Below are 111,234 nucleotides of genomic sequence, written 5' to 3'. Positions count from 1 at the left end.
TTGCCAATCATGTGAAACATAACGTCAATTTGTATTTACATGATAAGGTATTTGTAATATCTAATATTAAATATTTGAGAAAATTATTGAGATAATGTATCTATATTATTCTCTTAACCTGATAAACGTATTTTAAAGTCGTTAAAGTCCCATTAGACTCAAAACAGATAATATCACAAGCGTTACATATGATGATCATATAATATTAGAGTTTGAAAACTATTTTTAAAGTGGGATATGTAATTTACATATCAATAATTTTCATAAAAGCAATTCTAATTGTAAAAAAAATATTTTCTTACAAAATCTACTCATGCTTTTTGGCCAAAGTAAGAATAATTAAGTTAAATAAAAACACTAATGAAAATACAATGATGATTTTTGCAATTGTTCATAAAGTGAAGAATGAATAATAAATCATTAATATTTTTCCACAAATTTTGCGAAGAAGGAGATTCCTTTCTTGAATCAAGAAAAACTTCTTCGAAAAATGGGCAATAGAATTTGGATTTTCTATGCTCGGGCATAAAAAAGTGGACCTGTTTTCCCTTGGACCAAACCCATCTTTAGCAACGCAATGATTGGCATGGTGTGTCCATTTTTATGTCTACACCACCCACTAACTTAAGGTCTTTTTCGTGATACAAATTTGTTTTGTCACAAGAGAACATATCCCCCTCCAACAAAGTCATATTCCCATCTATTACCATTATATTTGTTTGTTTTTAAGGATAAAATAAGATAGAATATATATATATTAAAATATTATATTCTATTGAATATATTATAAGATATAATTTTTAATATAATACGATATATTTTGGTATTAAATCCAATAACATATCTAATAAGACTGTTACATTTTTAAAAAAATTTATAATATAAGAATATATATTATTTTTAATATTTATAATAATATATATTATATTATATTTTTTTATTTTAAAAAATATTAAATTTATCTTATGTTTAACAATATTTGTAATTAGAATATTTAAATTTTATTATCATGTTATTCAATATATAGAAATAATAATAAATTAATAACATATATATATAATTTTACAATATATTTTATAAACTATTTTTAAAATTTAACTTTATAATAAAAATTGACAAAAAAAAAAATTATAATACATGGGATATTCATATCTTACATTTTACCTCCAGATTAATATATCATAAGTGGATTAAATATAAGATATAATAAGTGATAAGATAATTTATCTTATCCTATCACCAATTGAATATAGGATATGATACCATACAATGCGATGCACACTTCCTTTATCCTATCATATGTTGTATTGGATCCACTAAACATAATAGGGTAAATATCAGTTTTGAAAGTTATTATTTTTTATTTATACATCAATTATTTTTTATTTATACATCATATCACTAAAAATAGTTATGTATATTATATTCAAAATTATAAGAATCACGTTTTATTGAAACATTCTTAGAAAGTTTATTTAAATATCATAAGTTATTTTTGTGTTGGAGAAGCTCCCCCTAATATAACTCTAATAATACTAATACATGATTCTAAATAGGTTATATTTAAGTTATTCTACATATAAATTAATTATTATAGACATTTAGGAAAAAGAAAAACAATTACAACATATTTTAATTAATTTAATATGCTTTTAGGCATATAAAAAAGGCAAAAGTGGACCCAAAAATGTATAGTTTTGATTCATTTGATTTTTCATGTTGATTTTGAAATTTATCCAAGAATGGGAAAATCGTGGTTCCTAAAATTAGATGCGGAGTAAAAGAAGATCACATCAATCAACCCACGACAAGAGAATTGGACCATGGACCAAAATCTCCCAATTGATTGATCTATTGGGGAAGGGGGTTTTGATGATTTTCTCGAAAGTTGGATGGGTGATTGGTTGATGGGAAAATGAGAATCCCAATGTGACTTTGATTTGTGTAGGGACCCATCATTTAAACATATATGGGCTTGGCCCTTGTGCCCTTTGGATGTTTGATGAGGATGGATGATTTGATCCCATTGACCTAGTCCTCTTTATGTGTGTTGATTTGTACACATCTTTTCAATCTTGCATGAAATTATCATAGTCTTCAAAACATTGGTTTTTGACCATTGACCTTTTTTTTTTATTCATTGGTATGAATAATTTTTTTAGTAGATTATTTGATTAAAAGGGATGAAACCCTCTAGTTTTTTTCACTTTAAAAAATATTAATTGTAGACAAAAATGATTATTTTTTAAATAATTATTTATTTTAAGACACATATGTAAATAATTAAAATATCAAAGGGTTTTTATATAAAAAATGAATTATTCTTTAAGTTAAAAAATGGAAAATATTAATTTTATAAATTTTGGATTTTTTTATTCATTTTAATCAATTAATTCTTTTTTTATTTTTGTTAACTTGTTTTCAATTATAAAAAAAATACTCATTTTAGATTTATTATTATTACTTCCTTTTAAATTTATTATTTGAGTGAAATATTCATGTAAAAAAGTTTAATTGTCAATTGACTTTAATGATATAACAAGTAAAAGGGATTTTAGGGAATAATTAAATAGACACATTAAAAAATATATGTATTTTAATTTATTTTTAAATAGATAAAAATCATAATGATTTAAAAAATTTTGAGTTTTTTTTTTTCCATATTTTCATATTAGTGAGTAAATACTCATTTTTTTTCCGTAACTTATCATTATTCATATCTCATTACTGATCAAACATAGAATATGATATAATATCATATCTCTTATTATATTTCATATTATATTTGATCAATCAATAAATAAAATAACAAAAAGTAAAAAAATAAATAATTTAAAATTAGAAAATCAGTTGCTTTAATAAAAAAGTTAAAACCTCTTATTATTATTGTTTTAAAATAAAGTGAATATCATGATAACAAAAGTGGAATCACCGTGAGACAAACCCTAAAAACAAGAACCCCAAATGAGAAAACATAAGAAAAAGAAACAAATTTGTTAAATGGTTTAAATATAAATTTTAGTCCTACAAAATTAAAACTTGTGAAAAAAGACAAGAGTGAGAGAAAGGAAGATTACTCCTACACGTATTCAATATCCTACTTGTAATTCTTTCATCCATCCCAACTTTCCATCAACCCAATCATGTGTTATAGTCAATGGTGTGTCTCCTTCTCCATCTGTAGAATGATGTATTCAATTGGTTTGATGATAACCACCAATGCTTTGAAGCTTATCTTTGCTCATCCCTTGCTTTCTAATTTCTATATAAATGGTCAAGGCACAAAGGGAATTTTGTGGAGATCATTTGAGGAATCGAGGAGGAAGCTTCACAACTTTCTTTTGGGTATTTCGCTAGTAAGTTCTTCTTCCTTTACCCTTATTCTCCATCGTTAAATTTTGATTATTCGAGATTCTTTTTAAAATTACGATTATTTTTTTAAGAGTCTGTTTCGAATCGATTATAAAAAAAATTAAAAATTTCGTTGTTTTTTTCTTATAAAAATTAGCTATATGATAAAACTAAGTTGAAGGCAAATTATAATTTTTAAATGATGAATCATATTATAAAAGATTTATTAAATATTTTAAAAAAAGTTTATACAATGGAAAATGGAAAATGGAGATCATATAATTCTTAAAGGATGAATCAAAATCTCACTTTGTACTTAAATTATTATCAAAAATATTTTTATTTATTTATTTTATATCTAAATATTAGGATAGGAGTCTTAAAAGTGTAATTTTGTTATGTGTCAAAATGCTATTAGGTATTTTAAGTAAAAGCTTCAATATGTAAAAAAGAAAAAAGAAAAGAAAAATAGAAACTCATATTTATAAAATCTAAACATATTATATTTATAAAAAAATAATTAAAATTTTGTACAATTATATATATATATATATATTAAATTTATGTTTTCCATTCAATTATTATGATTGTATAAATGTCAAATTTTTATTGAAATACTTTATATTATTGTGAATGAGAATTTTTAATTTAATTTAATTAAATAAAACATGTTTAGTAGATTGTTTTTTTCTAAAAAAAATAGAAGAAGAAAGGATTGATTAATTTTTTTCAAAAGAATATATAAAATTCAAGACTATGTTTAATTCTTGAAAAACTTAAAAAAAAAAAAAGAGAAATATTGTTTAACTGAAATTTTAAATATATAAATTTTAATTATATATATTTTATAAAGGGAAATCGGAAAAAATAAATTTTTTCAACATTTTTTTTTCTTATATTTTTTGCAACCATGACGTAATAGTTTGGAACACCTCGATTGGTTTTAATTTGCCTAACACCTTAATGCATTTATGGGTACTATTTTCATGCCAACGTGGCGTGATCTCATTGGTTACCTGGCAAACCGTAGAGGAGGCAATAGTTAGAAACCGTAGGGGGTGTTTAAAGATCCAACGGTACGGAAGGAGTGGAGGAGGTGTAGTCACCATCGGATGACGTTGACAAGAGGACGGGAGTAGATTGAAATGATGGGGTGCGAATTATATAATTAAAGCTGGACTCATGTTTATGGAGGGGAGAGTAATCATAGGGTGTGACTGTGCTACAAATACCTATAAACAGTAGCCATTTAAAAGCTGAGCCTCTGATGACCAAATCATTGTTCTACTGTTTCGGGGTTCCTCCAGTTTTGGGAGGTGCAGGCAGGCATGCCTCCCCCAGCCTGACACGTGGCTAAATTTTTCCCTGATTGGGCCCCATATCTTTAGAGTTGTTATTTGGTCCAATCATCTTTTGGTGTGTCCTGTCCTTGTCTCTTTTAATAAATCTCTTAAAATTTTAATCACATCATATATATATATATATATATATATATATATATTTAATGCTAAGATATGTTTTTTTTTCTACACAAATTATATATCTCTCTATGTATATTTTAATTATTTAAACTTTAAATAAAAGAGAAAATAAAAATAAGTTTCAAATTTATTTATTTTGGATTATTTAATTAAAAGGGATAATGAAAATCCAAATTTTAAAATTGAACTTTCCATATTTTTTTGACCCATTATAATAAAAATGTCCTTATTATTTTATTATAAAAATAATATTTTGTTTTAAAATCTATCTATAAATACTTAAAATAATAAATGATATTTCTGTAAAAAATAAATTACTTTTCAAGAAAAAATATGAAAAGAGTTAGATTTATAATTTTGAGGAGTATTTCATCCATTTTAATCAAATATTTTATTTATTTATTTTTGTTCATTCTATCATTTTTCCATCGCATTTTCCTTCCAATTGTCCCGAGCCAAACACAAGGTTAACATTTTAGAAGCTCTCTCAAATAGGATTTTCATTTTCCTACATTTTCTAATTGGGCCATCCTGAAATTGGACTTTATTATTACTATTTCTTTGCCATTCCACAATTGGGCCTAGCTCAAGCAATATGGGCCCATGGCTTGTATGCTTCAATTGGGAGATTAGACCCATGTCCATGGCACCAAAAGTAAACCCTAGTATGGGCTCAAATTCATGATGGGTTGTTGGTTGGTCCAATGAGATATAATTTAACTTGTAATATAAAATTAAAACTTAATAATTTAAGATATAATCTAAAATTAAGACTGCATTTGACAGTGATTATAGAAAGTGTTTCTAAATTTTATAATACTTGAATTATTAAAATTTTAAAGTGTTATAAAATCCATAAACACTTTTCTATATCACTACCAAACATACTCTAAATTCTACTTAGACTTTTCTTTGACATTTAATTTCTTGTAGGGCCAAATTTAAATACGCCTCTTTTATAGATGCAATAATAATGACGTAAGACCAACTTTATCTTAAAGTTGTAGGTGTAATGCATGTGACGAGTAGACTCAAAGGTTGCTATATAGTTTTCATTTTATTTTCAGTCTTATCTACTAATTAAATAAACCAAAACCTAAATACAACTCCACCCATTAAGAGAGTAGGGTCTCGTCACATCCCAAAGGAAGATTGATGTAGATGTCTCAATTTCGTGGGTGTACACTAAATTTGTGTAACCATTTATTTTATTTTTGGTGGTAATGGTTTATTCTTTAAAATTGTTGAATATTTGACATTTTTAATGATTTTTTTTTTTTTGAAAAATTTTAAAAAGCTTTTGGGTTCGACAATGAAAATCATCCCTTTTTGTTTTATTCATTTTTATTTGAGAAATTGTTTACCACAATTATAGTAAGAGTTATAAAAAAAGGGTTAATTTATGTGGGTCGAAATATGCTCCTTGGCCCATTATAATTCCACTAAAAATCTTTGAAAGTGACATCCACCAAAATTCATTCTCCCTTACACATTGACTAAGTCAAAACGACAAAACAACATTTTGGAAGTAGGGCATCACCCAAAATTAGTGTCACCAAAAAGTCTGAAAACCTAACCCAAATAAAAGGACTTGGATCTTTTGTAAAGTTATGCCTTTTGAAAAATGGATCATTCTTGATATTTTAAGTGGAAAATGAGGAGTTGTTCTCTCATTCTTGATAGTAGTTATAACTTATGACCATTCTCTTACTTGAATTTATCTTCCAAATATTTTGAAGACAAAAATTATGATATAAATATTTGATTAAAAATGATGAAATAATTTCTAAATTAAAAATCTAACTCATCCCATATTTTATTTAGAAGAGCAATCAATTTTTTATCTTATATAAATGCCTTTTTTTCTATTTCAAGTATTAGCGTTATTCTTATAAGAATATAACGAGGGTATTTTTGTTCAAATGATACTAAAAAAAGGGTGAAAGGTTAAATTTCAAAAATTGGGTTTTGAGAGACCCTTTTAATCAAATAACCCTATAGACTAATAGAATCTGGATGAGACATATGATATCAATTGATTTATGGTGTTTTTTAGTATTATAATCGGACGGTTGAAAGACATAATCGTCTTGTGTTTGACATGTTAGATGTGACTTATACTTTTTTTAAAAGGTTCGATTTAAAGTAGTATTAGTATGATTTATGTCTATTTATGGAATCTAATTGGAGACTTTAGTCTACTTATTATGACATGTACGAAAGAGGTTACGTTTACGAATTTGAGATCATTTGATCCCTTTTTGATAGAATATTTTGATTCATAAGAGGCAAGATTGACTGAAGTAGCCGAAGACCTATTTATGCCTACAAATATCTATCTACTAAATCACATGGGGACATGCTCTTCATTTATGTTGAAGTATGGTTGGCACTCTGAAATTGGGTGGAAGTTGGGCTTCAAGGGGACCCTTAGAAATTTGGTGAAATGACGTTCCAGGGCCTAGAACGTGTCAAGAGGAAGGTGCACAGAATCAGGGATTTGAAAACAACTGTTGCGTGCCTCCATAAAAGGAGATGAGTGTTTTTTGTTTCCATGCAAATCTCCCAGAGGTTTCAACTTCAACGTGTGGTGTTGGGCATGCACTCCCATTCTCCTTCCACTAGTGTTTATCCTGTCACTGTCCCTGCATCAGAGCCTGAGCAGCCCAGAGCCTGATTCTCTGGGACAAGATACAAGATAAAGAGGCCAGGAGTACGAAAAGAGGGACAAGAAAAAGAGGAGGAAGAAGAAATGGAGAATGGAACAAATAAATGGGGTTTTGAGGACGCTGAGAACGGGCCTGATACAACAACTACAATCACCATCAAAGGCCTTATCAGTCTGTTGATGGCCAACATTGATGAGGGCAACAACAAGAGACTCATCTCTCTGGGTATGGGTGACCCTTCAGTCTACACTTGCTTCCACACCAGCCATGTTGCCACAGAATCTGTTGTTGATGCTGTTGAATCCAACAAGTACAATGGCTATGCCCCAACTTCGGGTCTTCCTCAAGCAAGAAAGTAATGGCAAATAACTCTCTTTCTGATTATACTTCTGCTGCATTTTTTTTTTCTGGGTTTTTCTTGCTTTAATTTCCCAAGTTCTTGTTCTTGAATTTGTTGTTTCTACCCTCCCTCTCTTTGATTTGGGGATTTTCTTTGTGGGTTTGTTTTTAATTGGGTTTAGGATGGTGTCTCTTCACTCTGTTTGGATAATTTGCATCTAGATTTTTACATTATAGGTTGCAATTCATTGTTTATGGAAGAATTTGATGGCTTGATTTCATAAATGCTTTAATTTCTCATTAATTATGACCTAAATTCATAGGTTATTATTCTTGTAGTTGCAGTTCATTGTTGCTAGGAAAATTCCTGGGTCTGTAATCTGTAAACATGAATCTGGGTCTGTTTAATCTAGCTTCTATTACCTATTTCTCCCAATTGCAGTTGAAAGTATTCCAGAGTTTCAATTGGCTTGTTCTTGAAAAGTAATTGGGCTTGGTCTTCTCATCAAGTTGCCAAATTATGAGTTCTGTGTAGAGAGTTTGAAATTAGAAGTTCTACAATTTATTATTAGGCATGATGAAATAAAAATCTATCAAGTTGAGGGTATTAGGGTATTTCAAGTCCCCATTACTAACAAAGCTTCATATTATCCTGTTATGTCAAAGGAACAGTGGTTTAATTCTACAGTGAATGTAAGTCTATTTCCAGCACTGAGTCCCAACTCCTTTTGCTTGACAAATTAGGTGCAAAAAGATTTAATTGAAATTGCTAAATGCTTGTTAAAATCAATAGAAAAAGTACTAATATGGATCTCTCTCTGTGCAGTTCTTTCTTTTCTTTGGAGGAGATGTTTCACTTTACTAGTGTCAAACCATACTACAATTTCATAGGGTTTCGGTTTAAATTTGACATTGAGATCAGTTATGTAATTAAGAATTGACATCTCTAATTCTAACATGTTTTCCCTTTTAACAGGGCAATTGCTGAATATCTGTCTCGGGATCTTCCATATAAGTTATCGCTTGATGATGTTTTTATCACATCTGGCTGCACACAAGCTATTGATGTTGCATTGTCAATTCTTGCTCGTCCTGGTGCAAATATCTTGATTCCAAATCCAGGTTTCCCAATTTATCAACTTTCTGCTTCTTTTAGAGGTCTAGAAGTTCGTTTCTATGATCTTCTCCCTGAGAAGGGGTGGGAAGCTGATCTTGATGCTATCAAAGCCCTTGCTGATCAGAATACTGTCGCATTGGTAATTATAAACCCCAACAATCCTTGCGGGAGTGTATATTCTTATCAACATTTGAAGAAGGTTAGTGTTTAGGAACCGGCTTTGAGCTCTGCACATTCAGTTCTTTGCTTCATAGAGACTTTCTACAATTAGAATTGTACTGAAAAGTGTTTGGCCATTAGACTGCAGAAACTGCAAGGAAGCTCAGCATTCCTGTCATTGCTGATGAAGTCTATGGACACCTTGCTTTTGGGGGTAACCCATTTGTGCCAATGGGAGTTTTTGGATCGATTGTTCCAGTTCTTACTCTTGGATCTCTATCAAAGAGATGGATAGTTCCTGGTTGGCGCCTGGGTTGGTTTGTGATAACTGATCCCAGCTGCTTGTTCATTACTCCCAAGGTTCCTCTCCCTCTCTTTCTCTCATAAATGCTTCTCAATTATCTTGAACCATCACTTCCATAGGTTATTCAGCATATGAGCATATAATCCATGTGTTGTACACACATAAGCACAATTTTTTGTATATTTGTTCCACTGTCTGTATGAAGATCTTTCATGGCTCAATAGTGACAATAAATATGTAAGGTTATATCTGTCTATCACACATAGCCTTTCTCTTATGCCTTTGGTTGCACCAGATGATTTCTAATTTATGGTTGGTTTTCATGTGGCTGCTTCAATATGAACACTAATTTTACAATAGCAGACTTCATTATTCCCAATAATTGAACGATCGCACCATGCTAAAATAGGATGCCTTTGCTCATAAGAGATAGCTTCACTTGATTGCTCTGCATGATTTCTATCTTCAGATTTTCTTATCTGGGTCTGTGCACTCTTTTTCTGTCACTAAATTGATGATAATGGCCTACTGTGCAGCCATGTGGGATCAACAATTCAATATTTACTTATTTTTCGTTTTCTTTCTGAGTTTTAAATCTCATAGTTGAAACATTGAGTGTTGATGCAGGCATGTGATGGTTTTGTTAATTAACTCACTATCCCTCACTAATGCCAATACATCCTATTGTTCTTCTTTTCAGATTGTTGAGCGCTTGAAGAAGTATTTTGATATTTTAGGAGGTCCTGCAACATTCATTCAGGTATGGTATCTTGCAAACTTGTTCTAAAGATCATGCTCTTTTTTAGCATTCTGTTAGACAATTTAGTGCTTAGCTTCTACCAATTGAACCTACTAATTCATGCGTAGATGCTAACTATTCTTGGACCAAAATATGAAAATTGGTTGCTAATATAGCAGTCACAGTACAAAGAGCAAGCTGATCAAGAGCAAGAACATAGAAAAGTACCAAGTTCATGGATGCAATCCAACCAATCTTTTCTCTTAATCAACTTTATCCTGAGCCTTAGACATTATATTATTTCTGAGAAATTTTTGTTGGGTAAAATTTTATCCTGTGTTAGAGAGTTTTCATGGTTATTGTTCATTTACACCGAAATCCATAGAGTTTTAGTCTGAAGGTTTTCTTTTTTTCCTGGGGTTTTTAATTTGAGCTGAAAGATTATCAAACTTTGTGCATGCCAATAATCCACTCGCTTATTTTCTTTTTTCCTTTTTTGTGAAAATATTTTTGGTGTTCAGGCTGCAGTCCCTCGTATCATGGAGCAAACTGATGGGACTTTCTTTAAGAAAACCATCAACTTACTAAAGCAGGCCTCGGATATTTGTTTGGAAAAGATCCAGGAGATCCCTTGCATTACTTGCCCACATAAACCAGAGGGATCCATGGCTGTAATGGTGAGAAAATAACTGAAATTTCCGTTCTATGTTATAAAGTGGTTTTTATGGAGTAATCTTGCTTATTGTTTAATCATTTTTTTTTTTTTGAAATGCAGGTGAAGCTGAACCTTTCACTACTGGAAGATATTAATGATGATATTGACTTCTGTTTCAAGCTGGCCAAAGAGGAATCGGTGATCATTCTTCCAGGTGAGAAATGAACATCAGACCCCTAAATTTGAAACTATAATTTTTTCTTGTTGCCTTTCTCAGAAGGTCGGGTTCATTGGCCATAATTCTAGGTTGTTTTGGCTCCAAATACAACCTGAGTCACAGACAAAATTGTAGCGCATTAGATAAATTTCAAGCCAACTCGTTTTTAAGTTTCAAGCATCTTCCCAACTACTAACAGACAAGATCGACCTTTCTCTTTTCAGGAGTTGCAGTGGGACTGAAGAATTGGCTTCGCATTACCTTTGCTGCTGATCCATCCTTTCTTGAAGAAGGTTTAGAGAGGATAAAATCTTTCTACCATAGGCACAGTAATATACAACATAGCAACTAAAAATCAAGTCATCCAACAGCAGTGACCTACAACATCGTCTTGGATTTTTGTTCTTCTGTATAGTTCTTGTAAATGACACATTGAATAATTCTTTGCTACAATTGTATTTGTGATGGTAGTAATAATTCCTTAACAAATAAATATTTGGACCTTCAGAGCTTCCTCTTTGGTGAATTTGGTATGAACACTTCTGGGCTTTGTGTTTACTGAGACAGGTTATGATTCAGATAGCTTGTAGTCACATTGTTAGAAGGATGAATATGAGGAACCAGGAACTGTCTAAAACTTCATGAGCAAGTTCCTCGCAGGTAGAAATTAGCATGATCAGAAACATGCTTGAATCCAAATGCTTTAGTGTGCAGAAATATATAATGCAAAGTTTGTCCTGCAGAGCAGGCTTACTTGATCGCATTATATTTTTATGAATTCTTCAGGTGGGTTGTGAAGGGATCAAGCTTAGGCAGTTAATCAAGTCAAAATTCTTCAGGTAGCATTACATTTTTTTTAATTAAATTAAGTCAAAATTTTAAGCCTTTACTGTTTTTTTTCATCATTCTACATTGTCTTTAACTTCCAGCCTCTTGCTCTTGAGGTTCTTTTTTTGGACCCTCTCTGGATGCCATAGGGTAAGTTTTGGCAATACCCATGAAAGAAAGCAGTACCCAGAAAGCTGCAAGTTGATCTACATAAAAGTGGATTCCCCTCTTCATGCTTGTATATCATCTGGTAAGTTTTGTTATGATGTAAGCATTAATTATTGGTATATCATCTGGACAATCCAGATGATAGTATTCATATTCCTTTCCATAATCAATCACTTCTCTTCCTCTATTCATTGCTAAGCTTTCTGTGATTGTTTCAGAGCCATGGAAAATTGCTAGTCCTCTTCTGATGAAGCCAGGTGAGTCTTCTCATCTTTGTTCAGGTTCTGGCAATTTTTCTACTGGTTTGATATGATGGTCTGTTGAACTTGTGCATATCAATATATGAAAATTTGGCTCAGATATTTGTTGGGAAAAGATAAAGGAGAACCCTGTTCATTACTCGCCCGCATAAACCATAGAAATCCATGGATGTAATAGAGAGGAAATAGCAGATCTGCTTTTCTGTATGTTTATATGAATATGGTTTTATGGAGCTGTCCTGCTTATTGTCAACCACTACTACTAATATCTTTCTGCTATGCAGGTGAAGCAGAAACTTTCACTACAGGAAGATATTAGTGAAGACTAAAAGTTTGTAGTCAGCCAACAGAGCAGCAACCAACACCCCTGCACCTTGGATTCTTGCTCCATTGTATGGCTATTTTCAATCACAACATTGAATCATCGTTCGCCTTCAGCTCCGTTTGTACTGCTTTTTGCTAATAAGTCATAGCTAATGTTAGAGCTTCCTTTTTTGGTGAATTTGGTACAAACACTTGTGGGGTTCAACTGTCACTGAGACCGGTAGTGATTCAGAGAGCTCGTAGTTAGATAAGTTATCAATATAATGTTAACTTTTCATAATAAACCACCCTAGAAGCATGAAATTCTGGAACAAATGCCGTGTATAGGTAAACTTAGCTTGATCAAAAAACATGCTTGAATCCAACTGCTGATTGTGCTTGTCTTACCATTTGCCTTTCTCTGCATAAATACAAAACAAAGGTTATCCTACTGAGCAGCCATGCTTGACTGTACTATATTTTTAAAGAACCTTTCCAGGTTGGTTGAGATGGTCGGATTCCAAATCATTTGGGCAGGTTTGAGCTTGTTCCCTAACCTATTTGAGTGACTTAAATAGTCCAAACAACATTTATTCAACATCAGGTCCACCAACCTCATCTTTTATCAAGAAAACTAGTGACCTTAAGTTAAAAATCCTGAACCCTCTGCTGTTTTTTTGTCTTCAAAGAACATTAGATGATTGATGTTAGGTTCAGCCCTCATCAACTTCTGGCCTCTTGCTCTCTAGATTCTGTAGAGTGAATTCCAAAAGAAGGTCCAACAGAGACCATTCCAAATAGAAGAACTCACCATATTCCGAAACCATGCTGAACTTACACTAGCATGAAAATAGAAGATAAGGATCAAATTGATGGCGTGACTAAATACATGGAGACCCACCAGATGGTAGGTAATCAGTCGTTGTCGAACTGATGTGGCATGGTGACGAGGATGAACCAACTCACCAACTCAATTGCCTATTCAAGGCCAAGTTATTACAGGACAGATTCATGGCAGAAAATACGGAAGTCGCCGCCTGATCTTTGTCTTGGAGGTTGACCACACTTGAGTTCTGCCCAAACACGGCAAGACAAATTACTGGCTGTTCAAATCAAAAAATGGATTCCTTCCTTCTATTTTTATTCCATTACCATAATCATTTGGGAGAAAAGGGATGAAATGCTCATTCTCACTCCTCATTCCCAGGGAATAAAATATTATATCAACACAGACAATAAATCATTGTTGGTATCATCTGATCGATACTATCCAGCATTTCCTTTTCCTTTCCATTCATAGCTGAGTTTTCAGTGATCTTTCCCTAGCCATGGAAAACTGCAACTCCCCTTCAGATCAGAAGTCAGGTAATACTTCTTCTTTATGGGTTTTTGGTGGGTTTTCTATTTGGTTTAATCTGATAGTCCATGTGTTTGATGAAGATGCAGTGACTGGAGCAGAGGTTGAGAGAGACACTGATTTTAGGGTTCATGTGTTCAAATCATCATCTGAGGTATAAAACCTAGTTTTGTAAGGCTTGATTTTGATTTTCTTTAGCCACTGCAGTGCTACTCTGGAGTTCAGCCCCCATATTTCTCTTTCATGAGCATCATACTATCACACTGGAGGTGCTCTTATATCACAGTTTGGAATGTTTTGGAATATGATTTGGTTCAGGATTAAAAAATATACTATTGGAAAAACCATTTTGCCTTCTGCCCTTTTGCCTTTCTGCTTTAAGTTGTTCAATTCCTTACCATTAAACCGAAAACTTTCTGGAGAAGTTCATTCAACGTCTAGACTTTGCTTCTATCCACTGAACTAGCCAAGGTGGCCACAAAGTCTGGCAGTGAGTTGTTTTACTATATTTTTAACATCTGGGCTGTCTTTGCTTTGGATTTCCCTTTCTTTTGTTGTATGAATCAGTTGGTTGAAAAGCTGCATGAGAAGTGGGACTCTGGGAAGGAGAAGCCATATCCAGCAATGTATTCCAGCGTTTTCGGTGGAATTATTCTTGATCCAGCCATGATGGTGATCCCAATAGATGACCATATGGTTCACAGAGGGCATGGTGTGTTTGATACATCTATAATTCTCAATGGGTAGGATTCATTATTCTCTTCTATGTATATATATTCACATGTCTTCAACTTCATAACTTGTGGGGAATATGAAGAATTTGAAGAGGGAGTCTGGGAAAGAATTTTCGGTTATTTGCAAATATCAAGTACTAAGCCGGCTGAACCTGCTGCTTCCACAGATACTTATATGAGCTGGATGCCCATCTTGACCGGTTCCTCAGATCAGCAGCAAAGGCAAAGATTTCCTCCCCATTTCCTCGGTCAACGCTTCGCAGCATTCTTGTTCAACTGACAGCAGCATCGCGATGCACAGAAGGAACTCTAAGATTCTGGTTGACTTCAGGTCCTGGGAATTTCCTTCTCTCACCCTCAGGATGCCCAACATCTGCATTCTATGCTGTAGTCATCAAGGATAAGATTTATCAGCACAGAGAAGGGGTTAAAGTGATAACATCCACCATCCCCATGAAGTCACCTCTATTTGCCACTACGAAAAATGTAAACTACCTCCCAAATGTCCTTTCTGTAATGGAAGCTGAAGAGAAGGGAGCATTTGCTTCCATCTGGGTTGATGAGGAAGGCTACATTGCAGAAGGTCCAAATGTGAATGTGGCTTTCATAACTCATGACAAGGAGCTTATCTTGCCATTTTTTGACAAGATCCTCAGTGGGTGCACTGCGAAGAGGCTTCTGGAACTGGCCCCCAAGTTGGTTGAGCAGGGGCGACTGAAAGATGTACGAACCGCCAATGTTACAGTGGAGGAAGCTAAAGGTTCAGCTGAAATGATGTATGTAGGAAGTACTCTTCCTCTGCTGCCAATAGTCATGTGGGATGAAAAGCCCATTGGAGATGGTACGCAACTATCCTCTTTCCCCCACATTTTTTATGAACACTCCCTCCTAAGGCATTCAGAAACCGAAAAATCAGTCTTCTGCATGGTACAAAACAAAGGTTTAGGGACCCCATCCTCTCTGCACCAAAGGAGTGCCCCTCTGATATGGGGTTTCCACATGTTTCCACATTGGTGCCTAATAGAAATGGAAAAACTTTTGGCTTTTGTTTGATCAGTTTATCTAGTTGGGGCTACTCAGAAGTTGTTTGATCAACAAATTGACTATGTGTGTTTATTTGTGACAGGACTGGTAGGTGAGTTAACGATGGCGCTCTCGGATCTCCTTTGGGATGATATGGTAGCAGGCCCTAAAACACAGAGGCTGCTGGTCACCTATGCGTAGGAAACCAGTAAATCAAATCAGAAGAGGCCAGAGATATGCATTTCTTAGCCTGCTTCTCATCTTGGTGTGTGTTCTTGTTGAGCACAATCAGTATCAGCAAAGGCATGCTCTATGTTCATGTCCCTTCTCTGTTTTATCACCTTTGGGAAAAGAGTATTGAATAAAACAATAAAAAGAAAGCTGATCATCAAATCTTAGTGCAAACAAATTCTATGGAAATCAAGGTTTCTTTTGCTTATCAGTTGCCAGTTGAACTGTTAGAAGCTTAATGGTTTATTATCTCATGACATCAAGTGCTTGAAGATGGTGAAATACCGGAATTTTCCCAAAACTGAATCATACAAGTTTGAAGCAAAATCCTTGATTTTCTGGGGTAAACTATTTCAAATACAAAGTACACACCCACAAACAAGCAGTTGTGTTACACAAAACAATATATGGGGAGATAGTGAAAACTAGCATATGTGCTGATATCTAGTTGGAGAACTTGAAATTGATCCCCATCTCATATTTCTAGCTGATGAACTTGGGAGTTCATCATCCTTTCATATTTCCATTTCATGAAACACTGATACATTTTTAAAAAAACATCACTGATCAATCTGCATGGGGCACAATTCCCTGCTCTTCTGTATCCATGGAAAGGAAACTGCAACCTTGAGCTCTAAGCTCACAACCTGCTCCCTTCCAGGTCTATATTGTCTGTTCTGTTCTAGGCTCAATGAACCATCGTGGATTTAAAAAGCGTTTACATGGTTAAATGCATAATTGATGGAAGAGATGGAGATACCCATGTGGGTATTTAAATATATTTGTTTGATAAGCACAATGCACCTACTATACACCATCCAGAAAGCATCTTCTTCATTGGTTTTGTTTTGGCCAGTTTCATATTAATTTTGCCCATCATCTGTCTGTCTTTTTCAGGCGAGAACCACATGGCCTGCCAATTTTTTTTAGAATTCTATGATTTTGACTAGAAAACAATAAGTGATGGAATCACATTTTGTCCTTTTAACTTCATCTGTAAGCCAACTTGAATGAGTGAACCATCCACTCAAATATGAACTTGGGCACAAATTATTTGATAGATATGTGGATTCCAAGGGCTGAGTGATTCCTCCACTTTGGTCATGGGCATTTTTACTGTTGAACATGGCTTCAAGTAGTTCCCTTGCTCAGGTTGGATTGTTAGAAGTCAAAAAAATGGTATGGGGTGGGTAATTTTACCAATGTGTTGAGTTTGTATACACCTTGAAGGAAAGCGAAAATGATAATTTCACGAAAGTTTAATTAAACATGAAATAGACCTTTTTTTTAATAACCTAAAAGATCGTTTCTACGAAAAACAATATTGTCCATGTCAGAAATATGTTAGAAAATGAAAGTTTGTATAGAAAAATAACCTTGATAATTCAAAAGCCTTTTTCTTTGAAAGATAAAAATTGGAGTGAAACAGAAAAAGTTGAGAAATTGAACTTATTTCTAAAATTATGAAGCTTGAGGCATGCATAGAATTGTGAAGAAGAACAATTAGACACTGAAAGTGTAGTTAAGCTGTAATGATGAAATTATCAAACTTTAGAATGGTCGGTCAACATGCTTTAGAAATATAGAACAATTTGGATGGATCAAACAACTCCACATACTTTAATTACTGCTTCAATAAAAGAATTCAAGGAGGGCAATGGCATGTATTGCTGGGCAGTCCAACAATACATAGTGCCCTAAAGAACCTTAGGAGCACTCCAAAGCCTCCTTTCAGCATAATTAACTAGTTAACTTACAGTTCACTTATGGGACCGATTCTTCCACTAGTCATCAAACATGGTGGAAATCAGCAGATCTTGGATGAACCCTGCTCTTGCAGTAGTTTGTCTGATCTTCTTTTCTCGTTCTTCAGAACTTAAGGAAGAATAGACACTGGAAATCAAGAAAGAAACAGTGTTAGAACTTACAAAGGGACCAAATGCAGCTCTACTGCCGACATATACTAGGGAACCTCTAGTTAATGACCAATAAAACCATTCGTTTTTAGGATTTTATTGGCTTTTACATGCAAGTATGAAGTATTTCATCTATGATAAAAGCGCATGCTATAATGCATAATTAATCAATGGAATAGTCTTTTAGATCAGTAACGGATATGAAGGAAGTTGAAAGGAAAGTTGTAATTCCAAAAGCCTCCTAATGGCAACTTCTGGCTGGTACTTATCAAGCACAGGGGTCGACCTCCATTGAAAAAGGTTTGAACAAATTAAAGCGCAAACATCAAAAAAGGTTTACACAAGTACAAGATAATTTGTTATCAAGTTTTTATATCATTTCCATCTTGAAAAAGAAAATGCAAAGATGCATACAGAAGTATAGAACGGTTGGTTCCTGAAAATTTTCTACAGAAGAAATTGAGAATTAAAAGAAATAAAACATCCTTTACAATTCTTATTACTAGATGCTCATTTACCTCTGTCATTGCTAATGCATCACCGAGTCTCATCCAGTATATCCTTGAATGGTCTCACATATCTCAACAAGCATTTGAAGTATCTAGTTTGTACTTCCCAAGAGAAGATGTGTGTGTGTGTAACAGAAAACAAGAACTATCTGCAACTAATTACAAGACTTGGTAAGTCTTAGAGACTGTGGGTCCATGTTTTGCCAAAAGGAATAAAGAGAAACTTGAATCCACTACCTTGTATTCCAGGTTTTCTTTGATGAATTTGCTCCAGAAGTATCTTCGAGGTCAGGAACCACAGATTTTGTAATCTCTTCGGCTTCGCATAAAGGGAAGTTCAAAACAAGAGATGAGAGCAATGACTCAGTGAGTGAATTAGATGCATTAGCATTGCTAGGCCGATATCCCCCACCACCCAAAAGCACCTGCAGGTGAGCCTCACGGAGATCCCGTCCCAAAAGGGACAGAGCTTGGCTGTTTGGAATAGCAACTCTGCGTAATCTACGACGCCTCTGCAAGTAACTTTTAGTTAAGGAAAACGACATCAGAAATTCAATATTAATGAGTCAAGGACACGTTATGGCCATGAAAGGAGAGGATTTTGATAGACAGCCAACATAAAAGCCTTTTGGTTAAATCTCTCAGAACCAAAATCCTAAGGAGCTATGATTTCAGCAGAGGATATGGTTGCTGATGGGGATGAAAGGCAAAAATGCTTCTCAAAGCCTACCGCAAGTAGTTGAGATACAAGACCTTTTTATTTGAGTTGAACAAGGTTATCACCAAGAACAGGCACCCAATATTGCTTATTCGATCATCTGGACTAAAAGACATATATATTCATTCTTTTTCGGCAGCAAATATATGAAAAGGATATCTTAAACAAGTGCCTGTGTTGCATTGTTATATGACCTAGCATGTCTCTTGCAATCTTAACAGAGCAAATTGGACAAACCTGAAAGAGAGGAAGACAAAAAAAAAATGGAGAATCAGTCTTGTATCTTTTGGGTTCAATAAATGTTCTTCTATCATGAAAATTAGTCAATTTAGAGAGAAAAAATAGCAATAAACAAATTGCCAATGTCACGGACTTATCTGTATTTATGATTCAAAACTAAATGAAATTTAAGATAATGTATTGAATAACTTCTATCCAGAATCCAAAGACACCTAACTAAAAGGTTGATTGATGACATATAGTTATCCATCAATCTTTTAGATTTGCAGCGCCTTGAGTCTTATCCAATCCTAAGATACATATCCTCTTGTACATATTAGAACTAGAAACTCATGATCCATAACCCAACATAGATACTAAGGCTACGTTTGGTTGGTGGAATTGCATAGGATATGATAGGATGGGATAGAATATGTATTTCTAGGATATCATGTCTCATTGAATAAGAAATACATATCCCAAGATATCATTTCTAATGTCATATGATATCCTTGGATATCATATAAAACGTACATGAAATCTTGAAGTAATATATGTAATATGCTATGTTTGTATTTAGTTTGTAAAATAAATAAGAAAATGAAACTGAATATATATTATTTTTCAATGTTCAATAATTGTATTGCATTCTAATATTTGCCAATAAAAAAAATACAGAAAAATCTCTTACATTTAATAATATTCATGATTAAAATATTTAGAATTTATAATTTTTTTTATATTACGTTATTCAATTTATTTAATCATTTTTTATTTATTTTGTAAAATAAATAATATAAAAATATAAAAAAATGATTAAAAAAAAAATTATGATACATGAGATATGCATATCCTATATCTCAGTTTAGGATTAACATATTTCCTATAGAAGGGATATAAAACAAAAATGGATAATATATCTTACTACTTATCCTATGTCATGTTTGGTTGAACATAAAATAAGTGACAGAATAACCTATCCTATCCCATTGCTAATCAAACATGGGATAAAATCTTAAACTATCACATACTATATCTAGCCAACCAAATATAACCCAAATGTAATTAAAACAATTCTCCTCTCAATTATCAAAGAGTTGATCTTAAACTAAATTATAATGTCTAAAACAACTATCTTCATCATCCTACAAATATGCAATATTTAATTATAGATGAATCTGGTAATGACCCAGCCAATCAACAAATACACACAAGAACAGTTCAATATCTTCTCTCACTTCTCTTTCTTTTTATTTATTCTCTTACTTAAAATTTAAAAATAAATAAATGATAACAACAAACTAAACAATGTAGGGTTCAATTTGTTTAGCAATACAATGTTTTTTCAATCTCAGTAAGTATTAGTATTTTGAGGCTTGGATAGTACTAGAACCTTTTCCACATTGAAAAACCCACATGGAATGGAATGCATGTGGAAGAACACTGATACAAGAGCTCCAATGGCCCTTGTAGTGTACAAACACAAGTTGCCAAGCTGCAACTTACAGTTCCGTCCAAATATTGCTTCAAAGTACCAAACCCATATGGACACCTCAGGACATTGCACAAACAGAGATGAACCCCATGGCCCTCAAAATCTGTGTAATCTAGCAAAAGGGACACCTAGAACACTATCAATGAAGCAACTTCACCAAGGACCTAACATCCAAGTCTCACACTCCAACGGCATTCAGACTCTTAACTGAGACCTGGGACATTAGCTAGAGGAATGTTGCCACGGTTGTCAACAGCAAATCAATGGAGAGACATGTTACTACCACCTTTGATATCCAGACTCTTTCAATTTCATCCAACAAACCTGTGTTGATATGGCGCGACAAGGGCAAGGGTTTGCAAATCCTTGCGCTGTTTTGCTTTGGATATTCATTGTGTTGATTTTTCCCCCCCTAAAAATAAGGGTAAAACATAAAAGAAAGAAACTTTTTTGTCCAAGTGTCGGTCCAATTTTTTTCTTTTGTTAGCAATTTTTGGTCTTGGTCCAAGGGTTGTATTGTTGACAGGCCTAATTCTTTATTTAACTTTTTTGTGTGGGTGGGCTATAGATGAGGGTGGGTAAGTTTTTTGAATGCCTCTTCCTTTTGTTTTTAGCCTATAGGCACCCGTTGTATACCTCCTGTATGCTTTGGGCTTGCCGTTGGACGCCCTGTTTCTTTTAATACACTCTTTATTGCATCTTTGCCTATATATATATAAAAAAAAGAAATAAAATTTTTTTTTTTAAAAAGAAAATGTTATCTTTTGTTTATAATTGACTTCAAAGTGATTTTAGCTTGAGCTGTGAAGGATCAGACACCTAGACACACACCTGCATTTGACACCCATACCCGAACCTATGTAACATACGCTACCACAAAAGTACAAATAGGCCCCCAAGAGGAACTATAGGGACCCCTCTTTCCTCTTAGCACTCTTTCACCAAGTTTCCCTCATCTATTCCATATCTCTCTCTAAAACTCACTCACTCTAATGAGACAATCTTCAGTGTATAAGAAGTAAGAACCACTATCCAGACCCTAGGGTAGGCCCCAAGCTCAACACAGTTTCTTTAATTGTTTCTCCAAATAAACTAACCCCAACTTCACCCGACAGGCCAGATGGTCGGTCATATCTCTGACTTCAGTTCCCTTCAAGACCTAAAGGGAATTCAAAAGTCCTTCTATCCTACCCAAATGAAGCTCAATACCACCCTGGAAGGTGACCTTCAAGATCACATATTTCAGCATAACACAAGATCCGTTGCATTAAACAGCAACAAGGTAATCCATGGAGCTTATAAACACTGCCACCAATGAAATCAAGAAGCCCTCCTCCAATCCCAATCAAAGACCACAAACTTCCACAACTCATGACATGAAAAAGATTAATGGATCAAACGTGCCGACTTTCCTTTTGACAAAGTCTCTAAGGGATTGTATCAAACACCAAGGCTCCAATTTGATCTTCACTAGGATGGAAGGGGGTGTTCATAGATAAAGGGTAGGAAACCGCATTGAATTGCTTATTGCTGTCCTAGAATAATCAAGTATCAACTGCGCACAATCATTCAACTGTTGGAACTTGTGGGGCTTGCCGGTAAGATTCAGTAGAAACCAATCAGCTCTCTTCAATCTTTCCCCCCAAAGAAACTCATAATAGCTATCAATCTATGAAAATCCTCATAAAAGCAGCTCAATTCCTCCTCCTCTCAATCTAACCCCTTTTGTCCCTTTTGTTTTATGTTTCCTCTTACAGATATCAAAATCAAATCAATTGTTCCCCAATAAAATCACAACTCAAAAATAAATAAATAACTAAACACTCAAATTGTGTTTCACGTTGCAAAAGCTTTTCCAGCTATTCACTTCTCCAAAACAGTCTCCTTGAGAAATTGTTACCTACAAGTCAACTTTTATTGTTCATGCATAAAAAATAAATAAATAATTTTACCGGGAAACAAACAGAGCTTGATTCACATATAAACGCCAAAATTCATTATTCCCATATCAAAAAACATAAATAAAACCAAAAAAAAAAACTAAAACTCACGGCGACTCTGGATTCGAAAGAATGTTCATCCTCGAGATGCGAGCACAGCGAGGCGATATCGTGATCTTCGTAACAATACGGGCACGGAATATCGTCTTCCACCTCCAAATCATCGATGCACAACCGATCTACCAATCAAAAAGCAAAAATATAAAACATAAAATTCAACAATATTCTCAAAAAAAAAAAATAATAATAATTCCACACATCAGAGCTTCAAACAATTTTTTTTTTTTAAAAAAAAAATACCTGAATGAGATTTGTTGGTTTGATGAAGCATGTACTGCCTCTTCGCAACCGCAAGACGCGACGACCAGTGATCGGAGTCCATTGAAGATTTGCGAGGTCGAAGATGAAGAGACGATGATAACTCCGATTACTACTGGATTTTATTTTTAATTTTATTTTTTCAATTTATTATTCTGGATGTGGAGGTTGACGGAGTATCTGAAATATTGGGGGCCTGTCTGGTGGAGAAGGTTGACGATGACGTGGCAGATTCAGAAGGTGTGGGCAGTCAATTTATGCGGCCTTGTCGATTCTCCGGGACATCTACTTTTGACACGTGTCTTTATTTTGAGGTACCCTAAGTTCTAGCTTCCAAAATGAAAGTTCATGGAAAATGGCACGTTTACATACATAGAGTTTTATGTGTACAGTCTTCTTCAATGAAAATAACTCGAATCGATACATATGGAAAAACATGAAATTATATCTTATTTCATACTTAAAATTAATATATTTAATTAAAATTGTGTCGGGAATCTATCTATTTATATATATATATATATAAATTCATGAATTTTTTCTCATATATGATATATAGATGTTGTCTCGTGACATTCTACATCAGTTAGAGAAGAAAATTATATATATATATATATATATATATATATATATATATATATATATATGTAGGTTTTTAATTGTGAGAACCCCTTTGAACTTGAATCCCGATATAATAGACTAAACTCATAATATTTTATTGTACTTTATTATTATTTTTTTAAAAGAAAAAATCAAGCAATCACTGCAAAAAACTCATAACATTTCAAAGAAAGTTGCATAACTCCATTATTCTTCTCCAAAAAACTACAAAAAAACTGAAATCCCTCCTGGGGTTTCTGCCCTTGATTTCCTCTCACTACATGTACTACCAAACAAGAGTAGACAAGATTGCAGAAATAGTATTGAGATCCCTATCAGAATTCGCTGCAGCATCATAGAGCTGCTTGGGCATGGTCAGCTTTGGATGCATGTAGAAGTTGTTGAAGCAATAATCCACCAAATGGTTTACTTGGCTTGGAATGTAATCAATAGCAGAACGATAATCTTTTGAGTCAATCAAATCAATCAGCCCATCAAGCTCGTCTGCAGCCAAGGAGGAGTTCATGGCACAGTCATCAAGCACATCCTTCAGTTCTCCAGGTGGGGTGCTCCTAGCCATCTTAGATGAGAGGTCATAGAAGGAGTGGATGGTGACCCTGGCACACCCAGTGGCCACCTTGGCCAGTGATGGCACGTCGGAGGGGCCATTTTTCAGGCAGGCTTGGCAGACTGGTGGCTCCTTTGTGTTCTTGCAGAGGCCAGTGATCAACGCTGGATCAGCTGCTTCTGCAAAAAGAGATGGGTGAAGATGGTGGTGGGAGAAGATGGAGAGGAAGATGGTGAGGAGGAGGAGGAGGAGGAAGAAAGAGGAAGAACAAGAGCTAGAAGTATAAGCCATTTCTCTCGATCTTCAGTTGATTAATACAGTACTAGGCCTTTGTGTTTTTCAGCTTTTCTTGAGAAGCACTAATATATATAAGCTAAACCACATCGGTTAGATTTTTAATTTTTAATTTTTATTTTATTTTTAAACTTTGGTCCATTTAAATATGGAAACAAGCTAGATTTTTTTCTTACGTTGGTTTGATGCCTCTTTTGATTCCTATTTTTTAAATCAAGTTTGTTCTATTTTGGCATTCCTTATATTTAATTTCCTTGGATTAATTAAATAGATTTTATTTTCTTTCCCTTTTTTTCCTCTTTGATATTCCTATTTTTGGCGTATTTGTTCTATCAAGTTTAATTAGCCACTCTTTCATATTTTCATAAATGTCAATAAAATTTAAAGATAAGATAGTAATTAAAATTTGTATGTATTATTGATTAAGGTGGTGTTTGTTTATATGTTTCTTTTTTTTTTTTTTTCCAAATATGAAATCTTGTTTAAATTATCTAAAATTTAATTGAAAGTAGGTGTTTGATAAAAAATAATATTTATTATTTAACGTTGATTTTAGCTTAAATAGTTTTTAAATTGTTAACTTAAAACTTATCATTTAGTTTTTACTTTAAGTATTAAAGTTGGTCAATAAAAGTAACTTATCTTAAAAGAAATGGGTTATAGATGTGGAATCATGGTTGTTAAATATACTCTCACTAAATATGAATAAATAAGACAAAAATATATTTGAGATTATGAATAAGTTAATTATTTTAACTTAATATTTAAAGTTATTTTTAACTTTAGGTTATGATATTAAGTTGTTTTACTAGATATGTTGAATCTACTTAATAATTTAAATAAAGTTATTAAGTAATTAAATTGATTTATCAAACATCCTATGGTTAGTAAAACTTAATATTTATTACTTAATGACTTAAGTTGACTTTAAGTTAAATTATATTTAAGTTGTTAAATTAAAATTTATTACTTAATTTTTATTTTAAGTATTAAGGTCATTTGATAAAATTAATTTAAAACTTATTTTAAATCATCAAATTGATATATTTATTATCATAAACCATAACTAGAGAAAAGGAGGTTGAGTAACATAGGTTGTGGAATAACAAAGATCATAGAAGTAATTAAAATAAATGAGGTAAAAAAGTAAAATGAATATCTCGATTTAAGAATAAGTTGACTGTTTTTTACTTTAAGTTGTACCATTAAATTATTTAAAGATAAGATAGTAATTAAAATTTGTATGTATTATTGATTAAGGTGGTGTTTGTTTATATGTTTTTTTTTTTCAAATATGAAATCTCGTTTATATTATCTAAAATCTAATTAAAATTAGGTGTTTGATAAAAATTAAATTTAGCTTAAATAGTTTTTAAATTGTTAACTTAAAACTTATTATTTAGTTTTTACTTTAAATATTAAAATTGATCAATAAGAGTAACTTACCATAAAAAAAATGGGTTATAGATGTGGAATCATGGTTGTTAAATATACTCTCACTAAATATGGATAAGTAAGACAAAAATAGATTTGAGATTATGAATAAGTTAATTATTTTAACTTAATATTTAAAGTTATTTTTAACTTTAAGTTATGATACTAAGTTGTTTTACTAGATATGTTTAATCTACTTAATAATTTAAATAAAGTTATTAAGTAATTAAATTGATTTATTAAACACTCTATGGTTAGTAAAACTTAATATTTATTACTTAATGACTTAAGTTGACTTTAAGTTAAATTATATTTAAATTGTTAACTTAGAATTTATTACTTAATTTTTATTTTAAGAATTAAGGTTATTTGATAAAATTAATTTAAAACTTATTTTAAATCATCAAATTGATATATTTATTATCATAAACCATAATTAGAGAAAAAGAGGTTGAGTAACATCTGAGGTTATGGAGTAACAAAGAAGATCATAGAAGTAATTAAAATAAATGATGTAAAAAAGTAAAATGAATATATCGATTTAAGAATAAGTTGATTGTTTTTTACTTTTCAGCTGTACCATTAAATTATTTTACTAAACATATTTATACTTAAATTAAGTTATTAAGCCATTTTAAGTTATTAATTTACTTAATGAAGACAACTTTTTTATTTATTTTTATAAAAGAAAATAAGGTAATTAAATTCCAAATCAATTAATTCCTTATTTATGTATTTTATGGTTCTTAGCTGTTGCTTTTTGTATTTTGAGTCTTTGACCCTTCATGTCTATTTATTTAACATATTTTTATTTTTATTTCATTAATGTCTTCCCATGGTTTTCCCTTTTTAATATCTACTTTATAAGATTATGCTCCATATTTTACAAGTGCTTTTATAATTAAGACTAGATTATTGTCAAATTTAATAAGAATAATTACTTATATTTATAATTATTTTTATGGATCGAGTTTTCACCATGAAAAGATTAAATGAATCAAGTTATATAATTTCTAATTTCTAATTTCCAAAATTAAGATTACCATAATCTTAATGTCTAGGTATATCACTAAAATTTTATTTTTGAAATTGTATAACTTGTCTCTCTTCTATGTCTAGGTTATTGGAACCTTTATTGGTTCCACCCCATACCAAAAAAATCCAACCATTTTAAAAAAGAATGAATTTTGCATGGGTACAACAAATTTTTTAAAATTCCTTTTTTAAAAAATCGTTTCGGTTTCATGTATAAAGGCGAATTTAGTGTAAAAAGTGAACTTATCTTTAAGAAAATGAGTTTAATTAGTGTAAATATTTTTAATATAAAAAGTAAATTCATATTTTGAAAAGATTAAATAGTGTTTGTTTTTTTTGACGTAAATTTAAATAAAACTTAATTTAACTTAATTGTAAATACAACCTAACGGTATTAAATATTAAATTATTTACTTTTTTACTATTTTATTTAAATTAAGTATCAAGTATTAATAAAGTTAGGATTATATTGAGATTGTATTTTGATTGTTTTAAAAAGTTATTTTTAACATTTAAAATATTTTGATATTTTCTATTTAATAAATTTTTTTTAAATAAGTAAAAAAAAAAGTTAAAAGTAAATTATTCAAAAGTTAGCAAGTAAATTGCATTTAATATTAAATTAAAAAACCAAATATTATTTAATTGTAAAAGTAAAATAAGTAATCAAAACTATGGTATTTTTTAAATGGGTTATTTGATTAAATGGGAAGAAATAATCACCATTTTATAAATTTAATCCTCATTTTTTTAAAACTTAAAAATGCTCATTTTCGGTAAAAAAAAAAATATTTTTACTTTTGTTTTTTCAAATAATCTTTTATTTAAAAACTTATATATAAATAATCTAACTATTGAAGGTTAAAAATGAGTTATTTTTTAAATTCAAACATGGAATAATTATTTTTTTCTCCTTTAACCATTGATATATACCTGTAGTTTATACATTTGTTTGAATCAATGACTCCTACATATGCCAAAACTATAACTAACTTCAACTACCTAGCTCAGCAAATCAAGAAATGTTCCATGGTCAAGGAGCTGGAATCTGTATATGCCTCCATGATCAAGGCCAATGCAAACCAAGACTGTTTCTTGATGAATCAATTCATCGCTGCATGTTCCATCTTTCATAGAATAGATTATGCAATTCTAGCATTTACCCACATGCAGGAGCCCAATGTTTTTGTGTACAATGCCATGATCAGGGCCCTTGTTCAATGTTATCATCCAGTTCAAGCTCTAGACTGTTATTTAGATATGGTCCAAGCTCAAGTCTCCCCTACTAGTTTTACATTTTCATCCTTGGTTAAGGCTTGTAGCTTGGTATCTGAATTGGGGTTTGGAGAAGCTGTGCATGGTCATATTTGGAAACATGGGTTTGATTCTCATGTGTTTGTTCAGACTGCTTTGGTTGATTTGTATGGGAATGCTGGTAAAATTGTTGAGGCGAGGAGGGTGTTTGATGAAATGTCTGCGAGAGATGTTTTTGCATGGACCACGATGATTTCGGTTCATGCCAGGACTGGGGATATGAGTTCTGCGAGGCAGTTGTTTGATGAAATGCCGGAGAGGAACACTGCATCATGGAATGCTATGATTGATGGGTATTCAAGATTGAGGAACGTGGAATCTGCGGAGCTGTTGTTTAGTCAAATGCCCAACAGGGATATAATTTCATGGACAACCATGATCGCTTGCTATTCTCAGAACAAACAGTATAGAGAAGCTTTAGCAGTTTTTAATGAGATGCAGACAAATGGGATCAGCCCTGATGAGGTAACCATGGCAACTGTTATTTCAGCCTGTGCCCATCTTGGAGCACTTGACTTAGGAAAGGAAATACATCTCTATGCAATGGAAATGGGGTTTGATCTTGATGTTTATATCGGGTCTGCATTGATTGACATGTATGCCAAGTGTGGGAGCTTAGACAAATCCCTTGTGGTATTCTTTAAATTGCGGAAGAAGAACCTGTTCTGTTGGAACTCAATAATCGAAGGGCTTGCAGTTCACGGTTATGCAGAAGAAGCGCTGGCCATGTTTAGCAGGATGCAGAGGGAGAAAATCAAACCAAATGGGGTTACTTTCATTAGTGTTCTAGGCGCCTGCACTCACGCAGGACTTGTTGAAGAAGGTCGCAAGAGGTTTCTAAGCATGAGCCGTGATTTTTCCATCCCTCCCGAGATTGAACACTATGGTTGCATGGTTGATCTATTGGGCAAGGCCGGTCTGCTAGAAGATGCATTGGAATTGGTAAGGAGCATGAGAATGGAACCAAATTCTGTTATATGGGGTGCATTGTTGGGTGGCTGCAAGCTTCATAGGAACTTGAAGATTGCTCAAGTTGCAGTCAATGAATTGAAGGTTTTGGAGCCAAACAATAGCGGGTATTACACCCTTTTGGTTAACATGTATGCAGAAGTAAATCGATGGAGCGAGGTAGCGAATATCAGGGCAACAATGAAGGAACTAGGAGTGGAGAAGACGAGCCCCGGGTCCAGTTGGATTGAAATGGATAGAAAAATTCATCAGTTTGCAGCTTCTGATAAATCTCACCTGGCTTCTGACGAGATTTACACTTTGCTGGTTGAGCTAGATGGGCAGCTGAAGCTATCTGGCTATGTACCCGAACTTGGATCTGTTCCATTATAGTTTGTTTTCCATACAAAGAGAAAAATGATATATGAAGGTTTGCTCATGAAATCTTCAAAAAGGCATAAAGAAATAAAAAATGAAAAATAAATTTAAAGTTAATGGTTTTTTATTTTTTTTAAAAATTTATTTTAATTATTTTTCTTCTTCTATATAAATAATAATTAATTTGAAAATTCATTAATTTCTAAATCTAAATCCCTACTTGGTTGTAGGGAGATTTTCTCACCTCAATCTAAATCCTATTGGCTACAATGAATCTACATGGAATTTCCAATATCCATTAAGATTTTCTTAGAAGTACAAAAATCATCAAGTCATTGTCAACCTGCATTGACTTTACCATATCCAAAAAATCCCACCTACAAATATTGCGTGCTAGAGGAGGTTGGTGCACCCCTCCCCTATAAATATTGCTTGCTAGAGGAGGTTTGTGCACTTGTCCTGCAAAGATATTTAATTTTCATGACTAAAGGAGATGACTTTCAATATAGCTTTCTTGCTAGTTTTCTCCACTATTGCTTCCGGTTAGGCTCTCTCTCTCTCTCTCTCTCTCTCTCTCTCATTACTTTGTAGTTAAGTTACTCTCTCTCATTACTTTATAGTTAAATTTGATATGATTGTTTTATACCTCTCTCTCATTCATTACTTTGTAGTTAAATTTCTCTCTCTCATTACTTAGTTAAATTTGATATGATTATTTATATCTTATCTTATATCTTTACATTCTCTTCCACCAACACAACTTTTAACATAAACTTTTAGGTTATATTTGGTTTCGAAAAGTACAAACTTATACATTTTAAAATTATTTAATTTTTATATTGATGAGTTAAAATAAATAAAATAAGTTTAAAGTAACAAATAAAAATAATTTATCATCTTTAATTCTATTTTTTATTTTTCTTTTACTTTTTCTCTCTATTTTCTTTCATTTGCATTTTCCTTCAAATTTTCCTAGAATCAAACATAGCCTTAATAACCGAGATCCAATATTTGGTAAAGTTATCCGACATACGTTGAATGACAGGTTTACTATTTAAGGGAATCCCAAAAGCCGATGCAAGGGGGGATTTCCGATGTCCGAGGATGATCGATTGTAGTAAAGTGTGTCAAGGATTTCCTTATAAATGTGTGGATGGCAAATGCATATGTGGGGAATCAAAGGAAACCCAAGTTTTCAACTCTACCTCTCAACTTGAAGCAAGGGTTCAACCAGAGGAATCATGTGCCAATACTAAGGACTGTAATATCATTTGTCCTCACTCACCCAAATGTGTTAATGGCCAATGTGTATGCGAGAAAACATGGATTTCACCCCCTTGATGGTGATTTTGAAAACATGAAGAAATGTCCTTGAAAAGGAGTTTCTAGAGAAAGCTATTTCTCTTATAATAAAAGAGTGGTATTTTTATTTTGGATACCTCCTTCACTCCAAATTTCCAATTATGTTGTATATTTTGTAATTGTAAGTTTCTTTTTGTGTCTTCAATTGGAACTCGAGATTGAAGTAAACCTGAAGATTTATTTAGAAACTGTTTTCAAAAACTGTTTTTAAAAATTGTTTATCTATATTTGAAAAATTGAAATGTTTTAATACATATATTTTTTATGTTTTTAAATATGTTTAAAAATAGATTTTATTTAAAGTGCTTTATTTTTAATCATTTTCTATTTTTATATAATTATTTTTTAAAATAGTTCTAAAAAAACTAAATGAAAACAACTAATTTTTATAAAATATCCTGTTTTATGGTTGTCAAATAATTGTTATAAAAAATACCCTTAATATTTAATAGCTTAAGATTTGATCTAAACAAAAAGTTACTTCCTATTGAATGAAACTTATACAATATTAATATTATTTTTTAAATATTATAAATTCCCGTTAAAGGTTTTAACCTTTTTCTTATAAAAATTAGGTATTGGACAAAATTTTTAATTTTATTTTTAAAAATCTAAAGAATAAATTACAAAAAAAAAGATAGAAAAATAGTTTATATCCCGATTCCAACCAATTTTTTATAAAAGTATTTTTGATAAAAATGTTACAAGTTTAAAAAGTTTTTGTTGAAATAATTTTTAAATAGGCTGAGGCCTTAACTCATTAAGCTAATTTATCGTGTTGATAGAAATAAAAAAATAAATTTATATATTTTTCTAAAAAAATAAAAAAGTACATAACTTATTTTTTTAAATCTAAAAATAAAATGAATATTATTATAAAGAATGATATATACTATAAAAATATATAAAAACGTTAAATTTAACCCAAGTACAACCCAAATTGAGCTTGAGTTTATTAATTTAACACACCATATGAAAAAATTGGAGCGGAGAAGACATGCCTTCGCTAGTTGGGTTGAAATAGATAGAAAAATTCATCTGTTTGTAGCTTTTAATAAATCACACCTAACTTTTTACTAGATTTAAAGAGTGTTTGGCAAATTAACTTAATGACTTAATAACTTAAGTCATTAAGTAAATTAAGTATATTTGATAAAATAATATAATATTACAACTTCAAATTAGTTTTAAATGTAAGTCAAAATAGTTATCTTATTTTTTATTTTAAATTCCTTTTGCCTCATTTGCCCACACTAGAAATAATATATCTTAAAATTATGATTCCACGTCCATAACTCATTTCTTATAATAAATATTTTATGGCTGTCTTATCTATCTACAATATTTTAAATATGGATGTTTTATAAATAAATTTATTACTTAAAATTAATGAAAATCAATATGAGTTAAAATCAATAAGTATGAATATTAATTAAAATTAACAATGGTAAATGTATCAATTTGATGATTTAGGATAAATTTTAAGTAATTTTATCAAACAATCTTAATACTTAAAATGAAAAATAAAGAATAAGTTTTGAGTTAACAAATTTACTTAAAATCAACTCAAATAAATAATTAATAAGTTTCAAGCTTTACTTGGCTATCTATATGAATTTGGATTTGTTTCGTTGTAGTTTGTTTTCCATAGAAAGAGGAAGTGATATATAAATTATGTTTGATGTTGGGACAGTACTAAGAAAAGAAAAGAAATATATTAAAAAATAATTTTTTCATATTTAATTTTATTATGAAAAATATCAAAATTATTCAAATTTTATATATTTATTTTTAAAATTATTTAATCTTTTGATTGAAGAGTTAACTTTAAATGAAATAAGTTTAAAATAACACATAAAAATTATTTATTCACTTTAAAACTATATTTTATTTTCTCTTACTTTTCTTTCTTTCTATTTTTTCTCTTTATTTTATTTCTCTTACATTTTTCTTTCAAATTTTCATCAATCAAACAAAACCATAGACATTAATGGGTTTCCCAAACACCATGACCTGGCTTAGGGACAAGATCAAATTTTTAGTGTTATTGTGTCCTTAGGTCTACAACAAACTTTGGGAAGACTTGGTTTGTGACTGTTTTTTGAAAATCACTTTTAATCTAAAAAGTATTTTAAAAAAGAAAAATCAGGTGTTTGGCAAGATGTAGGAAACATTTTTTAAAATTTGAGAAATCGCTTTTAATATTTTTTGAAAGAAATATTTGATATGTGATTTTCTTAAAAATATATAGCTTGCATCTTAACTTATGATTAAGATGTCCTATAAGAGATATAAAAAATATGGTAGATAAAATACCTCATCACTTATCTTATTCCATATTTGTTGAGTATATAGATCAAATATAGAAAATCATATGTTATTCCTTATCTTTTCTTATCTCATGCTATATTTAGTCAACCAAACATATCATTTCTTGTATTTGATTGGTATGTTCAACCCATTGAGGAAGTAAAATAATGGAAAAAAAAAAAAAAAAAGATTGTTTGGTTTTTGAAAAATTTAGGGAAAAATGTAAGGAAATTAAAATAATAAAAAAATAAAGAAATACAAAGCAAAGGAAAACAAAAAATAAATTTAGATTTATTTGGTTTCCTGAAACTTTGAGGCTATGTTTGGTTCCCAGAAAATTTGATGGAAAATGCAAGGAAAATAAAATACAAAAGAAAAGTAGAAGGAAAGAAAAAGTGAAAGAAAATAAAAAAAATAGATTAAAAATGGATAAATTATTTTTTTTGTTACTTCAAACTCATTTTATTTATTTTAACTCATCAATATAAAAATTAAATAATTTTAAAATACATAAAATTTTAATTAGTTTTAATTATATTTTATTTTATTTGATATTTTTCATAGGACAACCAAACATGAAAAAATCATTTTCCTTTGCATTTTTTTTTTCCTTAGTATTCTCCGAAAACCAAACATAACCCGAGGAAAAACATAGGGGAAAGAAAATAAGAAGGAAAAATAGAAAGAATGAAAAAGTGAAGGAAAATAAAAAAATATATTTAAAATTTTGAGAAATTGCTTTTAATATTTTTTGAAAAAATATTTTATATGTGATTTTCTTAAAAATATATATCTTGCTTTTTAACTTATGATTAACACATTCTAGAAGAGATATAAAAAAAATGGTAGATAATATACTTCATCACTTATCCTATTCCATATTTGTTGAGCGTATCGATCAAATATAGAATATGATATGTTATTCCTTATCTTTTCTTATCTCATGCTATATTTAGTCATCCAAACATATCATTTCTTGTAGTTGATTGGTATGTTCAACCAAACTCATTTAATTATTTTTCTTTTTTTTAAATATAAAGATTAAATAATTTTATAATATACCCGTTTTAAACTAATTTTAATTTTATTTATTTGTACTTTTTTCGTAATCAATCAAATATAAAAAATCATTTTTCTTAATATTTTTTTCGTTCATGCAACATAATCGTGGTATATTAAATGAATCAACCTTCATTTATCCTTCAAATTTTTTATCATAAGAGGATACAACCCCACTAATTGAATATGAACTAGTTTAGTCCAATTTGATTGGATGTTCTTGATACAAATTGAGCCATGTGACATGAACCATAAATCCCAAGACAAACACCTCAATCTAAATCATATGAATTTGCATGTAATTTCCAATTTCAATTAAGATTACCATAATCAATAGGTATATCATTAAGATTTTCTTAGAATTACATAAATTATTTCTTTCTTTTCTACCATATGCAAAAAAATCCAACCATTTAAAATGATTAAATCCCTCAGATTTTATTACCTTTGTAGCACCCTCCACCACCATAAATATTGCCTGCTAGAGGAGGTTGTGTACTTGTACCACAAAGATACAGAATTCTGATAACAAAAGGCTCTTTTAAGAATTAAGATGGCTTTCAAAATAGCTTTCTTGGTGGTCATCTTGGCTATTGCTTCTGGTTAGGCTCTCTCTCTCTCCCCCTCCTGCCCCTCCTCCCCTCTCTCTCTATCTCTCTCTTTCTTGCATTGATATATAGGTATGGTTCCTTTTGTGAATGGCATCTGTTATATTACTTTAAATGTTAAGAGCATTCTCAATTTGAAACAAAAAGACAAGGAAAAACTCATATTTTTCTTTAACCCACACTACTAAATGTAGATTTTCCATATATATATATATATATTTGTGTTTTTCTTTTAGGCTATGTTTGGTTCTCAGAAAATTTGAAGGAAAATGCAAGGGAAAGAAAATATAAAGGAAAAATAGAAGGAAAGAAAAAGTGAAGGAAAATAAAAAATGGATTAAAAGTTGATAAGTTATTTTTATTTTTTACTTCAAACTTATTTTATTTATTTTAACTCATTAATATAAAGATTAAATAATTTTAAAATACATAAGTTTTTAATTAGTTTTAATTATATTTGATTTTCTTTTATATTTTTCATAGGACAACCAAATATGAAAAAATCATTTTCCTTTACATTTTTTTTTCTTAGTATTTTTCGGGAACCAAACATAACCTTAAGATCCAACTATAATTCTGATTCAGAGTACTGATCTCGTCCTATCATATATATTCTTAGATTTTATTGCTTTATAATTAAGTTTTTTCTCATTGTTTTGTATCTTATTCTTATATATTTATATTCGATAAGCTATATTATATCATATTTGAAGGGTATTTGACAAAACTTAATTTTTATTATTTAATAACTTAAATTGAATTTAACTTGTTAACTTAAAATTTATTATTTAATCCTTACTTGTAAGCATTAAGGTTTTTTGATAAAATTAATTTAAAATTTATTTTAAATTGAGTAGTTGTGGTGATCATAAAATAATAAAGGAAATTGTAAAATCAAGATGTAAATTTTAAAATAAATAAATTATTTTTATTTATTATTTAAAATTATTTTTTATTTTAAATTATACCATTAAATTATTTTATCAAACATATTTAATAACTTAAATTAAGTTATTAATTCGTTTTAAATTATTAATTTGGTCTATAAAACACCCACTTTGATAGGTTTGCAACTCAAGGGAATCCTGAAAGTTGATGCAAGGGGCGACTTCCAATGTCCGAGAATGATAGATTGCAGTAAAGTGTGCCAAGGGCTACCCTATAAATGTGTTGACGGAAAATGCATATGTGGGCAAGCAAAAGAAACCCTAGTTTTCAATTCTGCCTCTCAACTTGAAGCTGGTAGACCAGAGAAATCTTGTTCCAGTGATAAGGACTGTTCAACCATCACTTGTGTAAGCCTCGGCAGAGCCAAATGTATTGACGGCCAATGTGTATGTCGGGAAATGAAGAGCACCCCTTGATGTGATTTTGAAACCTTAAGGAAATGCCCTTCAAGATGCTACTCTAAAATAAGGTTGTACTATGAGGGACAATATTTCTCTCATAATCATAATAAAAGATTGGCATTTTTATCTCGGATCCCTTTCTTCATTCCAAATTTCCCATATATGTTTATTTTGCAACAATAAAATATCATTTATTTTTATAATTTTTTGTTGAAAGTAACTTGCTTTTAGATTTTAGATCATTTGTTTTTTTACTTTTGTTATCTTATTACTTATTTCTTAAATTTGTTGATTGAATCGAAAAAAATTAAAATATTTGATTTTTTCTTAATGCTAAAAGTAACCTATTGATTTTTCTTCACTTCTTAAGACTTAATGGAAATAAAATATTAAAAAAAATAACTTAATACTTAATATTATTAAATATAATTTATTAAATATAATTTAATTTTAAGTTCTATTTAGAATTAAGTAAAAAAATAAATATCATATAAGACTTTTTTCCTTCTATTTTCTCCTAGACATCCAAACTTTGCACCCCAATGTAAACCCTATCCTTTGTTCAATGTCCACTTTTACTCACATTTATTGGAACACTGTCGAGATTATTTTAAAACTAAGGACTTTTTTTCAATCCCTTAAGCCACATATAATCACAGATTTATTTACTCATTTAATTTTTAAAATTTCATTGTTTAGATCTATTCATCTAAAAAAAATTTTAAATTTCCTTATTTTCATCAATGAAACAACCTGTATTCATAATTTCAATCTTTTGATCTTAAAATAAATTAACTAAACTAACCCTAATCTAAATTAAAATTTTCTAAAGAATATCTAATGTGTTTAAAACTATAATATATTAATTAGGGTTAGAATCTTACCTGGAACAATTTGAATTTCAAACTCTAAACCTCCAAACCTTTAGCCTTACGTTCTTTAATTCTCTTATTTTTTGTTAATAAGGTTTTCTGAATAAAGAAGATAAAGAGAAAAATATAATTTATACCTAAGATTTTTAATTGTAAAATGATTCTTTTACCTTTAAGGAGTTTAATTAATTAATTTTAATTTATTATTTTGCCCCTAAAGTTTATTTTGGGGTGTTATAGGCAGGTTTGGGATGAGTTGTCCTTGTCCTAACCTTGTTTTCTATGTTCAAAATAATTTTCATCTTCATCCCATTTTAAAAAAATAAATGGAATGGGAAAATGTGAGTATGTGAATTTCTCATACTTGTCCTGCATCAATTTTTTTTTTGAATTATTTTAAAATTTTACATTTTTTAATTATATTAAAATAAATATATTTGATAAATAATTAAAATATTATCATTTTTTATAACTTATTTTATTGAAAGATATTTATTATTATTATGATAGATAAAAAATAGGGAAATTAAATTTATTTATAAATTTAATTTTATATATAATTAGGAGATAATTAGGAGGTGAGACAAAGTAGTACCTGAATCCACCCGGGTTTTTAAAAAAACCTCAAATTTATCCCAAATATGGGACATATCAAACAAACTTATCCTATTACCATCCCTACCGGTTACAAATAATAGTAGTATTACTTTCATATATTTATACCATAGTCTAAAATCTAAGTTTTACAATAAGTATCGATTCGATGCCCTAAAATCTCAAGTACACCACCATTCGGGAATCCCAAAAGCCAAGGGTGAATTCCCCATGTCCGAGGATGATCGTAAAGTGTGTCAAGGTTTTCCAATCAAATGTGTATGCTAGGAAATAAAGAGTTCACCCCCTTTGACTCAATAGGAGGACATTGGAACCTTCCTATCAGTATATAAAAATATAGACTTCCTTGCATAAAAAGTCATGGACGCGCTTAGAAATTTTAGGCCATCGAAGGCCATAAAAAGTCCTGACTTTTCTGAATAAAAGTCATGTGATTTTGAAACCATAAGGAAATGCCCTTCAAGATGCTACTCTAAAATAAGGTTATACTCGGAGGGACAACTATTTCTCTCATAATCATAATAAAATATTGGCATTTTTATCTTCGATCGCTTTTTTCATTCCAAATTTCCCATATTGTTTATTTTGCAACAATAAAATATCATTTATTTTTGTAATTTTTTGTTGAAAGCAACTTACTTTAGATTTCACATCATTTATTTTTTTTACTTTTGTTATCTTATTACTTATTTCTTAAATTTATTGACTAAATTGAAAAAATTAAAATATTTTATTTTTTCTGAATGCTAAAAGTAACCTATTGGTTTTTCTTCACTTCTTACGACTTAATGGAAATAAAACATTAAAAAAATAACTTAATACTTAATACTATTAAATATAATTTAATTTTAAGTTCTATTTAGAATTAAGTAAAAAAAATAAATATCATATAAGACTTTTTTCCTTCTATTTTCTCCTCGACATCCAAACTTTGCACCCCAATGCAAACCCGACCATCTGTTCCATGTCCACTTTTACTCACGATTATTGGAACACTATCGAGATTGTTTTAAAACTAAGGACTTAGGTTTTATTTGAAAAGTATTTTCAAAAACAATTTTCAATAACTATTTTTATTTGATCTTAAGGAAGTTAAAATGTTTTAATATGTTTTTTATTATCTATAATGCTTTATTTTTAATCATTATCTATATTTTACCGTTCGTATAAAAACACATTTTTCTTTGTTTTTAAGAGACAAAAAAACAAATTCTTTTATATAAAAATTAAATAGTTTTAAAATGAATTAATTTTTAATTAACTTTAATTATATTTGTTTTTTTTTTCGTATTTTTGTGGTAAATTAAAAGTGATAAAATTATTTTCCTTAATATTTTATCCTTAATATTTTCTAGAAACCAAATATAACTTTAAACGATGACATAAATAAATAAAATATTTGATTAAAAAGGACGGGATAATATGGATACTGAGAAAAATAATTTTCATGTGTTAAAAATTTCTTATATATCTATACTATATACATAACCTCATTATTACATAACTCTAAATAAAAAAATCCAATAATTTTAAACTTATGAATACCTCAAATTTTATTCTTTTTTTAGCACCCCACCTCATATTGAAAAAACCCAACCATTATAAATAAATGAATTTTATTACTAAAAATGACAATAAGACAAGTTTGAGATGAGTTGGTCATGTCCTAACCTTGTCTTATATATTCAATATAATTTTCATCTTCATCTTATTTTTAAAAAATAAATGGGTTGGAAAAATATGAGTATGTGAATTTTTCATACTACCATGCATCATTTTTTTGAATTATTTTAAAATTTTAATTACATTAAAATAAATATATTTTATAAATAATCAAAATATTATCATTTTTATAACTTATTTTATTGAAAAATATTTATTATTATTATTATGATAGATAAAAAAAATAGGGAAATAAAAATTAAATTAAATTTGTTTTTAAATTTAATTTTATATATAATTAGGGGGTGAGACAAGTAGTACCTGAATCCATCTCGGGTTTTTTAAAAAACCTCAAATCTATCCCAAATATGGGACATATCAAACAAACTCATGGTATTATCATCACTACCAATTACAAATAATAGTATTATTGCTTGTTTGTTAGTCTCATATATTTATACCATCATCTAAAATCTAAGTTTTACTATAAGTATCGATTTGATGCCCTAAAATCTCAAGTATACCACCATTCGCGAATCCAAGCCAAGGGTGAATTCCCGATGATGTCCGAGGATGATCGTAAAGTGTGTCAAGGTTTTCCAATCAAATGTGTATGCTAGGAAATAGAGAGTTCACCCCTTTGACTCAATAGGAGGACATTGGAACCTTCCTATCAGTATATAAAAATAGACTTCCTGCATAAAAAGTCATGGACGCGCTTAGAAATTTTAGGCCATCAAAGGTCACACCCCAACCGAAGCTTCCTCAATGAGAAAAGTCAACCAAGGTTTCCTTAAGTCTATAAAGTTTTGAACAAATCTTCAAGGGCAGTTCTGTCAACATGAGCCAATTAGGTCTCATTCCGCGTAGGGTATCCTATTCATATGCATGTATATATTCTCCCCAGAAGAAAGATTGGTTACAACTTACAACCTCTTTTGTCCTTCTTTCTGTCTTCTTGTCTTCCCAAACAGATCAAGAAAGAGAGGGAGAGAGAGAGAGAGAGAGAGATTTGGGATCAAAAAAGGCTTGAAAGGAAAGCAGAAGAGGAGAGAAGATGGGAGATTGCAGGCCATTGGGGTTCTTGATAGGGCTGCCATTTGCTTTTCTTGCTCTGATTTTATCTGTTGTGGGTGCAATTGTTTGGATTCTTGGGTCAGTCTTCTTCTCTCCTCCATCAATTCTCTCATTCCCTTTATGCTTTCCTTTTTCCCCATGGCATTTTCTCATTCATATGGACTGCAACTACTCACTCATCCATTTTCATATTTTTCTTGCTAGTTTTCAATTTTTATGATATGGGTTCTTTTTTTCTCTCACTTGGGTCTTCTTTTTTGATCATTTGAAACAAAAATACAAATTGTTAATTTGTTATAGGCTTGTTCTTTTCTCTTCTCTTCTCTTTCTAGTACAGGTGTTGCCTTGTCAGATCTTTATTTTCTTAATCAATTTTTATAAGCACATTGTCGAAAATATTCTTGATATGTAGAAGGTAGATACAACAAGATGGAGTGATTTTGGTAAAAATGTTTTTCATCGTACTAAAAAACCCGAAAAACTTTTAAAATCTCTAACCAAAATGTAGAAAACACTTCTAAAAATTGACTTAGAAAAAGAAAATACTTTAAAGGAAAACAATTTCAATGTGATGATTGATTAATTTTTTGAAATGTGATGACAGGACTTTGTTGAGTTGCTTGTGCCCATGCTGTATATGCTGTGCAGGGCTGGCCAATTTGGCAGTGAGCCTGGTGAAGATGCCTATAAAAGTAATGAGATGGTTCATTGAACAGATCCCTTGTTGATCTTCTCTTTCTCATACATATTTGTAGTTTATGTGCTTTCTCTTCCCTTTTTGTTATGGTTGTATTCCAATTATTCTTTTGTTTTTTATATTATTTAGTTTGAGACCACATTATAAATTTAATTGGGTATTGCTTTGTTTTATTTATAATAGTCTTTTTTTTTTCTAAATTAGTTTAAAACCATATTTTAAATTCAAAGAAAATGTGTGGCATATTTCATCTATGAAGGACAAATTTTTGACAATTATCAAGGGTTTTGTTTTATTTTGTTTTTTTTTTCTTTTAAATCCTTGAAAATGAAATGAAATGAAATTGATCGTCTTGCTCGGTTTAAATATTGGAAAATTTGAAAAAAAGTATGAGAGAAAAAAAAAAGAGAAAAAATAAAAAGGATTCTGCAAGCAAGCGGGATCAAATTTATTTTTTTAAATGAATCTGAAAATGCATAAATTTTTAAATGTTTTTATTTTTTCATGTTCTTGTCAAATAAGAAAATTTTGATTTATTTTTTTAATCTTGATTTTCCTTTCGTTTTTTTTTTTCTTTTAAAAAAAACTTTCCATGATCCAAAGGAACCCAAATTGGTTTCATAAAATTCATTTCTTCAAAAATCACAATAAATAAAGGTATATTTTGAGAATATGAGAGGAAAAAAAAATGAGATTAGGAAATGATGGATTGTTTTCCATATTCCTTTCTATTATGACTATTTCTAAACGAAAATGTGGAGAAAAGAAAAAAATCAAAGTAAAGAAAAAATAAAATAAATTTAAAATCAATAAATTGTTATTATATGTCAGAAAGAATTTCACTTACTTAAATCTTCTATCTAAAGATAAACCAAGCATAATATTAGTTTTTTTTTTTTTTTCCTTTCAATATTTTTTCTCTTATACTTTCCTTACATTTCAAAGCACAAAGAAATTCCCAAAGAATTTGAAGTAAAAACCTTTGACATTGGTAAAAGTACCACTTACAAACCTATAAAGTGAACCAGAACATAATGAAAATATAAAATTATTAAAAAGGATTTCCTATAAAAATTCTGAAAATTGAAAAATGATTTTTTTTTCTTTCTTTTTTGGAAATTGAAGTAAGAGGAGCTCTGAAAAATGTGATATTTACACAATATTTTTAAATTTTGGAATTTTCATTTCAGCCTAGATGCTGGATAAAATTTCATCTTTTAATGGCCCAAGGATGGTCTGGGCCATAGCCCATAGCCCATAGTTGATAGGTGCTCCGCACCAGCCCATTGTATGATTTAAACCCATCTAAAGTAATTGGGTTATGAGGTTGTGGCCAACCCAATTATTATGACCAAAATTTAAAAAAAGGAAATGGATGAATGTTTAGAAATTTAGAAAATGAATCATTCAACTATGGTTTAGTTTCCTAAAATGAGCCAACACAATCACAATCTAGAGACATGTTTGCTTTTATTCTATCAAAATGAAATCAATGAAGATTACTCTCTCACTTAAGTTATTTACTAAAATTTGAAATTGATAAATCACGTGAGTCTTACACTATTGGAGGAAACCTTAGGGCTTGTTTGACAATGACAACAATTTTCTAATTTTCAAAACAAGAAAACATATTCGATAACTAAAAACTGTTTTTTGTTTTTAAAGAAGATCTTTTAGTTGTTTTCTATTATTTTCACTTTTTTATGAATATTTCAAAAAATAATTATACAAACATATAGAATGATTAAAAATAAAGCACTAAATATAAAAATTATTTTTAGAACATATTCAAAAATATTAAAAAAACATGTTTAAAATATGTCAAGTTCTCAAACATATATTTATTCTACAAAACATTATAGAACAATTTTCAAAAACTATTCTTAAAAATTGTTTTTTAGAACTGTTTTTCAAAAATAGTTACCAAGTAAAGCCTTAATCTCTATTTCGAGGAATGAATTAATTATTTTTCTGAAATGATATATAGTTAAGTAAAAATGTCATCATAGCATTATATAATTTTTATTATAATATAGTTTTTTATTATTTGATTAAAAGGATCATTGAAAACTCATATTTGAAAATTTAATCCTCTATTTTTTTTTGGCATCATTTTGACAAAAATACTCTCATTTTTTCCTTATAAAACCAATATTTCCTTTTAAAACTACACATAAATACTAGAAATGACAAAAGGTATTTTCCAGTATTTATGTCAAAAACATGTTATTTTTCAAATAAAAACATGAGAAATATTAAATTTTCAAATATGATGATTATGTCATCTTTTTAATGAATTAATTTTTTTTATTATCTTTTTTTCTTTAGTTAGAGTTTCAACATGCAATAACAAAATATAACTTTGTTTTTTTAGGTATGAAACTACCCCAACTTTTCCTTATACTCTTTTTTCTTTCGTTTTCCTTAAATTCTACCATAGTTTGTAAAACCTCTCGAACTTGATTAACAAGTTTCTTTCACTTCTTTTGTTTCCCTCAAATTCTATCATAATTTGTAATTTGATTGACAATTTTTTTTTTCACTTTCTAGCTAGTAGATCATCCGATCCAAGTTCAACATAATACGTGTAAAACCTTAGAGATACGTCATTTTTAACTACTTGTAGTCCTAACTCAAATCATGCTTACATGTACAAAAACAATTTTCCATGACTCTTGTTGATCTCACATGAATTTTCCGTATATTGAAATGGAGAATTCATCCCTTCGTGAATTTTTCCCATGCAATCTAAAATATCACTGATGAAAAATTTCCTCTTAATAACACATTTCTTCCACGACTAAAAATGTTTTAAGACATTCAAAATCTTGAAAGATCTAGAAGAAAGAAAAAGATAGCTTGACACATAATAGAATTTTTTTGTTTCTTTTTGACAATGTGAAGCTAGTTGTAACGATTTACTTCCCATTCTCCTCGTGGTTTCTTTAATTTATTTCTTTCTCCACCTAAAGTTATATACTAATTTTTATTCTTTAGATAATATTTGTAAAAATCTAAGGTATTAAATTAGTCTCATCTAAATTCAAATCTAGATCATTAAATGGAAATATAAACATATAGAACCGTGATAGGATTTTAATATACTTTAGTATAAAACAATAAATCTCAAATTATACACGTGATATCATCTAATTAGTGAGCGATTTGATAGACACCAAATGAATATTATAACTGAATCCGATGCATAGATAAGACACTTTTTCATTTATTTGTCTTTTTTTTTTTTTTACCAAATCAGTATTGTAATTGGATCTGATAAACTTCCATCTATTTGTTTTTTAATCGGTTTTGTAAGCAGGTCAGTCTTTATTTACTATTTTTTCCCCTTTTTTTCTCAACACAATCAAGTTGAGGGCTAGCTCAAGGGTCTTGACTCTTGACTGATTAATGTTCATGCATTTGAACGGAAAAAGCCACCACCACTTTGAATAAGTTGGTGGGAAGATGTTGAAACCTCCTTCATTATTCAACCAAATCTTGTTCATTTTTCTTCCATCTCTCCAAACCCTAAATGCTAACGTCACGGGTGCATGAACATAACATTCCCAACCACCAATCATAACCTGCCTAGTGGGGAACACTTCCACCCTCTCCAAACGACCTGACGTCACAACCCTTGCATCTTCAATAGGGTTTTTGAAGGGTTTGTCACCCAACATTTCCACTCCTCTTTGTCTAAATTTTCTAATTTAAAAATATTAATTAATATAAAAAAATGTTGGTGGAAGGAAGAAAATTCTAGAAACCCTATCGTTTAGAAAAATTATTTTTTTATTTATATGGCATCCTTGACATTAATATCATCTCCATGTTCATATTCTAAAATTGGATTAACTATTTTAAAGCTTAATAATGTTGAAACTCACTTATATTTATATATATTAATTTAATGGGTCATGGGTTAGAATATGATATGAAAGAAGTTTAAACAAGCAACAATAGAAAAATAAAATATATATATATATTATATTATATAATTAAATGAAAATTTAGTAACTTTTCTATGAAAATTTAAAAATCTATAGTGTTTTTCTAACAAGAAAAAATAACGTAGAAAACATGTTGAAACTTTGTGGGGTGTTTGATAAAATTTAATATTTATTACTTGATGACTTAAGTTGACTTAAAGTTAAATTATACTAAAGTTATTGATTTAAAACTTATTACTTAATTTTTATTTTAAGTATTAAGGTTGTTTGATAAAATTAACTTAAAATTTATTTTAAATTATTAAATCAATATATTTAGTTTTATAAATTATAATTATGATAAAGGAGATCGAGTATAATGATTGTGTCATGAAGTAGGAAAAAAAATTATGGAAGTAATTAGAACAAACTGAGGGTAAAAATGTAAATAAAGATGTGGACTTAAAAATAAGTTAATTATTTTTATTTATTACTTAAAATTATTTTTTATTTTAAGTCATACCATTAGGTTATTTTATCAATACTTAATTTATTTAATGACTTAAATTAAGTTATTAAGCCACTTTAAATTATTAAGTTGGTTTATCAAACACCAACTTACTTCAAGTTATAATTTAAAAAAAATATATTATTATCATAAAAGTTTATTAAATATAAAAGCCTCTTTTATATAAATAAATTTATTAAAGATGACAAAAAGAGACTTTTACCATATAGGCCCTATTTCCACCTTATTCTCTATTTTAACTTAAAGTTCTTTTAATAAAATTATCCAAATGTGTATAAAAACTCAAATTAAAATTAAAATATTTTAGTTTTTAAAATTATTGTCTAAACCTAATGTGTTTTTAAAAAATGCAATCACTTCCTACTAAAGAGTGTTTCAATTTGTTCTTTATTTCATTTTTTTAAATGAAAATATTTCTAAAAACTATTTTAGTTTCCCCTTATTACATTAAATTTTGTATTTAATTCAACCATATGGTCAAAATTAAAGAATAAAAAAACAAAACAAAATAACTAGAGTATGTTTGGGCATGTGATTCAAAAATAGTTTTCTATTTTTAAAAATAAAAAACTGTTTTTAAAATTTTCTAACATGTTGTTATTTGAAAGCAAATTTTAAAAATAAAATAAAATAAATAACAAATTTTAGAGAACAAGTATGAATTGTTTTTACCAATTTTTAACATGAACATGAAAACATAATTAAAAACAATTTTTAAAAATAAATTTTAAAGAATATAATCAAACCTTTCAACGAACCCCAATCACCCTCTACCCTAGTTTTCTTGTGGGTTTCAAAGAAACCCTAATCACCCTCTCTCTCTCTCTATATATATTCACTCGAGCTCTCAATCTCTCATGGTCATGGTCATAGTCCAAGGCCAAGTGAGGGTCAAAATTTCCCACTTGTGAGAGACAGGAGATAATTCCAAATTTGCATTCCATTCTAAGTACGGGAAGAAGAGGCCATGCAAGTGAGTGGCTCATTTTATTTATTTATTTATTTATTTATTTATTTTTACTATCAAAATACCATCAAAGAGAGGGACAGTGAGTGAAGAAATATTGGTCAAAAGTATGATGCAGCCATGGGCCACTGTGGTGTATAATTTATTTTCACTTTGATGACAAAAGAGGGTTCTTGATGAGGGTCCAATCTACCTGCCCCTCACCCTTTTTCATATGGCATATTTAATTATATATATTTTTTAAATAAATAAAAAAAAAACTTGATGTTTTTATCTAGTAGCATGAGAATATGATTATACACTTACAAAAAAACACTTGAAGTATGTGAATGGTAATAGAAAAATATTAGGGTATATTTGGAAACTATTTTTAAAAATGGTTTCCTAATTTGACAAACTCAATTGATAAATTTTTAATTAAAAAAGTATTTTTTAAAACTTATTTGAAAACTATTTTTTAGAATAGTTTTTTGTTTCACACAATAAAAAAATAGAAAACATTTTTGACAATAAAAAAACTATTTTCTATTTTTTGTTTTTAAGAATAGAAAATAAGGTGTTCTCAAAAAAATATATTTTATTTATTTTTTATTGTTTTAAAAAATAATTATACAAATATATAAAATGATAAAAAATAAAACACTTGATATAAAAATTATTTGTAAAATATATTTAAAAATTGGTTAAAAATATTTTCGGTTTTCAACATACTTTTATTCTATAAAAATCAAAAAATGGTTTTTCAAAACCATTTTCAAAAAATATTTTTCAAAATTATTTTCTTACTAAATAGATCTTTATTTTATTAGAACAACTTTAAAGTGTTTCTTGACTATTATTTTAATATTTTGAATAATAATTAAAAATATAAAAAATACTTTAAAAACTTTTTTTATATATAGGTGGAAATAGTACTTATACTTATTTTAATATTGGGGAATGGTGAAATGTCTCAATCATGGGGCACAAGTCTAATTCAAAGGACATGGAATAGGAAGATAGAAACCCTTTTAATTTATGAATTGGAACATATAGTTTGAAGTTTCTAGGTGATCGTTTTGAATATTCTTAATCAACTCAAATAAAGAAATTAATCTAGAGATGATCTTGATTAATGAAATAATCAAAAGAAAAACACGTATATTTCACACGTCACCCGAAAATTAACATATATTAATCAAGGTGTTGACATTAATTTTCTCTAATTTAACTATGTTAATCATATATAAATTTAATTGTTTGACAAATAGGAAGATGTATTGTGGCTAATGTCACCTACCAATGACAAAATTTTAGTTGACAAGAATAGAGTAGGTGAACAATAAATATCTTATGCTAAAGAGAGATTGAAATGTGTAATGGTGTTATGATAAAAAAGTACATAAGTATATAAAAAAATCACCTTCAAGTAAGATTCATGGCAAAAAAAAAAAAATAAGACTTGTGTCGACTCGGCATATATTATAGTATTGAAAAGGGAGAAACCCCACAAAATGTTTTCACATGTTAGCATGTTTGGAAAGTGGTTTTATTAAAAGTATTTTTTAAAAATATTTTTAATAAATGATTTTTCAATTTCTCAAAAATATTTTCTAAATTTTATCAGACGTTGATTTTTCTTTAAACAACATTTTTTAACATAAAATTGTGTTTTAAAAACACTATCAAACAAATTCATAGAGATAAATGAACATCAATGATATGCAACTATTGATGTTTTGTGAATGAGAGCTCTATTTTCTTTAAATTTTATTTTTTTATTTGTCGGTGAAAGAATTAAAATTAATAATGATTTTTGTTGTCTGATTGATTGTACATTTAAAAACTATAATTTAAAATGGTTTAATTGGAATAGGAATAATTTTATCATTTTGAAAATTAATTAATTAATTAAAATTCTACTTCTAACATCACATTTGTGGAAAAACTAACACTAATCTCGATTTTTTCCTCACACATGAATAAATCGCATTAAGAGTCTGAAGTTGAAGTCAAATGAATATCTTTACACATTGAATTGTTTGATAAGACAAAGACAAGTTAGACTCAAGATATCGATTTCAATCACCCACTATCCCTAAACTTTAATTCCTAAAACCTTATGAATATCAAACTCAAAAAAATGCAAAAAAGAAAAAAAAATTGAAATTAAGGCCTAATCAATGATGTAAAAAAAAGACTTAATTTCACCATTAAATTCAACAAAGTAAACATTCAAAGGATCCATTAATTAATTCTCCTCAAACAACTTCTTCTCCAAGGATCACCATTCTTAGCTTTCAATCATCAAATCTAACACTTTTCCAACATATACAATTCTTTATAATAAACATGAATGATTATCTATAAAGGATAGGATAATTGAGACTAAAGTGACAACAAAGAAAAATAAAAGGAAAACAAAAGAAAACTCTAAGTTCATGCATCTTTGGAGCTTGTTTAGTATAAGTATATTAATAGTTAATTAAAAAGCAAAAACTTTATTATATACTAGTCCAACATGTATAGTAGACAAGGTTTACCACTTGCATGGCTGAGTAGGACCATTTCCACGTGAAGGGCACGCTCAAATGTGAAGTCTGCAGCCCTTGAAATCCTTTAAAATTGGTTTATAAAAGTGGCATATGATAGGCAAGTCACAACCCCCATCTTTGTTTTTCTCTCTCTTGTATCCAACCCATCTCCATTTCCAGTGAGTTCAAAGCTTCGAGGTTCGAGCTCCGAGCTCCAAGCATGGATGCTTTCCATTCGCAACACCAAAAACACAAGAAGAGGTTAACTCAAGACCAAGTGAGGCTTCTAGAGACGAGCTTCGACCATGGGAAGAAGCTTGAGCCCGAGCGCAAGCTCCACCTCGCGCGAGAGCTTGGAGTGCCGCCTAGACAAGTCGCTATTTGGTATCAAAACAAGCGAGCGCGATGGAAGACACAAAACTTGGAGCTTGACTATAATGTGATTAGAGTAAGGCTAGAGCATGCCTTGATCGAAAAAAGGAGACTCGAGAGAGATGTCATAAGACTCCAAGGGGAGTTGGAGAAGGCGCATGAGATGTTGCATGCTTTGAACTATGCAAACCCTAATCCTCCTCCAATTGTTTCTACTGTACTCTCTAGTACTTCTTGCGATGAGGGAGGTAGCACTTTGGGGAATAACGAGGAATTTCAATTCGAAAAGCTCTATGCATCTTTGATGGGTGTAGATGGATCAAATTGGGTTTAATGAGACCGATTGAAAATGTATCGTTATTATTAACCGACTTTTTTATGAGGCTCAATGCATGAATGCCTTTAATTTTGTAAATAGGAATTGTAGAATATTGCACTGAGTCTATGACAAAAAAAAAAAAAAAAAAAAAACTCATTTGAAAACTTAATTAATTTGCGAGAGTAATTTTAAGAAAATGGGTCTCGGTTTTTGTATGTTTGTATCAATTTTTCATGATAAACTCTAATGATCATTATGTTTTTGTTTATTTATTAATTATTTTGTCTTTCTTATATGCTCGTTGGTTTAATCATAATTACACAAATTAAACTTAAATTTTGAAATTTTCAAAATTGGATTGCAAATTTTCAAGGACTATACGGGTCTTGGGCTTTTGGGCTCAAATGTAAAAGCCCAGTCCAAGTGCATTCTGGTTCAAAACGGTGCGTTTCGGTGAGGTTTGAGGAACTAGAACAATGGCGTCGACCTCCGCTGCTGCTTCCCGCGACAATGGCGTCCCCGGAAGACTCAGGAACGCCGCTTCCACTCTCTACTCCGATAACCAATCTCTCATTGCTGTAACTCCCCAAACCCTAGCTCCATCCCATCTTCTTGTATTTTTGGTAATGTGTGAGAGTGATTAAGTTTCGCTTTTGTGGAATTTTTGGTTACAGGAAATTCGAAAGGCTATGATTCTGATGAAGGAAGTGGCGGTTGATTTGGAGAGGGACGGCCAGTCTCAGATGGTATTTTTTTATATTTCGTTTTTTTTAGTTGAAGTCTGTTTGGTCGACGAGAAAACGTAAGAAACTGGAAAGTTAGGCTCCTTGTATCTTATTTACTTACTGGAAAGAGAATGTAGGTGAAGAATTTCATTTTCTTTGTTTTCCCGCGCTTTCGTGAGCAATCAAATGGATGGTTTTGGAACTTTGGAAGCTTATTGCTTTTGGAATTCTTGATAAACTCCCTATTTAATTGATAAAGAGCTGTTTGTGATATTTTAATAAACGCAAGTTTTTTTAATTTTAGATAGAATTTCTTTGAAGCTGATGAAAAGCCCTAGTTTTTAGGATTTTAGATAAGTTAACTATAATTGGTAAATCCTGGTTTGAGGATTCTGACAGACCATAGTCTTTTAGGGGGCAGGGGAGCATTTGGAGATTCTTAGTTTTAAATTGATGATATAAAAAATAAAAATAAAAAATTGAAGCTTTTTCTAAATAGTGATCTCCTTTAATGTTTTAAAATTTTGATAGAATCATAGTTTAATCAAGAAACCATAGTTTGAAGATTGTTATGAACCCTAGCTTGTTGGGATTTTGTATGAATTCGTAGTTTTAACAAATGAATCCTAGTTTAAGATGCTGATGATTGAATCTTATTGGCTATTGCAGGTGAAAGAGCTTGAAGATGCCGTTGTTGAGTTATTGGGAACATCAGAAGACTGTACACAATTTTCAGCTGCAATTCAGTCTGTTGGAAATGAGCACCAACCCAGGCCTGAGGTATTGGAATTCTTTCTTTTATTCACAGGCTATCCCCTATTTGTTGAGTGAATTATTTTTTATCACGTTCTTGACCTAAGTCCATTTTCAAGTGCAGTTAACTGATTTTAAGAAGTTATTTGAGGATGAGGTTGCAAAGCTCAAGGCCAATTCCTCTTTTGCTCCACAAAGCCATCCATTATTACGTCAATTCAGGGAAGCTGTTTGGGTATGTTATTTTTGTGCTTATTTATAAAGCAAACGATGAAACTGTGCTTGGATGTCATGTGGACCAAAAAATGAAGTTTTGGTTGGACATTGTCCAATTATAAAGATAAATCTCATGTGTAGCATCTTGTAAGAAAAAAGTAGTGTGTTCTAATATTTTCTTGATGGTGTTTCTGAATATATATGTTTTTCCTCCTCAGTATTAAAGGCACAATTCTTTCTTCCTGTAGGGTGGTTGATTCCAAAGTGAATTTGATGATTATTCATTTAAAACAATGTGTTTATAAAGTCTTTTATTCTTTGTATAGATCACATAACCTCTTACCCTTGACTTAATAGGACCCCATATCTCGAAGAGGTTGGACTGAATAAGGAGAGGAGGTTTTATCTTATATTTTGATCAATTTGAATTAAAATCATATTTATAAATTGCATCTACATTTTTTTGCTTCAGTATTTAGAGGAACAGTGAGATTTGATACATGATCTTGAAAGTTGCAATGTGCAACTCAGGACTAAATGATAGACTAGGACAACATAGTTAGCTGTAATCTATAGATATATAGCATGATTTTATGGTTGTACATGTGCAATTACTTAGGATTTTCCTTTATATGGATGAATGATGGGAGACCCATAACTTTATGATATTTAAGAGTCTTGCTGATTATTTAGTAGTCAGTTCAGTGATGTAATATCTTGCAATATATATCTTATCTAGATGATAATCAACAATGTTGGGTATGGATAAACAAATATTTGGCATGGAGGTTTTCATGAATATGACTACTAGTTGTTATCTATTTCTCATTTTTTAAGTAGTAGGATGTTCACAAACAATGTTCTTTTTGCGAGTATATGTTTCATTTGTTTTGTTATTTTTACTTGTAGCCTATAACACATGACACAAACAATGTTCTCTTACTTTCTCTCTCTCAATCAAAGTATGTTGTGCTCCTATTTCTATTCATTTTACTATATCACATTCAAGTCATTTTTTTTTTTCTTTTTCATTATAATGTGAATAGAATTTCTCTGTTGTCAAGAGTAATTTCTCGAATTTATTTTTTCTAAATCTTATATAATGTGTTCTCACTATTCTCCTGCAGAATGTTCACCATGCAGGACAGCCAATGCCAGGTGATGAGCAGGAGGACATTGTAATGACCAGTACACAATGCAACCTCTTGAATATTACTTGCCCATTAAGTGGAAGACCTGTTACTGAATTAGCAGATCCAGTTCGCAGGTATGGTATAAATCACTTCAGAATTATTTCCCTGTTGTTTTCCCGCAGGCTTCATTCTTTTCAATGGAAAATAGCTCTTGGATGAAAATTCCAGCAATATATATAGCTAGGGCTCCATCTATTTCCAAGGATACTTTACCATGAAGCTTGAGGAAAATTTACCACATATCTCCATTTTCTCCAGGGAAATTGTGATCTTTCCAACTAAAATTTATATCTTTACTTAGGAAAAAAAAGATTCACATTTTTTTTTACCGTGGGTCACTTCTGTTAACCTACCAATTATCCCCAGAAGCTTAAGCTCATATGGAATCAACCAATGATGTTTATCAGACTTGCTAAGACTTAACAGCCATCCTCACATGTGGCATCCGCTTGCATATGGTTCCAGAAATGGAGGAAATAAATAGAGGAGAGATTCAAACCAATACTGCTAGAAACCAAAGCTCTAATACCTTGTTAGACAACCAACTAGCCCAAAAGCCCAAGCTTGTAAGGAATAGTCTGACATGATATATCAGGCTTTCTGATATTTCATACTCGTTAGTGACTCCTGGCATGGTTGTTCTGAAAGACAGAAGCATATGCATGTAAAGATTTTTGAATTAATTAAACAAGTATGTGCTTTTCATGCATGCTTTGTGGATTCCAAATGCAGGATGAGTTTGTGTTATTTGTCCTTTTTTCCGATTGGCTAACTGGATTTTCTTTCTTTCTTTTTTTTCCATTGTTGGGTGTTAATGATTATAGGCTATACCTGGTTCACTTTTCCATTTTGTTTAGCAATTTTTGTGTGTGGGGTTGACTCTCCCTTATAATTAATGATGGAACATAAATGCTTATGCTTTGGCTTGTAGAATATTAATAACTTCCTAGATCAGGCAATTAGACTTGTCTCAACTGTACAAAATGTGTGCTTGCATAAAAAAGTCTTTGGTGAGTTTAGGTTAGGGATGAGGTTGTGAATGGGGCTGTTAGTTTAGAGGTTTTTGTTGTGCATGCTGCGCCTCTCTAAGCTGTATCTTTGTTTTATATTCTGTTTTCCACTTTGGCTTCTTAGTCAGGTTATTTTTTAGGATTCTTTTTTACTCTTTTTGTTCTGCTTTGAAGGATCATTCATCCCTTTTGTACTTTTTTAATTCATGAACCAATGGAATCAGTGCTTCTGATGAGAAAGAGAGAAAGAGATGTACAGTAAAACACAATGCTTCAATGAAGAGGCAATAGAGTTATTGTGCATAACTTAAATTAAGTTAGCCCTTTCAAAATGACAAATAAGAAATACAAAAAAAAGCTTTTGGATACAGGTAGAATTCTGTATATCAATTTGTTATGAAATGATTTAATAGACCTTACATATCATATTGGAATCATATATCATTGCTATTCTTTCTCTCACCCTTCTATTTATCCACATCCTCCTAGATGTTGCTTCCCAGGGTCATAATCAGATTGATTTGGTTTTTCTTTTGTTTATACAAAAAATATTTCAGTTGCTACAATGATATGAACAATATATCATATCTTGACTGATTGTTTAGAGCTAGATAATGCGAAGTGATGAGTTGGTTATTAGTTCTAACTTTATTCCCCTTTTTTAGTTAAATTTTGGTAGGTGGGTGTACTGCTTTAAGTTGGAAAAACATATTATTCTGCCTGTGGTGTGTCCCTTTGAATGTAAAATATAAGTTTGTTGTGCTTTTAATTGTCAACATGTAGCAATGTGTTCCATAAGAGTACGAAGCAGCAAGAACCCAGAACCTAGAATCTGAATGTATACAAGTAATATACAAGCAATTTATTACTTGAGCAGAATGGACATTATGTTCATATTCAAAATGTTCTCTTAATCCATCCACTTGTCCACCGCTTCCTTACCGCTACCACCACCATTCCAAGGGGAAAAATGGAAAAATTCTACCAACAATTTTCAATCTCAACTACACTGAGCCTTTTTCACCGTCCTGATCTGTTTAGTCATATCCGGCATTAGAACTTCAGCAGTTGTGTTACTTCTAACTTTCTTTGCTCATATATATTTCTGTCAACCTCTTGTACAGCACTGGTTCATTCATATGACTTCCTCATAATGTACTTCCCTTTTAATGCCTCATAATGTACTTCCCTTTTTAAGGCCTCAGTCGTGATTTATAAAATTGCATTGGACTAAACACTGATAACACAAGGTAGTGTATTTATAAGAAAGAAAACTGTCTAATAGGCAACGGAAACAGTCTAGTATGTTGCAGTAAGATTACTATGCCATTTCCCAATACAACACAAAGAAGTTAATTCCATGAAGAGTCATTATGCAGGGGAAAGTATAGAGCGCAAGCTTCATACTGGCCATTGCTAGTTGCATATATTGGGACATAAAACTATTCTTACACATTTTTTCATTTTTATGTTTTATTTCATTTTCTTCTCAATTCCCCTCCGGGTGCAGTGTGGATTGCAAGCATATTTATGAAAAGAAGGCCATCTTGCACTACATAAAATCCAAACATGGACGCGCTCAATGTCCTGTTGCAGGTATTCAAGTTATTGTTTCAATCCTAACTTATGAAATACTCTGCACTAGCTGCATATCTTACCATCTTTCTTTACTATCTCTTCTTTCTCCAGCTTGCCCGAAAATACTGCAGGCAGAAAGGGTAGTGTGTGACGCATTGTTACAAATTGAAATTGATGAAATGAAATCAATGAGTAAGCAACCTGGTCGAACTGATGTAATAGAAGATTTCACCGAGCTTGATGATGATGATGAAGAGGAAGAAGAAGAAGAAGAAGAAGAAGACGACTGAGGGGTTGATGTCCAAATGAAACTTTCTCAGTCGATTTCAGGCTCTTGTAGATCTCCATTTTGCCCGAAGAACTAATCTTATGTTGTTCATTTTATATAGTTCAATGCAAGTAAGCAATGTATTCTGATTCCTTTTTCTCTTTCTTTCCTTTCCTCTTTTTTTCTTTTTCTTTGTCTTTTTCTGTCTCTTTCTTTTTTTTTTTTTTAAGTTTTTGTGAAGTCTCATCTGGATTTGAACTGTGGTATGATACAGAGGGAATGTTTATGATATGAACATTTTCTTGTAAAGTAGGCATTTCCTTAACCTAAACTTTCTCTTCATTCTCTGTTTCAAACTTCTCTATCCTTCATGGAATAAAGAAATTGAGGAATCTAAAGATGGTTATTGTGATTTATCTTATGTTTTTATAGTAATTTTAAATAATTTTAATTATACTTTTTTTTTCGTATTTTTCATAATAAATTAAATAAGATAATTTGAACTCCTAACCTTTTTTCCTTTTTTTTTTTTTTTGTTTAATTTTGTACTTTTCATGATAAAGGAGGGGTGTCAAGTATCTTCATGGTCCCTTTTTGCAATATGAAAGCATGATAAGAAAATTTTAATTTCAACCTAAAAATGAAGCATAGCAAGGAATGTTATTTCAATTTGAAAAAGTAAAAAATCTGAATTCAATCCATAAATCTTCTATACGTGTACCCATTATTATAAAAATAATATTGTATTTTAAGGTTACTTGATGAGCAAATTTATTAGTATGTAAATTTTTTCTAAATCAAAATTATTTATACAGAATCATGATTTGTGGAGAACTTTCATGTAAATTACAATCATTCCATAAGATAACACCTAAATATATACTTTTCCTTTTAAATCCAAACATATGATGTGTTTTTACAATAGAAGTGATTTCAAATTTGGTTTCAAGAGCGATTCCGATGGAAATACTTGTAATATTTAATATTGTTGTCGATTAAGATATCCCATATCGAATATGAGAGAAAGTTTCTTACGTTATGTAAGTATGAACTTTTTTTAATAATGTTAACATGTTTTAAAGTAACTAATTTGAATTCAAAACGGACAATATTTATACGATTGAATATGAGTAATTACATATGATATTAGAGTAGGGGGGTTTGTTTGGTCCCACAATCTTGTAGAATACAACGAGGATATTGTATTTATATGAAGGAGTATTTGTGATATCCCACACGGATATGGGATAAAGTTATAAGTATAAACTTTTTTTAACAATGTAAACGTGTTTTAAAGTTGTTAAGACCCTTTTGGGCCTATATTTTGTAAAAATTTTATTTTGTAAAATTAATTAAAATATTTTTAATTTGTAACAAACATTTAGTAGTCTTTCCATTAAAAACAATCTTATGGTAAATCACTTACTATTTAAATATAAATAAAAAAATATTTTGATAATATATATTTTAGTATTATAACATAGAAAAGGCTTTATAAAAGTACTATTTACTAAGGTATTGTTTAAAATTATTTTAATTGAAATTTTAGATTTTTAAAAGTATTTTCAAAACTTAATTAATGTGATATCTCACATCATACATGAAAGAAAATTATTGTGACAGATTTATATATATATATATATATATATATATATATATGAGATATTTTTAACTTTATAAATACGTTTTAAAGTCGTAAGAATTCATTTAAATTCAAAGCGGATAATATTTACATGATTGAATATGAGTCATTACAAATCCTTAATCCGGATATTTATCTATTTGATATCATAATCCTATAGAACATAAATGGACCTTTCGATGATGAGTCAAATACTTAATTTCTTTATAAAAATATTAAAAAACATTTAAATATTTTTAACCCTCTCAAAATCGTTCTTCTCGTAGAATCTGTCCGCCCATAGTTGGCCAAGATTTTATGTACTTACCGCGTTTTATTTTAATTTTATTAGTTATAAGATATTTGAAAATGAATAAATATTTATTAAAATTTAACTATTTAAATTAATTTTTAACTATAAAACCTCCCAACGGTCCATTCCTAGTCAAACCAAACAGAAAATGGCGTTTTCTAGGGTTTCTCCGTTTCGCTATGGTTCTCTCTCGTCTCTCATTCCCTACGTTTCATCTCCTTCCTCTCTCTCCCCTCCAGTTCGTACATTTACCCTCTCCGCTTCCGTTTCTACTCCTCACCCATCCCCTCCTTCGCTCGTCACTGCTTCCCCCAAGGCCAGCGATCGCTGGAGGCCCATGTGTTTGTACTACACGCAAGGTAAGTGTACAAAGGTGAGTGCACTCCACATGTTCGATTAAATGTTTCAGTATTGAATGCCCACTTTGTTGAGCTTATACCCACTTGGGTTGCATTGTAATTTGTTCTTTTTAGTGGATATGATGGTGGGGTTTTATCTAGTAGAGGATATAAATTTAGTGGAGCGTTTGCAGTAGATGGAGTTTAGGTTTGTGAAACTAAGGTTTTGTTTTCTTTGTGGAATTGAGCATCCTTTTGGAGAATGTGTTTGTGAAATTGAGTAAGTTTGGTTGGTGTTATTCATCTCTCTCTCTCTCTCTCTCTCTATATATATATATATTGATGAGGTGTGATTGGAATATGTGTTTGATTTGATAGTTGGGGCTGAGCAGAGCAGTAGACTGCTCAAGCTTGATTGCAAAATTAAGGAGCTCTGAAGTAGGATTTAGCTTGGTTTGTTCATCTTTCGAGCTTGAGTAGCTTGGTTTGATTCCTCAAGGGAATGAACCACCTTACCCGAGCAGAATAGGTTGCTGCTCAAGTTTTAAAAAAAAGGGATTTAGCTTAGCTCACAACTGGGGGTGATGTTGATAGCCTGGTTTGATTCACAGCCTTAATGACTATCATCCAATCAGAATTGCAATTGTTTGACATACTGGCTTGGGCATAGTATTCTATGGATGACATGGTAGACTTTTGGATAAGAGAAGGCCTTCCATTTGGGCATCAGCTTGTCATAGTAGTACTCAGTAAATTTGGAAAGATAGAAAAAAGCTGAGTTTTGATTGGTTGGGGGGTTCAAGGAATTGATTTTTAATCAAAATGCTTGGTGTTGAATCATTTGCTTCTTTGTGGAGGAGGATGAAAAGTGATAGGGGGTTTTCCATTTTTCATTCTTTGGATTTTATCTATGACTTTAGTTGTAGGTGAATTTTTCTCCTTATTTTGTGTTTTCTGCTCGTGGGCTTTCTATGGTATACTCAGCGGGTACTCAGGTTTTGCCCCTTCTCTTGGCATTATCTAGTGGATTCTTTGCTTATTTATTGGAAAACAAAAATGATTTTACATGCTGTTGTTAACATATTGTAGAAGGATGTTCAATTTAATAAAAAATAGTTTTGAGTTGTGATTCCTGATTGTAGTTTCTCTGTCATGCAGATGGATGATCCTACCCACCTAGAGACATTCAATCACAATTGCTCCAGGGAGCTTCAAGTAAATGCAGCAAATTTTCAACATTTGCAATCCCAGCATTTAGATTTTTTCCTGGTGCTTGATTTGGAGGGAAAAATTGAGATTCTTGAATTTCCTGTTCTGATGATTAATGCAAAAACAATGGATGTCGTGGATTTGTTCCACAGGTTCCACGTTCTTTCCCTTATGGCATGCTCAAAATGGTTGCAATTAATAATGCCCTCTTATTTATTTACTTATTAATTTTTTGGTTCTTTGTGCATTGTTCTATAAAGCCAGAGTTATGGTGTTTATTTTCCCAGTTTTTTCTATGGAACTTCAATAATAAACTGATGCACTCGCACATTTCGGTTTAATGATAAGCAGCCATCTTTAACCCTCTTGTTAATGCATGACATCAAATTAGAGTATCTGAAGCCAGTGATCATTATCATTGCCATCAGTTCATTAGATATAGCAAGGGTTCATATTTAGCACTGAACAGATCACTGTTGTTCTGTACTGTTGCAATATCTCTACAGATCAAAACTCATAGTGTAGAATGCTATTCATCTGATTCACATTCCTCAACAGATGGTGAGCTGTTAATATCTAAACTCATAATGTAGAATGCTTTTCATTTGATTTACATTTCCCAACAGATAGCATATTGCTAATAGGATATTAGCGGAATCTTGATGCAGGAGCATTCAAGAGACTTGCCAAGGTCAAGTGGGCGTAATAGTTAGTTTAGCTTGGCCTACTAGTTACCTAGGAGTTTCGTCCTTTGAATCACCCTTTTTGCTTCAATTTTGTATGTTTTGATATTACATTTTATGGATTCTTATGTCACTCCTAGTTTTTCATTATGACAGACATGAGCCTTAGTTAAAATAGTGTGAAGGGCTGGTAATCAAGGTTCTAAGCACAATGGAGAGCTGAGATAGATGTTGTACCCCTAGTAATTTTATTTTTTTTAAAATCTGTTTTTGTTCTTATTTTATATTAGTTTTTGTAAGATGTTGTGCTCATGGTAGAAACACTCATTCAAAGAGTATTTGTACTAAAGAGTGCTCCTTGTATAAACTTTTTCTAGAGTGTGTTTGTAGTTTTTCTCATCTATTAAAGAGATCTGATTAAGAGTTGTTCTGGGTTTTGCAACTCTAGAAGCTCATATATTACACCCAAACTTCAATTGCATTGGAACCTCTTATCATAATCTGCTATTTAATCATTGGAAGCACTATAGATAACACTTATTGCAGCAGTTGGGAAACAGATCTAGTTCTTTTTTGATGCATTTGATTTCCCATTACAGACCCATTCCATCTATGCTGGAGAAAATTCATGAACATATCATGCAGGTGGAGAAACAGTCAAACAATTTATGTCTCCTGAGTGTTGCCTTGTGGAAACAATACATTATTGTACTTTACTGTTGCCGTGTTTGATGTCATATGTGAGACAATAACTTAATTCAAATAGGATCTATTGAGATGTTAAATTTTTATTCTTGTTTTCCCAAATTTCTGTCACAGGTTCGTGAAGCCTTCAGAAATGTCTGAGCAAAGAATAAATGAATATATTGAAGGAAAATATGGAAAATTAGGGGTTGATCGGTATGCTTCCATTTCTGCTTATATTGTTATCTGATGTTCACTCACAATGCAATTCAATTGCTGCTATTCAAATTTTGAATCAAATGGCACACATGTGACCGAGTTTATTTATTTATTTATTTTTTGATAGGCACATGTGTCCAGGTTTATGCCATCTGAACCATTTATGTAGCTAACATATCTCAATTACCATTAGATTTCTCAACTTTCATGAGAAGAAATTACAATAGTCATGGTAGCTTTGATGAGAGAGCAGCTTCTTCCTAGCATTTACTGAGGCCAGACAGAATAATGCTGTCAACCCATCACTATTAACTCTATAATTCAGAGTACATGAGATTCTGAGAAGTATTCATATATGGTGGCTTCTAGTTTATGCATTACAAAGTATTGGTAAGATATTGGCCGATGCAAACTAAAATAGGGATGCCATGCCAATAAAAGACCTTATGAAGACAGAACTCCGACTAATAATCCAGATGTTGCACCAGCTTGAAGGCCAACTTCATGATTTCTATCTATTAGTTTATTCACATCATTTCTATCTGCATCAGTTGCAGTATTGAGTTATCAACCATGCTGCTAGTTATTACATCACTTCAGCTACCGCCTCCTCCAATGCCATCACTGTCCTACTATTACCCTATTGCTGCAGTTCTCACCACCATCAGTAGTCCATGCCATTTCTACACTTTTCCACCACTTGTACCAGGGCACTCACCAGTCACCAGCACAATCTTCATTGTCCCCTCTGCGAACTTCTCCAGTATTGCCACCATACCGTGACAACCTCAGTGTTAAATATTTTTCTTTATTCATTTTTATTTTTAAACAATCTCTCAAATATTATTTGGACTATATGGCATCCTTATTTGTTAGAGGATGAACTTTGTTACACTTATATCCAATTATATTATAAAATCCATTTTCAAACTTGAAAATTTAGTTTGACAGAATCAATTATGACAAGTCATTTAAGGATTTTATTATCTTCTTCAAACACAACCTTAGTTTTCTGCAAGTAGACAGAATGATGTTACTCATGTGGAGTAATATATATGACATCAATCTTGATCAGAATCATTTTTCTAGGTTGGCCGAGTTGGTTGATTGCAAGGCTTCTGGTTGGCTTATACTCTATCTGGGTCTTCCTTTGGGAGGAAATCCCAAGACTTGTGGCTTTTGGGATCCAGTGATTGAGAGGATCTCGAGAAGATTAGATGGGTGGCAAAAGACTTATTTATCTTTTGGAGGTAGGATAACTCTTATCCAATCTTGCCTCACCCATAGGCCTTATCACTTCATTTCCTTGTTTAAGATACCCACTTCAGTGGTTGCAAAAATTGAGAGATTGCAAAAGGATTTTTTATGGTCAGGGCTTAGGTAAAAGAGATCATCTAGTTAGTTGGGATGTAGTGTGTAATTTGAAGGCAAAAAGGGGATTGGGATTTGGGAAGATTTCTCTAAGGAATCTCGTTCTCTTAGGGAAATGGTTGTGGAGGTACCTTAGAGAGGGTTCAGCCCTATGACATCAGGTTATTTTAAGCATTTATGGATCACACTCTAATGGTTGGGATGCTAACACTTTAGTCAGGTGGTCACATCGTTGTCCTTGTAAGACTATTGCACAAGTCTTTCAGAAGTTTTCCAAGTTTACTCGGTTTGTGGTAAGAGATGGAGAAAGAATTTGGTTATGAGAAGACTTGTGGTGGGGGGACCAACCTTTGGGATCCCAATATCCAAGACTATTTAGAGTAGTCTTGGATAAAAATATTTATATTTCTTCCATTCTCGGTTCTACTCGTCCTTTCTCTTGGAACTTTGATTTCCGTCGTAACCTTTCCGATTCTGAGATAAAAGATTTAGAAGGTTTCATGCGGTTACTTGATGGTTTGCATCTATCACCTTCGGTTTCAGATGCGAGATCCTGGTCTTTATCTTCTTAAGGGTTTTTTTCAGTCAAATCTTTCTTTCTAGCCTTATCCCAATTTTTTGGTTCTCCTCCAGTTTTCCCTACTAAGTTCGTTTGGAATTCTTAAGTTCCTTTTCAAAGTCAAGTCCTTTGTTTGGTTAGTGGCACACAAAAAGGTAAATACTAATGACTTGCTACAATTGAGAAGACCATACAAAGCTCTTAGTCCTGATATTTGTAAACTGTATATGAAGCATGGAGAATCAACAGATCATCTTTTCCTACATTACTTTTTGACGATGGGGTTGTGGCATAGATTATTTCAGTTAGCCAAGATGGATTGGGTTCCCTTGAGGAGCATTTTTGACATGCTGTCCATCAATTATAATGGTTTTAATTTATCTAAGAGAGGGATAGTTTTATGGCAAGCTGCGAGTATCGCTTTAATTTGGATTGTGTGGCGGGAAAGAAATGTGAGGATTTTTGAGGATAAAGCAAAGAATTCAGAGTATCTTTGGGATCCTATTCATTTCCTTGCTTCTCTTTGGACTTTCTGTTCCAAGGATTTTAAGGGGACTCCCTTTAATGTGTTACAACTTGATTGGATAGCGGTGTGTAATTCCAAAGGGTTGGTCCAATCTAGAGAGTTTGTATGTTTTTACTGTATATTTTCTTGTTTTTGTATTCTTGTAGTTTAGTTTTCTTTGGTGGGAGGATTCCTCATCCTTCTCTTGTACTTCTTTTTTCTATCAATATATCCCTTTGTCGTTTCCTATAAAAAAAAAAAAAAAAGATGTTGTTCATGTGGATCTACAGTGTTTGGCATGATACAGCAATCCCATTCAAGGAAGTCATTCAACAATTTGAAGCTTGGCTGACTCAGCATCACTTGTGGACAAAGGAGATGGGTGGACGTCTGGACCAAGCTGCTTTTGTTACTTGGTGAGTTCATTACTTCAGAGAACATATTTAATCTATTTATAGGGTAATCCAGCAGTTTATATAAGTAATATTCTTAGTTGGCCTCGCATATAGAAATTGATCTAGGTTGTTTCATTTAAATGATGATAGTATTGCTTTGACTATGAGGATGTAATGATAAAATGTACTATTTACTGTTAAATTTATCACTGTTACTGTGTTTGATCAATTTTAGAAACAAATGCTTAAGAAGGAAAAATAATGTCAATCATGTAAGGGTAATTTTTTAAAGTTCCAATGGAATTAAAATCATTCCCTCTATTTATTATTGTTCACTCCAGCCTTTAGCATTGGGCCATTACAGAAAATGGGACAATCAATGCACCCCATGTATGGAATTGTTTATAAAATTTCAGTTTCTCTTATCATATGTGGTGGCTGCTTTATTTTCTGTATTGCTCTTATCAGTATCTAGATTTGTGAGTCTAAATGCCATGGAAAAGGGGAAATAAATAATAATAATGTGTGGCTCCATTTCAATGGAATGCCCTACAAAATATTGAAGCTTAAAACTTCTAAAATCAAAGTTCAGGTTCCAGGTTAGTTTATGATATTCATTTGATATGGCTGTAAGAATCACTTCTAGAACTCGGTTTGTTTAACTTCTTGTTGTTCTACTTGTATTAGTGGGAATTGGGACTTGAAAACAAAAGTCCCTCAGCAATGCAAAGTATCGAAGATGAAGCTTCCCCATACTTTATGGAGTGGATCAACTTGAAGGATGTTTACCTAAACTTTTACAAGCGGAGGGTGAGTTCACATAAGTAGCTCTATTTCAGGTTTCTTAAAAATATTATTCATACCCTTGCCTCCACCATCTTGGCAGCATCAGTTCTCCTCTTTATCAGGAGACTTGGAACTCAAATAAACTGTTCACATAAAGGTTTTAGAGTTTAGAATTTGGATTGGGTTTTGTTGATACCAGAGGAATCAAACCAAGGTTTTAGAACATTAACTGAAACTGACCAGACCTGAGTTTTTGAACTGATGAACTCAACACAATGTTGAACGTCTCAAACCTGCACCAGGTCCCATGTCAGATCCGCTGTCACTTGGCCAACCTGACTCAAACTTATACCAAAACATCCTTGTCAAATGGCTCAATATTGTGTTGGGTCAGTCAGTATCTAGTTGAATTGGACTAACTTGCATCACTATTTTCTGTCATTTGTTTGTAGTGTTTTTCCTTTTTTTTTGATATATGCTTGATTTTGGATTGAAAGGCCACAGGAATGATGACAATGATGAAGGAACTACAGATACCGCTCTTGGGAAGTCACCACCTTGGAATTGATGACACAAAGAACATAGCAAGAGTATTACAACGCATGTTGGCTGATGGTGCACTCTTGCAGATTTCTGCAAGGAGGAATGCTGATTCTCCTGAAAATGTTGAATTCCTTTTCAAGAACCGCATAAGGTAGCAGCTACCGCCAGGATCAGCTCTCTCTGGATCTCCTTCCTTGGTACATTTCCGCTTGTTTGTATTATTGAATGATGGTTATGAATTGGTGTCCCATGTTCAAGGCAACAAGGATCCTTATCCCTGTATCTTCATAGGGTCTTTCCAGAGAAAATGGCTTCCATATGGGAAGTTACCCACCATTGACATGCCATGTTTGTATAAGGATTTCAAAGTTAATGAGGTAACCCAGTTCATTTTTAAGCATTTTCCAATCTCATTTCAAAGCTGAGCTTGGTAAGTAACCCATGGGAGTTGTTGGCCAAGGATTTGATTGAGCTAGTTTTTCTATGGCTGATGCAACAACCACTGTTTTGATGATGATGGTAATGAAAATATTAGGTTTTTTTTAATGGCTGGCTTGGTTTAAACTTCAATTTCTCTCACCATTGTGTCAGCATGTTGTGGTTGATGTATTTAATAGATCAAATATACCAAAAATTGTTATTGTTTTTTGTTTACCATTATAGAAATCTAATCTCATTCTTACTATGATTTTGATTTGGGTTCACCTCCATTCTAATCTTATTTTCAATCCTATTCCCATTTACGAAAAGCATCCTAACACTAAACCCACCATGGGCTTGGTTTCTCTGCCTACTAACTTGCATCCAAGATTAGGGTTTTCACTTTCCCTTCAAAAGAGGTACAACTAATCCAAGCTTCATCCTACCCAACTCCAACCTCACATATCAAGCTTTGAACAAAATTTTCACAACTCAACTTTATGACTAAACCCCGTTCCATAATTGTGTGTTAAACAAATTAATCAATATCACGATCGATATAATCGTTTTTTCATCGATATTTAAGTAACCCATGATATTATTAATTAATATCAACAAATAGTATCAAAGTTTCCATTAAAGATCCTATTCAACTTATCTAATTCAATTGAAGTGGGGGTATAGTACTATTCGAAGCTCTCATCATATCCTTAAAGATCCTATTCAACTTATCTAATTCAATTGAAGTGGGGGTGTAGTAATATTTGAAGCTCTCATCGTGTCCTTGAGGGTACTTCGAAATAATTTATTTTTTAAAAATATTGAATAAAAAAATATCAAATGGTGAGCATATCCAATGGAACCCTCTTCCAAAAGACCCCACAAAAAGCACTTCACCAATTTAGATATTTCATTTGAGAGCCGTTGCTCTTCATGTCCTTACAAACACCCTTCAATGCCCATAACCCTAATGCCATTGTGTCATCCACAACTATATTTGGCGGTAACATTTGGTGGGAAAATGCAAGAAAAATCACAAATCCCATTAATCCATAGCCCACCCCACTCCCTCCTTAGGCGCGTGTCATCTATTTTCGGAGGAGCAAAACCAATGGAATAGATTAGCAGCTCATATTTGATGTAAAAATAATTCCACGTGTGTTTGGAGCGCGTGGTGTTAAGACCAATAATGTTCAGAGTGAGCCTCTTCTCTACCATTCCGCCCTAGGAGTCTTCATATTAGTAACAGCAACAGCGAGAAAGTTAAGAGAAAGTAGAGAACAAGAAAAGAAAATATTTCCTCTTAGCCAAACACTCCCTTACCCTATTGTTAATGGGCACCCAAAGGCCTCGGAAGCTGAGCGGTAGGTCGCTGTAGAAGTTTGATCAATCAAATTTTCTAGGGTTTGGTTTCGTTTCCCCAGAATCTCTCTCTTCGATCAATCAATCACGAGGTCAGTTTTTTCTGCATATGTGCACTCGAATCGAACACCCAATTGAACAGAAAAAACTCGATAAATCAACATCCATTTGCTCATTCTAGCTATATATACACATTTATACCTTTGGTTCTTGTCATGCGATTGTCGTCGGGATCGGTTTCTTCATCGAAGCGAGTGAAAAATCATCGTTCGAACTCTCGAACTCGAACGAAGCACAAAAAACTCGACGCCATATGCGAGAAAACCTATAATCGGAACCGCGGCGTTGCTGGCGAATCAAATGAGGGCAATGGTGGGGCGGGGTCGGCGGGCGTTGATTCAGAGCTGCGGCGGAGTTCGAGGGTCCGCCGTGCTCCTGTTTTGCTTGATTCCTCGCCGCCGCCATCGAAAAAGCGGCGGAGGATCGACTGGAATGGGGAGAGTTTCAGTAAGAGGAGGGAGAAAGGGAAGGCGGTGGTGAGGAGTTGTTCATCTCCAGGCGAGGATTCAGGGGAATTGAAAGAAGGAGAGGTTTGGAAATCGAGGTTGAGATCTAGGGCTAAAACTAAAAGGGTGCGTTTTGTGGAGAAGGATAAAGAGGCATCAGCGAGTGGGAAGAGGAAGCTTTTCAGGGATATGGATGGGTGTCGGGAAGAAGGGACTATGGTAGAGAGAGAATTGGATGGGGGAAAATCCACAGTTGTGAGGTCGAAGAGGCCTGGGAGGATTAAGGCTTCCAATATTTTGGGGAACAGTGAAGAAGAGATTGATTTGCACAGTAATAAAGGGGTTGAGGATGAGAGGGTTGAAGTGGAGATGTTAGTGGATAAGGGAGAGCGGGATTTTTTGGTTTTGAACAGTGAAATGGACGGTGGAAACGAGGTTGAAGCAGTAGATGGTGGAAACGAGGTTGAAGCAGTTGGAAACGAGGTTGAAGCAGGGGTTGGAGCAGTTGGAAACGAGGTTGAAGCAGTGGATGGTGAAAACGAGATTGAAGCAATTGGAAATGAGGTTGAAGCAGTGGATGGTGGAAACGAGGTTGAAGCCGTGGATGGTGAAACCGCAGATTTATTGGAGAAAGAAAAGAGTGAAAACCAAAATGGTTTATCTGGTAATGACAATGTGGAAACTATTGAACAGAATGATAAGCAGATGGAACATTCAGAGTGTGTGAATGAAGGAGAAAATGAAAGAGATGTTTTAGAAGTTGGAGTTGCTGCAAGCCAAGTGGAAGATGTAGTGGACCATGATGGCCAGGATGCTTGTTTGGACAATCCTGATGAAAAACCTGTGGAACCTGAGAATTCCATGGGGGTTGATAAGTCCAATAAAGCTTTGGCATACACTCTTGGCAAACCTCGGATAAAAGAGGGGAGGCGATGTGGTCTTTGTGGTGGAGGAACTGATGGTAAACCTCCGAAGAGAGTAGTCCAGGATATTGGTGAGAGTGAAAATGAGGCATGTAGTGGTTCTTCAGCTTCTGATGAGCCTAACTATGACCCATGGGATGGATTTGGTGATGAACCTAGCTGGCTTGGACGTCTTTTGGGTCCTATAAATGATCGTTATGGTATTGCTGGGATCTGGATTCATCAACACTGTGCTGTTTGGAGTCCTGAGGTGTGGTTCATTGACCCATTATTTTAGTTCATTTTAGTGGGTATTAAATGCAAATAACAGATCTTGCTATTCTTATGTAACAACACACAAAAATTGTTGATCATATGCACATCTTTTTGTGGTTTTCTTCATTTGGTTGCAATTGACTGTAGGTGATTGCTCTACTCATTTATAGATTAAAAAAAAAAAAAATTGTACAGTGGTGTTATTCCATTTCATTGGTTGTTGATAATTACTGGGTATGAAGTGACCAAATATTAGTGTCCTGTTTATGATTTAGTTGATATTGTTTCCAAGAATTGACCAAATATGGACGTCCAAGGGTTGAGTATGGGTGCTGAGGGTGAATTCTTATATATTTACCCTTTATTTGCGAAGTATTCTTTAGAACACCTCAATGTAATACTTCACATGTTTTTAAAACCTCTTTTATGTATGGCTTTTGAAACGGATTAGAGTGGGTTTAATTAAGGCATCACTGTCTGTAATAGACTTTATTGATTGGTTCCTCCCCAAATACGAGAGGGGGTGGTGGTGGTGATTGTTTATGTTTCTCTCATCTTGTTCTTTGTCTTTTGGTGCCTTTATTTTAACTTTATCGAACTGTTACTTTGCAATTTTCACTGATAAAGTAGATGCTATCATTTAGGGGCATCAAACTCCTCATAATTGTTTTTAGTGTTTTATTTATTATGCTTCTTAGTATGCTTACTAAGGTACTTTATCGATTTTTTTATTAAGACCTATAACTATAAATCTATGAGGTCACTAATGATTTTTATGATCTCTTCTTTTTCCTGTCATTCTCTTCTTCTTTTCTATCTTCTTTCTTTCTTCTACAACATGGTATTAGAATGTGGTTAACTAGAAGTCTCTAGTTTGAGTCTCTCCTACCATTTCTTCCCTCATCTATTAATCTATAATCCATAACTATTTATTTGTCTTTCTACACACGGGGTATGGACCGCAGGTGAAGGATGGGGTCAGCCTGGTATGCATAAGGCATGAGGAGTCCCAATTATTACTTCTATTTTGTTTATTTGGTACTCCCTGTCCCTGTATACTTCCTGCATATTTGGTTTGCCCCTGTTTATTAGGTACATACTAATTCAAACGTTTAGTTGTCTATCAAAAGAAGTGCCTAAGAGGGTGCTACCTGATTGCACGGAGGGTATGCAATGGTTAGAAAAATAAAGAAAGAACGATATGCAACAGAAAAAAACCACTATCTGGGACAATACCAAATATCAAGACAATCAATCAAAGAGTTTCTCCTTGGTTCCCAAATCACCCGCCGCAATGGGAAAGCTGCAGGTGCTCCAGCTGGTGGTGTGCCCACTTTTTTGGTTTGGAACTCTTTTTAATAATTTTTTTTTTCGATAGGTAAAGAAAAGTAGGGGACACCAAAAACAATGACCTCAGAGTATATAGGAAGTATATAAAAGAAGCCAAAAGGCTCAAACTAGAGGGGGAGGGATAAAACAAAAAACATCACCTGTCCTTACTTAGAACCCAACCAATCAATGAAGCTTACAAGCGAAAAAGGGCTCAAATCTACAGATTACAGGTTACATACAAAAGAATTTTTCAAGACCACAGGTTAATAATATCTTTACTTGCCTATCAGAATGAAAAGGTGCTTGACCTTGAGAGATTTCATCTCCTTGGTCCTCCACGGCAAATATTTGCACATTCTTTCTTCCAATGGTCTCTATCAAACATAAAAGGGGCTGCCCTTCACACAACACCTCTATTGAGAGTTGTCCTGAGGCTACTTTTCTTGCCCAAAAATGTGCTTCACATGTGGATCTAGTAATCCATATCGGGCTGCCAGTACCTCTTTTCAAGTAGCATCTCCAAGAATTATATCTCCTTTTTCCATCCAAGAGAAATCAGAGCCTAGGTCAAGTCCAAACCCACTGATCCCCTTAAACCTGTAAAGAGAGGAAAAACCTTTGCTTAAATAACAGAGCTAGCTCCTGCTGACCTGAAGTAGGCTGCAGTGGCCTAACCCCCGAAACCCCAGAGGATATGTTCTAACCTAGATACCAAACTGTACATGTGCACGCATATACCTAAAATTTGGCCTCTAAGTGAAAAATGCATGGCTCCACTTTTGTGGAATTGTATCAGGAGAATGATCAAGTTCCATCAGTTAATGGGTTTCACTTGGTTGACCGGATATGGAATCAACACAATTTGTAATACATGTCTCTTGTTGATCAAAGATTAATTTTGTTCGAGCATTGTGATATAGCTTTATGATGTCACATACTTGTGTGGAATCAAACACATGCAAGTGGGTTTGAGGTGGAAATTGTGTCAATGCAACACATGCAAACAAATTTATGGCAAAAATTGTATTAATGGTTGCTTACTTTCAAATCTCCATTTTAATACATAAGATATAGGGGTTTTCCTTCTTGCACTTTAATAATTTCATTTTGTATCTATATATTTGATTCCCAATTAAGAAAATATGATGGTCTCTCTTTCACTTGAGTTGAAGGCTCGATATACCTTTATAAATTGATTGTTTCTAAGTAGCTTATTTGGGACTTTTTTTTTACTAATAGACAAAAAAGGTATGTCTTTTGGATGGTGTGGAAGGAGAGGAATAGATTAGCTTTTAGGGGGGGGGGATATTGAATGTTCAAAAGTTAAAGAATTTTTTTGTTTGTAATTTGTGGAGTTGGGCCAAATTGTATGTAGGTGAGGAGGCGTTCTCCCTTATAGGCTTTTTAGAGTGGATAGCTTCCACTTAGAGGGAGGTGATTCTTTGTCTTTGTTTTTTTGAGGCATAAGTTGCCTTGTATACTTCCTGTATGCTTTGCGGCGTTTTGCCTTTTTAATGCATATCCTTTATTTATCAAAAAAAAAAAAAAAACAAAGGTATGTACTAAGAAGCGCAAAAAAGAGGGGGCACACTCTTTGTATATAGATAGTATACACAAAACATCACAATACAAGCATCAAAGATATACAACTCCTTCAAATGAAACATGGGACCACTCTAATAGTGATTTAATGAACAACTCCTTCAATCTTTGATCTAAATCATCAAGAGTCCTTCGATCATGCTCTTTCCAAATTCCCCAAAATAAGCAAATCAAAGCCATGCATAAAACAATGCTTCTCTTCTTGTCTAGCCCCTTAAATTTCCATTCAAGGAGGAGGTTTCTCACTGAAACCAGAATTCCCATTTCAAGCCAAAGACCGTTGACACATGACACTTTTGTCTTATCACAATGAATCAAGATGTGATCAACTAATTTTTCATTAACTTTACAAAGGTTGCATCTATTGACCATGGATCATCCCCTTGTTCATTAATGTTGAGAGAGAGAGGAAGAAGAAAGACCTTGATTCTCATTAATGTGAATGATCTACTTACAATTGAGAAATATATATATATACAAGGCTAAGAGTCCTAACTACCATACATGTGTCCTACCATATATGTGTCCTATATTAACAAGGAAAGGTTATACACTATAAATACATCATATTCAACACTCCCCCTCAAGCTGGAGCATATACGTCATATGCACCAAGCTTGTTACAAATATATTTAATCCTAGGACCTCTGAGAGATTTAGTGAAGATGTCAGCTAGTTGATCATTTGAATTAACAAAACTTGTAGCAACACATCCTGATGCGATCTTCTCTCTAATGAAATGACAGTCAACTTCAATATGTTTGGTCCTTTCATGAAAGACTGGATTGGATGCAATATGTAATGCGGCCTGGTTATCACATATGAGTTTCATCTGTTCATCCTTTCCAAATCTCAACTCTCGAAGAAGATGTCTCAACCATATGAGTTCACATGTTGCCAAAGCCATAGCTCGATACTCGGCTTCAGCGCTAGATCTGGCCACTACATCTTGTTTCTTACTCTTCCAAGATATTAGATTACCTCCAATAAAAACACAGTACCCTGAAGTGGAACGTCTATCTGTGGGTGAGCCAGCCCAATCTGCATCTGTGTAACCAACAACCTGAGTATGACCTCTGTTCTCGTACAACACACCTTGGCCTGGTGTACTTTTGATATATCGAAGAATGCGGATTACAGCATCCCAATGGCTATCACATGGTGACTGTAGGAATTGACTAACAACACTCACAGGAAAAGAAATGTCTGGACGAGTAATGGTGAGATAGTTCAATTTACCTACAAGCCGTCGATATCTCCCGGGGTCTCCTAAAGGCTCCCCCTGTCCTGGTACAAGTTTGACATTCGGATCCATAGGTGTGTCTACCGGTTTACAGTCTAACATACCGGTTTCTTCCAAAATGTCTAAAGCATACTTCCTTTGGGAAAGGACCACAGCAGAACTGGATTGAGCTATCTCAATTCCCAAGAAATACTTGAGTTTCCCCAAGTCTTTGGTCTGAAAGTGGGTAAAAAGGTGTTGCTTTAGTTTCTGAATACCATCCTGATCACTGCCTGTAATGACGATGTCGTCCACATAAACAACCAGATAAATACACTGCCCCAAAGAGTTATGATGATAGAAAACTGAATGGTCTGCTGTACTGCGAAGCATGCCAAACTCTTGAACAACAGAACTAAAACGGCCAAACCATGCTCGAGGAGATTGTTTCAAGCCATATAGAGAACGGCGTAACCTGCATACTAAACCAGACTCCCCCTGAGCAACAAAACCAGGAGGTTGCTCCATATAAACCTCCTCGGCAAGATCACCATGAAGGAAGGCATTTTTAATATCCAATTGATAAAGAGGCCAAGAACACATGGCAGCCATAGAGAGAAGCAGACGGACAGAAGCAATCTTGGCAACAGGAGAGAATGTGTCACCATAATCAGAACCATAAACCTGAGTATAGCCTTTAGCAACTAAGCGGGCCTTAAGGCGATCAACCTGACCATCAGGACCAACCTTAACTGCGTAGACCCAACGACAGCCAACGGTAGATTTACCCGAGGGTAAAACAACAAGGTCCCAAGTGCCATTAGAGTGCAGAGCAGCCATTTCATCCACCATTGCCTGTCGCCAGCCTGGATGGGAAAGAGCTTCATGGGTGCTCTTTGGAAGAGAAACAGAGGATATAGCAGAAACAAAAGCAGAATAGGGTGAAGATAATCGATGATAACTCAAAAAATTGTAAATAGGATGAGGATTACGAGTAGAGCGAGTACCTTTCCGAACAGCAATGGGTAAGTCATTAGGAGAAGGCAGAACCGGGGTAGGTGAAGCCGAAGGGATAGGAAGTGAGTCAGCAGGAGCCTCAGCAAAAGGGAGAGGAGCAACAACACGAGGGCGACGATGATAAACCTGAAGTGGTCGAGGAGGCATAGCATCAGGTGGGGAGACAATGGGAATAGGCAAGACTTCAGAAACAGGAAGAGACTCAGAAGTGGTGGAAAAGAATGGTGAGTCCTCAAAGAAGGTGACATCAGCGGAGATAAAGTATCGATGAGTCTCAAGGGAATAACAACGATAACCCTTCTGAAGTCTGGAGTATCCCAAGAAGAGACACTTCATGGCTTTGGCGGAAAGCTTGTCCTGTCCAGGAGTGAGAATATGAACAAAGCAAGTACAACCAAAGACACGAGGAGGAAGGAAATAAAGTGGTTGGTCAGGGAAGAGAAGGGAGTGAGGAATCTGATCATGTAAGACAGAAGAGGGCATACGATTAATCAAATAACAAGCGGTAAGAACAGCGTCCCCCAAAAACGAAAAGGAACATTACTATGGAGGAGGAGAGTACGAGCTGTCTCAACAAGATGTCGATTCTTGCGTTCAGCTACCCCATTTTGTTGAGGAGTATGAGCACAAGAAGACTGATGAAGAATCCCATGATGGGACATAAACGAAGTAAATGGTGCTGAAAAATATTCCCTGGCATTGTCACTGCGTAACACACGAATAGAAATATTGAACTGGGTTTGGATTTCAGCATAAAATTTCTGGAAAATAGAGAATAACTCAGCTCGATTTTTCATTAAAAATAACCAAGTACATCGAGAATAGTCATCAATGAAAGTGACAAAATACTGAAATCCTAAAGTAGACGCAGTCCGACAAGGACCCCAAACATCAGTGTGGACAAGCTCAAAAGGAGACTTTGCCCGATTATTCAAACGCTTTGGGAACGAGACACGAGTATGTTTCCCAAGCTGACATGACTCACACGGAAGCGACGATAAAGTGGAAAAACGAGGGACCATCTTCTGGAACTTGGAGAGACTAGGGTGGCCCAGACGATTGTGGATGAGGAGAGGAGCATCAGTGGAAATGCAAACTGCAGGAGATGAATCCGAGGTGAGGTGATAGAGGCCTTGAGACTCACGTCCTATGCCAATCGTCTTCCCCGTACTCCGGTCCTGCAAGGTCACAAATTTATCAGAAAAGGTAATAGAGCAATTAAGAGTACGAGTGATTTTACTGATGGAAATAAGATTAAAAGGACATTCAGGAGTATAAAGGACAGAAGTGAGAGGTAGAGAAGGTAGAGGAAGGGCCAAACCAATACCTTTAGCCACAGTTTGAGAACCATTAGCTAAGGTAACAGTAGGTAAAGCAGAGGTAGTAGTAATAGAGGAGAAAAGATCCTTATTACCAGATAAGTGATCAGAAGCTCCAGAATCTAGAATCCAGGGTCCAAGAGAAGATGTGTGGGTAAGGCAGGCAGAGGCATTACCAGGCTGGGCAACAGAGGCAACAGAAGCCTGAGATGCGGAAGAGCTCGGAGGCTGAGGCAGCGGAGAATCAGAGGACTGGGCCACATGGGCAGTGCGAGGAGGTCTTCCATGTAACTGATAGCAACGATCGCGAGTGTGGCCAAGTTTATTGCAATAGGTGCAATGAGGACGTTGACCTCTACCTCGGGTACCACTGCGGCCTCCTCGAGAGCTAGTTTGAGAAACTAACACAGAAGAATCTGAAGTGCTATCAGATGGCAAAGTCTGAGTGGAGGAGATACGGAGGAGGCGAGCAAACACATCATCCAAGGACGGAACTGATGAACTACCAAGAATCTGATCGCGGACAGGCTCAAGATCCGGACGGAGGCCAATAAGAGTAAGAACCATGAAGAACTGGTCAAGCTGTGTTTGTTGAGCCCCAACATCAGGAGTAAGAGGCATCACAGTCAAGAACTCCTCCTTAAGAGAGGCAATCTGGCCAATATAAGTAGATAGATCCAAGTCCTGTTGGCTGAGATGGACAATAGCAGAAGCCACCTTATAAAGACGCTGGATATCATTCGTATATAATCCTTTGGCCTGAGTCCAAAATTTAAAACAAGTTTTGTAGGCCCGAAGATGAAGAAGAATCTTGGGATCAACCGATTGCCATAATACACTACATAACTGTGCATCTATCTTCCTCCACTGTACACGGTCAACCTCAGGGATATCTGCCTCCTGTGTAATCAAGTGATCCTCATATCCTTGACCCATAAACCAAAGTTCAACAGAGGCAGACCAGGAAAGATAATTGTCATTGCCAACCAATTTCTCCGAAGTAATCATAGGAGATCCAGATATAACAGCGGAAAAAATGGAATTTTTAGTAGTCATATCTACTTATCTGGAGAATGAAGTATGTTTGGATTGAAGAGAGCCCTAATACGGCTTCAGATTGCGGCGTGGCACCACCGAAAAAGGGAGAAGAACACTTCCCAAGGCACGTGCAGGGATTGGAGTGGAGAAAAAGTAGTCGGACCTTCGCCGGAAAGACTGTTTGGAGGGCCGACGGAGACAAAAATCCCCAAAAGAGGTACGTGCAGGGCTCGGATGGGAGAACCAGGGAGGTAGGGAGGCTGGTCGGCGTCAGGCGAAGCTGGAGGAGGAGGCGCGTCGCCGGAGAAGTCCTCACGCGCCCTCACGCGCCGGCGCGTGAGATGCAGCCGCCGGCCTGAAAGCTGCGCGTGGACGGCGCGTGGAGGCTCTTTTGGTGCCGGTGCCTTCACAAAAGGTGGAGATCTCCTCCAGGCGCTCCTTCTGGTATGGTCGGTGTCGGAAAAAGACGTCGCCGGAAAAGTTCGCCGGAAAGTTCGCCGGAAAAGTTCGCCGGCGGTGAGTGGTTTCTGTCGACGATCCGAATGACCGGAAAGTATTGGGAGATGGGGAAGGTGACCGGAATGAAACACGGTTACCGGAAGGTTTCCCGGAGTTGATGACACGGGAAACAGGAAAGAATTAGGTTTTCTTCCTTGGCTCTGATACCATGTTGAGAGAGAGAGGAAGAAGAAAGACCTTGATTCTCATTAATGTGAATGATCTACTTACAATTGAGAAATATATATATATACAAGGCTAAGAGTCCTAACTACCATACATGTGTCCTACCATATATGTGTCCTATATTAACAAGGAAAGGTTATACACTATAAATACATCATATTCAACAATTAACATATCTAAAATTAAGACATTCCCCTAAATAGCTTCCCATGTGAAAAAAACACGTTCAAAGGGGAGCTTGGGATCCCCAGATTTCTTTGATTGGGACTACTAAATTGCTCTCAACAGTTGGGGATTTGTAGTACAAATTGACACTAAAATTTCCCTTCCTATCGTCTTTCCAAAGTAAATTGTCCTTTCCTTCTTACACTTTCAAAGGGTAAATAAGCTCTAGAAATTGGGTCACCTCCTCTATCTTCCCATCTTGGAAGGGTCTTCTAAATTGAACTTTCCAATGGCTATCTCCACCTCTTTCTCCATCCTATAAATCTACAACTGTAGCATTTTTGGAGGAGGCTATTCCAAAAAGCCTAGGGATGCATCTTTTAACTTAAACCCTCATGCCCATCTATCCCACCAAAATCTTGTATGTCTACTAGAGAAGCATAGCTTTTTTGGGACTAGTAGAGACACAAAGCAAGAATTTTATCTTAAGACTCAAAACACTATGATTAGACAATGCCTCAAATATGGTTATTTCTTCATAAACTAGGAGAATATCAAACAAATGCCAAGAAAGAGTGTAAGCCAAGCACACAAGTGCTACACAAGTTACTAAAAATTGAAAATGAAAGCTACACAAATGTTAAATATGAACCCTTGAAGCAATATATGTTAGCAATGAAAATCTAAAAAATGCAGTTCTCCTAACCTTTTGAGGATCTTGCTGACTGTGCAAACAAGGATATCAAAGTTTCTATACCAACTTGGTAGTGTCTTTTTTTTTTTTTTTCTGTGCTCTTTAGAGCCCAATTAATGCCAAATAGGGGGAAAGGTCATAAACCTTAAGTTCAAAACTGCTCAAGTTTAGAGTGGTCCCAAGATTCATTGGAAATGGAGAACCCCTCTATTTTGAATTTCTTAGATGCTCTTTCTTGTGGTTAGCTTTGCCTTGTTTTTTAAGGCTAACCATGTATTTGTTTGGTTCTTGATTTGGCATGTATTGTGTATACTGCCTGTATACATAGGGTGCACCCTCTCTTTTTTGCATTTCTTAATACATGCTTTTGTTGTTTACTAAAAAAAAAAAAAAAACTGTTCAAGTTGACAATTATCCTTAAGCAGTCTATACCTCCTTTGTGTACAGTTTTCCTCATAAAGTGGAGGTCATAAACCCAATTAATGCCAAATAGGGGGAAAGGTCATAAACCTTAAGTTCAAAACTGCTCAAGTTTAGAGTGGTCCCAAGATTTATTGGAAATGGAGAACCCCTCTATTTTGAATTTCTTAGATGCTCTTTCTTGTGGTTAGCTTTGCCTTGTTTTTTAAGGCTAACCATGTATTTGTTTGGTTCTTGATTTGGCATGTATTGTGTATACTGCCTGTATACATAGGGTGCACCCTCTCTTTTTTGCATTTCTTAATACATGCTTTTGTTGTTTACTAAAAAAAAAAAAAAACTGTTCAAGTTGACAATTATCCTTAAGCAGTCTATACCTCCTTTGTGTACAGTTTTCCTCATAAAGTGGAGGTTGTACAATTCTCCTTGTATAGTGGAGGTGTTTAGTCTTACTTTGATCAGTATTTTGTATTTGTGGGGAGGACGTCTCATTCTTCTATTGTACTTCTTTCATAATTAATATATCTTTTGTTTCTGGTAAAAAACAAAAACTTCTCAAGTTGACTTATGTTAATCAATTTATGAGGAAAAAAGGTTGACGTGGGCCCAATTACTTGCATAGACATTTATGGCTTGCAAATTTATGAGTTGAGCTTTTGCATTGCTATCTATCTATCTATCTATCTATCTATATATATATATATATATATATGATGGAATTTGCACTTTTTTTAAAATATTTTTTTTCCTTTTTCTCTTACTTCTAGAACTAGGATTCAAGGTGCAATCAAGGAAAGGACACTGAATAGTATAGTTTAGAATCCAGTTCGAGTGATAGGTAGATTGGAGACTTTTGCCATGAAATTCATTCTATTTATTAGACAGAGACTAATATTTCCTGTTATTTTCCTTCAAGCCAGACTTCATAAGGCTTTATTATCTGAATGCCTTTTTATTTTTATTTTTACCTTTGTTTGTATTCTTTTTTCATTGATATGCTCTTAGTTGGATTTTTTTTTTAAAGAGGACATTGGCTAGTTAGCAATATTACTTCAGGTTTGGGTTGGCCAGCCCTGTGTTCTGGGTCATCTTAATGCTTGTTTTTTTCAATGCATGGATTTTTCCTGATGCTATGTGTTTATATAAGTTTATATCAGGGCTTTCAAGTCTTGCTATATGATAGAACATGTTAATAGGAAGTCAGTGGCAATCTTTAGTGTTTGTTTTTCGGCAACTTTTATCTTTACATATTACCACATGCCTATCAAAAAAAAAAAAAAAAAATCTTTACGTATTATCAAACATGCATTCCATTTTTCTAACTTATTATCTATGCATATTGAATGCTGGAAGTCACAGTTTTTGTTATTCTTCTCTTCTTTTCATTCAAATATCATGTTACGGTTAATCTCCATTCATTATGATATTTGCAGGTTTATTTTGCTGGTTTGGGATGCTTGAAGAATGTTAGGGCCGCACTCTGCAGAGGAAGAGCATTGAAATGCAGTCGCTGTGGGAGGCCAGGTGCAACTATTGGATGTCGTGTTGATCGGTGCCCAAAAACTTACCACTTGGTTAGTTAGTTGATGATCATTCAACAAGAAGTCATCCCCTTTTTCCTTATTTCCTTTTGTTTTATAGAAGGCAGTCATCTTTATGTTAAATTTCAAATGGATTTTTCTGACACATATTATTTTTAGCTTCATCGTTTTTTGGCTTATATAATTGTTTTTTGTTGCAGCCTTGTGCACGAGCTAATGGTTGCATTTTTGATCATCGCAAATTTCTTATAGCCTGCACAGATCATCGGCATCTCTTCCAACCTCATGGCAATCAATATTTGCAACAGATAAAGAAAATGAAAGCAAAGAAAATGAAATTGGAAATAAGGAAGGTGTCAAATGATGCTTGCCGGAAAGATCTTGAAGCAGAAGAAAAGTGGTTGGAACACTGTGGTGAGGATGAAGAGTTCTTGAAACGGGAGAGCAAGAGGCTCCATCGAGATATATTGAGAATTGCACCTGTGTATATTGGAGGCCCGGGCTCTGAAGGTGAGAAACTATTTCAGGGTTGGGAGTCTGTTGCTGGGCTTCAAGATGTCATCCGGTGCTTGAAGGAGGTTGTCATCTTACCCTTACTGTATCCTGAGTTCTTTAATAATCTGGGGCTTACACCTCCTAGAGGTGTTCTTTTGCATGGTTACCCTGGAACGGGCAAAACTCTGGTAGTGCGGGCATTAATTGGATCATGTGCTCGTGGTGATAAGAGGATAGCATACTTCGCACGGAAAGGTGCAGATTGTTTAGGAAAGTATGTTGGTGATGCTGAGCGCCAGCTGAGACTCTTGTTTCAGGTTGCTGAGAGATCTCAACCTTCTATCATATTCTTTGATGAGATAGATGGATTGGCACCTTGTCGTACAAGGCAGCAAGATCAGACACATAGTTCAGTTGTGTCCACTTTGCTTGCTCTATTGGATGGTTTAAAATCTCGAGGTTCAGTTGTAGTAATCGGTGCAACAAATCGTCCTGAGGCTGTTGATCCAGCTTTAAGACGGCCTGGAAGATTTGATAGGGAGATCTATTTTCCTCTGCCATCAGTCAAGGATAGAATTTCTATTCTCTCACTGCACACACAAAGATGGCCTAAACCAGTTACCGGACCCTTGCTTAATTGGATTGCAAGAAAAACTGCAGGCTTTGCTGGGGCTGATCTGCAGGCTCTTTGTACTCAAGCAGCCATTATTGCTTTGAAGAGGAACTGCCCCTTTCAAGAACTTGTGTCTCATGCTGGAGAGAAAGCTCCTGATGGTAATCGCTATCCCCTTCCCTCCTTTGCAGTGGAGGAGAGGGATTGGTTGGAGGCTCTTTCATGTGCTCCACCCCCCTGCTCTCGTAGAGAAGCAGGTATGTCTGCAAATGAAGTAGTATCCTCTCCACTTCCCACCCATCTTATATCTTGTCTACTTCGACCACTATCCAGCCTGCTTGTTTCCCTGTATCTTGATGAATGCCTCTATTTACCTCCTCTTCTTTACAAAGCTGCAAAAATGATTAAAAATGTCATTGTTGGTGCTTTGAGGAAGAAGAAAATGCCTAATGATCATTGGTGGGCCCAAGTTAATGATTTGCTTCAAAAGGCAGATGTTATAAAGGAGATAGAAAGGAACCTGTCATGTCTTGGCATTTTAATTGGAGAGGCTGGTTTTCCATTTTCTGATGCTTTAAATGATGATACTGATGAAGACAGGGTGAGGTTTGACCCTTCGAGGGCATACCACAATGGAATTCACACTACTTTGTTGCAAAATATTTCGTATACATCAGGAAAGAAATCAGGATTTCGCATATTGATTGCTGGGAGTCCCCGGTCAGGCCAGAGGCATCTTGCTTCTTGTATTCTCCACTGTTTTGTTGGGAATGTTGAAATTCAAAAGGTTGATTTGGCTACAATTTCACAGGAAGGACGCGGAGATGTACTAGAAGGGCTAACAAGAATATTGAGTATGTTCCCCTTTCTTTATCTTGTGTTTTATTGTGTAAATTTGCAGAGAATGTGTAGTTCAACCTTCAAACTCCATAAACTTATCATCTAGCAATGCCTCTAATTCCTAATATGCTTTTAATTTAGTACTCCTTTGTCGTCTTCTTTTCTATTCAAGCAGCATGGGCATTCATTTTCCTAGTTTAATTCCCAATTGCAGTCTGCAAACTATAGTTGTGAGTTCTAGCCAAATGCAATCAGATTAATTGGTGTGACTTCTTCAACTTGTTAGGATAATGATTCTCTCTCTCTCATTGGTTCTTGAGTATCATGCATTTCCTAATAGAGGACAGCCTTAAGATGGTTGCCTATGAACAAACAAGGTGGGCTTGGGCTTCTTTCTTTTAGGATTTTAAGGAGAGGGACGGGGAACTAAGGTTATGGCAGCAGGGAAAAAATATATAGTTTACAACAAGTAAAGAGAAGATAAAGAAGGGATAGAATATACGCCCCCCACAACAAACTAAACAGAAATACAAATTAAAAGAAAATAAAAATCTTTGAGAATAAAACTTTTGAAGGAATGGATGTTCCTAAAAAAGTATAGCCTATAAAAAAACTATTCTTAAAAAAGTATAGAATTTTTGGAAATTAGACAGTTTATAGATAATAGAGGCTTTTTAAAAAATAAACAATTTTTAGAAAATAGAAACTTTTAGAAAAGGGAAAGTTTGTAACCCGCCAGGGTAGCTTGGTTGGTTACAACGAACATTGGGAAGTGTGGTCCCAGTAAGTGGCACATGGTCTTGGGTTCGAATCCTGCTACTGATGATACCCTGAATTTACCTGGTGTTGGTTGTTGCAAGGCGGTCAGCACCTCGAGATTTGGATCCCCATGGAGAGTCCTAAGGGCTTGGCCATGGAAGGTTCCTCGGTTATAAAAAAAAGGGTAAGTTTGCACGTATGAGGGTTTATTAAAATAAGAAGTTTCAAAGAAAAGGGACTTTCTAAATTCTAAGAATGAGTCAAGTTACTACTTATAAATTCTAAGTACGAGTCAAGTTACTACCTACCACTGATCGACTCCAAGTAAACAAATTTGTAAAATTATTCAAAATAGCCAGACTTCATTTCGTTGATAAACCCTAAGGGGCTCTTCCTTGTCATTTTCTCTTTCTAGTTTCTATTGGACTGCTGATTGTGTTGGTCTTTTAGATTTTACTTTAGGAATCTTTACTTGTTCAGTTGTAGTTTTGGCTCTCTATGTCTCTCTCTTTCACATTGATTCTTGACTAGAAGATGTTGTCTCTTCCCTAATTTTTGTTGAGCAGCTAACTTACTTGGTGTCCTGGATTTTATTTCAGGAATCTTTCCTTATTAAGTTGTATCTTTGGTTGTTTGTAACAATCTTCAACATACATTTTTATGTAAATTTTCTTTTATTTGGTTGCTTACAATGTGTTGTTTCTTGAAAAATTAATTTGTCAATTTGTTGGGTTTAGTTTCTTTCTTCCTTTAGATACTTGATTCTGGGTACCATTTTTTCCTAATGTTCCTTTCTCTCACATTTCTCCTATCTTGTTTTGTCTATAGTTCATCTGGTCTTGATGATGGTATACATGCCTTCATTTTCTCGTTGTCTCATTTCTAGTGTCAGTATTAATCAAATTACGTATGCATGCCTTCATTTTCTTGTTGTCTCATTTCTAGTATCGGTATTAATCAAGTTACATTGATAATGCTCGTGTATTATACAATCTATGTGAAGCAACTGCATATTAATTATCACCTAATCTTAAAAGGTATTTTGTGGATGGCTTTAGCAAGGGGGCAAATGTAGGGAGGAACCACTATGAAGTCCTAATAGAACTTTTGTAGCTCAAGAACTTCTCTGTGATTGTGGTTCTTAATTGATAATCTTTCATCCAGTAATATTGACTTGTACAAGCTGAGACACAACCCCCAAAACATGCTTGAACAAGGAAATTCTTGTAGCAATGTTTGTATTGCAAGAATTAAGAATTGATTTTGAAAGAATCCTGATAATTAACTATTCTTATGGCAGTGAAATGCACTAGTGTGGGTTCATGCATGCTATTCTTGCCTAGAATTGATTTGTGGGCTATAGAGACATCTGATCAAGATGATGAAGAGTGTTCCTCTTCAACAGACCATCAATCATCTGAGGAAGAATTCTGTATAACAAACAGTCAAGTTGTTGAAAAGGAAAATGTATCCGGTCCAAGGGCATGCAAATCTGCTGAGACAGGAGTGCCTGAAGATGTTTTGCAGAGAGCTTCACATGCATGGAGGTCGTTCATTGAGCAGGTGGATTCCATGTGTGTGTCCACGTCTTTGATGATTCTGGTAAGAATTGGATTTTGCCTCTCTTAGCTGGTAAAATTTGTACCCTAGTATGGGCCTATGGATCAAGCACTACTTTGGAAGAGAAATATATTACTTTTTATGTATAACAATGACAGACAAATGATATTAATATATGGTGCTTAAGAGTTCTATCCTTTACTAACCTTGCTCTTCTATGTCATTTATGTCATCCTGCTGGTGCCACACTGTTTTGGTCTGTCATATGAGCTAACCAATAATCACAATTTATAATATGTTGTTTGAGTCATTTATAGATTGTAGCACTTCCTTTTCTTTTGCCATCGGCTATCCATACTTTGCAAAAGTACCATGATTTTGAAAGTGATTTTAACATTCTTTGTATGCATTTTTGTTTACACCAACAGGCTACTTCAGATGTGCCATATGCAGCATTGCCTAAAAGAATAAGGGAGTTTTTCAAGACTGATATATTGAACTACAGTTGTTCAGCTTCTTCAGAACACACTGTACCCCAATTCTCTGTGCAGGTTGATGGGAACTTCAATCGTGATACGTTGATTGATTCATCAGCAACAGAATTGTCGAGGGATTTGGTTCAGCAGTTTGTTCAGTTGATTCATCATAGAACTCACATTCTTACAAGTGTTTTCGAGGAGTACAAAGCTTGTGATACAGGTCAAGGTAATAAAGATATGGTATATCATGGTGCAGATCATGTACTGGCCAATGAAGGTGAGGATAGAGCTCAGTGTCCTGAAGAATCTGTTGCAAAGGTCCCATCTCCACCAAACAGTAGAACTGTGAAAGGGAAATCAAACCTGTTATTAGCAATATCTACATTTGGCTATCAAATGCTTCGATATCCTCATTTTGCTGAACTTTGTTGGGTCACATCCAAACTCAAAGATGGTCCCTGTGCAGACATAAATGGACCATGGAAAGGCTGGCCATTCAATTCTTGTATTATTCGTCCTAGTAACTCATTAGAAAAGGTAGCTGTCGCTTGTAGCCCCAGCAATACTAAAAGCAAAGAAAAATTTGGTCTAGTTAGGGGCCTAGTTGCCGTTGGTTTATCAGCATACAGAGGTGCATATGTATCACTTAGAGAAGTTTCCCTTGAGGTTCGAAAGGTTCTGGAGCTCCTGGTCGATCAAATTAATGCTAAAATTCAATCTGGAAAAGATAGATATGAATTTGGTCGTATTTTGTCACAAGTGGCTTGCTTGGAAGATATGGTCAATAGCTGGGTATACACACTACAGAGGTATTTCACTATTTTCATTAATATGCTTGTGGGTTCATCTTCAGTTACATGTTTTTGTCTAACAAATATTCCTTCTGTTTCAGTTTAGAGGTGGACGGTCAAATGACAGTGGTAAACCCTAAGCCTGGTACTGTAGGATCTTCAAGCTATGCATGTGGGGATGATGTGGATAATCTAATCGAAAGCAAGGAATGTGGACCAAATGTTTCTAACAGAAGCTCACATGAAGGAGAAGTACCAGAAGAAAGGCCTGAAGGATTTACTTCTGAAAATACTGGATGTGTTAATTTGCACAAAGGAGATGTCAATTCTGGTGATCCTAATCTGAAGGAGGGAGTTCCAATCTCAGAAAAGTCTCCACTTCAAACAGCCTTCTTGACTGATTCTGCCCCTGTCGAGCAATTTCAGAGTTCTTTGGCTGCCAACTTTTTGGATGGTAAAGTTCCAAACATGCATGATGGGACTTCTAAATCATTCAAGTCAGAAAATTCTGTGAAGTGTATGGTGAATAAGGGAGATTCTGGACTCTGGAGACAGTCTAATGGATTTGCATTCGTGGAACCCGTGGTCCATTCTGAAGATTCCCTATGTAGTGCAGGTGAATTGAGTGGCCTTAAGTCGTCTAGCTGTGGAAAGTTTTGCAACCAGTTCAATGGTTTATCCATGGCGGAGACTGATATTCCACCTCCAGATGGTAAGTCTATCCCTGATGAGCCTATTGTCAATGTCAACGTCTCTTCAATCAAAACTACAAATATTGCAGCTGATTCAGGGGTCATTTGTTTGTATCGTTGTTGTGCTGAATGCCTGTATACCCTCCATAGTTTGATGCAGAAAATTCTCATTCGTGAATGGGAAGTGAATGGGACCTATCGGACGGTAGAGGATGTTCATGATGTTGTTGCATCATTATCTGTTGATCTTCTTTCAGCAGTTAGAAAAAATTATGCTGCTGAAAGTTTCGGCAATTTATTTGACAAAAAGATGAGACAAGAAAATCATGGCAAATTGTCTGAATGTCAGGAAATGAGCATATGTCAGTGTAAAAATTCCGGAAATAGGTTAGTAATGCCAATTGAATGTAGTTGTCACTCATTAAACAAGAGTTTGTCTGCAAAAGCAAATCCTTCTCGCCAGCTTGATTTAAAATTCATCTACAGAGATGGTGTACTGGTCCCTATAGATCTTGACAAGGATGTTTCTTTTCACTGTAAATTCGAGACTTTGTGCCTTTGTTCTCTTATAGAGTGGATAGTAATGACCAAGCAACCTTTTGATTGATATGATGTTGTCACAGCTTGGGTTGGTCTTTGCCTTGGCAATATTTGGTTATCATTGCGGAATTTAGGTGTGGAACTTCCCTTGAGAGATGTAAAAAATCACAATTTTGTCGAGTTTCAGTTCAATCCAGTTCCTCCTCTTCTTACATGAGCAGCAATTTAAGGGCATTGCTTTATTTTTTCCTTTTCTTGCTACACAGTCCTCCAAAGCTTTTGACTCTCTGGGTCGAAATCTGCACCTTGTAAGTACCATTTGGGGTTTTTCCTTTGGTTGATTTTATTGGAACTATATATAAATATTTACTGGCTTCATATGTTAAATGCCTTCGTTAAATGCTCCATTGTGTTTGTATGTCATAATTTTTGGTCATTGGTTCCCTTATGGAGTGCAAATGCTTCACTGCCTGTTTGTTTCCCAGGAATTGCATCTTTGAGTCAAATGGATCATAAGCTTAGCTTTTTCATAGTTTTTATTTTTCAGCTGGTAGTATTTTTCTTCATTTGAGATTTAAGTTCTTGACAGTATATCATCTTAATGTACTTGAATTGGTTTTCCCTTTTTGCCTTTGCTTTCTTTCATATCTGTAAAATAATTTCATTTCAGGTGATCAATGTATCCATCTGTTTTCTTTTTCTTCTTCCAAGAACATGATTGAGGTTGAGGGAAAACTTTTGGTTCATTTATAATGTTGTGAAAAATGCGCTAAGAATTCGGCAGCACACGGTTGATTAGAATTCATTAGAATTTCTTGTATTTGAAGACTGACTTCAAGTCTTTCTCTGGTTCTCCTGATTTTAGTTTAGAAACTTTGGTCTTCCTCCACTTTTTCTAATAAATGGGCTGCTGACTCTTCATTCAGCAGTTCTGTTATCATTAATGTTGGGGTACAACAATGCCGCTTTTAAGATGATGTTGAATAATGGTTCTTATAATAGGCTCGTGGGGAGATGTTGAATGTTATAAAAGGTTTGACCTACCCTTACTAGACTCCAATTGGTTTTGAGATGAGATGGTCAAAACCTGATCCAACAAGTAAAAGCGCATTTAGGTTAACAAGTCTATACTATCTATGTTCTCCCTAGGAATAATACTATATCTCAATGTGCCCACCTTTCCAATGGTGTCAGTGAAGGCTCAGGCAAGACTGGACCTGTTAGGAACGCTGGCTTTGCATACTAACTTGCAGCATAGTCACAAAAGGGTCCCTTCAATTTCTTGACATATTCTTATAGAGACTGCATTGCAGTGTTTCATGGCAGTGATAATGCACTCGTGGAAGGTGAGGCGTTCCCCAAATGATGCTGATATGAAGTGCAATAACCGAGCTTCATGGGGGCTGAACGCCACCTTTGAGGAGGGGTAACCAGGGGTGGCTCAGCTGTGATTGGCCTGTCTCTGCTAACTGCAAGCTGGGACAAGGATGAGGGCAATGGCTGGTGCACAAACTGTATTGTAGCATAGGGACTTAATGCCTAGTTTGGATGTCAAATCAGGAATCCATTATGCAAAATCATAAAAAAAATAAAAAATCAGGATTCAAGGCACGTAGGGCAGCTTCAACTTGGTCAGCAGTGTACTCCATGGTGATGGTGAGAAGGTGGTTCAAGAAAATGGGGATGTCAGCAGTGGTCGGCCCCTGGGGGAAGTCCTTCAACTTGGGGGACGGTTAGGGGATTGAAAGAGATGAAAGTAGGATGAGAATTCAAGGTTTGTAGTTGGGATTGAGCCTTTTTGGGCAGCATGAATGTGATTTTGTGGCTTCTCTCAGCAAGCTTGTTGGAGAGATGGAGGAATGGAGTTATATGGCCAAAGGCAAACCATGGGAACATGACTACATGAAATTTTGGGGTCTTGGCCATTGCCCTGTCTTTTCACTGTGACTTGGCTTGGGCTATGGCTGATGAATGAAGACGGTGCAATTTAGAGGTTTGGCATTCATGCGGTATAATAATTTGTGTGGATAGGCCTACTCACCAAGTCTCACTCTTTGCTTCTGAGGTCTATTGACCAATGACTGAAAATATACAAACAAATTCAACACATTTTTTGGGTATATATATATATATATATATATATATATATATATATATATTACTCTCTTCCTTTACCTTGAACCTATTAGACTTTCCTCCGATTCCCAACTAAAGTTGTAAACCAAACATGGCCTTAGTAGCAAAAATAGTAATAATTTTCTATTTTGAATCATTTCACATGTTTTCAAACTTCTCCTTTTAAAAGATATTTATTAAATTTAAGATTATTTTTATTAGATTTCCTTTTTCTTTCCCTTTTTGTTAGTGACATGATTATCACAAGGTAGTTGATTCCACAGCCTCACCTCATGCCACTTACCACAAGAGGGTGGTAGGCCTTCTTTCATCATTGTATATTGCAATTTTATTTTATAATATAAAATATTTATAAATATTTTTTTTATAATTTTATTTTATTGAATTTCAAGGAAAAATATCGGCAGAAGTTTTATAGTCCTCACCTTTAGTTTGTAGGTGATATTGGGAAGGTATTTTATAGTGTATTTGATAGTGATTTTAAGAAGTGTTTTTAGTTTTTATAACACTTGAAAATTTTTATCTTTTAAGTATTAAAAAAGTTAGAAACATTTCTTAAAGTTACTATTAAACATATTCTAAGAGTCCGTTTAGTAGTGATTCTAAAAAGTACTTTTAATATTTCTAATACTTAAAATTTTTTATCATTCAAGTGTTAAAAATATTAAAAATACTTTCTAAAATTATTCCCAAACATACTCTTATTCGAAAAACTACTCTCTTTATTTCTTAGAAAGATGCTTTTCTACAACATTTTTTTCCCTTTTTTTTATAAAAAAATTGGAAAATCATCTTTACACTTTCTTCACACTTCATGACTTTAAACTAAAGTCTCAATTAGGAATTGAGCCTTTAATTTTTTTTGTTTTAATTTAAAATTTAATTTAAAATATTAAATTATAAATTATTATCGAAATTAAAAATACATACTTTAATAATAAAAATTAATATATTTAAGCTTAAAAATGTAATATTACTTCAATAAAGATAAATTAATAAATATAATATAAATAAATATTTTATTTATCAATAAATTAATAATCTTAAAATAATAAAGTTATATGAAATTATATAATTTATTAATTTAAAATAGTTAATTTATTGTATTTTTAAGATATAAAATTATATAATTTATTAATTTAAGTTATATGATATGTAATACTTGCTATAATTACGGAGGAGAGATTTTTTTTTCACTATATAAATGTTTAATGGGTAATTTTGTGTGACTTTGATAAAACTACTAAAAATTATATTTTGTAGTAGATTTTTTCTAATTAATTTCATTAACTAATTTCAAAATGTATATTCAAGGTATATATATTGTGTACAAATAGTTGCCTTTATTTTTTTATTTTATTTTATGTTAAATTATAAATATATGCTTTAAAATAATAAAAAATCTATACACGGAAACTTAAGAATATACTATTATTTCAATAAAAATAAATTTATCAAAATATAAATTAATTAATATCTTAAAAATACAAAAAATTAAATATCTTAAATTAATAAATTATATAATTTTATATCTTATTTATATGTCATATACATTATTATTTTAAGATTATTAATTTATTGATAAATAAAATATACATTTATTATTATATTTATTGAAGTAATATTAGATCTTTAATTTTAAATATATAAATTATTATTATTAAAGTATATATTTTTAATTTCAATAATAATTTGAAATTTAATATTTTTAATTAAATTTTAAAGTTAAAAAAAAAATAACTGAAGACTCAATTGCTAATTAAGGGTTTAGTTAAAAAAATGAAGTCTCAATTAATAATCGAAAGACTTCAACTTAAATTTTGAAAAGAAAATAAAAATTATAATGTCATTTCTATGTGGTAAGAAGAGACTAATTTGAATATAAGTTTCGAAAGGGAGTTAAAACTTATATTTCTTGACATGAATGAGTTATTTTAGCACAATACTCATTAGGTGGTATCAGGTGTGCATTTTTAAATCTCTCTCCTCTTTCGTTCATTGACCAGATAAACAGCATCACAGAAAATGATAGATGCTAAAACATTTCCATCTCCAGGGGAAATCATTTATGATCCAAAAGTCCTTGCAATTGCCCAACAAAATTGTCAACATAATTGCTCAAAAAGCTTTGGCTCGTCAAGGCCTCCTTCCACTTAGCATGGTTCTTCTTCACCAGACCACCCACCTCACTGTTTTCATCCATCACCGATTTAATGGCATCGCACAAGCTTTCCTTTGAAAACAACCCATTTTCTTCCCTCTCAACCTCCACTGCAACTTTAAGCTCTTCAGCCAATAGCCTGCTGTTCAATATTTGATCAGCTAGTTCCGGTACCAGCACTATTTGAGGGTCGCTGGTCAAGGACTCCCACATTGATCCATAGCCACAGTGGCTCACAAAACACCCCACTGATGGGTGGCTCAGTACTGACGGCTGCTGCACCCACCACCCTCCATGAACCAATCCCTCCCTCCAACCCTCTCTTGGAACCCCTCCGGTAAGGCCTCTTCAATGGTGGCAGCTCCTGTCGGTGGTTTTACAGCTGCGAAGAATGGCAGGCCTGTTAGCTCTAACCCCAGGAGTAGTTCTTGGAACTGGTCCTTTTCATGGACATTTTGGCTTCCAAATGCACAGAATATAACTGAACCAGGCTTGAACCCACCCAGCCACTGCGCCCACCGATCCTCCAATGGCTCCAATGAAGGTTTGGGTAGTACGGGGCCAGTTAGGAACACTGGTTTTCCATACTGGCTTCCAATGTAGTCACAAAAGGGTCCTTCGGTTTCTTGACATGTTCTTATAGAGATTGCATCACCGCGTGCCCGGGCAGTGGTGACGCGCTGCTGGAAGGTGATGCCTTCTCCATATGGTGCAAACATGAAGTCCATCAACCGAGCCTCATGTGGGCGGAGCACCACCGTTGAGGAGGGGTAGCCAGGGGCGGCACATCTGTCAATTGCCCGCAGTCTTTGCTACCTTGTTGAGCCGGGATAGGCATGTGGGCAATGGCTGCTGCACAAACTGCACTGTAGTATATGGACTTAATCCCTAGTTGGGATGCCAAAGCAGGTGCCCAATAGGCAAAATCGTAGAACAAAAGATGAGGATTCAAAGTACGTAGAGCTGCTTCAACTTGGTCCCTGGTGCGGTCCAGGGCAGTGGCGAGAAGGCAAGTCAAGGAAACGGGGATATCAGAGGCAGTTTCAGTCCCCGGAGGAAGGCCATCGACATGAGGGACGATGAGGGGATGGAAAGTGATGAGAGCCGGATGAAAATTCAAGTGTTGTAGCTTAGATTGAGCCTTTCTGGGCAAAATGAAGGTGATCTTGTGGCCTCTTCCAGCAAGCTCGTTGGAGAGATTGAGGTAAGGAATCATATGGCCGAAAGCAAACCATGGGAACATGGCTATATGCAATTTCGGGCTCTTGGCCATGGCCATAATCCTTTTTCTTGATTGGTTTGTGGTTGAAGACTTTGGTTGCAATTTATAGGAAGGTGGTCGTTTCCCCTTCCTGAGAAGGGTTAGAGAACATCCATTATTGAGTTCATCCCCTAGTTGTTGTCCTCACATGTCAAAAAATAACTTGTCCTGTGCTACAATTAAAATTTACTTTTCAGTAGTGTACCATCATTTTCTGCCAGCTCATATAAAAATGAGATGAATAAAAAATTAAAAATACCCATGATACTCAAAAAGTTATGAGGACGGCCACGATTGCATGAAACTCATCCAACGGATGTGGATGAATTTCGGAATGGTACTGAGGGTGGTATTGTAGAATTTACTTGTTAAGATTTATAAAATAAATAAATATTAATATAAAAAGTGTTATATAATAAATCTCTAAATAATAAATTATAATTTTTAAATTTAATACTTATGTATTATTATAATTAATATTTAAAAACATCAATTATATTATTTATGGAATAATATTTTTATTTTTGTCCACTATATGTTTACGTTTTTATTAACTATTTATTATTAATTATCATTTTAAGTTTAATGTGTCCAAATATGATTAAAATCAATAAATATGGAGAGGTTAGAAAGTGAAAAAAATTGAAATTAAAGAGGCTTTATGAAAAAAATAAATGAACATATTGAAAAGAATGTTAAAAGAAAAAGAGAAAAAGAGAAAAATAACAATAATAAATACGATAAAAAAAAAAAGAGAAAAATAATAATAGCAAATATGATCGGCAATAATGTGATAAAAATGGACATAACTCCAACATTGTCCCTACATATTTAAACCCCGACCTAAATAGTATGAGATGGTCCAATATTTTCAATAATGGAAGTGCAGCTACCAGTCTACCACCAGATGAATTCACAAATGAGAACTACCATTCTTCTATTTTTTAGCAATGTAGGGTGCAAAATTAATTATCTGTTAAGCAAATTAAGGGTAAAAATAACAAGAAGCTATTCTCAATTAATTATCTTACCTGCTAATTAGAAGGAAGATCCTTCTTTCCCGTGAACCAAACAATACAATTCTCTGAAAAATTTTATCATCACTCCAGTTTTCTTTCAACCCCATGATTGTATATGCATATATGAACATTCAAACACACCCTGGATGAAATTTTGGTCTCTTAGCCTTGGCCATTTTCCTTTTTCTGGGTTGGTTTTTGGTTGCAATTTATAGGGAGGTGTTCATTTGCCCTTCCATCTGATCAGAAGGGTAGAGATAAGCAGATAACATCCATTAATGGGGAGGACATGAAGCACATGGGGTTTTTGGGAGTATAAGCCATTTCAGTGACTTCACCAATAAGTCATAAGCAGTTTTTGGGAGTTTTAAAAGAGTTGTTTCGAATATTATAATGATACGGATGTATGATATTATAATACAAACAAAATAAATTAAACAATGACCGGCCTAATGCATTAACATATAAAATATATATGTTATCAAATATTGAATAATTATAAATAAAATTAAAAATGAAAGTTTTAAAATATCTAATTGATTTGATTTTTATTTTATTTATTTGGAGTTAAGAAAATAAGTGTGAGGGGATAAAGTCGATATTCAAAATTCTCAAATCAAGTCAACTTTAATAGTATAAGGAAAAGATAAGGAGATGCTGGTACGTCCATTCAATCACAACTTTCATTCATTAACGAGATAAACATGAGCACTCCGGAAAATGATGCTAAAACATTTTTCAACTAAACTTATAATTCAACACTGCAATTTCCATCTCCAGGAAAATCATTTTTGATCAAAAAGTCCTTGCAATTGCCCAACAAAATTGTCAACATAATTGCTCATAAAGCTTGGGCTCGTCAAGGCCTCCTTCCACTTAGCATGGTTCTTCTTCACCAGACCACCCACCTCACTGTTTTCATCCATCACCGTTTTAATGGCATAGCACAAGCTTTCCTTTGAAAACAGCCCATTTTCTTCCCTCTCAACCTCCACTGCAACTTTAAGCTCTTCAGCCAATAGCCTGCTGTTCAATATTTGTCAGTGAGTTCCGGTACCAGCACTATTTGAGGGTCGCTGGTCAAGGACTCCCACATTGATCCAAAGCCACAGTGGCTCACAAACACCCCACTGATGGGTGGCTCAGTACTGACGGCTGCTGCACCCACCCTCCATGAACCACTCCTCTCCCTCCAACCTCTCTTGGAACCCCTCCGGTAAGGCCTCTTCAATGGTGGCAGCTCCTGTCGGTGGTTTTAGAGCTACTAGGAATGGCAGACCGGTTAGCTCAAACCCAGGAGTAGTTCTTGGAACTGGTCCTTTTCCGGGATATGTTGGCTTCCAAATGCACAAAATATTACTGAACCAGGGTTGAACCCACCCAGCCACTGCGCCACCGATCCTCCAATGGCTGCACTGAAGGTTTGGGTAGTACGGGGCCAGTTAGGAACACTGGTTTTCCATACTGGCTTCCAATGTAGTCACAAATGGGTCCTTCGGTTTCTTGACATGTTCTTATAGAGATTGCATCACAGCTTGCCCAGGCAGTGGTGAGACGCTGCTGCAAGGTGATGCCTTCCCCATTTGGTGCAAACATGAAGTCCATCAACCGAGCTTCATGTGGGCGGAGCACCACGTTGAGGACGGGTAACCAGGGGGTGGGAGATCTGTCAATGTCCTGCAGTCTTTGCCACCTTGTCGATCTGGGACAGGTATGTAGGCAACGGCGGCTGCACAAACTGCACTGTAGTATATGGACTTAATCCCTAGTTGGGATGCCAAAGCAGGTGCCCAATGGGCAACATCGTAGAACAAAAGATCAGGATTCAAAGTACGTAGGGCTGCTTCAACTTGGTCTTTGGTGCGGTCCAGTGCAGTCCCGAGAAGATAAGACAAAGAAAAGGGGATGTCAGAGGCAGTTTCAGTCCCGGGAGGGAGGCCATCGACGTGAGGGACGATGAGGGGATGGAAAGTGATGAGAGCCGGATGAAAATTCAAGTGTTGTAGCTTAGATTGAGCCTTTCTGGGCAAAATGAAGATGATCTTGTGGCCTCTTTCAGCAAGCTCGTTGGAGAGATGGAGGTAAGGAATCATATGGCCGAAAGCAAACCATGGGAACATGGCTATATGGAAATTTGGGCTCTTGGCCATGACCCCGCTTTTTAATACAAACTGAAATGGGAGTTTGGTTTCAATTTATAGAAACATCCCCCGGGGAAGGGTTGAAGAGAGAGAGAGGTCGTTTCTACTTTTTAGTAATAATTGATAATTCATTTATTTGTACTTTGATGTCATAAAAACTTATTATGTGTTTGTTTATATTCTTACATCACATTTTGATATCTAAAAGAAAACATATTGGATTAGACTTTAGAGTAAAGAAATGATACTTCAAAATGTATAATTGGCACCGCTTAATTAAATAGTGTCTTCTCGATACGCACCAAAAAACACGCAATTTTGTACTGTATTTTGGACCCACCTAAAAAACAAGGAGATTTAGATGCATTATTTATTCATTTCATGGTCCCTTTCTGTCACATCACATGAGATGACAAATTATTAGATATTCATTTCATGGTGATGATGACTGTCATGTGACTTGTGAGCCACAATTTTTTGAACTCACAAATGTCAACTACCGTTCTTCTATTTTTGTGGTACCACAGGCCTTATCCACTTATCTCTATCGGTCGGCTTTTTTTTTTTTAACTTGTATAGCTATTTTTAAAAATGATTAAAAAATTATTGATAAATCTTTGTAATTTTGGTCACTTTAAAAAGTATTTGTTTAAGAGACATCTTTCATATTTTTCATATCAATGATATATATTTAAATTTTTTTTTTGAATTTACATTAAAGTTGTTTCTTCAAAAGACACCATTCATAATTTCATAAAATTGAATTTATAATAAAAATGTCTTTTCAAAAGACATTTTTCTATAATTTTTTTTATTAGTCATATACGTTAAAAAAAAAAATTGAATTTATATTAAAGAAATATTTTTTTCTATAATACCATAAAATCATATTTATATTAAAGATGTCTCTTGAAAAGACATATTCCATATTTTCATATCAGTCACACAATAAAAAAAAAATTTGAATTTACATTGAATGCATGTAAATCGAATTCCACAAAATCGAATTTATACTAAATATGTCTTTAGAAGATACACTTTCTACAATTTTTATATTACTCACCTATCGAAAAAATTAAATTTATATTAAAAATGTCTTGATGATTATAACTATGCAATAACTATTTGTATCTCTCTTCTCTTATATCAATTTTTAACATAGTGGATTTCTATCTCCTCTCCACACGTAGTTTTCCTTCTAAAGTTTTCCATATAAATCAATATATTCTTATCATATTTTATTTTTTATTATCTATTTTTATTATTTCATAATAATATATATAACCATTTATATTCATTTTAAAGTCTGAAAGAACTCTACTCCCCAACTAAAAAGGATATATTGTAAGATTGGTGATGAGTTTTTAATAAATTATTTTTCATTGTATAAATAAATGATTTGTGCAAGTTGATGAAAGTGATTTAAAGATGTGGAAAATGAGTCGGTGAGGAAAAGATTTTTGTCAAGACCTACGGTTATTTCAAATCTTTTCATTGATCACTATATAGGTAATATAATATAATATAAACTATCTAATCACTTCTCTAAAGACCATCTATTTGACATATATTTGGTAAATAAATATATATAATAAAGGGAGAATTATGTTTTGATGGGCCAATTTGGGAATAATAACATTTTCGGAACCCAACTTTCCATAATGCAAGATATGTCCACTGTTTGGAAAAATATTAAAGGAAACATGCATTCTGGTCTGAGGTGTTATTTCATACCGAAAATACCCCTCCATTGTTCATCGTCCCTGTGAAAGGTCCCGATATTTCCTACCAGCCCAAGCAGGATGCAAAATCTGTCCAATTTTTTTTTTTTTTTTAATAAAAACATAAGATGCTATTTGGTAATCTGATCATGATTTGCAGGCAAAGGTTGGATTTTTCAGCATGGCTCAAAAATCGTGGATTTAGGGTTTGTGAAATTTAAATCCAATGGCCCAAAATCAAAGAGACCCCTAGATCAGATCAAGAAAACACATGGAGGAAAAAAAAAAAGCACTTTTTTTTTTGTTTTCTTGGGGGTTTTGCATGGATTTTGTCGGAAATCAAACGAGGATGGATTTTCTCGGAAATCAAACGAGGATGAATTTTCCCGGAAATCGAATGGGGGAGGATTTTCTTGGGAATCAAACGGGGGTTGCAAAAAAAATAATAATAACTTGATTAGATTAGTACCTGCGCGGATTGAGAATGGCAGAGGAAAAAATAGGGCTTTTTTTAGGGATTCTCTCGTCTGGAGGCCAACTTCAGAAAAGGGCCTCGGAAATCAAACGAGGATGGATTTTCTCGGAAATCAAACGAGGATGAATTTTCCCGAAAATCGAATGGGGGTGGATTTTCTTGGGAATCAAACGGGGGTTACAAAAAAAAATAATAATAACTTATTAGATTAGTACCTGCGAGGATTGAGAATGGCAGAGGAAAAAATAGGGCTTTTTTAGGGATTCTCTCGTCTGGAGGCCAACTTCAGAAAAGGGCTCCTTGATGCCCGAGTGAGAGACGGTGTTGTGAGAGACGGTGGCTGCTGACAGGGACAACTAAAGGGCAATTTTGGAATAGCATTTTAAAACAGTAGATAGTGCATGTTTCCTTTAATATTTTTCCAAACAGTGGACATATCTTGGATTATGGAAAGTTGGGTTCCGAAAATGTTATTATTCCCAAATTGGCCCATCAAAACATAATTCTCCCTATAATAAAAGTAACCAAGCTCAAAGATTTGAAAAAGGTGCAATAAAAATTTTTAAAAATAAAATAATCAATAAAATTAATTTAATTCCTCCAAATCGATCAAATAGATTTGATTTTCATCGAAGATAGGTGGATTAGATTTCAAAAATCTTGAAACAGATTCGCTTTTTGATCTCTCTCATCAATAAAAGCTAGATCAAATCAATATTTTCAAATAAATGTAATTTTAATTAATTTTAAAAATAAAATAAACTTAACGTTCTATGATTATTTAAATTAAATTAAATCAATCTTAAATAAAATTGATTTGATTTGATTTTTCTTCGTTATTATTAGAAGGTCGATTTGGATTTTTATTTAAGTATGAATTAAATATGTCAAATTGGCTAATTTTTTTTCAAAAAATTAATTGATTCACACCTTTTTACACTAATAAATTTGATAATATGTAGTTTTATTTTATTTAATATAAATATCAATTGATTAGAATAGCGAATTCTTTCAGCGAGCTCGTTGGAGAGATGGAGGTAGGGAATCATATGACCAAAAGCAAACTATGGGTACATGGCTATATGCAATTTTGGGCTCCTGGCCATCGCCATTTTCCCTTTTTCTTGGTTGGTTTATCACCATGGAATCATGGATTTTGGTTACAATTTATAGGGAGGCGCATCCCATTTCCAATGGGTTTGGGTGGAGAAAAATATGACCGAGAAACAAAAAATAATTATTAGGGTATTAAAATGTGAAAAATATGATGTAAATATTAAGAACGTAATTGACATATATAAAATATATAGACATGTTTTTTATTTTTTAAAATTGAAACTACTCTAATTTAATTAAGTTAAAACTTGAGACATGAATATATATATTTCATAGGGATTTATATATTTTTTTAGAAGAAAAAAAGTTGTTAACATCCCATCCTTTCCTATATGAGTAAGGAAAAACATTTCAATTCTATTAGACCCACTTTTATCTTCCTTCATTTGTGCCTATCATGGTAAGAAAAACCAAAATAAAAATAAAAATTGTTACTTCAAAAACATTAATAATGAATCAAGAAACGATATGATGATTCTAAAATTTCAATATGATCATATCGTATCAAAGCATAACTTTAATTTAGAACCAAATGTATGTCTAATCACTTGTTTGACCCTATTTTCTATATCTTTCCTAAACATCTCTTGCAACATGAAATAATAATAATAATAATAATAATAATAAGTTAACTAAATAAATGCTAGTAAATAAAATATTAAAACATAATAGTTTTGTAATTATCTTACTATAGCTTCCTCAAAGTTCCAAAAGTGAACAAACTATCTCCAATCATTTTGATACTTTTTGGAGGTTTATGTTGCAGTCTCTCCTTAGTAGTATCATATGACTCATAGTATTTAGCTTTCAATTTGCTTTTATAACTTCTGTACTTGTCTCCAAAGTACTTCAATATATATGACTTATGTTTTTCATCTACATGATATTTTTCTAATATTTCATTGAAATATTATATATAAATTAAAACTATTTTTTGATATTTTGTAAAATAAAAATTTATTTGAAAATTTAAAATGTTTTAAACCTATTTTTAAATATGTTTTAAAAATAATTTTATATATAATATTTTATTTTTAATCATTCTACATATATATATATATATATATATATATATAATTATTTTTTAAAACAATCATCAGAAAATAAGTGAAAATAACAAAAAATAACTAAAAAAATATGATCGTAAAACACTCTATATCTTAAAAATAGAAAATAAAAATAGTTTTTAGTTGTCAAATATGTTTTCTTGATTTTTTTTTACAGAGAATAATTTTTTTAAAAAAAAATAGTTGCGAAATAGGCCTTTAATTTTTAATGAGATTTATAAATTTTAAGATTAAATTCAAAACTCCAATAAGTAATGATTATATGTTTGAATTTTAGTTATGTAAAAGTTGAATAGGGGAATAAAAAATGATTAAAAGTAAACCTATAATATGCTACCTTTATCTATCATTAGTGAACTTTTAGCTCAGAATAAAGGAAACTTATAATATATTAAAATTTTGTATTGACACCTATAGAATTTAAAATTTTGAACATTAAATATGAATGGTGAGATCTAGGCATTCAAATAAAAATACGAACAAATAAATGAAATCAAAATATAAAGATACAACAAATTGAACTAAGATACAAAAAATATACTTAACAAAAAGTTATATATTAATGTATTGTATTGGTGTCCACAAAACTTCAAATTAGAATTGTTGAATATAAATGGTGAGACCCAAATCGTCAAATCAAAGTATAAACAATAAATCAAAGTATAAAGGTATAAATAAATTAAATTATGATACAAAAATAGACTTAAAAATACATATGTAACACCACCTAATTGTTAAACACATTTTAATGCCTAGGTTTTGAATAGAGGTAAATTTTTGTACTGTGGTTGCAACGTAATATAAATAGTACACTTTTTGCGATGGTCCAAACACAAGAGGATAGGGATGGCAACGGGCGGGGCGCCCCCTCCCAACCCCGCCCCATTTATTTAAAGGAATTCCCATTCCCGTCCCATTTAAAAAATTAAACGGGCCGGGGCGGGGCGGGGCGGGCGGGTATGCTACATTCCCATATCCGCCCGTTTAACTTTTTATTAATTTTAATTTAATTTTTTTAAAATTACTTTTAAAATTTTAATTATATTAAAATAAATATATTTTATAAATAATTAAATTATTATATTTTTTATAACTTATTTATTAAAAATAATTTATTATTATCTATATATTAAAAATAATAAATAAAATTTAAATTAAAATAATTTTAAATTTTAAATTAAATTTAATTTTAATTTCAATTTTATATATAATCGGAGCGGGGTGGGGCGAGACAATACCCGAACCCGCCCGGCTTAAAAAAATCCCAAACCCGACCCATACCCGTTTAAGAAATAATATCCCATCCCATTAGGGCGGGGCGGGTAGCCGAAATGACCCGCCCCATTGCCATCCCTACAAGAGGAGCTGTAAAGTGTAAAGTGTAAAGAACGCAATCTCCATGAAAGCTATGCTTTACGCTTTTTACACCTTCACCTTTCCCTATCCGGCCGGAGTCTCTCTTCCACAATAATGGAAGTGCAGCTACCAGTCTACCACTAGATAATGGCAATGGTTATTGACATGAGGGCCACACTTTTAGTAGATGCATTCACGAATGGGAACTGCCATTCTTCCATTTCTGTAGTACTGTAGGCACAAAATTAATTATTTGCTATGCAAATTAAATAGTGTCTTCTCGATACGCACCAAAAACACACAATTTTTACTGTATTTTGGACCCACCTAAATAATGAACTTTTAGTCGTGTTCATGCAAATACAAACAAGGAGATTTAGATGCATTATTTATTCTTTTCATGGTTCCTTTCTGTCACATCACATGACATGACAAATTATTAGATATTTTGAATAATGGAAGGGCCACTGCCACTGCCACTAGCTGGTGATGATGATCGTCTTGTGAGCCACAATTTTTTGAACTCACAAATGTCAACTACCGTTCTTCTATTTTTGTGGTACCATAGGCCTTATCCACTTATCTCTATCGGCTTCTTTATTTTATTTTATTTATTTTTTAACTTGTACAGCTATTTTAAAAATGATTCTTACAAAATGGGCACTTTAATTTTTTTTTTTTTAAATATGGTAATTAAAAAATTATTGATAAATCTTTGTAATTTTGGTCACTTTGAAAAGTATTTGTTAAAGAGAGATCTTTTCATATTTTTCATATCAATGATAGATGTTTAAAAAAATTTTTGAATTTATATTAAAGTTGTTTCTTTAAGAGACATCTTTCATAATTTCATAAAATTGAATTTATAATAAAAATATCTTTTCAAAAGACATTTTTCTATAATTTTTTTATTAGTCATATGAGTTAAAAAAATTGACTTTATATTAAAGAAATTTTTTTTTTTATAATACCATAAAATCATATTTATACTAAAGATGTCTTTTAAAAAGACATTTTCCATATTTTCATATCAGTCACACAGTAAAAAAAAATTTGAATTTACATTGAATGCATCTCTATAATTTTATAAAATCGAATTTATATTAAATATGTCTTTTGAAGATACACTTTCTATAATTTTTATATTAGTTACCTATCGAAAAAATTAAATTTATATTAAAAGTATCTTGATGATTATAACTATGCAGTAACTATTTACATCTCTCTTCTCTTATATCAATTTTTAACATAGTGGATTTCTATCTCCTCTACACGTGGTTTTTCCCTTCTAAAGTTTTCCATGTAAATCAATACCTTCTTATCATATTTTTTTTTATCTATTTTTGTTATTTTATAATAATATATATATAACCATTTATATGCGTTTAAAGTTGAAAGAACTCTACTCCCCAACTAAAAAGGATATAATGTAAGATTAGTGATGAATTTTTAATAAATTATTTTCATTGTATAAATAAATGATTTGTGCAGTTGATGAAAGTGATTTAAAGATGTGGAAAATGAGTCGGTGAGGAAAAAGATTTTTGTCAAGACCTATAGTTATTGGCAAATCTTTTCATTGATCACTATATAGGTAATATAATATAATATAAACTATCAATCACTTCTCTGAAGACCATCTATTTGACATATATTTGGTAAATAAATATATATAACAAAGTAACCAAGCTCAAAGATTTGAAAAAGGTGCAATAAAAAATTTTAAAAAATAAAATAATCAATAAAATTAATTTAATTCCTCCAAATCGATTGAATAGATTTGATTTTCAACAAAGATAGGTGGATTAGGTTTCAAAAATCTTGGAGCATGTTGCTTTTTGATCTCTCTCATCAATAAAAGCTAGATCAAACCAATATTTTAAAACAAATGTAATTTTAATTAATTTTGAAAATAAAATAAACTTAACGTTTACTATGATTATTTAAATTAAATTAAATCAATCTTAAATAAAATTGGTTTGATTTGATTTTTCTTCGAAGGTGGATTTGGGTTTTTATTTAAGTATGAATTAAATATGTCAATTCAATTAATTTTTTTTCAAAAAATTAATTGATTCACACCTTTTTAAACTAATAAATTTGATAATACGTAGTTTTATTTTATTTAATATAAATATCAATTGATTAGAATAGTGAATCAACCGTAGCAAAAAAAATTCACAAAGTCATGGCATTCAAATATTACAAAGTGTAGGGCACAATCTTTAAGGATTCTTTCCCTATACTGCTTAGTCTAGTTATCTTTAGAGATTGAAATGGCTCTGCACAATAAGATGCTAAAATTTTCATAACACTGCAATTTCCATATCTAGAAATCACTTCAGATCTAAAAGTTGGCGAACAAAATTATCAATGTAATTGCTCATAAAGCCTTGGCTCATCAGGGTCTCTTTCCACTTTGCATGATTCTTCTTCACCAAACAACCCACCTCACCTCTTCATCCATTACTGACTTAATTGCTTTGCACAAACTCTCCTTTGAAACCCACCCATTTTCTTCCTTCTCAACCTCCACTGCAACCTTAAGCTCTTCAGCCAATAGCCTAGCGTTGAAGGTTTGGTCAAAAGCTCTGGTACCAGCACTATCTGGGGTCACTCATCAAGGACTCCCACATTGATCCAACCACAGTGGCTCACAAAACACCCCACTGATGGATGGCTCAGGATTGAGGGCTGCGGCACCCACCCTCCATGAACCACTCCTCTCCCTCCAACCCTCTCTTGGAACCCCTCCGGCAAGGCCTCTTCAATGGTTGCAGCTCCTAATGGTGGTTTTAGAGCTGCTAGGAAGGCAGGCCTGTTAGCTCAAACCCAGGAGTAATTCTTGGAACTGTCCTTTCGGGGAAATTTTGGCTCCCAAATGCGCAGAAGATTACTGAACCAGGCTTGAACCCACTTAGCCACTGGGCCCACCGGTCCTCCGGTGCCAACGGTGAAGGTTCAACCAAAACGGGGCCCGTTACAAACACTGGTTTTCCAAACCGTCTTTCTATGTAGTCACAAAATGGTCCTTCGATTTCTTGCATGTTCTTATAGAGACTACATCAGAGAGTTTGATGGCGGCGGTGAGGCGCTCGTGGAAGGTGATGTCTTCCCCAAATGGAAATAACAAGAATTGAAGCAAACGAGCTTCATGGGGCGGAGCACCACCGTTGAGGAGGGGTAACCAGGAGGAGGCCCAGTTGAATTGGCCGGCTTTTGCTAATTTGTTGATCCCGGACAAGGCAGTAGGAAAAGGCTGCTGCAGAAACTGCACTGTAGAATATTGACTTCATACCTAATTTGGATGCCAAAGGGGGAGCCCAATAGGCGGCATCATAGAACAAAAAGTCCGGCTTCAAGGCACTTAGGGCTGCTTCAACTTGGTCAGTGGTGCGGTCCATGGCGGCGGCGAGAAGGTGATGCAAGGAGATGGGCACATCGGAAGCAGTTTCAGCGCCGGGAGGGAGGCCATCAACATGGGGGATGGTGAGGGGATGGAAAGAGATGAGAGTAGGATGAAGATTCAAGTGCTGTAGCTGAGATTGAACCTTTTTGGGCAAGATGAAGGTGATGCTGTGGCCTCTTTCAGCGAGCTCGTTGGAGAGATGGAGGTAGGGAATCATATGACCAAAAGCAAACCATGGGTACATGGCTATATGCAATTTTGGGCTCCTGGCCATCGCCATTTTCCCTTCTTGGTTGGTTTATCACCATGGAATCATGGATTTTGGTTACAATTTATTGGGAGGCGCATCTCATTTCCCATGGGTTTGGGTGGAGAAAAATATGACCGAGAAACAAAAAATAATTATTAGGGTATTAAAATGTGAAAAATATGATGTAAATATTAAGAACGTAATTGACATATATAAAATATATAGACATGTTTTTTATTTTTTAAAATTGAAACTACTCTAATTTAATTAAGTTAAAACTTGAGACATGAATACATGAGAGCACAATCATATGAGATGATGGTATAATAAAACAAAATTAAGATATTAAAACATAAAATTAAAGTACAAAGACAAAGGAATAACTGTTGAGATATTAGAAATGTTTTTCTTATATCATTCTTTCCTTATATTATTTAGTGTTGAGATATTAGGAATGTTTAGATATTAGGAAAGTTGAGATATTAAAAATATTGAGATATTAGGAATATTGAGATATTAGGAAAGTTGAGATATTAGGATATTAGTTGTTATTTCCTTATCATTATTTCCTTGTATTATTCTTTCCCATTCTTAGAATGGTGATTACCCTCTATATATACTCTGTACATGAACGAATGAAAAAATGAATAAAAAACTACCATTTATCAATTTGAAGATGGTATCAGAGCCATGGAACTGAAATCCTGGATATTTTGTCGCTATGGTAGTCCGACAGCGATCAATCATCCTAAGACAAGCCCTAATATTGATAAGTCAACCTTCAAATGCACTCACTGCAATAAGACTGATCCCACCAGTCTGGATGTCCCACAATTTCAAAGCAACGACTCTTGGTATGACCAGGAAAAAAATGAGGAACCGAGGGTTTGAACCGTGGACCTTTAGATCATGTTTAGGCTATCAACACTTTGTTATTAATGATAATAATCGTGATCAATGGAAGAAGGATTCCAAGAAAACCTCGACTGCAACTGTTGCCGAAATAAAAACAGAGGCTAATGTTGCTGAGAAAACCTCTGCATTGGTAGCCGCTACAGATCATGGTGGTAAGTTTTTAAATACTTTTACACCTGTTATTAATAGTGCATGAATAATTGATTCTGGTGCTACAGATCATATGACTTTTGATTCTAGACAGGTTTCACCCCTTAGACCTTCCTAACAAAAAATTGTTTCCACAGCCAATGGTAACACAATCCCAGTCATTGGGGAAGGATCCTTAACTCTTATTGATACTTTGAATTTGGATTCTGTTTTAGTTGTTCCATCTTTAGATTACAATCTTTTGTCAGTTTCTCAAATCATTGCACCCTTATCTTGTATTGCCATTTTTTGGCCTGAATTTTGTGTGATTAAGGACATCTAAACAAGACAGACGATTGGTTGTGGTATTAAGCAGGGAAAACTCTATTACTTGGACTTGCAGTCAAATGATTCAAATAAGTTGCAACAAGCCTTGATGGCAGATGGATCTGAGGGGGAGAAGAAAAAGTCTGAAATTTGGTTGTGGCATCGACGTTTGGGACATGCTTCCTTTAGTTATTTAAAAAAATTGTTTCCTAGTTTGTTTGCAAAGAGTGATATTTCTGGTTTCCGTTGTGATATTTGTGAATTTGCTAAAAGCCATCGTGTTTCGTTTCCGTTAATTTTGAATAAAAGTCCGTTTCCTTTTATGGTTATACATTCTGATGTTTGGGGCCTATCCAAAGTCCCAACTTTGAGTGGCTTACGTTGGTTTATTACTTTTATTGATGATTGTACCAGAATGACATGGTTATGCTTGATGAAAACCAAAGATGAAGTGAACTTGTTGTTTCAAAAATTTCATAAAATGATTGAAACTCAGTACAATGCAAAGGTTCGGGTTTTGCGTAGTGATAATGGTGGAGAATATCAAAGTTCTGATCTTCAAAAGTATTTGGAAGGACATGACATCAGTCATCAGACTACTTATTCCAATACACCCCAACAGAATGGAGTCGCTGAATGGAAAAATCAGCACTTGTTAGAGGTTGTTCGTGCTTCCTTGATAGCAGCAAAAACACCGATATCTTATTGGGGAGAAGCAATCACATATGCCGTATACTTGATCAACCGGGTACCTTCCAACTCAATTAACTTCCAAACACCTCTCCAAGCTCTTACTAATGCCGTAGTTGCCCCAACTATCCCAAATCTACCTCCTCGTGTTTTTGGTTGCGTGGCATTTGTGCATCTACACAAACACCAACGCACCAAGTTAACTTTCCATGCATTGCAATGTGTGTTTGTTGGATATGCATTGCACAAAAAGGGATATCGATGTTACCATCCTCCAACTCGACGAATGTATATTACAATGGATGTGGTGTTTCATGAAGATTCGATGTATTTTTCATCTGAGTCTGAACTTCAGGGGGAGTACCATAAGGAAATTCAGACTCTAGATTATGATTATCATATCTCTAAGGAGGATGAATCTGGACAATCTGAATTAGTGAACCAGGAAGCGGGTGAGTTGGATATGAGTGGTCAACAATTTGGGTCCGAAGATGTCTTCACTGAAATACCAAACCAATCGTCGTCTGTTGAGGGTGTTCTTAATTTGGAACCTGATCCATTCATGAAACGGTTACCACACCGTCATAATAGAGGTATTCCTAAACCCACATATGAACCTGAATTGTCTACCAAAGTCAAATATCCCATGAGCAACTATGTGTCTAACCATCGTTTGTTTGAATCAAATAAGTCATTTGTAAATCAATTATCTACTGTAGCTATTCCTAACAGTGTGCAGGAAGCCTTAGTTGATCCAAGGTGGAAAGTAGCCATGAATGAAGAGATGAAATCATTGCAGAAGAATGAAACATGGGAACTCGTAGAATGTCCACTAGGAAAGAAGCCAGTTGGGTGTCGTTGGATCTATACTGTGAAGTACAAGGTAGATGATAGTATTGAACGATTTAAAGCAAGACTGGTAGCAAAAGGGTACACTCAAACTTATGGAATTGACTACACAGAGACATTTGCACATGTAGTTAAGATCAACACAGTTCGAGTATTACTGTCTTTAGCTGTAAACCTAGATTGGCCATTACAACAGTTCGATGTGAAAAATGCCTTTCTGCATGGCGAGTTATCTGAAGAAGTATATATGGATCTTCCACCAGGATGCAGGGTGTTAGAAAAACAATGTCAGAAGGTGTGCAAATTGAAGAAGTCATTGTATGGGTTGAAGCAATCCCCGAGAGCATGGTTTGGAAGGTTCACAAAGTCAATGAGAGCTTTTGGCTATCGTCAAAGTAATTCAGATCACACTTTGTTCTTGAAAAAGCAACATGGTAAGATTACAACACTCATCGTATATGTGGATGACATGGTAGTTACAGGAAATGATCATGAAGAAAGAAAAGCTCTACAAAATTATCTATCTAGAGAATTCGAAATGAAAGATCTAGATCATCTGAAATACTTTCTTGGGATTGAAGTTTCTCGATCAAGTGAAGGAATTTTTCTGTCTCAAAGAAAGTATGCCTTAGATCTTTTACAGGAGATTGGAATGTCGGGATGTCAACCTGTTAATACACCAATAGAAGAAGGTCTAAAATTGTGTGTTGAGCCTAATCAAGTATCAACCGATAAGGGAAGATACCAAAGACTTGTGGGGAGATTATTGTACTTAACTCATACAAGACCAGATCTTGCTTATGCATTGAGCGTAGTGAGTCAATACATGCATAATCCTGGAGAGCAACATATGAATGGAGTCATGCGTATTTTGAGGTATTTGAAGAATGCTCCTGGGAAGGGAATTTTGTTCGCTAAAAATGTTAATCATCAGAGTATAGAAGTATATACTGATGCTAATTGGGCTAGTGCAGTGGATGATAGGCGATCTATATCTGGTTACTTTACCTTTGTAGGTGGTAATCTTGTGACATGGAAAAGTAAGAAGCAGAATGTCGTCGCTTGTTCAAGTGCAGAAGCGGAATTTAGAGGTATAACTCTAGGACTTTGTGAGGCATTATGGTTAAGACTCCTCTTACAGGATTTAGGTAACCTATCTAGGCAACCAATCCGATTGTTTTGTGACAATAAAGCCGCATGTGACATGCTCATAATCTAGTACAACATGATCGTACAAAGCATGTCGAGGTGGATAGATTCTTCATTAAGGAAAAGTTGGATGATAAGATTGTGGAATTGCCTAAGATTCGATCAGAAGATCAATTGGCCGATATCCTCACCAAAGCTGTCTCAAGTCAAGTGTTCTTAAAATTTTTAGACAAGTTGGGCATGTGTGACATCTATGCACCAACTTGAGGGTGAGTGTTGAGATATTAGGAATGTTTTCCTTATATCATTCTTTTCTTATATTATTTAGTGTTGAGATATTAGAAATGTTTAGATATTAGGAAAGTTGAGATATTAGGAATATTGAGATATTAGGAAAGTTGAGATATTAGGATATTAGTTGTTATTTCCTTATATCATTCTTTCACATTCTTAGAATGATGATTACCCTCTATATATACTCTGTACATGAACGAATGAAAAAATGAATGAAAAAACTACCATTTATCAATTTGAAGAATGACGTGTGTAACAATAAGAATAAGAAGGTGTGTAACAATAAGAATAAGGTATAAAACAATAAAACCATGCCAAAATTACAAAATAATAAGATTTTGGTGCAAATTAATGAACTAAAATTATTTTGGTGGATAACAAAGATTCCTTATCATATTGAGATGACACTTGCTTGAATTGAGCTTGTAATTATATATATATATATATATTGGTGCAAATTAATGAACTAAAATTATTTTGGTGGATAGCAAAGATTCCTTATCATATTGAGATGACACTTGCTTGAATTGAGCTTGTAATTATATATATATTTAATAGGGATTTATATATTTTTTAAAAGAAAAAAGGTTGTTAACATCCCATCCTTTCCTATATGAGTAAGGAAAAATGTTTCAATTCTATTAGACCCACTTTTATCTTCCTTCATTTGTGCCTATCATTGTAAGAAAAACCAAAATAAAAATAAAAATTGTTACTTCAAAAACATTAATAAAGAATCAAGAAACGATATGATGATTCTAAATTTTCAATCTGATCATATCGTATCAAAGCATAACTTTAGAATCAAATGTATGTCTAATCACTTGTTTGACCCTATTTTCTATATCTTTCCTAAACATCTCTTGCAATATGAAATAATAATAATAATAATAATAATAACAAGTTAGCTAAATAAATGCTAGTAAATAAAATATTAAAACATAACAGTTTTGTAATTATCTTACTATTGCTTCCTCAGAGTTCCAAAAGTGAACAAATTATCTCCAATCATTTTGATACTTTTTGGAGGTTTATGTTGCAGTCTCTCCTTAGTAGTATCATATGACTCATAGTATTTAGCTTTCAACTTGCTTTTATAACTTCTATACTTGTCTCCAAAGTACTTCAATATATATGACTTATGTTTTTCATCTAGATATTTTTCTAATATTTCATTGAAATATTATATATAAATTAAAAACTATTTTTTGATATTTTGTAAAATAAAAGTTTATTTGAAAATTTAAAATGTTTTAAACCTGTTTTTCAATATTTTTAAATATGTTTTAAAAATAATTTTTATATATAATTTTTTATTTTTAATCATTTTACACGTATGTATAATTATTTTTTAAAGCAACCACCAGAAAACAAGTGAAAACAACAAAAAATAATTAAAAAAAATATGATCTTAAAACACTCTATATCTTAAAAATAGAAAATAAAAAATAGTTTTTAGCTGTCAAATATATTTTTTTGGTTTTTTATTATAGAGAATAATTTTTTTTTTTTTTAAAAGTTGCGAAATAGGCCTTTAATTTTTAATGAGATTTATAAATTTTAAGATTAAATTCAAAACTCCAATAAGTAATGATTATATGTTTGAATTTTAGTTACGTAAAAGTTGAATAGGGGAATAAAAAATGATTAAAAGTAAACCTATAATATGCTACCTTTATCTTGAACTTTTAGCTCAGAATAAAGGAAACTTATAATACATTAAAATTTTGTATTGATACCTATAAAAATTAAAATTTTGAACATTAAATATGAATGGTGAGATCTAGGCATTCAAATAAAAATACGAATAAATAAATGAAATCAAAATATAAAAATACAAACAAATTAAACTAAGATACAAAAAATGATACTTAAAAAAAAATTATACATTAATGTATTGTATTGGTGTCCACAAAACTTCAAATTAGGATTGTTGAATATAAATGGTGAGACCCAAATCATAAAATCAGAATACAAACATATAAATCAAAGTATAAAGGTATAAAAAAAATTAAATTATGATACAAAAAATAGACTTAAAAATACATATGTAACACCACTTAATTGTTAAACACATTTTTAATGCCTAAGTTTTTGAAAAGAGGTAAATTTTTGTACTGTGGTTGATAATTCACTTTTTGCCATGGTCCAAACACAAGAGGAGCTGTAAAGTGTAAAGAACGCAGTCTCCATGAAAGCTATGCTTTACGCTTTTTACACCTTTACCTTTCCCTATCCGGCCGGGGTCTCTCTTCCATAATAATGGAAGTGCAGCTACCAGTCTACCACTAGATAATGGCAGCTACCAGTCTACCAGCTACCAGTCTACCAGTTTGACATGAGGGCCACACCTTTTAGTAGATGAATTCACGAATGGGAACTGCCCTTCTTCCATTTCTGTAGTACTGTAGTGCACAAAATTAATTATTTGCTATGCAAATTAAAAGCTAAAAATAACAAAAGTTATTCTCAATTAATTATCTTACATGCTAAGTGGAGCCAATTAGAAGGAAGATCCTTCTTTCCCGTGAACCAAACAATACAATTCTTTCAACCCCATGATGGTACATGTATAATACATATATGAACATTGCACACCCTGAGTGAAGC

At 33.1% G+C, this 111,234-nt stretch overlaps 10 protein-coding genes, 1 long non-coding RNA gene and 3 pseudogenes across 14 annotated transcripts; 9 read left to right on the top strand and 5 right to left on the bottom strand.

Moving 5' to 3' along the window:
- The first annotated feature begins 3,298 nt into the window (after positions 1-3,298).
- Positions 3,299-12,781, top strand: LOC117909455 (probable aminotransferase TAT2). Of its 3 annotated transcripts, XM_034823498.1 has the most exons (11): positions 3,299-3,356; positions 7,101-7,856; positions 8,817-9,156; positions 9,258-9,476; positions 10,121-10,180; positions 10,681-10,836; positions 10,935-11,028; positions 11,256-11,870; positions 11,961-12,109; positions 12,246-12,284; positions 12,572-12,781. In XM_034823498.1, the coding sequence occupies exons 2-8, from the start codon at positions 7,585-7,587 to the stop codon at positions 11,381-11,383; spliced, it is 1,269 nt and encodes a 422-aa protein (XP_034679389.1). In that variant the 5' UTR covers positions 3,299-3,356; positions 7,101-7,584; the 3' UTR covers positions 11,384-11,870; positions 11,961-12,109; positions 12,246-12,284; positions 12,572-12,781. The 3 variants fall into 3 exon arrangements, with proteins under 3 accessions (XP_034679389.1, XP_034679388.1, XP_034679390.1); XM_034823497.1 differs by having other exon boundaries at positions 12,246-12,781; XM_034823499.1 differs by lacking the exon at positions 9,258-9,476 and having other exon boundaries at positions 3,300-3,356; positions 12,246-12,781.
- Positions 12,782-13,299: 518 nt separating this feature from the next.
- LOC117909456 (D-amino-acid transaminase, chloroplastic-like) lies at positions 13,300-16,146 on the top strand. 2 transcript variants are annotated; one of them, XM_034823501.1, is made up of 5 exons: positions 13,300-13,955; positions 14,031-14,101; positions 14,515-14,690; positions 14,849-15,522; positions 15,808-16,146. In XM_034823501.1, exons 1-5 carry the CDS (start codon positions 13,919-13,921, stop codon positions 15,903-15,905), a joined length of 1,056 nt encoding a protein of 351 aa, XP_034679392.1. In that variant the 5' UTR covers positions 13,300-13,918; the 3' UTR covers positions 15,906-16,146. The 2 variants fall into 2 exon arrangements, with proteins under 2 accessions (XP_034679392.1, XP_034679393.1); XM_034823502.1 differs by having other exon boundaries at positions 13,305-13,955; positions 14,037-14,101.
- Positions 16,147-17,452: 1,306 nt separating this feature from the next.
- LOC117909457 (protein DEHYDRATION-INDUCED 19 homolog 4-like) lies at positions 17,453-23,309 on the bottom strand. Its single transcript, XM_034823503.1, has 5 exons — positions 23,093-23,309; positions 22,844-22,971; positions 19,238-19,315; positions 18,598-18,878; positions 17,453-17,828 (listed from the first exon to the last, which is right to left on the bottom strand). The coding sequence occupies exons 1-5, from the start codon at positions 23,172-23,174 to the stop codon at positions 17,720-17,722; spliced, it is 678 nt and encodes a 225-aa protein (XP_034679394.1). The 5' UTR covers positions 23,175-23,309; the 3' UTR covers positions 17,453-17,719.
- Positions 23,310-23,996: 687 nt separating this feature from the next.
- Positions 23,997-24,569, bottom strand: LOC117909064. The gene has a single exon (XM_034822966.1). It carries the CDS (start codon positions 24,567-24,569, stop codon positions 23,997-23,999), a length of 573 nt encoding a protein of 190 aa, XP_034678857.1.
- Positions 24,570-28,023: 3,454 nt separating this feature from the next.
- LOC117908736 (pentatricopeptide repeat-containing protein At1g06143) lies at positions 28,024-29,755 on the top strand. Its single transcript, XM_034822427.1, has one exon. It carries the CDS (start codon positions 28,071-28,073, stop codon positions 29,694-29,696), a length of 1,626 nt encoding a protein of 541 aa, XP_034678318.1. The 5' UTR covers positions 28,024-28,070; the 3' UTR covers positions 29,697-29,755.
- A 390-nt stretch (positions 29,756-30,145) lies between these two features.
- LOC117909686 lies at positions 30,146-31,117 on the top strand. Its single transcript, XR_004650418.1, has 2 exons — positions 30,146-30,223; positions 30,727-31,117. It is a non-coding gene; the product is annotated as an uncharacterized LOC117909686 (long non-coding RNA).
- A 9,309-nt stretch (positions 31,118-40,426) lies between these two features.
- LOC117909339 (signaling peptide TAXIMIN 2) lies at positions 40,427-41,411 on the top strand. Its single transcript, XM_034823340.1, has 2 exons — positions 40,427-40,673; positions 41,200-41,411. Exons 1-2 carry the CDS (start codon positions 40,576-40,578, stop codon positions 41,321-41,323), a joined length of 222 nt encoding a protein of 73 aa, XP_034679231.1. The 5' UTR covers positions 40,427-40,575; the 3' UTR covers positions 41,324-41,411.
- A 7,959-nt stretch (positions 41,412-49,370) lies between these two features.
- LOC117909550 (homeobox-leucine zipper protein ATHB-52-like) lies at positions 49,371-50,052 on the top strand. The gene has a single exon (XM_034823588.1). The coding sequence runs from the start codon at positions 49,451-49,453 to the stop codon at positions 49,934-49,936; it is 486 nt and encodes a 161-aa protein (XP_034679479.1). The 5' UTR covers positions 49,371-49,450; the 3' UTR covers positions 49,937-50,052.
- A 330-nt stretch (positions 50,053-50,382) lies between these two features.
- LOC117908586 (E3 SUMO-protein ligase MMS21) lies at positions 50,383-56,006 on the top strand. Its single transcript, XM_034822236.1, has 7 exons — positions 50,383-50,499; positions 50,596-50,667; positions 51,316-51,426; positions 51,524-51,634; positions 52,743-52,882; positions 55,329-55,414; positions 55,508-56,006. Exons 1-7 carry the CDS (start codon positions 50,398-50,400, stop codon positions 55,684-55,686), a joined length of 801 nt encoding a protein of 266 aa, XP_034678127.1. The 5' UTR covers positions 50,383-50,397; the 3' UTR covers positions 55,687-56,006.
- A 1,733-nt stretch (positions 56,007-57,739) lies between these two features.
- LOC117909423 (uncharacterized exonuclease domain-containing protein At3g15140) lies at positions 57,740-65,361 on the top strand. Its single transcript, XM_034823468.1, is given in 7 exon segments — positions 57,740-57,971; positions 59,095-59,297; positions 60,648-60,728; positions 63,457-63,582; positions 64,249-64,307; positions 64,310-64,371; positions 64,845-65,361. Coding segments are annotated over 7 exon segments (957 nt in total). The 5' UTR covers positions 57,740-57,746; the 3' UTR covers positions 65,046-65,361.
- A 1,115-nt stretch (positions 65,362-66,476) lies between these two features.
- On the top strand, positions 66,477-86,640 carry LOC117908823. Its single transcript, XM_034822597.1, has 6 exons — positions 66,477-68,351; positions 79,283-79,423; positions 79,591-81,352; positions 83,398-83,699; positions 84,086-84,945; positions 85,029-86,640. Exons 1-6 carry the CDS (start codon positions 66,888-66,890, stop codon positions 86,224-86,226), a joined length of 5,727 nt encoding a protein of 1,908 aa, XP_034678488.1. The 5' UTR covers positions 66,477-66,887; the 3' UTR covers positions 86,227-86,640.
- Positions 86,641-90,216: 3,576 nt separating this feature from the next.
- Positions 90,217-91,735, bottom strand: LOC117908677 (annotated as a pseudogene).
- Positions 91,736-93,403: 1,668 nt separating this feature from the next.
- On the bottom strand, positions 93,404-94,881 carry LOC117908706 (annotated as a pseudogene).
- Positions 94,882-102,932: 8,051 nt separating this feature from the next.
- Positions 102,933-104,399, bottom strand: LOC117909315 (annotated as a pseudogene).
- Between the last annotated feature and the right edge of the window lie 6,835 nt (positions 104,400-111,234).

The sequence above is a fragment of the Vitis riparia genome, chromosome 19, assembly GCF_004353265.1.
Source record: "Vitis riparia cultivar Riparia Gloire de Montpellier isolate 1030 chromosome 19, EGFV_Vit.rip_1.0, whole genome shotgun sequence".
NCBI lineage: Eukaryota > Viridiplantae > Streptophyta > Magnoliopsida > Vitales > Vitaceae > Vitis > Vitis riparia.
The sequence above is the reverse complement of the archived record's forward strand: the minus strand, read 5'-3'. Positions and strand labels throughout refer to the sequence as shown.

What these genes read in the sequence shown, in the direction of transcription:
- LOC117908823 (XM_034822597.1), top strand. Translation starts at nt 66,888, where the DNA reads ATGCGATTGTCGTCGGGATCGGTTTCTTCATCGAAGCGAGTGAAAAAT. An exon ending in GTGCTGTTTGGAGTCCTGAG is followed by an intron (nt 68,352 to 79,282) that starts GTGTGGTTCATT and finishes TGATATTTGCAG; the next exon opens with GTTTATTTTGCTGGTTTGGG. An exon ending in GCCCAAAAACTTACCACTTG is followed by an intron (nt 79,424 to 79,590) that starts GTTAGTTAGTTG and finishes TTTTTGTTGCAG; the next exon opens with CCTTGTGCACGAGCTAATGG.
- LOC117909456 (XM_034823501.1), top strand. Translation starts at nt 13,919, where the DNA reads ATGGAAAACTGCAACTCCCCTTCAGATCAGAAGTCAG. An exon ending in ACATCTATAATTCTCAATGG is followed by an intron (nt 14,691 to 14,848) that starts GTAGGATTCATT and finishes CTGCTTCCACAG; the next exon opens with ATACTTATATGAGCTGGATG. An exon ending in TGAAAAGCCCATTGGAGATG is followed by an intron (nt 15,523 to 15,807) that starts GTACGCAACTAT and finishes TATTTGTGACAG; the next exon opens with GACTGGTAGGTGAGTTAACG.
- LOC117909064 (XM_034822966.1), bottom strand. Translation starts at nt 24,569, where the DNA reads ATGGCTTATACTTCTAGCTCTTGTTCTTCCTCTTTCTTCCTCCTCCTC.
- LOC117909457 (XM_034823503.1), bottom strand. Translation starts at nt 23,174, where the DNA reads ATGGACTCCGATCACTGGTCGTCGCGTCTTGCGGTTGCGAAGAGGCAG. An exon ending in CTTTCGAATCCAGAGTCGCC is followed by an intron (nt 19,316 to 22,843) that starts GTGAGTTTTAGT and finishes CCTCTCTTTCAG; the next exon opens with GTTTGTCCAATTTGCTCTGT. An exon ending in AACACAGGCACTTGTTTAAG is followed by an intron (nt 18,879 to 19,237) that starts ATATCCTTTTCA and finishes ACTAAAAGTTAC; the next exon opens with TTGCAGAGGCGTCGTAGATT.
- LOC117909339 (XM_034823340.1), top strand. Translation starts at nt 40,576, where the DNA reads ATGGGAGATTGCAGGCCATTGGGGTTCTTGATAGGGCTGCCATTTGCT. An exon ending in GCAATTGTTTGGATTCTTGG is followed by an intron (nt 40,674 to 41,199) that starts GTCAGTCTTCTT and finishes ATGTGATGACAG; the next exon opens with GACTTTGTTGAGTTGCTTGT.
- LOC117909455 (XM_034823498.1), top strand. Translation starts at nt 7,585, where the DNA reads ATGGAGAATGGAACAAATAAATGGGGTTTTGAGGACGCTGAGAACGGG. An exon ending in AGGGATCCATGGCTGTAATG is followed by an intron (nt 10,837 to 10,934) that starts GTGAGAAAATAA and finishes TTTGAAATGCAG; the next exon opens with GTGAAGCTGAACCTTTCACT. An exon ending in ATCGGTGATCATTCTTCCAG is followed by an intron (nt 11,029 to 11,255) that starts GTGAGAAATGAA and finishes TTCTCTTTTCAG; the next exon opens with GAGTTGCAGTGGGACTGAAG.
- LOC117909550 (XM_034823588.1), top strand. Translation starts at nt 49,451, where the DNA reads ATGGATGCTTTCCATTCGCAACACCAAAAACACAAGAAGAGGTTAACT.
- LOC117908586 (XM_034822236.1), top strand. Translation starts at nt 50,398, where the DNA reads ATGGCGTCGACCTCCGCTGCTGCTTCCCGCGACAATGGCGTCCCCGGA. An exon ending in AATTCAGGGAAGCTGTTTGG is followed by an intron (nt 51,635 to 52,742) that starts GTATGTTATTTT and finishes ATTCTCCTGCAG; the next exon opens with AATGTTCACCATGCAGGACA. An exon ending in TTAGCAGATCCAGTTCGCAG is followed by an intron (nt 52,883 to 55,328) that starts GTATGGTATAAA and finishes CTCCGGGTGCAG; the next exon opens with TGTGGATTGCAAGCATATTT.
- LOC117908736 (XM_034822427.1), top strand. Translation starts at nt 28,071, where the DNA reads ATGGTCAAGGAGCTGGAATCTGTATATGCCTCCATGATCAAGGCCAAT.